The sequence below is a fragment of the Ostrea edulis genome, chromosome 7 (genome assembly GCF_947568905.1).
Source record: "Ostrea edulis chromosome 7, xbOstEdul1.1, whole genome shotgun sequence".
NCBI classification, from domain to species: domain Eukaryota; kingdom Metazoa; phylum Mollusca; class Bivalvia; order Ostreida; family Ostreidae; genus Ostrea; species Ostrea edulis.
Window position 1 is genome coordinate 13,278,177 of NC_079170.1, and position 129,751 is coordinate 13,407,927.

General features: G+C 35.5%; 7 protein-coding genes across 18 annotated transcripts in view; 2 read left to right on the plus strand and 5 right to left on the minus strand.

Moving 5' to 3' along the window:
- Window positions 1-349: 349 nt before the first annotated feature.
- LOC125653773 (glutathione S-transferase Mu 1-like) lies at window positions 350-8,837 on the minus strand. The gene is made up of 7 exons (XM_048883381.2): window positions 8,688-8,837; window positions 7,304-7,379; window positions 6,901-6,965; window positions 5,942-6,023; window positions 5,300-5,400; window positions 2,237-2,332; window positions 350-720 (listed from the first exon to the last, which is right to left on the minus strand). The coding sequence occupies exons 1-7, from the start codon at window positions 8,718-8,720 to the stop codon at window positions 526-528; spliced, it is 648 nt and encodes a 215-aa protein (XP_048739338.2). The 5' UTR covers window positions 8,721-8,837; the 3' UTR covers window positions 350-525.
- Window positions 8,838-15,932: 7,095 nt separating this feature from the next.
- Window positions 15,933-34,093, plus strand: LOC125654071 (proton myo-inositol cotransporter-like). 2 transcript variants are annotated; one of them, XM_048883820.2, is made up of 9 exons: window positions 15,933-16,442; window positions 21,028-21,187; window positions 21,994-22,202; window positions 22,400-22,511; window positions 22,728-22,888; window positions 27,172-27,283; window positions 27,583-27,851; window positions 29,310-29,462; window positions 32,640-34,093. In XM_048883820.2, exons 1-9 carry the CDS (start codon window positions 16,070-16,072, stop codon window positions 32,849-32,851), a joined length of 1,761 nt encoding a protein of 586 aa, XP_048739777.1. In that variant the 5' UTR covers window positions 15,933-16,069; the 3' UTR covers window positions 32,852-34,093. The 2 variants fall into 2 exon arrangements, with proteins under 2 accessions (XP_048739777.1, XP_048739778.1); XM_048883821.2 differs by lacking the exons at window positions 22,400-22,511; window positions 22,728-22,888 and having other exon boundaries at window positions 15,934-16,442.
- Window positions 34,094-34,173: 80 nt separating this feature from the next.
- On the minus strand, window positions 34,174-68,737 carry LOC125654070 (striatin-interacting protein 1 homolog). 5 transcript variants are annotated; one of them, XM_056143368.1, is made up of 21 exons: window positions 68,634-68,737; window positions 62,214-62,283; window positions 61,026-61,103; window positions 60,599-60,730; window positions 58,836-58,956; window positions 55,834-55,902; window positions 51,582-51,688; window positions 48,882-49,009; window positions 48,185-48,373; window positions 46,673-46,702; window positions 45,519-45,691; window positions 45,189-45,318; window positions 44,106-44,177; window positions 43,510-43,682; window positions 43,054-43,180; window positions 42,765-42,865; window positions 41,507-41,573; window positions 40,221-40,325; window positions 38,630-38,834; window positions 36,963-36,992; window positions 34,174-34,518 (listed from the first exon to the last, which is right to left on the minus strand). In XM_056143368.1, exons 1-21 carry the CDS (start codon window positions 68,712-68,714, stop codon window positions 34,268-34,270), a joined length of 2,439 nt encoding a protein of 812 aa, XP_055999343.1. In that variant the 5' UTR covers window positions 68,715-68,737; the 3' UTR covers window positions 34,174-34,267. The 5 variants fall into 5 exon arrangements, with proteins under 5 accessions (XP_055999343.1, XP_055999344.1, XP_048739776.1 ...); XM_056143371.1 differs by lacking the exon at window positions 34,174-34,518 and adding an exon at window positions 34,525-36,049; XM_056143369.1 differs by lacking the exon at window positions 46,673-46,702.
- A 3,870-nt stretch (window positions 68,738-72,607) lies between these two features.
- LOC125654026 (BTB/POZ domain-containing protein 6-like) lies at window positions 72,608-93,220 on the minus strand. 3 transcript variants are annotated; one of them, XM_048883772.2, is made up of 3 exons: window positions 93,125-93,220; window positions 75,399-75,674; window positions 72,608-74,716 (listed from the first exon to the last, which is right to left on the minus strand). In XM_048883772.2, the coding sequence occupies exons 2-3, from the start codon at window positions 75,653-75,655 to the stop codon at window positions 73,585-73,587; spliced, it is 1,389 nt and encodes a 462-aa protein (XP_048739729.1). In that variant the 5' UTR covers window positions 75,656-75,674; window positions 93,125-93,220; the 3' UTR covers window positions 72,608-73,584. The 3 variants fall into 3 exon arrangements, with proteins under 3 accessions (XP_048739729.1, XP_048739728.1, XP_048739727.2); XM_048883771.2 differs by lacking the exon at window positions 93,125-93,220 and adding an exon at window positions 78,097-78,288; XM_048883770.2 differs by lacking the exon at window positions 93,125-93,220 and adding an exon at window positions 77,601-77,748.
- Window positions 78,426-84,246, plus strand: LOC125654027 (alanine aminotransferase 2-like). Its single transcript, XM_048883773.2, has 3 exons — window positions 78,426-78,583; window positions 78,669-80,220; window positions 82,717-84,246. The coding sequence occupies exon 2, from the start codon at window positions 78,770-78,772 to the stop codon at window positions 80,213-80,215; it is 1,446 nt and encodes a 481-aa protein (XP_048739730.2). The 5' UTR covers window positions 78,426-78,583; window positions 78,669-78,769; the 3' UTR covers window positions 80,216-80,220; window positions 82,717-84,246.
- Window positions 90,844-110,582, minus strand: LOC125654025 (putative ankyrin repeat protein RF_0381). 4 transcript variants are annotated; one of them, XM_048883767.2, is made up of 7 exons: window positions 110,302-110,582; window positions 96,706-96,758; window positions 96,373-96,559; window positions 94,235-94,342; window positions 93,726-93,795; window positions 93,387-93,556; window positions 90,844-93,280 (listed from the first exon to the last, which is right to left on the minus strand). In XM_048883767.2, exons 2-7 carry the CDS (start codon window positions 96,736-96,738, stop codon window positions 92,007-92,009), a joined length of 1,842 nt encoding a protein of 613 aa, XP_048739724.1. In that variant the 5' UTR covers window positions 96,739-96,758; window positions 110,302-110,582; the 3' UTR covers window positions 90,844-92,006. The 4 variants fall into 4 exon arrangements, with proteins under 4 accessions (XP_048739724.1, XP_048739726.1, XP_048739725.1 ...); XM_048883769.2 differs by lacking the exon at window positions 110,302-110,582 and adding an exon at window positions 109,977-110,025; XM_048883768.2 differs by lacking the exon at window positions 110,302-110,582 and adding an exon at window positions 109,463-110,008.
- Window positions 110,583-115,268: 4,686 nt separating this feature from the next.
- The window catches only part of LOC125655991 (putative ankyrin repeat protein RF_0381), a 15,319-nt gene continuing 836 nt past the window's right edge, over window positions 115,269-129,751 (minus strand). Inside the window, exons 2-8 of one of the 2 annotated variants that reach the window (XM_048886543.2) lie at window positions 127,204-127,249; window positions 120,848-120,900; window positions 120,492-120,699; window positions 119,394-119,501; window positions 117,830-117,899; window positions 117,402-117,574; window positions 115,269-117,294 (exon numbers count right to left, since the gene is read on the minus strand). In XM_048886543.2, coding sequence (XP_048742500.2) covers window positions 116,021-117,294; window positions 117,402-117,574; window positions 117,830-117,899; window positions 119,394-119,501; window positions 120,492-120,699; window positions 120,848-120,880 — 1,866 coding nt within the window. In that variant the 5' untranslated portion in view covers window positions 120,881-120,900; window positions 127,204-127,249 and the 3' untranslated portion in view covers window positions 115,269-116,020. The remainder of the gene's footprint in view (window positions 117,295-117,401; window positions 117,575-117,829; window positions 117,900-119,393; window positions 119,502-120,491; window positions 120,700-120,847; window positions 120,901-127,203; window positions 127,250-129,751) is intronic. The other variant, XM_048886542.2, reaches the window with a different exon arrangement.

Sequence of the window (129,751 nt, forward strand, 5' to 3'; positions counted from 1 at the left end):
GCGAGTAGAATATTGTTCTTTAAGGGTGATATTGTATCGTAAATGTCAATATATTTATAATTGTTTTATCATATGACTGAATAATTCAAACCACCGAAAATGGCTTCTAGAACCTACGAAACAATATGCGAGTGGCCATCCCTTTCGCCCTCGTTGTCACTGAGCAAAAAAAGTGGACGAAACTGTTTTCTCTCATATCTCTCTTTTAACAGAACTCAGTTTGCACGAATCTAAAAACAGGGCAAAACTGTCTGCAAGTGTAGAGAGGCGAAAATAACATGGGGCGAAAACAATCCTGTACACAGTATGTTTACAGCTACAGTGCAAGACCTAGAAGAAAATGATCAGAGACGCAGGATTCTGTTTATTATACGACACTATATTGGAAATAATGATCATGGTCGTATGGTATTTTGATAATTAGGAAAAGAAACTGTTTTGATTTCAAAGAACATATATATGCATTTGTCTATACAATCAGTAACTACACAGAATTTTGCGTTGTACATGAAAACAGAAAACAAGTCATTTGAATGCTGCGTTTTTACTGTTCACCGGTCTCATCATGAATTTATCTGAGGCCATGTAGGCCTTGATTTTAGGAAGACTCTCAAATCTCTCCGTAAACTTCACGAGGTTTGGGTAGTCATCTAGGATTCCACGCTTCATCAGTTTGTGTTGGTCTAACATCTCGTACATGGGAAAGTCACAGACGGTGATCTGAAACGACAGACATATATTCACATTTCCAATGTTTCTGCCTTTAATATCATTACAAATTATAATGATAGCCATTTTCTTGGAATTTCCACAAAAATGAAAGTAGAATGTAAATTTAAGAAACAAAATTATTTTTGAAAATACACGAGAGTATGTCTGTAACACTTCACAATGGTATACCTTTCATGAAGCGCGTGAACTATACGCAGGTGTGAAGCGTCGCCATTCATACCCTAATGTATAAAACAAAATAGATTGTGTGTTTTCTGCATTACTTCGTACATGTTCATCGACAAACCAGCCCATGTACATGTAGAAACGACATCAACAAATAGATAACATAAAAAAAAGAAGATTTACAGTAATAAGAATGTTTCACCAACGCGTTCTCAATGGGCATTATAATAGATTTGATATCGATGCGCACATCAATTAAACTATTGCGCTTCAAATTAAATATTGCTCTCATCAACTGAATCAATGGGTGCAATTATTGCTATCATCAATTAAATTAATGCGCGCATCAATGTGGTGAAATAATTTTTCACAAAATTTAATTTGGAACACAGTATAAATAATTTAATTATGTCTTTAATTCAATTGAAGGTATCATTCATCATGTACAACGATAATGCATAAGGAATTAATGCGTGCATCAATTCTTTAAAAGTCCAACAATTCAATTAAAGACATACTTAATTCATTGGTGGATAAGCTGAATTGAAGATATCCCTTATAAAATAATAGCTCTCCCCCTCCCCCCCCCCCTCTCTCTCTAAAAGAATCATTGCTCGCATCATTTGAATTAATGATATTATCATCACGATGCGACGCAAAAGTTGAGTGATATACATGCGGGGTTACATTGTTTATCTTTCCTAAAAGACATGATTATCAGCTGTGACTGCGGAAAAACACAACTTCAGCAGGATGAAAGTTATTTGAAATAAAATAGCTCAAACTAAAATCAGCATTCAATTCATTGGCCAAATTCAAATAATTTCATCTTGATACGGTCAGTTTAATGTATATCACCAGTGATAAAAAAACCAAAACACGCTCTCGTGAGCTACATCATCATCTATGCAACCAGTCTTGGATATCGCATACACAGTGTACCCATCCAAGCGTTTGACAGAATAAAGAACGCACCTCCATCACAGAAGAGCTGATATATATCTCTCAGAAATTAAGGACGCATACTATATCGTCAAAATAGCTGACTTTCTTTTCAAACATAATATAAAAATATAAATATCAGCAATATTTATTCCGTTTAGTTTTATTTGTCTCGTTGAGTTGCTCAGTAGCCTAGCGTGTCGGTCGACTGCTGAACTGCAGGTCACGGGTTCAAGTCCAGAAGAGGTTTTTAACCCCACCCCCTCCCTGATTACGTTTTACTGAAACTGCATATTTTTTCATTCATGCTTGTGGTTTTGTATTCCTCCTTATGCACCGATTTTAGCTTCAGTATAAAGAAAGGTACCTCTGTGAATAGCTATTTCCAAATACTCACATTTTCTCCGGCAAACCAAGGTTTACTTCCTAGGAATGTGTCAAACTGCCTTAATTTGTCCTTGACATTGTTGAAGTAATCACCTTTGAGTTTTTCCTGTTTCAAAGAGATTCATGAATTGTATCACAAAGTGTCAACTCAGTATTAGGAGCGGCGGTGGTCTAAGGATATATGATGTAAAAAAAGCAATAATGTGATTATTCACACAACAAAATTAGATTCATTCCAGGCCTAAAACTCTCATTGCCAGTTTTTCCGATATGTAATATTTCATTTTCTAGAAGATAATTGATCTGTTCAAGGTCAGTATCAAACTATACGGAAATGTGCTCCTGCTGAATTTTATAATGAGAGTGCTGATGAAAAATATTACCCAGAGTTATCATAAGAGTACTTCTATGTGATTTTAAAAAGAAAATGAAATGCAGGCCACGTAGTATCGGGAGTAGCGGGGGTGGGGTGGTGGGGGTGGTGGTGCTTTTTCTGACCGAAAAGACCTCACTATTTGCTAGATAGGAATATATATCTATCAGCCCAGCGTCTGTTACTGCAAGTTGAAATTGCCACCACGGTCCTACCCTCACACATAAAAAAAATATAGTATTTTGAAAGAGAGATAACAAAATTTCCATTTCGGTGATTCAAGTAATATTCTTCTAAAAATTGGTTCTAAGGGTTCATTTCTTATGTACATTAACATCCCCATGATATTGTCAGTTCTCACCAAACTTTAGAAAAGGAATCGCTGTCTGTAGTTGTAGGGGATGTCAGGTGATTAACTACGATGGAAAACTCGATGAAAATTATCACGTATCTTTCTGTCAAATTTAACGTCGATACGTGTGAAATGTCGTGCATTTAATCAGAAATTGATGTGTATTTTGGAAAAACTATTCTCGTTATTAAGAGAAATAACATAAGTTTGCTCAGTGGCGCCCCCCCCCCCCCCCCTAAAATTTTCAAATTTAAGGTAAATCGTGGTATCTTGTTTAGAAAAATGTACTAATCGACAGAAGAAGCAATAATTTCATCCACTCCCGGAGAAATAAATGACAAAATCTTTTGTTTTCTTGAAATACTTTATTGTTAGAATTTAATTTTTTCCAAAACCCCTTAAAATTTGCGTCATTTTTATTAATTTCACCTTATAAAAAATGATAGAAAATAGTACAAATGACTAAAAAGGAGATATATTTCAAGCTCTATAAAACCTGTAAAATCCAGGAGCCTCAAGGCGGCCCCCAGACCCCCTGCCTCATAAAGTGGCGCCCCCCGTAACCATAATTCCTGGATCCGCCCTTGTTACTATCATACCATTTCTCCTTTCATACTTCCACCTGTTCGCTCATGCGTAAATACACATTACAAGTATAAGAGGTCGATGGTACCTTCGTGTCATTGCCATCGTGTCGTCGCACTAGTCATCGTGGCGATGGTACGATGGGGCACATGGCAACAATATGGGCTGCATTTATTTTGGTATGAAATTTATAGTAAAAACGATAGTTTGTGTCATACCGTGCATTACATGAATGTCGTTACATCGTGGAGGGGTCTCTATACTATTACAACTAAGCACTAAAATGACCAACGACACGAACAACCAGATTGTCAAATTTTCGGGACGACCCGTTCCTTCTTCAGGACAAACGAAAAGAATTACATAATGTGGCCAATATCAACAGAGAATATTAACAAAAGCTACATATAAATACATCTGGCACTACAACTACACTAATCTACAAACGTATTTACAACGCAGAATACATGTTTTTTGGTCTTTAGGCTTACCAATCAATGTTAAAAGTGGAGCGAATTAGGACATGCCTTATTCGTCCAAAGAGCTGATCCAAAATGTACGAAGTCATAAAAATAGACTTAATTAATCTCAAGTGGAACGAGTTAACCATATTACGTAGTAAAGCTAACTCGTACCCAGAGAGATTCTATTTTAACTATGCATTAAGAATAAATAATTCATAAAAGATGATAATAAGAAAAAAATATCAACACACACATACACACACACACAAAAAAAAAACAAAAAAAAAAAAACCCAACCCTAAAAGTAAACTATGTAAATGAATGACCACTATAAAATGAAATAAGAAATGAACAAAATTTGAGAGAAAGATAATGTAAATAACAAGTTTGAATAAGTAAACAAAGTGGACTAACTCCAAACAAAAACAAAGAATAAGCAGCCTAGGAAATTGAATCAACATCAGACATTCCTGTACTGATCATGTCTAGGGTAGACGTGCAAAAAACATAGAATCACGGAACCTGATAAATGGGGTTTTACATGTAAGCAATCGGTTAAGAAGGTCAAAGTAATTAAAAGGGGTGGGTTGATTGTAAACAGAATTGAAAGGAAAAAAAATGTGTTAAAAAATGGTCATAGTACCACTGTTAGGGACATGATCAGACGAGTAGGTCTAGATGAAATTTAAAATCTAGTAAGGGTTTAGTCCGTATTCATCCTGGTGAAGTCAGTAGGTTTGTTAATACCATGCGGTTCGAATGACTTCAACCTGTGCATCCAGAATTTTTCCTTCTGCTTTCTTTCGGTATATCTGACCAACTAGGGTCATGATCAATAACCACTACTGTCATGTCCTCCCATCGGTGGTTATTGCCATTGAAATGTGTTGCTACTGGCAAATCTTTTTTGGATCTGATGGAGGACCGGTGGTTGTTGACCCGTCTGTGAAAGTCTGTTGTTTCTCCTATGTACTGCTTCCGGCAGACATCGAATCTGATGAGATAGATGCAGTTATTTATTGGTTTTGCAGGAAAATTTTCCCAATCCATCAGAACCAAAAAAGATTTGCCAGTAGCAACACATTTCGATGGGAGGACATGACAATCTGGTTGTTCGTGTCGTTGGCCATTTAAATAGTGCTTTGTATAATTTTTTGTATTTGACCTTTTATCCATGTTGTGGATCCGACACTTTGAGGTTTCGGGTGTTGTTGGAACTTTAGTGCTTCTATCTATCTATCTATCTATCTCTCTATCTATCTATCTATCTATATATATTATATATGAGACAGAACTTACGTAGTCCTTGTTATAACACAATGTAACCACCCCATTCCGGAAGTCCATGGCGTTCTCTATCATCATGTCGCAGTCCACTTTCTCCTGGGCAGTTTTACCCACTGTCAACAACAGAGTATAACAAAGTCAAATCTACATTTCATATAAAGTCATTGAATGTGTATTCAAAAACTGTATTCATTCCTCACTATGTTCTACTGTAACGTACAGTTTGAATTTCTCATTTTCACACTCTTTACACGAATTCTGACTTGTGTTGATTTTACTCTTTCGGCCCACTACAGTTTTATCCACTGTCAACAAGTTCCTGGCATCAGCTCAGTGAAAGGGAAAGACGCGGGTCTGTCAGATACAATGCATGCCATTAGAGCGGAAGGCCTCGTGTCATGGTAAGCAATAGCACGATAAAGACCTCTCACTGCTATGACCTTGAGCACCGGGTACCGTGCGTAGACAGACTTAGTGACACCCCCCATCCCCCCAAAGCTGGTAACGTCTATATACGTGTGAACAATTCTCGATTGGATGCAATATAACAAGCAAACGAAAAGTAAAAACTTCCAAACTGAAATTAATATGTATCAGCTGCCTTCGTATAAGATAACAGATCGAAGCCACTCAAAACTCAATACATGTACTTACAAAGGCCATGTTTATCTCCAATGTACCTAAGGATGGTATTGCTTTGGGTCATTTTGATATCACCATCAATGTAGTAAGGCAGCTGAAATACAGTGAATTTGAAATGTATTGAATGAATATGTACATGTATCATTTAAAGCTTTTAAGACTGCATGAGTATAAAATGATAATCAGACTCGTTACAAAACAGAATATCGCCTTGCAAGGTATCACAGTGTCTGATTGATCGATTGGTTTTGTGATTGATTGGTGACGCGATAGCACATCGCGTTCATTGTGAGTAATCTATGTAATTCTAAAATATTTACATTTCCGATGTATTTGCCTTTGCTATCTCTACAAATTTTATCGATAGCCATTTCCTCATGAATGAGTTACAGTTGTAAACAGTGCGCGTATGAATATAAATAAATATAGTACGTATACTTTAATGGCTAGGAATCCCGACAAAAAGAATGTATATTTTATACAACATATAAACTTCAGTTTTTGAAATGACACGAGGGTATGAAATGCAGCGCGTCATGTCAGTATCTTTTTCCTGAAGCGCTAACACGTGAAGCATGTCGGCGTGAAGCGACGCAGGCCATACCCTCATGTAATCTCGGTTAGTGCTTCATGAAAAGTGTGTCGTTCATACCCTCATGTAATCTCGGTTAGTGCTTCATGAAAAGTGTGTCGTTCATACCCTCATGTAATCTCGGTTAGTGCTTCATGAAAAGTGTGTCGTTGCCGTTCATGCCCTCATGTATTATCAAAAATAAAATTTCTTAATTGTCATAATTGTATGGAATACAGCGTGATCGATTAATGTTTTAATTGCACATGTAATTTGATGTCAAGACAAGTCCTATTATAAATTTTGTATTCGCTGCTACCCCGCAAATTCAAACTTTACAATACAACACTGGGTTTAATATGAAAACATCGTCTTATTATATTATATTATTGTCTCTTACATTTGGGAAAGCCAGCCCCAGTGTGTGTTTCACAGAATACCAAGATTGCCTGCTGAAGTCTGGAGCTGAAACATCAAAATCACTTACATATAAGATGATTTCCATCGTTTGATTCTACATTCTGATCAGACAATGATATACAAACCGTCTCCTTGCTCTACATTCTGATTAGATAATGATATACAAACCGTCTCCTTGCTCTACATTCTGATTAGATAATGATATACAAACCGTCTCCTTGCTCTACATTCTGATCAGACAATGATATACAAACCGTCTCCTTGCTCTACATTCTGATCAGACAATGATATACAAACCGTCTCCTTGCTCTACATTCTGATCAGACAATGATATACAAACCGTCTCCTTGCTCTACATTCTGATCAGACAATAATATACAAACCGTCTCCTTGCTCGTATCGCAAGTCTTCAAATTCTTCCCCTGCATAATTCAGTAACAATCGAATAGGCTGGGCAAGCTGAAAAGTTTGAGACAAAATGCTTTAAACATAATACTGAATTTTAGTAGAATGTGACAACATCCTCGTTTACCTGAGGGCGATCAGTTGATCAAACTTGAGCCCTATAATTTCCCCATTTTCCATTGAAAAATTCGAATAATTACCCCTTCCATTATTGATCCCTATCCTTAACCCTCCCAGGATTCAAAGACCATAATTTGGAGATACTTGCAGTTTGCGAATTGTGAATTCTGAATAGTCACCCCATCGTGTCCCTGTGGACCATAGACACAGTAAATCTCACATCACACGGACATCTGCTTGTTAATTTATATACAGTAAATCTCACATCACACGGACATCTGCTTGTTAATTTATATACAGTAAATCTCACATCACACGGACATCTGCTTGTTAATTTATATACAGTAAATCTCACATCACACGGACATCTGCTTGTTAATTTATATACAGTAAATCTCACATCACACGGACATCTGCTTGTTAATTTATATACAGTAAATCTCACATCACACGGACATCTGCTTGTTAATTTATATACAGTAAATCTCACATCACACGGACATCTGCTTGTTAATTTATATACAGTAAATCTCACATTACACGGACATCTGCTTGTTAATTTATATACAGTAAATCTCACATCACACGGACATCTGCTTGTTAATTTGGCAAATTATATCTAGCTGTTCTTGTGGAATGTGTATTTGAATTTTTGTTCGTTTTATTTTCTTTTAGAACATTACAGATTTTTTCATATCTTGTAGTTATATGATACACAATGTAATCCCGTCCCCCAACATAATATAACGTACCCCAACATGTGACCCGTCCTCAACATAATATACCCCCCCCCCCCCATTGGTTGTTTTACGTCACGTCGAACATTTTAACTCAGTGATGAGACGTCACAATCTGTAAGTGAAGTACCACGAATTTAGACGCGATCTCCCTTTATTATAGAGCATGTGAAAATAAACTGTGTGAGACATCGTTTGTGGTTTGTACAATTGATCCTCAATTATCCTGGGCCAGATACTCAAGGTGGCGATTATACCTAGGTACAACCATCGACATTTTTTGGCTGAAATTGATCTAAGGCGGTACATAACCTGCTGCTTTATGACAAATTCACGACACTATTACACAAAGCCAACAGAGAGTTAATCATCTACTTGCATATGCATTAAAGCATAAATTTAAAGATGTGCAAACAATTTAATGAAAATCCCACCATGACAACATTATCCTTGATTCACTCATGATATACCTAGAATCAAAGTTGTGAACTACGTAATATTTTACCCCTCTGATTTCCCAGTATCCCAGGGTTGGCATGAGGCTGAGTAGACTTCCGTTCTGCTTAGAGAATCAAACTTCCGTCCCCCAGACCACAGTCTGATAGCAAAATACGCCAGGTAAACTGTACTCGTTCAGGTAAAGAGCGAGATAAGATTTGAAACTAAAATCAACTGTTTCATAATTTATGTACTAGAGACGATCAAGTGATTTCTTATTAGAATTAGGTTGGTTGGTTTTATATCGTGCAGTTCGACACTTGTTCACTCACATGGAGACGTCACCATTGCCGGTGAAGGGCGGCAAATTTAGGCCTATGCTCGAGGCTTACGGCCTTTGAGCAGAGAAGGTTCTTTATCGTGTCATACCTGCTGTGATACGGGGTATCGGTTTTTACGGTCTCACCCGAAGGTCCACCCCATTTAGTCATCTCTTACGACAAGCAAGGGGTACTGAGGACCTGTTAGAATTAAACCGGATCCCCAAGGTAGAAATAGTGTTTGGTGATAAGAAAATAATTAAATGAAATAGAAATGACTGTGGGTAAAGCAATCCCAAGATATTTGTTTAATGTCAGAATCTTTACATTTTCAATGTTTTTGCCTTCGTTATTTTCACCAATTGTAATGGCAGCCACTTTCTCAATCAATGTTCGTCTGAATCTTGATAAATATAGTACATCTACTTTAACATTTGGGAATTTCGATAGAAAAGAAAAAGTAAAATATTAAAAAGAAACTAATCAATAAATTTCAGTTTTAAAAATGTATGAGGGCATGGATTACAAGCTTCACGCCAGCAATCTTTCCATAACGGATGCTGGTATGACGCGTCGGAGTTTATGGCGTCATGTATTTTCAAAATTCTTAGATATATCCTACATGTACACGGCTATAGTTTAAATAATCGAACTGAAATGGGCATGACTGCAAAATGATATATCGTAGCAGGGAATAGTTTCGAACTTTGATAAAATTTCTTAAAAATCGAAATAGTCCACATTTGAAGTGTATTATAGACCCTGTGTCACCATGATTCCTAGCATATAGATGGTGCAAATACGAAACTAAGACACGTGGTCAGTTGTTGAAGAAATTCATTTGAAAACCTACACATTTCCAGTAAAAGGTTTGTGGCAGGCTAAGATGGAGGATGGATGACCCCAGATGAAAGGTAGATTTCAATGGCAAACAGATGATCGTGCACAGTATCTAACTCGCCTCGCACGCCACTTTAATGGAGTTTGCGCGGGTGGTGTGGGTTTTGCCCAAATTGAGAGAGAATCAAAGCGAGAAAGGGGCACCTCTCACAGCATGTTTTGTGCACCAGCACCAGTAAGTATGATTTAGGGGAATGATTTATTAACTTTATCTATATGAAACACAAGTATTGACATAAAAGGTAAATATGATTTTTCATCAGTCTGTCATAAGTGACTTTGATATATACCTCCTACCCACATGTTTCAAAACCAAAACACTGCCCCCTGTCACCTATATGATACACAATTCTACGTTTTATTCACATAAACATGGCATCCATCCACTGATACAGGTTTCCTAACGAGTATACTTCACTTCCTGACTCAGCACGACACATGCTTAGATAGGAGACATTTTTAAGTCCATCATTGAGGAAGTTTGTCATGTTCTTGGCACACTGATTTTGACTACAAATAACTCCGTTTACCTGATTAGGGTATAGGGCTCACGACGGGTGTGACCGGTCGACAGGGGATGCTTACTCCATCTAGACACCTGATCCCACCTCTGGTGTGTCCAGGGGTCCGTGTTTGCCCAACTATCTATTTTGTATTGCTTATAGGAGTTATGAGATTGATCACTGTTCGTTATCTTCACCTTCCATATTAGGATACAAATTTACAGTCATAGTAAAACCGCTATCTGAAACAGTTACTATACATTCAAGGTTGGAACATCGAGTCTTATTCGAGTTTTTCCATACCTCCTAATCTAATTCATGAAGCTCATCAAACAACAGGAATTAAGACAAACAGTTACCGTGTTTTGAGCGGATATCGGTGTTACACTGAATGTGGTTTTTAGAGGTAGTTTAATAGGTCAAAATACTTTGCAATATTAGCATGAAAACATACAATCTTTATAGTCTAGTCAACATCCAAAATGGCCTCAAGAAAATGGCTACAAAAGGTTATAATATTGCTTTAAGTTATACTACAATACAGTCTTAACAACATATTAAAAATGTACAAAAATATGATTTGCGGAAGACGTTGAAAAAGGATCTTTATATGACCACGAACCGTATTTGAATTTTCATTTATGCAACGATTCGTCCTCCATACACAGAAAATATGATGTCAGATGACAGGAGTCCATGAGACACGATGTGATAGCATTATTCAAACATTCAGTGAAACCCAACCAATGATGAAAGAGGACGTTTGATAGGAAGGCAAAAACCTTTCAAAATCTTAATTGATTGATCTTCGTCAAAGTGATTTGGGTGTAATATTACCTATATCCTGTATGTCTATTGTTTACATTTAAAACCCCATCAAGGGATGTGAATAGGGATGCTATATATCTACTAGTGTTCTGGAGGGTATCTTTACATAGGAATGTGTCTCTACTAGTACCGTTTTGTACTTTGTATTCAATCTGCCCATCTCTCTGATACTAACACACAGTGATACAATCTACACCCTGCCATTTATATTGACGTCAACTTCACTGAACTATATAACTGTGAAGAAGACATGATGAGAAGGAAGCGATCATTATTTTTGTAAGGAAACACCCTATGAAACATTGTTTAATACATTAGCATCACACAGGGGTCAGAGGTCAACAGAAGCCCAAACAGCCTTAGCGTACTAGTGTACCCACCTACAAAAGCATCAGAGAGACTGTTGGTTTCAAGAAGAAAGAGGAGGAGGAGGAGGAGAAGAAGAAGAAGAAAAAAGACAAAAGACAAAACTTGGGGCACAAACAAATTTATGTCCCTATAATTGAAAGGGACACGTCTCCATTGCCCCTTTTAGCTACGCCATTGGCAAATATCTATAGCGGTGTAGTATGCCTTTTCTTTCTTAAGCTGAGACTGACACCCATAGTCCATTCCTTCTCTTGATATTCATACATAATTGCATGATATACGTTCCTAGAGAAAATAGATTGGAGAATCGAGAAAGTACACATTTTGTATAATAAAATTAAGATTACGTGGCGTTTTGTGATTTATGTTTTAATGCTTTGATAACAACTGTTTAACAGATATATTTAGTATTTGATAAACTGTAGATCAAATAGTGGGACTAATGGCTAATTCTAAATCGTATTGATTGGCCAAAATAAAGACCTGAAGCTGCTTTATCTATAATAAATGCGTCATTGGTTTTTACTGTACATAATTGACACAAATATCTTTTATATCTTGGTTTTTTTTATTATCAATAATTACTTCTCGTTTGTAATCTTTTAAAAATCCAAATGAAAGTTGATATTATTTGCTTCCATTTTCAGTCATTTTGCTTAAATCAAAATGTAGAAAAAAAGATAATTAATTTCATTATGCTCTTCATTGATGTTTTTTAAACATAATTCCATTTATTATATATATAAAATATATTTCCAACGACGACTAAGTACACATGATCCACAATTAATAACAACTAGCGCTTTCGTCGTGTAGTTCGGCTCTTCAGCTCTGAAGCGCCGAACTACACGACGAAAGCGCTAAGTGTTATTAATTAAATGTGGATCATGTGTACTTAGTCACCGTTGGAAATATTTTTTCTACTTATTACCTATACCATGGACATTTTGTGCATTTTTAATATATATATAAAGCACAGAAATAGCAATGAACTCTTAAATGAACATAACTGCCCTAAGTGAAGAAATATTTAGTATAACGCACTGAAAATTTCACTTTATTTGGATACCCACTTCCGCCCCTACCCGGGGTTGAACTCACGACCCGCGAAACCAAATCTCCTAGCAGCATGTAACTAGCGCGCTAGACCTATATATATATATATATATATATATATATATATATATATATATATATATATAGTTGGTTCGGTACAGTTGTAAATAAGTAATGAAAATCAGAATGACACATTCAATAATAAACAATAATTTACTGCTAGCGCTTTCTCCATGTCTACATGGTACATCTACAAATATTGTTATGACGTCATGATAACGTTAACCGGTAGGGTTTGGTAATTGTCTATAGTTCCCACGTATTTTGTAAAAATATTATGCTAAATTGTTACAGTAGTTCATTTGTTCAAATAATTATTTTCTATTAAGGTTTGGATTAAAAAGTTTAATTAAATAGTCCTATTTGGCTTTGCGAGTTATTTCATTTTTAGTCCACATTTTAAAGAACGGGAACACTTTAAATTTACCACCCCCGCATTCCGCAAAATGTTCACTACATGGGGTGTTCCGCACACTAGGATCTTTAATTTGTTGTTTATTGATTGATTGAATATTGTTTAACGTCTCTCTCTCTCTCTCGAGAATATTTCACTCATATGGAGATGTCACCACTGCACCCTCACTCGCGCATTAAGTTTGTTCGTTTGTCCTATGTAGTTTTCTCCACAAGTTGGGCAAGTGGCACAGTAAATAAGATTCTCAGATTTGCAGTTCATGATGGCATTGACTTTTAATATTTTTCCGGATTTTAAAGTTAGGGAATTACTCTCTTCTATGTATTCGCACGTCCCGCAGCGTGGGTCACCACAGTTTTTGACGTATTGGACCTTATTCAGGGAGAAATTGACTCTACTTAGGAGTTTAATAGGCATGGTGCCTGACGTCGGCTGTTAATAATTTGAGATTAATTCACCACATTTTCCATATCGTTGGATTGTTCCAAAATTGGAAAAAATCGTTTAGCTGTATTTAAGATATTGTGATTCCTTGCATTGTGTGTGACGATGAAAGGCACATTGTTGTTCTTTTTGGTGTCCATTTGGCAGGTTCTGAAAAAGCTTTAGGTAATAAGTAAAATCTAGATATTGATGAGTGTGATTTAGCATAATTTTTTTTTTTACAAAATAAACGCTATACTGGTTAACGTTATTATAATATCATAAAGGACTCGTTTAATTGACGTCATAACAAAGACGTTAACAATATTTGTATATTTACACTGCCTGATGAACCATGTAGACATGGAGAAAGCGCTAGCAGTAAATTATTGTTTTTTTATGGAATGTGTCATTCTGATTACTTATAATATACATGTATATATATATATATATATATATATATATCTATATATCTACAGGGGATGCCTACTCCTCCTAGGCACCAGATCCCACCTCTGGTGTTTCCAGGGGTCCGTAATTGCCCAACTAACCGGTCGACAGGGGATGCTTACTCCTCCTAGGCACCTGATTCCACCTCTGGTGTGTCCAGGGGTCCGTGTTTGCCCAACTACCGGTCGACAGATGCTTACTCCTCCTAGGTACCTGATTCCACCTCTGGTGTGTCCAGGGGTCCGTGTTTGCCCAACTATCTATATTGTATTGTAGGAGTTATGAGATTGATCACTGTTCGTTATCTTCACCTTTCATATATATATATATATATATATATATATATATCGTTTTAGATTTCTTTATAAAAAGAGGGGAGGGGGATTGTTTAATTCTAATTTTCATACTGCCATTTTCCAGGGGATTGTAAGCTGGGAAAATCATACTATTAGAAGAAATGAAGTCAGTTGGAGTTAAGCGCGCTCTTTATGGTGCGCCAATCTATACAGAGGGCGCATTTTTTCTCCAATGTAGTCTACTTCAAAAATTCGTCGGAAGGTTAATAGTTGGGCAACAATAGGTAAAAATTATTAAATCACAAGTACTTCTTAGAACCTCTGTGTACCAAATAGACCACACCTCTGATTCACACGAAAACTAACCAAAACATTTCCTTTAAAATGAATTTAAATTTATTTCTGGCTTGTAAAGAATTAACTTTGCACGAAAAATTAAAATACTTAATGACATTCAATATATCCGTTGTGATAGAATGAAGGTTATTCTTGAAATTCTCTTCCTTATAAGTATTTAATTTTGTTATTATTGACAATAAAATTATGTGTAAATTTTCCTTCAAACTTTCTTCCCTGTGATATCGATTAGACTACATACATAACGGTATTTTTAGTCTAATGATTCAACCAATTTATGAATTGCAAAAACACTAGTATTTCATCCATCAGGAAATAAAGTTGAATACAAAATATAAACCTTAGAATCAAATCGACCCTTCTGCATGGATCCAGGGGATTGTAAGCTGAGAAAATCATACTATTAGAAGAAATGAAGTCAGGTGGAGTTATGGGCGCGCTTTATGGTGCGCCAATCTATACAGAGGGCGCATTTTTTCTCCAATGTAGTCTACTTCAAAAATAAAGAACGCGTAGGAATAAATGTAAAATAATCCCATTGTTGTCATAGTAAATTAAACGCATATATATGATTTACAGGGAAACAAACAAGTAGATATACTAGATGTTATACTGTTCGTGTAAATATAATCTATCAGTCAACTATTCTACAATTATCTTGTAAATGTAAAGACAACAGAAGTGAAAGTGAGGCTTACGTAGTAAGGAATGCAATCGTACAAGTATATGCTTCAAATTACAAGATTACAATTAATGGAATAATTCATTTGTCATTTATGTCTTGCATATACATGTACGAAAACAATCTTGTCGTCGAAGAAGTGTAATTTCTTTATGCGCAGTTATACTCCCGTGGATTCAACACCACAGGTGTTCGAATAGAGTTATTTTAAAAAACAAATTAAAAAGAAAAACAAAGTACGAAAGAAGCAATTGCATCGGCTGGTACACAGGGCTAATACTTCAGAATCATAGCGACACACTGAATGCATAAACCACTCATTTGTTCAGTCCAGCAATTAAGGTCCACTTGATGTGTATAAACGATACTCAGGTACAATTAAGGTCCGCTTGATGTGTATAAACGATACTCAGGTACAATTAAGGTCCACTTGATATGTACAAACGACACTCAGGTACACTGTACAATGATGTGTTTATACACTTAAAAAATACACAAATATCTAAGTAGAATGAAGCATATCAATTATGCATCTTGTGACACTGAATGATCGAGCTTGCATGCAATGGTATACCACATGAATGCGCAAGATGTTGATTGTGAAGAAAATCACGTGATATATCTAAAGTTTTTTTTTGTGTCACATGACCATAAATATGTTAATTTTTATCAGCCTATCTGTTTATTAACAATATTGTTGAGTAGCGGGAGAGGACATTGAAATCTTGCTCTTAATAATTACCAAAACAAAATCGTGAAATTTGTTAATGACTGATTTGTCTAAAAGGACATGGATATAGAATCAAGACCGTTATTGGGGAAATCGGATTCCAAATGTTTTGTAATATTTCTGACGTGCATGGCCGCAATGGGTGGACTGCTCTTTGGTTATGATACCGGGATCGTTTCCGGATCCATGTTGCTCATCAAGGATGACTTTAAACTGTCGTCTGTGTGGCAGGAAGCCATAGTTAGCGCCACTATTGGTGCCGCTGCCGTATTTGCTCTGATTTCCGGAACACTCGTGGACGTACTAGGAAGAAAAACCGTCATCATGGCTTCCAGTTTCATCTTCACAGCTGGCGCGGTTGTTATGGCGCTGTCGCCTGTTGATTTGAAGGAGGTATTGCTCGTCGGACGGTTAATAGTTGGGGCAGCAATAGGTAAAGATATTAAATCACAAGTTCTTCTTAGGCCCTCAGTGTACCCACAGATCATGTCTCTGATTCACACGAAAACTAAACAAAATGTGTTCTTTAAAACATTTAAATTTACTAAAGTGATAGAATGAAGACTATTCTCTTCCTTATAAGTATTTAATTTTGTTATTATTGACAATAACATAAAGTGTAAATTTTCCTTCAAACTTTCTTCCCTGTGATATCGATTAAACTACATACGTAAAGGAATTTTTTCTCTTTAATTTTAGTCAAATGATTCAAACAATTTATAAATTGCAATTTTTTTTTGTATTTCATCTATCAAGAAATAATTAAAGTTGAATACAAAATATACATATAAGCCCTAGAAATAAATCGGCCTTTCTTCATGGAAATGCACTTCGTACTTTTTTGAAAGCAATATAATGATTTCAAAGAAACACTGATCTTCATTCATTAAGGTGTATCAACATCATGTGACTTTACCATGTTCGACATTACGTATACGTAACAATATCACGGCGGATTTGATTTTTGGTTATCTTGAATGAATCGCTTGTATAACTTGATGAGTCCGTTTTTGTGTCACTGGTCTACAGATCCCACGGTGGTGAGTTCGAATCTGATAGGAACTGTATGTTCGCTTTTATACAATACCTTACTTTTTTAAATCTGTATATTGTATTGATGAAGTTTGATTTTTTCACCTATATGTTTAGAGGTCATTACTCAGGGTATTCAATTCAAATCTTGCAATCATTTCACTAGCCTTTACCTCTACTATACATGTACTTTGATGAACTTGTAAACTCATTAAACACTGCAACATCTGACCATTTTCATTTTATTGCATATATTATCTTTTGTATTGTATGATGTTGTAAAATGTATTTGTATTCTCTATCTTCCACAATATCACATGATTTGTAATTGCATAAACTTTTCAAATTAATTTTTATTGCATACGCTAAAGATAATTGACACAAACAGAAAATTAAAAAAAACCCACAGAATTACAATTATACAATTTCTATTGTAAATAATTATACACTACAGATGGGAAAAGATTAAATGCTTTACGTTTAAGGATAACAGTACCATATTGATATTCATCCATACGATATCTTGCATCGACAAGAGAGAAACAGCATGCTCAAAATGATGCTGTAGAACAGTTTTGTTTGACTGGTTAATTTCAGTCATTTTGGTTGTCATCCTAGGTGATCTTTGTGTTTTCCTTGGATTTTCACCCACCATGTTTCTAAGCTTTTCTACATTTCTTCTGATGACCTTTTTTTTTAGTCTACCTCTATGTCTCAATCCTTTGAACAATGAGCGTATATTTACACTTGCCCAAGTCAGTGTCCTTTGAATTTATTTTCTCATTGTCATGGTTATATCTGCTCATTGTCATGGTTATATCTGCTCATTGTCATAGTTATATCTGCTCATTGTCATGGTTATATCTGCTCATTGTCATGGTTATATCTGCTCATTGTCATGGTTATACCTGCTCATTGTCGCGGTTATATCTGCACATTGTCGCGGTTATATCTGCTCACTGTCGTAGATATATCATCTCATTATCGTGATTGTATCTGCTCATTGTCCTGCTTATACCTGTGCACTGCTCACATACAGGGAAATTTAAGTGATTTTTCGTTCATACATAAAGGATCAAAGAGTTGTGCTGTTGCTAATTCTGTAAATAGAAATTCAAATGTTGCTGGTTTTTTCCACATTTGATGCAGACATAAATAATTAAATGAATGTTAATTTAATTTTATGAATTAAAAACATTATCTAAATTGATATAAAATATGCCCATTTTATTTAGGCTTTACAAATATTTTTACGGGCAGGAGAATTGAAATGGTTGCATGTTTTCTGAAGTATTGGTGTACACATATAATATCACGCACTGAAGACCAACCATGTAGAGTAGAGAGAGAGAGAGAGAGAGAGAGAGAGAGAGAGAGAGAGAGAGAGAGCACTCTTAGCAGGATATTATGAAAATAAGACCAAGTATGCATGCTATTCATGCAAAGGACACCAGAAAAAGTTCTTTGACTTGTTACGAACAGCTAGCATAATATTCATATAGAAATAGCCGATTTGTAACTTTAAAATAATATTTTCTTAATCACGAATAGTTCTGAAAGTGTGCATGCTAGGCACCTTCATTAATACAAATATAATACACCCTGATCAGTAACTTTCGAACAGACCCATTTCATCATTGACGATTGATTCATAGACATCCATTCATACTTCATTCGCAATATTTTTCTTTCATTTCAGACATGATTTATAGTACAAAGTAGAAATATGCCCCAGTTTGAGTAAATGAAATACGTCAACGGTATTTGGATATAACAGCATCTTACTGATGGAGTTTTACGAAGAGGCTTACTTTTACAATCGACGGCTGACGGATATCGATAGCATAGAATGTCGTTTATCTTAAAAACGTATAAACAAGATAAATTATCATATAGATAATCTTTGACTCTTTAACTTGCATATTCTGTACTGAGTAATCAGGCCACCTTCTTTTTAATAAATAAATAAATCTTTTTACATCTACAGCACATCTCAACCTTGCTACAACAGCATACTTTGTACATGTTTACAAATATGCTAAACATTATATTGCCAAGTAAAAGAGAGGGATATCAATATATAGACCGGTCGACAGGGGATGCTTACTCCTCCTAGGCACCTGATCCCACCTCCGGTGTGTCCAGGGGTCCGTGTTTGCTCAACTCTCTATTTTGTATTCCTTTAGGACTTATAAGATTAATCACCGTTCATTATTTTCACTTTTTCATAGAAATGAAATGCAGGGCGCGTTATTTCTCCCTGAATACAGAGGGCGCTGTCCTTAATCCACAACGTCAATATAAGGAATAGAGAGAAAGTTTACTACATCTGATATTAAATGAAGGATTTCCCCCCTAGGAATTAGATGTAATTAATGACAAACAATGTTACTGCAGAATAATTTGTAATCACGGATTATATTTAAGTGTCCATTGTTTGATTTTTGCGCAGGCAATAAATGATGTGGCACAGTCTGTAACTATTGTTGTTCATCTTATTCAGACCAGGGTCACGAGGTATTTATTATCCATTCTTCGTTATTAATTTTTATCAATAGTGTCGACGACCAAAACAAAAAACACAAGATATTCTGAAATTATTTGTGCAACCAATGCATTAACATTATATTAACATGGCTACTGACAAAGAAGTTGATGGTGCTGGGGTTTCAAAAGTGTCATTTAAAATCAACATTTAACTAATTCTATGGTCGTTATAACGACCTAGTTTGCCAATACAACCTATCAATGGATCAAATCTTGGGTCAAATGTTGTCTGACGTTTTTCATACAGATTGTTAGCCGTTCTTGGTACACTGATTTTGACTACAGATAACTCCGTTTACCTGATCAGGATATATGGCTCACGGTGGGTGTGACCGGTCGACAGGGGATGCTTACTCCTCCTAGGCACCTGATCCCACCTCTGGTGTGTCCAGGGGTCCGTGTTTGCCCATTTCTCTATATTGTATTGTATTGCTTATAGGAGTTATGAAATTGATCTCTGTTCGTTATCTTCACCTTTCATTAACATGGTCTCACTGAGGGCAATGAACGGAACATGTTCATTACATGAATATCGAATGTAATCTTTCTGTTGAAATCTGTTTTTCACGTGTGATTAAAGTTTTTGAAAATAAAATTTTATGTGTATGAACGTCAATACATTGCACAGCTCGACCTACATTGCAGTTATGTAACATTAGGAGTGGAGGTTGGGACTAGCTCCACACTTTTTTAAACATCTTACTTTTCCGGCTATTATTACAGGTAAAGTTAGCTAGCTTAATGTGCAAAGTTGGAACTAAAAATCGGTTCCCTGTCTTTATTCTTTATTAGATAATTGTGAATTGTAGTGGAAATGTAAAATTAACCGACTGATGGAAATGAAGGATCAATGCTTGCCTCCTTACATCAATTGTGACTCCATCACCTCAGGTTACCCCTTTTTGAACTGCTTTTTAAAGAAAAAACCATGCGACATGTACGGTTATATTTATATAATCACATGATTTCAACGTGTCTTTTCTTTCCAGGTGTTTGTTTGTTTCTTTGCCTTTTTAAAAATAATTCTTTTTTACAGATTACTTCTAAAATTCTCGGAATTCATTGTACATTACAACGTGGACAGGAATAACCATCAAATACGCTTGTTAACCCACCCACTCCCTTCCCAATTCTACAATTTGACGAAAAATACATTTAAAAAAAATATCCCAAGATTAAAATAACTAAATCTTGTTTTCATCATAGATATTTTGCAACCTGCTAAACCTTAACATGATAAAGGGTTTGGCAATGTAAGCTTTTCTATAACTTAGGACCGCATCGATAAGCATGCCCCTACTTCCGGTGTAAGGGGAGTAATTGCAAAACAATATTTTTCAAAAAAAAATAAAAATATATATATATAGCCCTTTACACAGTAGTACAACTTGAAAATGTTTTTTTTGTTGTAATTACTTTACATTATTGGCATTATACAGGGTTTGCATCTATGTCCGTACCTGTTTACATCGCTGAAGCCGCTCCTACCAACATTCGGGGGTCTTTGGTTACCATGAATCAACTCTTTATAACCATTGGGATCCTTTTATCCAGCATTGTGGCCGGAGCTTTCAGCACTAACAAAGATAACGGATGGAGGTACTGTAATTGCTACTGTTCATTAATCTGACTCTTAAAAGAGTAATTGTGGTAACCTCTACGTGCGCGCGTGGATTCATGTGTGCGTGCGCGTCCGTAACAATGTTGTGGTTGCCAGACAAAAAGAGTATCATTCGATATTTCATTTTTTAAAAACTTTCTACAGAGATGATGGGTGGTCACCAGGGGAATCATAATTGTACATGTGAATTTTTGGGTCGAGGTCAAAGTCAGCATATAATACACCCCGTGAGGGGATGCTGTGTTTTGTGGTTTTAAGATAACATGGTGATTTTAAAGCACTAGCCCGGATCATGCAAGTTAAAGATAATTCTTAGTTTGTTTGCTTTCCTTTAGAACATATATATCATTAAATAAATTTTATATCCTTCAATCGCCTACGTTGTGTAGTAGAATCAAAATATGAGGAAATGGTTGAATGGACTTCGATTTCACAGCGGAACTGGTCTTTTAGACAGAAGTGAAGGTTGTTCATCTGATATGTCGTTTGTGACACGGTCTAAGCGGGTTTTTTTTAAGTAAACGAAAAACTCCGACTCTACTTAGATCAGAGGCAAAGGTACAAAAGATTGGGATTAAACAATCGGCAGTGCCGCTTCAGCGTACGCGAACAATATTTGAAATTTGTTAATGTTAACATTGAAACAAAGTAAAAACTTTCATATTCTGAGAAAACTACACATTCTAATACTAGTATCTGAAATAAATCAGACACAAGGGGTATATGAAAATTGAACTTGCATATCAAACTTTATATCATTTGAAACCTCTTTGGTAAATTTTAGGTATATGTTGGGGCTTGCTGGAGTTCCCAGTGTAATCCAGTTTTTCGGATTCTTCTTCCTGCCAGAGAGTCCTCGGTGGTTGATTTCCAAAGGACGTCACACACAAGCCAGGTCCGCGCTTGAAAGGATACGGGGAACTCAAGACGTAGCTGATGAATTAAATCTTATTCAGCAATCTGTCAACGAAATGAGCGAGGAGAATAAATATAGTAAGAACGATCGAATAAGATAACTCGTTGACCTTCTATCTGCTGCTTCTTTATCAATGTTCAGCAAACTGAAACTTCATACAGGCACTTTAAAAAGTTTACTTTCATCTTCAAGTGTCACACCAAGTTTCAATTTTGCAAGTCTTCTACTTCTCTGGAACCGAAATGCATGGTTTCTTTTCTTTCTGCTTCTTCAGACGCCTTCCAAGCCTTTGTACTGATGATGAAGACACAGCCAGTGAGACGCGCTCTTGTACTGGGCTGTCTCCTGCAACTGTTTGGGCAGTTCAGTGGAATCAACACTGTCATGTATTAATCTTATTTCCTCTCTTTCCTGGAGTGATTCATAGTCATATATACGTTATCTGGTACTTGTTTGCAAGTGTAATGATTGCTCCCTTATAAAGTAGCTTAGTATTCCACTGTTTTCCCGCGTACGTTGAAGAATTTTTAAGAATACATGTATAATGACACCATTTCTCATACTCTATTTACTGTACACTGCTTGCTCTCTTTGACTTCCAGTTACTATAGTGGTACCATTTTGCGCATGTCCGGATTTCCCTCAGACCTCGCCATTTGGTTAGTTTGTATTCCTTTTGCTGTTAATTTTCTATTCACCTTTATCGGGGTCTACGCTGTTGAGAGAGCAGGTCGCAGGATCCTCACCCTAAGTAGTTTTATCGGTAAGTATCGTCATTACATTTAGTTATAGGATCTAATTCTGGTCCTGCATTGTAAGATCTAATCCTGGTCCTGCATTGTGGGATCATCCTAGTCCGGTATTGTAAGATATCATCTTGATCCTGCGTTGTTGGATCTCATCGCATTACACCATTAAGATCCGACAATAGTCATCCACTGTAAGATCTCAATGAAAGGCGAAGATAACGAACAGTGATAAATCTCATAATTCCTAAAAGCAATACAAAATAGAGAGATGAGCAAACACGGACCCCTGAATATACCAGAGGGGGGTCACGTGCCTAGGAGTAAGCATCCCCTGTCAACTGGTCACACCCGCCGTGAGCCCCAATGTAATACTCCAATATAAGATCTCATCCTAGTACCCCACTACAGGATTTCACCTACTGCATTGTAAGGTCTAATTATGGTACTCCACTGTAAGACCCCGCCCCAGTACTCCATTGTAAGACCCCGCCCTAGTACTCGATTGTAAGACCCCGACCGAGTACTCCATTGTAGGACCCTGCCCTAGTAACCCTTGTTGGACCCTTAGTACTCCATTCTAGGTCCTCGACCTAGTATACCATTGTTGGACCTCGCCCTAGTAATCCATTGTAAGACCCCGCCCTAGTAATCCATTGTATGACCCCGTCCTAGTAATCCATTGTAAGACCCCATCCGAGTACTCCATTGTATGACCCCGTCCTAGTAATCCATTGTAAGACCCCATCCTAGTACTCCATTGTATGACCCCATCCTAGTAATCCATTGTATGACCCCGTCCTAGTAATCCATTGTAAGATCCCGCCCTAGTAATCCATTGTAAGATCCCGCCCTAGTAATCCATTGTATGACCCCGCCCTAGTACTCCATTGTAAGATCCCGCCCTAGTAATCCATTGTAAGACCCCATCCGAGTACTCCATTGTATGACCCCGTCCTAGTACTCCAATGTAAGACCCCCGACCTAGTAATCCATTGTAAGACCCCGATCTAGTACTCCATTGTAAGACCCCATCCTAGTACTCCATTGTATGACCCCATCCTAGTACTCCATTGTAAGACCCCGACCTAGTACTCCATTGTAAGACCCCGACCTAGTAATCCATTGTAAGACCCCGACCTAGTGCTCCATTGTAAGACCCCATCCTAGTACTCCATTGTAAGACCCCGACCTAGTAATCCATTGTAAGACCCCGACCTAGTACTCCATTACATGACCCCGACCTAGTACTCCATTACATGACCCCGACCTAGTACTTCATTGAAAGACCCCGACCTAGTACTTCATTGTATGACCCCATCCTAGTACTCCATTGTATGACCCCGCCCTAGTACTCCATTGAAAGACCCCGGACCTAGTACTCCATTGTATGACCCCGTCCTAGTACTCCATTGTATGACCCCGACCTAGTAATCCATGGTAAGACCCCGACCTAGTACTCCATTGTAAGACCCCATCCTAGTACTCCATTGTATGACCCCGCCCTAGTACTCCATTGAAAGACCCCGACCTAGTACTCCATTGTATGACCCCGTCCTAGTACTCCAATGTATGACCCCGACCTAGTACTCCATTGTATGACCCCATCCTAGTACTCCATTGTAAGACCCCATCCTAGTAATCCATTGAAAGACCCCGACCTAGTACTCCATTGTAAGAACCCAAACTAGTACTCCATTGTATGACCCCGACCTAGTACTCCATTGAAGGACCCCGACCTAGTACTCCATTGTATGACCCCAACCTAGAACTCCATTGTATGACCCCATCCTAGTAATCCATTGAAAGACCCCGACCTAGTACTCCATTGTATGACCCCGACCTAGTACTCCATTGTATGACCCCATCCTAGTAATCCATTGAAAGACCCCGACCTAGTACTCCTTTGTATGACCCCGACCTAGTACTCCATTGTATGACCCCATCCTAATACTCCATTGTAAGACCCCGACCTAGTACTCCATTGTATGACCCGACCTAGTACTCCATTGTATGACCCCATCCTAGTAATCCATTGAAAGACCCCGACCTAGTACTCCATTGTATGACCCCGACCTAGTACTCCATTGTATGACCCCATCCTAGTAATCCATTGAAAGAACCCGACCTAGTACTCCATTGTATGACCCCGACCTAGTACTCCATTGTATGACCCCATCCTAATACTCCATTGTAAGACCCCGACCTAGTACTCCATTGTATGACCCCGACCTAGTACTCCATTGTATGACCCCATCCTAGTAATCCATTGAAAGACCCCGACCTAGTACTCCATTGTATGACCCCGACCTAGTACTCCATTGTATGACCCCATCCTAGTAATCCATTGAAAGAACCCGACCTAGTACTCCATTGTATGACCCCGACCTAGTACTCCATTGTATGACCCCATCCTAGTAATCCATTGAAAGACCCCGACCTAGTACTCCATTGTATGACCCCATCCTAGTAATCCATTGAAAGACCCCGACCTAGTACTCCATTGTAAGAACCCAAACTAGTACTCCATTGTATGACCCCGACCTAGTACTCCATTGTATGACCCCATCCTAATACTCCATTGTAAGACCCCGACCTAGTACTCCATTGTATGACCCCGTCCTAATACTCCATTGTATGACCCCGACCTAGTAATCCATTGTAAGACCCCGACCTAGTACTCCATTGTAAGACCCCATCCTAGTACTCCATTGTATGACCCCGCCCTAGTACTCCATTGAAAGACCCCGACCTAGTACTCCATTGTATGACCCCGTCCTAGTACTCCAATGTATGACCCCGACCTAGTACTCCATTGTATGACCCCATCCTAGTACTCCATTGTAAGACCCCATCCTAGTAATCCATTGAAAGACCCCGACCTAGTACTCCATTGTAAGAACCCAAACTAGTACTCCATTGTATGACCCCGACCTAGTACTCCATTGAAGGACCCCGACCTAGTACTCCATTGTATGACCCCAACCTAGAACTCCATTGTATGACCCCATCCTAGTAATCCATTGAAAGACCCCGACCTAGTACTCCATTGTATGACCCCGACCTAGTACTCCATTGTATGACCCCATCCTAGTAATCCATTGAAAGACCCCGACCTAGTACTCCATTGTATGACCCCGACCTAGTACTCCATTGTATGACCCCATCCTAATACTCCATTGTAAGACCCCGACCTAGTACTCCATTGTTGGACCCTACCCTAGTGCTCCGTTGTAGGACCTCGCCCTATTGTCCCATTGCAAAATCTCATTATACTTGTATACTTCATGGTATGACGTCAGTATGATACTAGTGCTTCACTGAAAAATCTATTGTCCAATCGTACTTCAAAACACTGGTGTAAAAACATACGTGTACAAAATTTTAGTAATAGGTAGCGGAAAGGTGAAAATAACGAACATTACTGTAAATGTATTACATTTGGCTGTGTATTCTATTTAGCGCCTTTGGCGGAACGCAGCTTCCGCTAAATCAAGTACATCGCTAAATGCCATCCGTAAATCTAGATGTTTAAAGGATTCAGGAATGCGCTAAATGAAATCTACGTTAACTTGTTGAAAAAACGATTTCCGCCAAATATCGTACACGCCAAATATAATACGTTTACAGTATTCCATCTCATAACTCCTTTAAGGAATACAAAATAGAGAGTTGGATAAACACGGACTTCTGGATATACCAGAAGTGGGATCAGGCGCCTAGGAGGAGTAATCATCCCTTGTCGACCACTTACCCGCTGTGAGCCCTATATCTTGATCAGGTAAACGGAGTTATCCGTAGTCAAAATCAGTGTATAAAGAACACTAACAATTTGTATGAAACACGTCAGACAGTATTTGACCTAACGATAAGTTGTACTGGCAAACTAGATCATTATAGCGACCATAGAATTTGCGAAATGCTGGGGTACCTCTTAATTTTTTATTCTTTGTGGGAATTATGAGAATGATCACTGTTCGTAAACTTCACCTTTTCATGTTAAAGAATAACTTGCCTTATTCCTTTTCAAAATCGCTAATCCAAATTGAATTATATTCTACATGTACCTGTAAAATGTTCAACTATTAACAATGCATTTTAAAGGAAAGAGTGACATTTCCTTATCACAAACTTCGAAATCTAAACCGTCACTGTCTACAGTAATCATGATGAATAACAACATTGATGTAAATCTAAATCATCACAGTCAATAATCATGATACATATATGTAAATAACCACAATGATGGGGATCTAAATTGTCACTGTCCATGACTATTATCTTTCGTTTTATTTCCTAGGAATCATCATCGCTTTGGTTGTTCTGGGACTCGGATTTTGGCTTTCTGATGAACATTCACCATCCATACACCATCATCTGGATAATTCCTCTATCTGCCACACAAAATATCAGTAAATAGCTATTATACAATCACAGTCAGAAAGAATTTCTATGCAGAACTACACATCGAGTAAAGTAATGGCTGCTCACATTCTACCTTAAGTTCAACACGACGTTTGTAACATTGAATGAGAAATTGATCATGTATCTGTTGCTCTTTAAACAATCCAACGAAAGACACAGCGACCTCTAAGCAATGTTTGGATTCTTACCAAGTTTATGTCTTCCTTATTTCATCATCTCTAGTTTTTCTTATGCTTTAATCTGCAATAATAAGACTTTGTTCTAAGATGCACATGTTGTGTTCTAGAACATGTGGTACGTGCATCAAGGATGACAACTGTGGATTCTGTTGGGAGAAGAAAGACCCGGACACCTCCGGTTATTGTCTCCACGTGTATAAGACCCATCCAGAGCGATATGCCGAGCCCGAGGTCAATACCACCAGCTACAACGAATCCCTGTGTAACAAAACCTACGACACAAAGAACTATGGCTGGGCCAACGACTTCTGTCCTACAGACTACTCGTGGATGGCGGTTCTGGGACTTGCACTTTTCGTCATGTCATTTGCACCAGGTAAAATCAGTCAACTCGATGTGTAAAATATTCCCTCTGAAAAAAAAACCCAACAACATAATGCCATAAACGTTGTGGATACATTGTCGATGTCAGTAAGTATTGCAAGTTGTGTTTAACGAATACATAGCTTACCTCGAAAAATAAAAATCAGCTACTGCCATGGACGTCATTCGTCACCAAAACACCTTGAATATGTCAATCTTCTGGGATGCGTATTACCTGGAAAATCTGTTAAACGTCATACTTACTCATCGACAAAATATGATCTAAACCGTTGATTGTACATCAAACTTGACTTCGTTTCCGCGGGGATCCGAGTTAGAATAGGTCCTTAGTACCACTTGCTTGTCGTAAGAGGAGACTAAATGGGGGCGGTGCTTTGGGTGAGATCGCAAAACCTGAGGTCCCGTGTCACAGCAGGTGTGGCACGATAAAGATCCCTCCCTGTTCAAATGCTGTAAGCACCGCTCATAGGCCTAAATTATGCAGCCCTTCACCGGCAATGGTGACGTCTCCATATGAGTGAAAAATTCTCGAGAGGGACGTTAAATAACATACAATCAATCAATCAAACTAGACTTCTTTTATTACAACATTCAGAAAGTTTGTAGATAATTGCTGGTGGACTAACTCTGACGAACCTCATGCAATGAGCCGGTGCTTACCGTAGGACTATCATTGACGCCTTACTGTGTCCCAGAGGACTATCATTGACGCCGTACTGTCCCACAGAGGACTATCATTGACGCCGTACTGTCCCACAGAGGACTATCATTGACGCCGTATTGTCCCACAGAAGACTATCATTGACGCCTTACTGTGTCCCATAGAAGACTATCATTGACGCCTTACTGTGTCCCAGAAGACTATCATTGACGCCTTACTGTCCCACAGAGGACTATCATTGACGCCGTACTGTCCCACAGAGGACTATCATTGACGCCGTACTGTCCCACAGAGGACTATCATTGACGCCGTACTGTCCCACAGAGGACTATCATTGACGCCGTATTGTCCCACAGAAGACTATCATTGACGCCTTACTGTCCCACAGAAGACTATCATTGACGCCTTACTGTGTCACAGAAGACTGTCATACGTCCATCATTTCTCTACGTGTATGAACACTGGAGTACCTTTTCAGTACAAAAAGGGGGATTTGAAGATAAAAGTGACGAAAAAGACCTTTTCTGTTAAAATTGTTCAACGACAGGGGAGGGGGTTGTTTTGTAATTCTAATAATCTCCTCGAGAACGCATATGAAATTCTATCCCAATGTTAACCAGAGTCACTCGCAAGTTGCAGCTATTTATCCAAGGTAAGAAAGTCAATATCAATATATTCAGAAAAACATTTTATTAATTATTTTCATCAAACAGCAAGAGATGTGACGAAAGTCTGCAGTATATATGATACAAGTTGTTATTAGTGACAAGTACTGCTTTCTCATTCCAGGACTTGGTCCGAACCCCTGGACAATCAATTCAGAGATTTACCCGCTATGGGCCCGAGGGACAGGGATCTCTATAGCTACCGCTGTTAACTGGGCAGCTAATCTTGGAGTCTCGTTTTCATTTCTAACTCTCTTGGAAACCATCACTACATACGGTAACCAAATATACAAGCTTAACAACACCAACTGAATTACATAAATATATGGCAATGTGTTTTACTATTTATTCGGAAAATAAGTACTAGTATACCCCTGATTTAAAGATATATATCTTCTTTTAAAGATATCCCTTTAAGTTAAGTGATATATCCCAACTTAGATATATCTTTTTCTAAGAAAGAGAGAATTGAATCTTTCACTTAAAGAGATATTTTCAACTTAGGAAGAAATCTTTATTACATTGAGATATATCTCTTCATTCAACTTAAAGAGATATCTTTATGAGAATTTGTAGGAGAGATAACTTTAAAACCTAAAGATATATCTCCTTAAGCATTCATAGGAGATATCTCTCAAAGAAAGAGATATCTCTGTCGATTATTTTAATTCTGGTCGTATGCACACAGAATGTTCCCAAAAGCGAAAGCCCACCACAGTCATCCAAAAGAAAATAATACAAATGTCATACGAACCCATATTAAACTAGCCCTTATACTACTGGTCAGTAAGAGCATTACTTGAAATTCCAGATATGTTTATTCAAAATTGATAATGCTTAGGTACAAATTGATGTGGTAATGCTAGTACATCTACAAGCACATTTTAAGCCCTTGCAATATTAACATATTCAAGTACACTCCCTCTTTCCCGCTTGGGGCGACTGCAAGGGACGCCATCTGGCTCTGTCAGCAGCTACTCGAGGTACCTTGGTCAGATCTACAGGTCTCTTTTGGCTGGTTTCCCTAAGGGGGTCAGTGAGTAGAGCCATCGTCAGCGTCTTGTTTGGATGATCTGCGATATTGTTGACATCCTGGTTCTTCATTTGAGATGGTATTAGACAAAAGATCTTAAGAAACATGCCTATGGGATTTGGTTTGGAAGACAGATATTTCTTTCAATGGCCAAAACGATCTTCTAGCACTCTGATCTATACAGGATGACATTGCTGTTGAAGATTCTGATCTTAGTATATATGTTAAATCCTGTGAAAGATTGGTTTGCCGTGCTGATCGTGGTGTTGATTACCTTGTCGGAGTCACCCATTATGGTGATTTTGCTTCCCAAACATCCTTTAGTGGCTTGTTGAACAATATTGGGTTGCAGGTGTTCGTGGTGTTCACTCATAAGACCTGTGTATTTTTAATATTGATCTTCAATCAGATTTCGCTAGCTGTAGCACTGAGATATTCTGTCTTCTGCTGGATATCGTGGTGTCTGATAGATAGAAGCCAAGGTCATCAGCATAATCCAGGTCTTCTGTCATGTGCGACGTTTCTCATGACCCAGTCGATTGCCAGGGAGAATAGAACGAGATGGAATACATACTTGCTTCTCCTGTGTTCATTGCAAAAGGCTCTGTGAGCTGGTTGTTATGTATCACTCGGCAATCAAAGTTGTCATAGAGGGACTGGATGATACGAACCAATTTCGGTGGGATGACATACTCACGCAGGATCTTCCAGTGAGACTTGCGGCGTAAGCTTTCAAAAGACTTCTCTCAACGAATAAAGCATAGAGTGTGCTGTTCCACTCGCATATCTGCTCCAAGATATGTTCAAGTGCAATACAGGATTTCCCCTTTCTGAATCCGGCTTGCTCCTGGCGTAGTATATATTCTAAGGTAGCTGTAATGCGCTGTGATTTGATGTGGCAGAAGACCTTGCTGGTGAGAGAGAAATGTAACCTTACACCAGTTGTTGACGTTTCCAAGGTCACCTTCTTTGAGCAGCTTGATAACTCCTTTCCAGTCGTCTGGAATATCCTCTTTATCCCATATATCTTGGGAGGATAAGCTGAAGTATGTAGGATGCTTCTTTTCTTTCTGCTTTCAGCATCTCAGGACATACACTTTCCTCTCCTGTAGCTTTGGCCGCTTTACCATTCTTCTCTTTCCACCTCTCCAGCTTTGCCATTTCCTCTGTAATTGCTGAAGCGTCCCCTCCTTTCAGAGGGAGCTCTTTATGTTTCCTCATGATCTGGTACACAATGTCCATGTCTTTCCATTCAGCAGCTGCCTGTGCTTCTTCAGCAAGTTGTTCATTGTAGCGGCGCTCGTCTATCCTCGCAAATTTCTTCACTTCCTTATATTTTTCTTTGTATAAAGTGGTTACCTTCTCTTTCAGTCGTGGTAACTTGGCATCTAAGTGGCCTTTTTTTCCGTTGTTTCATCTCTTCTATGACGGACCATATCATGTGTCTTTGGATAACCATTCTGTTTTGGTACATCTATGGTAGCCTATGACGTCTGCAGTAGCATAATTCATGGTGTGGTTGAATTGATAAATAGTCACAGCTGTCTTGTCTTGATGTGTGCCGCATCAGTTCCTAACATGATGTTGGATTCTTTTCCGTCAGTTGGGAACTTGAACTTGGTAATATTGAAATGCTTACTCTTACTTAGACCTTTCTCAGACTAATCTTTGCTAGTAGAGGGTTGTGGTGACTACTGATATCAGCGTGGTGCTTTGCTCGGTAGAGGGTGCCTCCACAAACTGTTGATCCTAATGTGATCTATCTGACTTTTACTGTTTCCATCTGATTAAAGATATCCCTTTCTGAAACTCAGATATCTTTTTAACTTGAAAGATATCCCCTTCACATTGACTTCTAATTATGGTAAAAGCTATACCTCTAAAGATCAAGATTCCGTGGGGATTCGGGTTAGAATATGTCCTCAGTACCTCTTATTGTCGTAAAGGGCAACTAAATGGGGGTGATCCTTCGGATTGGACAATAAAAAACCAACAACGAAAAACCGAGTCCTCGTGTTACAGAAGGTGTGGCTCGATAAAGACCCCTCCCTGCTCAAAGGTTGTAAGAGCAGAGCAACCAACCAACTAAAGATCAAGATATCTATTTAAGTTTGAGATATTTCTCTAGGTTAGACATATACCTTAAGTTAGATATTTTAAACTTTCAATAAACCTTACAATGATAAAGAGACATATCTAGTATGTTAAAGAGAAATCTCTCCAAGTTAAAATGGTTATCTCTATTGAATAAATAGTAAACAGTTTGCCATGTAGATGACTTGATGTACATCATGTACATGTACTTAACAAAATACTTTCAAAATGTCTCTTGAAGATGAAATAATTTCTATTGTTAATCAAAACATTATATGCACTAGACATTGTTCCACCATTCTCAGCATCTCGAACTCATTTATACAGGAACGTTCTTCCTATACGCGGGAACATCATTCGTGGGCTTTGTCACACTTTATTTCCTCCTACCTGAAACCAAGAACAGGTCTCTGGAAGAAATAGAGCAGCTTTTTATGACTGAGGCATACAGAGCCCGGAGGGAGTCGCAGAGGCAATACAATGTCCAGAGTGCTGCTTACAGGAGCGATATACATGATGACTCGCCACCAATTATGTAACCTTAACAACCTGTGCGCATGCCGACAGCCTTCTAGCAGTGACTAAGCTGACGGAAATATATCATCGACTACCTCATCGTGATTTGACATTAGTCATCTCCCATATTTACAGGCATTGAAATGATCTTGTGTGAATATACTATCAGCTAAATTAATAATGTACACACATATATATACATGTATAATGACTTTGTATGTTCCTGTGGTTTGTGAAAACAAATTGCACAGGTCCGATAAATTTTGATGTGTGAATAAGTATTTTGACTTTATATATATGAACTCTGTACTCCTTCATGCATCATGATCGCAGATCAAATCAAACTTTTAATTTATTGCACTACACACACTATTTGCAAGGGTCTGTCTCTTGAGGTGAATTCCCTCTTTTTATGAATGAAATTCTACATGTACAACCAATGTAGTTTTCATACTGGCTTCTAAAAAGTTTTTTTTCTGCTTGCGATTTCCTTTTCATCACAAACTAAGTATAAATATGTAAGACTGACACCAGGAATTCCATGGATGAAGCATCAGTTGATGAGTAAAGTTTCATGTTTTAATGTGGGGTTTCATATTACAACAGTAGATAAATGTTTAAAGTCTATTCAAGCTTCTCGTAAATTGCATATGTAGCTCTCTATCTCATTAATTTCTTACTCCGTTTCAAATTTTAAGATCCATATTTAGTTGACTTGAGTTTCAGAAAAAGTTGTAAAGATTTTGGAAAGATATGTTGAAAATCTATAGACATTCAAAAGCTAAAAACTTCACAAATACCGGGAAAAATTCGACAAGACTTATTTTATTTCTTTTTTATGGTTTTTAAATCATAAATTTTACTTTATATTATATTTATGTTTATTTAACAAAAGCATATGATAATCACCTAAATGTTGAGCCTTACATGATTCAATGCCAATAAGCACGTAGAAATACGGTAGACCCCCATTTTTGAAATTTATCTTTGGTATATATACATGAACAAAAACACACATATATAATTTAAATAAAGAGATTACACTGTATAATGAAATATATTTTGAAAACTTTTCTTACGAGTTTCATGCTCAAGAGCTAACATCCTTAATTAAAGGAGTTTCAGTTGTAAATTTCCATGGAAAAATAAAAATTCATTCTGTATTTCTAATCTTGTTTATCTTGACGTGTGAACAAATCACCAGAAACTGGATTGAAGCAGATTCTGTTTGTAAAAATATTAAAATTCCATGATGTCAAACCAGATTTCATTTGTCATTTGTTTATTTTTTCAATGAAAAATACCTAGATAATCATTTTGAACATATCTGACACAAACACATGTATCAAATATTAAATAATTTATTCCTCACAATAAAGATTCAATAAATACATGTTAAGTCCAATGCTGAGTATGAAATATTCAGTTCATGATTGTAATCAACAATTAATGACTTGATCCCAGTCTATATAATTAGAATACACTTCCATTTCCAGCCAGCGCTCATAATTCTGTTTGAATTCTTCTGTAAGGTCTATGTCCTCCCCGAGGACGCTGAGCGTACAATTGTCCACCGGTTTGAAGTCGGGGTCTGCGCTGTGTGGGTTGTAGCGTCTCTGATTAAATCGGTCGACACACGCTCGCAGTGCGCACTCCTCTGCCTGGAAATCCCACGGCCGGGCATCCATGTCTACAAGACAATTCATTATGTTATCACCATTTCACTTTTAAGAATATAATGAAGCAATATGTACATGATTTATAACAGCCCTTGTAAAACTCAAAATTCAAAGCTTCAGAGACTAAATATTATAATTTCTTCAGCATCATTGGTTGAATACTTTATTTTCCACTGTTGGTGGGATTCAGTATCAAATTCAGCAAATTAAACAAAAATTATATGGATAGAAAGTTGAAATAAAATTTGAAGATGTATACCATCATTCCCGGCGTAAATTAGATCTGACTTGGTATAAGATTTTTTGATAAAACAAATGAGATGATTGACTTGAATTAGAATAAAGCACTTCATAAAATGAATAAATTTTGAGGTGGAAATCGAGAAAACTTGCCCCTCCGAATTTCTGTAATAATAACAGTTATCATTCCCATAACAAATCATTCAATTTTTAATTATAATTACCAACTCTACAATGAAATACACACACCTGTTTGATTTCATTTGTATGGGATAACAATTAAAGTAATGAAATATTAAAGAAAACTATTATCATTATAATCCAATTTTAAACATTTGTATAATCGATGAAATCACTCTGAAGTGCTTTACACTATTAATAAACAAATTTAAATATAGAACAAAAAAATAAGACATTATATGAACTTGAATAACATAAATGTGTCATAGTGGTAAAACTATGTGAAACAGTTAAATCCATAGAGAACAATGCAGACAAGTTAAAAACAATTAAATGGTGAAACATAGTGTGTATAGTAAAGGTCCTGATAAAGAAAGTTAATGATTATCCAACCCCACAAATAAAGTGGACTGAAAATGATCAATCATGGATATCTTACAACAGCTCTAAAGTCAGGCTGGAAGACCACCTTCAGGTAGTTCACACCTTCAGGTAGTTCACACCTTCAGGTAGTTTGCACCTTCAGGTAGTTCACACCTTCAGGTAGTTCGCACCTTCAGGAAGTTTGCACCTTCAGGTAGTTCACACCTTCAGGTAGTTTGCACCTTCAGGAAGTTTGCACCTTCAGGTAGTTCACACCTTCAGGAAGTTTGCACCTTCAGGTAGTTCACACCTTCAGGAAGTTTGCACCCTAAGGTGGATACACTTTCAGGTAGTTCAACATGGGAAATTCTGATTGAGAACCAAACTGTTTACACAATGAAAAACTTTAATATTTTGGGATAGATAATATTGATAATTTATGGGGGAAATGCTTTCTTGGTATGATACTTTGCAAACTTGAGTCACAGTACACTATTCATCTCAGACATACCCTATGAACACTTGTAATACAACCCCAGATATTCTCATCGAGAATAAAGCCATGTTTTCGATAAAGGTAGTCTAGGGTACATTATACTCCCTTCTGGAACTACATGTTCATGATGCCTATCTAAGTATGCATACTCAAAGTCACTGGCTGTAACACTGTCATTTGCAATGACAGTGGAATAATATTACTGCTATATACCTAAAATTCTCTGTCAGCAGAGCAGGTTTGATGGAGCCAATTCAGCGTTACTGAGAGCAAGATATGATCCAAACATGATTTTTAGTATAACATTTTAAATATATCACAAAGAAATTAGATATCAAATTTTATTTTCCTCCTCAGTACTAAGGTCTTATATACTAGGCTATCCATAGTTAATTAAACTTTAATCAGTGGCAAATCGCAAAAATCTATAATGTAGAATATCCAAACACTATTAGATATTTTGTGGTTTGAAAAAAAGATGTCAAGATATGTACATCTATAATTACTTTTTGAAAAAAATAATCCTATAATAGAAGAATCATTACTAGACATACATGTACATTGTATATATAATCTACCTTTTAGATGCACAAAAGAATAAAACTACACTAACAGGAATTCCAAATTTTGTATAGTCGTACTAACAAGTTACTACCTTTACAAAACAGTGATAATTCACTAGATTTTACTGTTGGCAGGAACCAGAAAAATTGAATCATTCAATTGCAGATTGCTTTGTAGTGAAAGAAATATGAATTGGAATAGAAAACTAAATGCAAAGCACCTTTAAAGTACATGTAAATGCCTTGAGAAGAAGTCAATTTTAAACACAAAACAGTCCATTCCTAATAGAAAATTTCAACCATATAGACTTTATTTAGAGACTCTTAAACAAATATATCTATAGGATGCATACTGGAATAAATATACTGTATAAAAACTGAAAGTATAAGAGTCAATTCCATTCAAAAAGTTCAGAAATTGCCAAATGTATTGGTAATCTTATCAACGAAACAGTACATTCCTGGTAGAAAATTTCAACCAAATATTTATATATGGCATACTGGAAACAGTTTACTGTTTAAAGCTGTAAATATAAATAACATGATGATCATTGGAGAAGGACATGCATGATAGTTATATAAATACAAAATAAAACACATTCCTTGCACTCACTTTTAATGAACTTCTGACTATCTTCCTCCTCTTTTTTATCATAAAAATCATTTTAACTTTTACATAAGTAATATGTATGTACATGTACTAATATTAATATGTAAAATGTCAAAATAAAACGAATATGCTGATTCAGTGGCAGATCCAGAACCCCCCAAACCCAACCCCTCCCCCCTTCATCTGAAAATGTTGCTAAAAAGAGATAAAAACAATGCATTTTGAGGGTGGTGACCCCCCTTTTGAAAACAAAAATTAATGGTAGAACCCCCCCCCCCCCCCTTAAAAGATTCCTGGATCTGCCCCTGTGATTATTGAAATTTCCACATGCTACTATAGATAGTTTAAAACTAAATATCAAACACATATTCCTCACACTCACTTAACCTCCAAATCTCTTCCTCATATTATTGATTATAAAATCATTTAACTTTCAGATATGTAATTAATAATATGCATATCTAAATGTTGAATACACATCGTGTGTTACAGGTGGCTTACAGGTAGAGATATTGTTTCTCGGTTTGTATATCTATAGCAACTACACAGTTAAGAAATGTTTATATGTCTATATTCTTGTTCATCCTGAAAATACTATCGTTCCAATAACAGCATTTCACTTCTATTGATCGAGCTCACTGATTGGCCGTGTGGTTTCAATAAAAGTGAGTTTGAATAACCATACTATGCCATTCTTTCAACATGAGAACAAAAGTAAAACCTGTTTTGTTGAAATCTACGAGAAGCCTGGCTTAAAAATTTGCATGCTCGATCAAGCAAAGCAATACGTTGTTATTGGAAGTATAATAGTATATTGACATGTATGTAAATTAAAAATGTGAAAGCTAACAAAAAATCATCAGTATTTTGAAAAATGTCGGAACGGATCAAATCCGATACAATTTTACACAACTTGTCTGGAACATTAAAGTCATTTATAGTGTTTTTAAAATAAATGATACCAAAAGTGATGTAATTTCTGCTTTTACTGAAATATTATAGTTAAAATGCTTATTTTTGTGAACAGTTACCTTTCAAAAAATATTGAGCAAATAGAATATTTTGATCAGAAAAGTAAATTGAAAAGATCAATCATTGGCATAGATATTATGTTAGTCCAAGTTTGGGAGCTATGGTTTTTTTTTTTTCCAAGAAGAAAAACAGCATGAAAAATATGTAGTGTAAATCAAAAACCAAAAATGAACAGAAAATGTTGTAATTGTGAAGATGAAGATAACAAACAGCGACCAATCTCATAAAACTCACAAAGAATACAAATGGACCGCTGGACACACCAGAGTACCTGTCCAGGGGTCCACTTTGTTCACCCTGAGGTGGAATTTCCCTATCCAAAACAAGTAAATAATGAAGAATTATTTCTCTCACATTTTATCCACAGTTTAGAGCTTTTAAAAAAATTCAAAAGCTTTAAGAAGATTTAAAATCAGTGAAATCCTCATTTATTGAGCTTAAATGCAAAAACTAACTCAGTCGGAAAGAGCATACCTGAAAATGGTTTAATTTTTTTTATGTAAACTAAAAAAACCCAAGACTGCCTCTAAGAAAGATATAACAAAGCAAACAATACAAAATACGTCACTATGTAACACGGGTATGGTCGGTTTCACACCGGTGATAATGTGAGAAAAAGCAAGACAAAGTCCACCTACCATTGCCATACGCCCAGTCATCATTGAGCCTGTGTCGGACTTTCTGATAAATGGCAGACATTGTTTTCATGTTGCTCTTCCTCCACTGACGGCCCAGGTACTTGGTCTGCATCTTCAGCAACTTGAGGACGTATAACTGCATCATGGCCTGCTTTACCTTCAAGGCTCTCTTTAGAATTGGGGCTGACTTAAACACCACTAACATCTGAAACAGTGGACAGGATTAAATATCAACATTGGAAACAGTGACCAAAATTAAATATTTGTTTATTTGCATTGTGACAAACTGATGCTTTAGGCAATTAAGTGAGCATTAATGAGAAGGAAAGCTTTCCAGAGTAACATTAGAAAAGAATGATGCAAAAACAAAACGTCACACGAAAATGTCTTATGTCGTATTTCATATAAGGGCTATTCCAGAAATAAATACATGGGGGGGTCGGGAGGCACCTTTTGTATATACCAAGCACCCATAAAAAAAAATAAAAAATTACCCCATGACCCATCAAATTAATAAACTCATTTTACAATGACCCATTTAAAAAAAAAAAAAAACTAACCAGACCCACCACAAAAATATTTTTTAAAATGAAAACGGTACAAATCTCGCGAGGTTTTTGGGACAAACATTCTAGTCAATGACGCGGTAACGCCTGTGCGACATTGTATCACAGTAGTTCTGAAGAAACGATGTCACATAAACAATCAAAGGCATCTATGGCGGGAATGTTGGAAAGATTGTGAGTCCAAACGATGCTATTATCATGAAATCGGTATGGATATGTTTTTCCACGAATCGTTCGTCTTCTAATGGAGCCTGCGCCCGGAGGCCTCTATATCACCATCACACCGACTGATAAATATAACGCATCGGTACCCTCGTATAAATTAACTAAGGTTTGCCTATTTTTATTAGAAAACGGAATACCTATTGGTTTCAAAATATTCCCAAAATCGATGCACTGTAAACTGTAATAATCTACAGAACAGAGTTCGCCGCCATCACGTCCAAAGGGACCCTATTAAACGCGCCTCTAATTTGAAGAGTGCCGTAATGGAAAGTTATGCGCTGCAAAGAGTGACAACTCGAATAGTTCTATGTTACTTTCGATTTCGAAAGCAGCATTTCGAAAGCACGTTTTCAATTTTCCCTCCGACGTTTTATAACCAACACGACAAGAGCGAAAATAAAAATATTCTGAAAACTCAACACCCACGTAGCACAAAATAAAACAATAGAAACTACTCACTACCCATAATAAATATTTTATTAACAATCCCACCACGGACCAATTAAAATATGAAAAAATACGACCACCCACACAAAAAAATATCATTTGCCGCCCGACCCCCCCATTTGATCATTTCTGGAACAGCCCTAACAAAATTTAAAGCAGAACTCAATAAAATAAGACATTAATATTAAGCAAAATAGAATGGGAATAAATATCTTAAGTTTTCATTTGCTATTTGCAACCATTAATGCTGCTTTTAACGTCGCAAACTGAGTTTACTGATAACGTTAATTTAACCACAAGTGATCATTAGTGGATCTAACAAGGCCCGAGTCTTAAGTAAAGTTATGATTTACCATAGTCCTAGAGTGCTTCCATTTGGTGAGCTTGTTGAGTATCCTTAGGAGGTTTATACAGGAGAAGAGATTCCTCCAACAGAATGGCTGGTCGTCACCACTCTCCTGAAAATGTAAACGCTTTCAGTGATAGTGAAAATGTAAATGCTTTCAGTGATGGTGAAAATGTAAATGCTTTCAGTGATGGTGAAAATGTAAATGCTTTCAGTGATGGTGAAAATGTAAATGCTTTCAGTGATGGTGAAAATGTAAATGCTTTCAGTGATAGTGAAAATGTAAATGCTTCCAGTGAAAATGTAAACGCTTTCAGTGATAGTGAAAATGTAAATGCTTTCAGTGATGGTGAAAATGTAAATGCTTTCAGTGATGGTGAAAATGTAAACGCTTTCAGTGAAAATGTAAATGCTTTCAGTGATAGTGAAAATGTAAATGCTTTCAGTGATAATGAAAATGTAAATGCTTCCAGTGAAAATGTAAACGCTTTCAGTGATAGTGAAAATGTAAATGCTTTCAGTGATAATGAAAATGTAAATGCTTCCAGTGAAAATGTAAACGCTTTCAGTGATAGTGAAAATGTAAATGCTTTCAGTGATAATGAAAATGTAAATGCTTCCAGTGAAAATGTAAACGCTTTCAGTGATAGTGAAAATGTAAATGCTTTCAGTGATAATGAAAATGTAAATGCTTTCAATGATGGTGAAAATGTAAACGCTTCCAGTGATAGTGAATCCCTAGCAATGTTCTAAATACAGAACTAGAGTGATGAACACGAGTGCGTTCGAGACCGCCATTCCCGTTGTTCTTGTGCTCCGTTCTTAGAGTTGTAAATGACGAGATCATGTGAACATTAATGTGTTCTTATTCTGGAACCACACTAGTACAGAGGTGGTGCGAGTTCTTGCACCTCGAACCTGTTTTCATGATGTGTACTTGTCGTTCGGAATCACCAGGAGTTTGTAATCGTGTGAGGAATGGTGGTCTTGAATGCACTCTATGTGTCACTGTTGATGACATCATCAATCATGGCACATTATATTGACCTCACACACTGGATATAAGTAAACATAATCAGAGCCATTCATTGATTAACAATAAAAAGTGCCGCAATGTCATAAAAACGGGATTTTTAAAAAATTTGAATAAGTAAATTTCTCATAAGGATAAACTACATCTGTTATTTGCCTAATTACATACATAGAAAAAAGGGAACACAAACATTACAACTACTGGATAGTAAAAAAGATGAGCCGTCATAGATCACACATTGTGTAGAATTCTAAACCTACCAGTGCCTCAGCAGTAAGCTCAGGCTGTTCTCCAACCACACAGCCGGGGTAGTCTAGGCAGGGGATACTGCAATACAAAACACAGCAATGAAATTCACACTGACCACAGACACCCGGAATAGTCTCTACAGGGGATAGCAATGAAATTCACACCCACCACACAGCTGGGATAGTCTAGACAGGGGATAGCAATGAAATTCACACCCACCATACAGCCGGTAGAGTCTAGACAGGGGATAACAATGAAATTCACACCCACCACACAGCTGGGATAGTTTAGACAGGAGATAGCAATGGAATTCACACCCAACACACAGCCAGGATAGTCTAGACAGGGGATAGCAATGAAATTCACACCCAACACACAGCTGGGATAGTCTAAACAGGGGATAGCAATGAAATTCACACCCACCACACAGCTGGGATAGTCTAGACAGGGAATAGCAATGAAATTCACACCCACCACACAGCCGGGATAGTCTAGACAGGGGATAGCAATGAAATTCACACCCACCACACAGCTGGGATAGTCTAGACAGGGGATAGCAATGAAATTCACACCCACCACACAGCCCGGATAGTCTAGACAGGGAATAGCAATGAAATTCACACCCAACACACAGCTGGGATAGTCTAGACAGGGGATAGCAATGAAATTCACACCCACCACACAGCCGGGATAGTCTAGACAGGGAATAGCAATGAAATTCACACCCACCACACAGCCGGAATAGTCTAGACAGGGAATAGCAATGAAATTCACACCCACCACACAGCCGGGATAGTCTAGACAGGGAATAGCAATGAAATTCACACCCACCACACAGCCTGGATAGTCTAGACAGGGGATAGCAATGAAATTCACAGGTACCTGTGTATATCACAGTGAAACAAACATCCAGGTAAACTCAGAATACTGTGCTCTCATTAATTTTAATAAACTTTTGCCAAGGCTAAGTTTTACTGATACATATACTTTAACTTGCACTTGTATATCGCAATTTTCTCTCAAATAAACACTGTACTTCAATAACTGTTTGATTTTGCTATCTAGTTCAAACATGAAGTCATCTGAATGAAACCCAGCCGGCCCATTCCAAAAATTTTGTATTCAAAGAGATTTTCATTTGTTTTATGCAGTTTTATAAAGAAGAGCTGATTGTGACTGAGAGAGAGAGTATATTGTATTTACAATATACATTGTGGAATACCTCAGTTTACAATGGTAAGTGCATACCTATTTTTGGCAGTGACATACCTATTTTTGGCAGTAACATAAGACAAGATGTTTTGATTGAAGAATTTCAGCACCAGAGGTATGCAGTTGGCAAACACAAGATGTTGGCTCATAAATTCAAACTGAAAGTAAAAATAGAAGTCAGCAGAAATTTCTTATAGTGCATGCTTGGAAATCTCAAACTTCAATTTTTCAAATTTCAATATTTCACGGTAATAAATTATTCCTTTAACTAATGCAAAGTTGACTGCATTGTTCGCACACTGAATACAAATATATACACATTTCCAACTTTTCTTGTAAATCTAACCTGATACACATGGTTGAGTTTGAAGTGTTTCAATAGTAACAACAGAAGCCCTGAGATGGCCTTCACAATGATTTCTTTGTGTCGATTCACATCAATACCAAGTTTCATCGACTGCAGCACCGTTAACCTGTTGTAGAAAATGCCAGAATATCTCTATTAATTCTTGAAGGACACCCTCTTTCACTATGATCTCTAATCATGGCACAGTAACAAATTTTTATCAAATGAATTCTGTATGCAGTAATCTATGACTTTAGACCTTATTTCGTGCGGACACAATGACGTATTTATTCACAAGACAAAATATTTGCAAAACATCATCTGTTGCCAAATTCTTCTACATGTAAGAGTTTATTCATGAGAACAAGATTTTAGCAAATGCTCAATTTTGCCAAATTACGCGTAAATAATGTTCTCGCGAATAAAATGTGATTTACAAAACACGTAGATACTCACGGCATGACTTCTGGGAGCACGTCAGACAGGATGTTGATGGAGTCCGTCTTGGTTTTGGAGGTGGGGGCCGCGGCCAGGAGAATCTTCAGCAGGGCTATCATGTACTGGGGAAGATTGGGGAGGATGGCCTGGAAGAGGATCTCCACAGGGGTGTTAGCGATATCTGTCTCTGGCTGTCAACAACAACAATCATATTAACTACATACAATAAAAGACAAGAGTGTTCGCGATATCTGTCCCTGGCTATCAACAACAAGCTTAACCCAGGAGTGTTCGCGATATCTGTCTCTGGCTATCAACAACAAGCTTAACCCAGGAGTGTTCGCGATATCTGTCCCTGGCTGTCAACAACAAGCACAACTGTATAGTACAATAAAACACAGGGGTAGCTAATTCGCAACTAGAAGAGCTAATTTAGTATTTAACTATACAGCATAATTATTGTGAATTACATTTCTTTAAATACTTTCTAACCAGAGGAATAAAATCACTTCCAATATATGCAAAATTTCATTACACGTACAAGTGTGGCTGCTGTTACAAGTATCATTTCTACTTAACTCGTTTTGTTCACAATTCAATTCTTCCTAATTTACCTTTGAAAAAGGATTCTTGGCGATTTCTTCCTCCCTTTTAATTTGGATTTCTGTAAGTGATATGTAGAGATGCTGAAAGAAAAAAAACAACAGTGATCTGTAAATCATACAGTACACTACAGAAAGTCTTAACATTCTCAGGACAGAAATTGCTTTTCCTTCGAGATATCAGTTAATATGTAATCAAAGATCACAAAGAGCAACCCAACATGACAAGCCATACAAAAAGACAGTTCCTAACTTTGAGTTCCGAAAAGAAATCTTTTTTTTAGTATATGTTAGATATGATTAATGGTTTAATGACTACTCTTTAATCTATGCTATTTCTAAAAATTTGAGTTCCCAAAAGAAAGAGGTTTTTTGTATGTCTTTAATATTCAATGGTTTGAAGACTACTCTTTGATTTAGTTTCTAAGCTCGACTTCTGACAGTTAATTTACCTCCTTTAGAATCTTCACCCCTTCGTGTATAGGCTGTGGTACTTACTCTCTAATCTATTTTATTTCTGAGGTTGACTTCTGACAGTTAATTTACCTCCTTTAGAACCTTCACCCCTCTGTGTATAGGCTGTAGTAATTACTCTTTAATCTATTTTCTAAGGTTGACTTCTGACAGTTAATTTACCTCTTTTAGAACCTTCACCCTTCGTGTATAGGCTGTAGTAATTACTCTTTAATCTATTTTCTAAGGTTGACTTCTGACAGTTAATTTACCTCTTTTAGAACATTCACCCCTCTGTGTATAGGCTGTAGTAATTACTCTCTAATCTATGCTATTTCTGAGGTTGACTTCTGACAGTTAATTTACCTCCTTTAGAACCTTCACCCTTCGTGTATAGGCTGTAGTAATTACTCTTTAATCTATTTTCTAAGGTTGACTTCTGACAGTTAATTTACCTCTTTTAGAACATTCACCCCTCTGTGTATAGGCTGTAGTAATTACTCTCTAATCTATGCTATTTCTGAGGTTGACTTCTGACAGTTAATTTACCTCCTTTAGAACCTTCACCCCATCATGTATAGGCTGTAGTAATTACTCTTTAATCTATTTCCTAAGGTCAACAGAAGTCGACAGTTAATTTACCTCCTTTAGAACCTTCACCCCTTCATGTATAGGCTGTGGTAATCCTGCTAATGATGTCAGATCGTTCTTCACTTGGAATCCGACAAACTTTGTTCTTGTGGAATCCAGAAATTGTTCCAAATCTTTCTGCCTGTTTTGATATGCATAAATATTACCATAATTATACATGAAATGTGATTAATTTCTTGGCAATTTGCATATGGCTCCATATAAAGCCACAAATGTACACATACTAGTAAAGCACTCAAAAAAATTTCTATATTCATCTCCCATAACTGCATCCCCATTTTAGTCTTGTAATATCTCCTTGGCAACAAACTGCTTTTTTACCTGACTTTTGGTTTCCATGGTAATGTTCTCTGTTGTGTTATGGTGGGCGTGGCCGGTCGGGGTGGAGTAGGGGGCATGTCGTCGTCACTGCTTTGTCGCGCATTTCCATCCACGTCATTAAATATGTTATCCTCGCCATTCGTGTTTTCAAACGGATCGTTGTCCAGACTACTCTGTTTAACCAAAGTCTTTTGTAAGGCAGCGCGGAGGCCAAGAGAGAGATAAGTAGATAGGCAGGCACAAAGAAAGTTAGAAAGCAAGCATACGTTAGCTAGGATGCATATATTAGTGTACGTTTCACGCGTATGAATACAAACAGTCCCATAACCCAAAAGCAATGTGTATACAATTTCAGATAGTGCATGGATTGATAAACCACAAAAAGGCCCTTCATTTTTGTTCATTAAACAATAAACACTTGTTCCCATTGGTTGTCATAACTTTTGATGATATTTTTTATATGTCATGATTAAAATCTAATAAATAAATCATGTTGTGATTGTTTACCTGACGTCTACACAGTCGTATATCATCGACAACTTAATGCCACATATTTTTGTGGATTTTCCGACTGGGAAAAAAAACACCCCGAAACGGACGTTGATAAAAAATCCATGCACCATCCCAAATTAATCTAATTCTGCTAGATTGCTGAACATTCAATTTCTACTTTACATTATGTAAATAATCATGTTATCTGAGCAAGCATTATCAAATTAAAATTGGAAGCAGACATTTAAATTATCATAATTCTATAAATTATATCTTTAACAAAATTATATTTCTAATCATGTGTCAAATTCAATTATTCATAAATCTTTTTTTTTGTAATTGGAGCAATATACTTCATGTGTACATTAAAATATTCTAAACATGCATCAAAATACCATCAAAATAACACAAACTGCAAATATTTCATTCATGCTGTTGGGTGGGACCATCTCAAAGGAGAAAAAAATATCAGTTTCAATCAGCCCAATATCTTGAAGAGAAATCAAACGCTTAAACCATCCCCTTAGAAGCAAAGGATGTCTGGGTGTGCACTATGCGGTACAGCTAAAATGCTGACAATTTGAACAGAACAGGGAGCTGGCCCAATCGCTGAGATAATTTCTAGGTTTCTCTGATTATCATGCAATCTTGTCATATTTTACCTTCATGTTGAAAAAACTGAAGGAGTCCATCTTGAAATAAGAGAACTTGATTTGCAGATTTTTTAAAATCTACTTACGATATCTTTTTTTCTTCAAAATTTAAAACTAATATCAGCGGTCCGACATTACTATTTCAACTTATTGTACCATACTGTACAAGCACTGCAAGAACATATTTTAAACTGTATACAAAGACTTGTATATTTCAGCAGTGTCAGGTACATATGTACAATATGTAGTAATGTTGTCTGAAAATTACAAAATAAAAATGGCTTTACTCAATGATTTTCACAGATTTACTTCCTCCTGAAAAAGTTGTCAGTACATGTATCTTTACATGAATCTAGTTAAGCATTTGCATGATCATGATTAGTATGCTAATGAACATTTTGATTATAAACTACATGTACGATGTGATACATCGGCAATGTTGAGTTCACTGGGTTTTGAGATCCCCCTTTATGCATGTAATTTGCAAAAAGACATTTGCATATTAAAACTTGTATGTAAAGACATCCTTTATCTATCCATGGCTTAAAGAATAGTTTGGCATTCACAAAATAATTCTGTTTAAAAAGATCTTTTACAAACAACATAAAACAAACATGCTTTGTGAAGATACTACTGATGTTGTTTTTTCTCTCACATTGATTACAACATTTTTCAGGCATGTCACATTTCCATGCATATATAATACACAGATGTCAAAACAGATTTACATGTACTTATCAATAGTTATTGAGTTGCAAATTAACCCTTCTTTCAAGAAAAACAGAATTGAAAAATGAAGCAGATAGATTCAATCAAAAATCACATAATATCATTTGAACAGCTAGCAGACTTTTATAGAAGATGTTAGATGTCATTTACTATTAGAACTTTGAGCAGATGCATCACTGTGGGATTAGTACATGACGTCTACAAACTAGTGCAGAAGAAGTTTGAAAAACAGAAAGAGATATATCTACACCCCTATACCATGAACACATGGGCAGATTTTCATATTTACAATGTCAGTATCTGAAAGTTTTCAATTTATAAACTGCTGTGGAAATCATACATTTCATGTGGGCTCAATGTTCATGGATTCCTCATGGGTACGCCTTTCCCAAACACAAATTCAAAACCACAGTGAAATACACAATTTATATGATGTTTCATAGCACAGAAACCACATCCCAACAAAAATGTGAAATTTCGACAATCCATGAAAATTGCTCCTTTGCCCTCTCCCCTCCAGATTTATATATGATTCCACTGCATAAATGACTTAATTTACACAATTCGACCGAAAGCTCTGGTACATGTACTTACAATGTATTTCAATATATACAATTCAAACCGAAGCTCAGGTGTAGACATATCATGTAAATAGTACTCATACAGAAAAATTGAAATTTTTCATCTACTTGTGTAATACAAACTGCTCTAATATAAAATTAATTCAAGAAAAAAAGATGACTTTCATGATGTTGCTAAAATAAAAAGAAAAGCCAAGGTATGATGTCTTACTCGTTTGCCTCCCCTAAATGCCCGGCGGGGCATCTGTTGGTCTATGAGGTCAGCTGCTGATGTGGGTGGGGACGACGCCCTCATGCTTTTGCAGACTTCATACGTGTCCTCTGGGAGTGGGGGAAGACCAAACTTTTCCCGAACTTCATTCTTTTTGCTTTGCAAGTCCCGAAGTCCCCCCAAGGAAACCTACAGAATTACAGTGAGATAATATTACTCAATAAAGAGAAACCTACAGAATTACAGCGGGATAATATTACTCAATACAGAGACACCTACAGAATTACAGTGAGATAATTACTCAATACAGAGAAACCTACAGAATTACAGTGAGATAATTACTCAATACAGAGAAACCTACAGAATTACAGTGAGATAATATTAATACAGAAATCTACAGAATTACAGTGAGATAATTACTTAATACAGAGAAACCTACATATTTAGTTATTCAATACAACTGCAATGAAGTAGATGTAGAATTGCTTCAACCAATCATATACCATGCACTTTGAAATCTTTTAGCATAGAAGTAAATTTGTTTCAACAAATTAGAGGCCAAGTTTGATTCACCATGGAATTTTGGTCACTCTCAAAGCAACAAAGTCTTTCTTAAGGATCCCTTACAGAAAGATTTGTACCAAATCTAGGTGACCATGAGAAGATCTCAAAGAATTTTACGATATAGGAAACTCACCAGAAGAACCTTCCACAGCAGGAGTAGGACTTTCTTCATTGGGAAGTGTGGTGCACTGCCACTGCAGAACTTCGTGATCATGCTGAATAACATTACAGGGAGAATATCCTCACCAACCAGTGGTGTTACTGAAACATCAAATTAAACATAAACACACGTTATGTCAAAACCTCTACAGGGAGAATATCCTCATCAACCAGTGGTGTTACTGAAACATCAAATTAAGCATAAACACACGTAATGTCGAAACCTCTACCGGAAATTTACACGCAAATGAAAAGAATTGTGGTTCATGTTCCTGACATATTTTTATGTTGCGGGCACCAGGCCCCAGGATTGTGAAACATATTACGCTTAAAACAAAATCTGAATATTGCGATGAAATGATTGAGATGTCAATCATTCCAAACTACAGCTGTTATTTGATATTGTGTTTTATTATATACCCATCAATGTATCGTTCTTTGATACTGTGGATTTCACAGCGTGTGATCTGGTTTTCACAAACGAAACTGCGTACACAAAACATAATTTCAAGGTATGTCTTGTGGTTTTGATAATTTGGATTACATTTATTATCTTATAAATGTGGATTTAAAAGGCAGAAGGGGGTATATAATAAATTTATCATTACTACAGTCACTTGATCCGAAGAGTTGGATCATGTCTCGTTGACAGGCGCGGGTCATCAGATCAAACTCGACGCTTCGCGTCTCGTGTGATCTGATGATCCGCGCCTGTCAACTCGATGTGATCTGACTCTTCGGATCAAGTTACTGTAGTAATAATATATATTTGTCAATATTCTAGTGTCTGCAAAGGATCTTCCTTCTTTAACTGTAGCCTGTGGTTCCTTTTTACCATCCCTCTTTCCAAAGAAAAATTGATTTATCATACTTCTTGGTAAATATTAAACACTGATGTATCTCTACTAAGTGTACAGTCCCTTTTCCTTGAGATATTGGAAGATAAGTTTTAAATGGTTACCCTCAGCCTGAAGACTATAGAATTAATACCTGAATTGATACAGACGGCTTTCCTTTATTCATGATATTTATATCCCACAACAATGTGCTATCTATACAACTTAAACTTGTTGAAGTTCTATGGTATGAATTTCTACAATTCTATTTTCCACTTTTAATTATAAAAACACTCTTAAATCACCGCATGTACATATTTATGAGACACTTCATGTACTATTTTACCTGTTTTAACCAGAATTATTTTATTTTCAAACGTTGTTTACAAATATAATCCAACATCACTCGGTCATGCATGAATAACGTGAGTCACATGTCCAGTTCAGACTTTCCGAGGTACATTTGTGTAAAGCAGTGTGTTTTGTTATGTACAACAGCACTATGCCATAAGGTTAAGACTAAGAGAAATAAAATGACAAAATACCTCTTTGTAATGTTGCATCTGAGTTACATCATGTCTGGTTTTCCCCAGACATGCAAGGGGCTTTATGTAGACACCTACCATAGGCATATGAGAGAGAGAGAGAGAGAGAGAGAGAGAGAGAGTGTGTTGAAATGCTATTCTATGTTGATTAAAATCCAAATAACACAGCCAGGGATGTAACAACAGGAAGATAGAGGGACTGCCCCTCCCTCATTTGGTATGTATACATGTAGTCGACAACAACGTTTGGTCTGATGAGTATTTTGAGCATTAGCGTGACACAGATTATCACATGGCTGATTTAATATTCAGCAGGTCAAGATGAGGTCAATACAGGTAAATTAGGTAGAAAGAAAATGTGTAGTTTTTGAAGATTTTTCTGAATTTCATCACCAACTCAAGGATGTCCTTTCTTGCTTTTTGGATATAATTTTCTTTATTACAAAAAAGAATTATAATAGAAAGGAGAAATCTGGACAACCTTGTGCTCGATATAACGAACTTTCAAGGCTTTAAAAACCACTCATTTGATGGATATCAATAGAGATTTAACAAAATCAGACAACCCAGACTTTGATGTTTTACTAAATCACCGAGGGCCATATGTCACAGGTAAAGTGGGGAGGTCCTTAAGAGTTTCAGTTCATCAGTAATGAACATCTCATAAGTGATTGAAATTTTTATTTAAGTCTGAGTTTGTTACATGATCCCAGGGCCATCACTGTAGTACTGTCTGAAAGGTGAAATCACTATTCTGTCTTTACATGAGAACATAAACTGAATATACCAATAAATAGTTATCGACAACAGTAATTATGTTTCTATACTTATTATCATTGATTAAGAATGTGTGTCTTGTATGCCCTTACAGAAGTGGAAATAAATTCTAATCTATTCTAAAATTGTGAGTGCTATTTTCTGAAGTTCATAAAATGTTTGTTTGTTTTGCTGTTTTCCGCCACACTCAACAATTTTTCAATTATCTAGTGGCGCCCAATTTTTTATTGGTGGAAGAGAGAACCCAAATGCAATGTACCTGGGAAGAGACCACCAACCTTTCAAAAGTAAACTGGGAAACTTTCTCACTTACCGGCACGAGCAGGATTCAAACCTGCGCCGAGCAGAGGTGAGAGGCCGTGTGATTTTGAGCGCGATGCTCTCACCACTCGGCCACGGAGGCCCAGTTCATAAAATCAATATCAATTAGTGATAAATAAAAACAACAACATCTTGTTTATAACAGATTATAGTTTCATTTCGCTATATTTTCCTCTAACAATACATGTTGGTTACCTAGATCCTCTGTGAATATGGTTCTGTTGTGTCTCTGTTCATCAGATTCTGTCTCCAATGGACTCCTCATCACCTCCACCACAATATACAACACACTCAGAATTAACCTGTCAATATACAACACACTCAGAATTAACCTGTCAATATACAACACACTCAGGATTAACCTGTCAATATACAACACACTCAGAATTAACCTGTCAATATACAACACACTCAGAATTAACCTGTCAATATACAACACACTCAGGATTAACCTGTCAATATACAACACACTCAGAATTAACCTGTCAATATACAACACACTCAGAATTAACCTGTCAATATACAACACACTCAGAATTAACCTGTCAATATACAACACACTCAGAATTAACCTGTCAATATACAACACACTCAGAATTAACCTGTCAATATACAACACACTCAGAATTAACCTGTCAATATACAACACACTCAGAATTAACCTGTCAATATACAACACACTCATAATTAACCTGTCAATATACAACACACTCAGAATTAACCTGTCAATATACAACACACTCAGTATTAACCTGTCAATATACAACACAGAATTAACCTGTCAATATACAACACACTCAGAATTAACCTGTCAATATACAACACACTCAGTATTAACCTGTCAATATACAACACACTCAGGATTAACCTGTCAATATACAACACACTCAGTATTAACCTGTCAATATACAACACACTCAGGATTAACATGTCAATATACAACACACTCAGGATTAACCTGTCAATATACAACACAGAATTAACCTGTCAATATACAACACACTCAGAATTAACCTGTCAATATACAACACACTCAGAATTAACCTGTCAATATACAACACACTCAGGATTAACCTGTCAATATACAACACACTCAGGATTAACCTGTCAATATACAACACACTCAGGATTAACATGTCAATATACAACACACTCAGGATTAACATGTCAATATACAACACAGAATTAACCTGTCAATATACAACACACTCAGAATTAACCTGTCAATATACAACACACTCAGTATTAACCTGTCAATATACAACACACTCAGAATTAACCTGTCAATATACAACACACTCAGGATTAACCTGTCAATATACAACACACTTAGAATTAACCTGTCAATATACAACACACTCAGAATTAACCTGTCAATATACAACACACTCAGAATTAACCTGTCAATATACAACACACTCAGAATTAACCTGTCAATATACAACACACTCAGTATTAACCTGTCAATATACAACACACTCAGGATTAACCTGTCAATATACAACACACTCAGGATTAACCTGTCAATATACAACACACTCAGGATTAACCTGTCAATATACAACACACTCAGAATTAACCTGTCAATATACAACACATTCGGGATTAACCTGTCAATATACAACACATTCAGGATTAACCTGTCAATATACAACACACTCAGTATTATCCAGTCAATATACAACACCCTCAGGTTTAACCTGTCAATATACAACACACTCAGAATTAACCTGTCAATATACAACACACTCAGAATTAACCTGTCAATATACAACACACTCAGTATCAACCTGTCAATATACAACACACTCAGAATTAACCTGTCAATATACAACACACTTGGAATTAACCTGTACATGTAGAATACAGTTTAGAAATGAATTTCATTTTTAGAAATACTCGAGGGCATAAACTGCAATGCTTAACCCCAGCATACACCATGAAGAATGTTAAGGTATTCAATGTATAATGAAAGGAGATGGAGGAATGCTTAACTCCAGCATACTCCATGAAGAGTGTTAAGGTATTCAATGTATAATGAAAGGAGATGGAGCAATGCTTAACCCCAGCATACTCCATGAAGAGTGTTAAGGTATTCAATATATAATGAAAGGAGATGGAGCAATGCTTAACCCCAGCATACTCCATGAAGAGTGTTAAGGTATTCAATGTATAATGAAAGGAGATGGAGCAATGCTTAACCCCAGCATACTCCATGAAGAGTGTTAAAGGGACTGATTCACGATTTTACCCCAAATTTTGTTTTTCACTTTTAATGATCAAAATTTACTGTCTAATGTGTTTTAACGATTTCACATGAAAATCAAGGTTATACATTGTCACAGAAGCTCATTTTAGAGAGTTTATTCTTTGTTTTGTAAACAAAGATTGCGATATGTTATTGCATACGAAATTTTCAAACAAAAATGGATATCGATCTAAGTTTATTATATCTCTAACATTTCAAGCATTTTTGGGGTAAAATGTGTCATCTAAAAGTTAAAATTTGAGACTATGCAAAATTGAGATGCATTATATTATGAAATCAATATTTCACTTGTTTGTTTGTTTACATAAAAAGACTCGAGTCAATTATTTCATTGAGTGTTTGTTTGTAGTTGTTGTTTATTTTTTTTTTAATTTTTTTAAATAAATTTCAATATATATGTACCTTTTTAAAATATATTAAATAATGACTGAATTCATCTCTCTCTCTTTCTCTCTCTCAGAAAATAATATATACATATACCTTTGATAGTTTCTTATAAACATTTTGTACAAGTTTCTTTGCAGAATGTATGTATATATATATACTGTATGTATGTTTAAAAAAAAAATAAAAATAAAAAGATTCGAGTCTTTGTTTACATAACACATATTTAAGGCTAAAATATTGCTTTCACTCTTGCATTCAGAAGGTTAAAATTTTGGCTGTCAACATTAAATGAGTTATGTTTATAATGTGTAGCATCAAAATGAAAAAATATTTTCATCAAAAATCGTGAACCAGTCCCTTTAAGGTATTCAATGTATAATGAAAGGAGATGGAGCAATGCTTAACCCCAGCATACTCCATGAAGAGTATAAGGTATTCAATGTATAATGAAAGGAGATGGAGCAATGCTTAACCCCAGCATACTCCATGAAGAGTATAAGGTATTCAATGTATAATGAAAGGAGATGGAGCAATGCTTAACTCCAGCATACTCCATGAAGAGTGTTAAGGTATTCAATGTATAATGAAAGGAGATGGAGCAATGCTTAACCCCAGCATACTCCATGAAAGGAGATGGAGCAATGCTTAACCCCAGCATACTCCATGAAGAGTGTTAAGGTATTCAGTGTATAATGAAAGGAGATGGAGCAATGCTTAACCCCAGCATACTCCATGAAGAGTGTTAAAGTATTCAATGTATAATGAAAGGAGATGGAACAATGCTTAACCCCAGCATACTCCATGAAGAGTATTAAGGTATTCAGTGTATAATGAAAGGAGATGGAGAAATGCTTAACCCCAGCATACTCCATGAAGAGTTTTATTAAAGGTATTCAATGTATATTAATGAAAGGAGATGGAGCAATGCTTAACCCCAGCATACTCCATGAAGAGTGTTAAGGTATTCAATGTATAATGAAAGGAGATTGAGCAATTTCAAAATATATGTTTATTGTTAAATGAGGATGGAAGTGAAGTACATCAAATTCACATGACTGGTATATGATTATAAGCCAATCTTTTTGCACTTGAGACTTTTTGGAAGAGCTATCCACCCTTAATAAACATTAGAAAAATTATCTAAAAAATAAGTGTGGTAAATCATAAGAAAGCTTATGTAACTTTTTACTATGAGATTTGTATGAAACTTCAATTTCTTTTTTTTCCAAACATTTTGATAAAACATGCTCTTCCCATGGACTTCAATGTAAAATTCTAAGGGAAATGAAGCAGTATTAAAGCAAAATTTTGTAAATCCCTATGGTGGAATATTTTTGTTCAATTAACTCTTCAAAATGATACCATGATTATGAAAACCATCCATTCATTAGATATGAAATATGATTGTTATGTATTGAATACCTTAAAATAAACGCTCAAAAACAACCACATCAATACTTAGCAATGCAGATTTCATTGTGTATGTTAGATTGTCATAAGACGAACAAGACGTGCTTGTGAGACACTGATGCCCTAATAATCCAAGGTGACGGTCACCAGGTCAAAAACTATGATACTCAAATAAAAGTCTTGTCACAAAGAATATACATGGGAAACATGAAAGCTATGACCCCAACCACTCAAAAGTTATGGCGGAAATTAAAGCATTTTTGCGGACAAACAAATAGACTGAAAAGTTTGTACCCGAATCTCTGATTACGGAGGAATGAAAATTCAAAATTGCTTGTGTACTTTTCTAACAAAGTACATTTTATTGTGTTGTTTATATACCTTAAATCACTGCTGTCTGCCACCGATACAGCCAGTTTTCTCATTGCTATTGAGGCAGCAGTAGTATTTCTGAAAGAAAATAAAGAATTGTACTTCATCTGATGGAAACTATATTTCTATTGAAAAGTAAGATACACAATCATGCATAGTACGTAGCAGTGAAAATTGTGGAAACATTATCACTAAAGAAAATTTAACAAGAGTACTGCAAACGGTACAACATACGCCCATTAGACCTTCAGTGCAATATCTGTATCCATGATGAGAAAAAGTAGAAAAAACTATTTGACCTACTTTTAGCCCTAATGTAGGTCATGATGCACCAATCAAGTTGAAATGTGAACTGATTATGTATTTCTGTGAGAAGGAGGTTGTGACTGACAAAATTTCAGGGTAATACCTGTATTTTTAACAAAACAAAAAATCTGGAAAACTGTTTGACCTACTTTTACCCCTAAAGTAGGTCATGGTGCACCAATCAAGCTGAATGCAAATAAAACTTATATTACTTCGAGAGGAAGATTGTGACAGAATTTCATGGCAATATCTGTATCTGTAATGAAAACAAATTTTCCCTACAACCTTGCTCTTTGACCTTGAGAAACAATACGCATCCTCTGCTTGGCATAAGATGTATGTGTACCAAGTTTGACGGTCCTAATCACAATGGTCCTACCTACACAGTTTTGCTACTAACTGATACTATGATTTTGACCTTTGACCTTAAAAAACAAAAGACATCCCCCACTTGGCATGAGGTATATGAGAACCAATAGTTTGGTCTGTATTCTGCTTACAAAGTCTTTCTATTAACTGATACGACCTTGACCTTGAAAAACAATAGGCATCTTCCTCTCATCAGGATGATCAAATGTACCAAGTTAAAAGATCCTGGAGCTTATGGTTTAGTATATATCCTGCCTACAAGGTTTTCCTAATAAGTGATACTAAGACAGACCTGTTTACCCCTTATGAAAGCTGTCAGTAAGATTGTCAGTATTTTTGGTAGTCTGTCAGTACAAAGTCACCGGTGAGTTGCCCCCCCCAGAAAATTTTGAAAAATTAGATGCTATTTCCTGCTATCTGAGAGCTCCTGAAATCAGATTCAGAGGTTTATAAAGATGAAAATATACTAAGTATTTTAGTTTAATTTTTTAAAAGTATGCTGAAAACCTTGTTGAGACCCCTCGACTTGTAAATTTCCCTAATATTTTTCATGCATATGTAGTACGGTCTCTCTGACACTTACCTCATATCTTTTGATTTTTAAACATCAGATCAATTAGCAATAGTCTACTTTTCTTGACTCATCACATTACCCCTTTTTGAATTACTTTGCTTTCCTTGAATACTCCATTTTGACATGGTTTGTCACCATGCTGTATTAATCTTGATCTTTTACATGCTTTAATATGTTTCTATTTCATAAAGCGCTTAGATGACTTTGATCTTTAAAAGTTAATAATTTTCTAGATCGAATTTTGACGAAACGATTTTTTTTACCGATTTTTGTTTTTGACCGTATTTTCGCGACCAATCACCGTAAAACGTATTTTCTTTTAACTTTTACCGTAAAAAATACGGCGAAAACGTACAAGTAAACAGGTCTGCTAAGACCTTGGCCTTTGACCTTGGGAAATGATAGACATCTTCCTCTTATGATGGTGATCAAATGTACCAAGTTGTAAGATCCTGGAGTTTACAGTTCATTTTGTATTTTGCCTACAAGGTCCGGGCAGATAGACGGACAATGTCAAAACATAATACGTTTCGTCTTTGACAGGCTTATAAAAATACAAATAAAAATACACATCACAGAATGCAAGTGCATGTACATATTTGATATCAGATAGTGTGATTGACATATGTGATACTGAGATTAGCATAGCTGATGTTGAGAATTGAGATATCAGATAGTGTGATTGACGACATATGTGATATTGAGATTAGCATAGCTGAGATGTTGAGAATTGAGATATCAGATAGTGTGATTGACTTAATATGTGATATTGAGATTAGCATAGCTGAGATGTTAAGAATTGAGATATCAGATAGTGTGATTGACTTAATATGTGATATTGAGATTAGCATAGCTGAGATGTTGAGAATTGAGATATCAGATAGTGTGATTGACATATGTGATATTGAGATCAGTCTAGCTGAGATGTTGAGAATTGAGATATCAGATAGTGTGATTGACATATGTAATATTGAGATTAGCATAGCTGAGATGTTGAGAATTGAGATATCAGATAGTGTGATTGACTTAATATGTGATATTGAGATTAGCATAGCTGAGATGTTGAGAATTGAGATATCAGATAGTGTGATTGACTTAATATGTGATATTGAGATTAGCATAGCTGAGATGTTGAGAATTGAGATATCAGATAGTGTGATTGACTTAATATGTGATATTGAGATTAGCATAGCTGAGATGTTGAGAATTGAGATATCAGATAGTGTGATTGACATATGTGATATTGAGATTAGCATAGCTGATGTTGAGAATTGAGATATCAGATAGTGTGATTGACTTAATATGTGATATTGAGATTAGCATAGCTGAGATGTTGAGAATTGAGATATCAGATAGTGTGATTGACATATGTGATATTGAGATTAGCATAGCTGAGATGTTGAGAATTGAGATATCAGATAGTGTGATTGACATATGTGATATTGAGATTAGCATAGCTATTGTTGAGAATTGAGATATCAGATAGTGTGATTGACTTAATATGTGATATTGAGATTAGCATAGCTGAGATGTTGAGAATTGAGATATCAGATAGTGTGATTGACTTAATATGTGATATTGAGATTAGCATAGCTGAGATGTTGAGAATTGAGATATCAGATAGTGTGATTGATTGAGATTAGCATAGCTGAGATGTTGAGAATTGAGATATCAGATAGTGTGATTGACTTAATATGTGATATTGAGATTAGCATAGCTGAGATGTTGAGAATTGAGATATCAGATACTGAGATTGACATACTCTATTTCCATGGAGAGTAGCTCCACGAACGAGGTAAACAGGCCCTGCTCATACAGCAGGTGAACATTCCTGTGTGTCCAGTCTCGATGTTCTTCCTCCGCGATACACTCACCATAAACACCTACAATACATAACCATGGTAACTATATCATACATTCACTGTCAATAATGCAAGTTACCATCACCATTCTATTGATTTTATGATATACAGAAATTTAAAATCTTTCTTCATTATATCTGTTGATTTGATTACATTTCAATGTTCAAGTTAAAACAATACAGAATTTGGTTCACACTTTGTACGAGATATATAATAGTGACAACATGACAATTATCCTGAATAATAGACACACAGTGAAGCATAAACTCAAGGTTGTAACAAAACCTGTATGAGATAGTAAACAAGAGGCCCATGGGCCACATCGCTCACCTGAGTCACCTTGGCCCATATCTGAAGACTTTCCATGAATATTTGCATGTAAAACCTTAGTCCCTATTATGACCAAAACTACCCTTTGCATACTTGAATCTACACTATGTCAGAAAGCTTTCATGTAAATGTCAACTTCTTTGGCCCAATGGTTCTTGAGAAGAAGATTTTTAAAGCTTTTTCCTATATTTATATGTAAAACTTTGACCCCCCCCCACTTGTGGCCCCATCCTACCCCCGGGGGCCATGATTTGAACAAACTTGAATCTGCACTATGTCAGAAAGTTTTCTTGTAAATATCAGCTTTTCTGACTCAGTGGTTATTGAGAAAAAGATTTTAACTACATATTTGTATGTAAAACTTTGATCCCCCCTTGTGGCCCCATCCTACCCCCGGGGGCCATGATTTGAACAAACTTGAATCTGCACTATGTCAGAAAATTTCATGTAAAAATCAGCTTTTATGGCTCAGTGGTTCTTGAGAAGAAGATTTTTAAAGATTTTTCCTATATATTTGTATGTAAAACTTTGATACCCTATTGTGGCCCCATCCAACCCCCGGGGCCCATGATTTGAACAAACTTGAATCTGTATTATGTCAGGAAGCTTTCATGTAAATCTAAGCTTTTCTGGCTTAGTGGTTCTTGAGAAGAAGATTTTTAAAGTTTTCCCAAATTTATTTTTATGTAAAACTTTGATCCCCCCTTGTGGCCCCATCCTACCACCGGGGGCCATGATTTGAACAAACTTGAATCTGCAATATGTCAGGAAGCTTTCAGGTAAATTTCAGCTCTTCTGGCCCAGTGGTTCTTGAGAAGAAGATTTTTAAATGACCCCACCCTATTTTTGCATTTTTGTGATTATCTCCCCTTTGAAAGGGACATGGCCCTTCACTTGAACAAACTTGAAAGCCCTTCACCCAAGGATGCTTTTGGCCATGTTTGGTTGAAATTGGCCCAGTGGTTCTGGAGAAGAAGTCGAAAATGTGAAAAGTTTAACAGACAGACGGACAGACAGACAGACGACGGACAAAAAGCGATCAGAAAAGCTCACTTGAACCTTCAGTTCAGGTGAGCTAAAAACATTAATATTGACCTTGTACGAGACAGTAACAAACATCAGCATTGATCCTGTACAAGATATAACAAAACATTAATACTAACCCTGTACAAGATAAAACATTTTACTGACCCTGTACAAGATAAAACACTTTACTGACCCTGTACGAGATCAAACACTTTACTGACCCTGTACGAGATAAAACGTTAATACTGACCCTGTACGAGATAAAACATTAATACTGACCCTGTCCGAGATAAAACATTTTACTGACCCTGTACGAGATACAGCAGCGACCACATGGCGTTTATCCTGCGCTCCTTGTCTGCCACCTCCAGTTCATTCTGCAGGAACACAATGTGTTTCCTCTGTACAACTTCAGATGACTTCGTCCATTTGTTGTCACCTAACACATGTAACAAAGTCATACCACCTTAGCATGAGGTTTTATAAGACATACCACCTTATCACGAGGTTTTAAAAGTCATACCACCTTAACACAAGGTTTTAAAAGACATTATCTCTTTTGGGTTCCATAATTAAATGTTTTACAGACATGCACCATTCTCATAAATAAAACAAACATTTCAGTAATTATTATGGTTACTCACAGTTTTTGTTAATGATTATTAATTAATTGACTATTATGGTTACTCACAGTCTTTGTTAATGATAATTAATTAACTATTATGGTTACTCACAGTCTTTGTTAATGAACCCATCTTCAAACTTCTTCCTTGATGATTCAAATTCCGAGTCCTCTGTGTAGCTGAAGAGTTCTATCAAAAGCAACAATAATCATTATGTGTAAATCACTATTCACCTATGTGCAACAGTTGCTACCTATTCAACATCACACAGTGCATCACACATGTACATCATCATCATGACGTTGTGATATATGGTTGAAGGTTCAATTATTGATAAGCTTATGAAATAGAAAAAAGTTTCAGAGAACAAGTTCTAAGAATTCTTGGCTGATTTAAGACTCAGTCTGAAAGTCACATATTCAGTGTTCAACTGAACTCTCTGAGATAATCTCACCAAGATTTACTGAACTCAGAGATAATATCACCAAGATTAACTGAACTCACATAGATAATCTCACAAGATTAACTGAACTCACTGAGATAATCTCACCAAGATTTACTGAACTCACTGAAACAATCTCACCAAACTTTACTAAACTCACTGAAATAATCTCCCCAAGATTAACTCTTAGACGGTGATTTCTTACCAAAATCAATAGCATTCAGATAGTGTACACCTGAAAATAAAATAAACTCCTCTCTGTAGAATTTCTACATTGAATAAACTTTTACCAAGACAAATCCCCCCACCAGACGCAAAGCACGATTGGAGTGTGGAGTGGGGGGATCAAGATAGTAAACAGAGGAAGATATGTCATGCTTAGCGTGAATCAAGAGAACACCACTTGTGACCCCGAGATAATTTTCCTTCCTCAAAGTTTTTTTTCCATCTTTGACCTTTTGACCCCAAAGTTGATAGAAGTCTTCCCCATGCCATGGAAAGTCTCTGTGTGAACTTCAGTTTCCTGATTCAAGTGTAAAGCGAAATCTCTTAATTAAAGCCCTGAAACTGTTTTTTAATTTCATTATCCAGTTTGGTGAAACTTTTACCTTTTGACCCCAAAACAGGTACAATTCATCCTCATCCCACAACACTGTGTGTGAATTTGGTGATTCCAGTTAAACAGGGGAATTACTTGAAGCCCAGAAACTAATCTGTTTATGGACAGATCGATGGACAGACAACCCTTTTCTAGTATCCCCTGGACTTAGCTGCGAGGGACATAAAAACAGGATGTGTATTTAATACATGTAAATTTGTTACAGTATAATAATATGTGAAAGCTACAGTAACTGTACCTGCTAATTCTGCATTGTAAGAATCGGCATCATCATACAGGAACTCGATATCTGGGCATTCCGTCATACTCTGTCAAAAAATATAATAAAACTTTTAAAAAAGATATTAAACAGAACCTTGATATGTCAACAGAACACTGTTAAAACAGAGACAATATAAATATATACACTATACAAAATATTGATTAGAAATATGTCCATAGGACATGAATGCCCCGCCCAATGTACCTTCTCATGGCCCGATATTCTGCTCCATTCAATGGAAAACAGGTTGAATTTTTCCATTTTGTGGGGAAAAATTAGAATGAACCTTTTTTTATAAAAAGAAAATTACACAGATTAAGGTTGACCATAAGGGGGATTATCTCTTTCACGTAAAAAAATTTCTAGCTTTTCAATGGAGAGAGAAAGTTCTGTGCACACACTTTTTATTCACCTTATCAATGAATTAGAAGAGAAATGCAGACGAGTGCTTTCTCAATAGGAAATTGACTTTGCTGTGTTAATACCAGGGATCCAACCTTTATTGAACTTATGGCACATTGCGTATCTTGGATTTAAACCTTGGATCATTAATCCGAGGTTTAAATCCACGTTCACTTGTTGCACATGTAAGACTCAAACGAGTCCGGCTCATATTTACTGTAAATTCATGTAAGACTCAAACGAGTCCGGCTCATATTTACTGTAAATTCATGTAAGACTCAAACGAGTCCGGCTCATATTTACTGTAAATTCTGAACCTAGGGTAGAGGTGGTTTAAATCCAACTTCACATTGTTCACCTTGAATAACGCCGGAATATTTGGATATTTTGGATTGTTTTGATGAAGATACACTGATATGAAATGAGCAAACTGTGAAAAAGTGATTAAGTCTACCATCATCAATATTCGAAGAATACATATTGTGGCTTACCAAAGAACTAGTTTTAACTATCTTTCAATTAATTGTGAGATTGGTGATGGCCGATATTTTGCACAACTTTTCAGCGTCTCCTTTGAATCAACTTCTAATACCACTGAGTAATTGCTAATTAGCTACCAGAATTTTGTTGACTGTAAACGGTGGTTTGATTGGGGTACACAAATGTGCAGCTAGAATTGATCAAAAGTATCTCGTGCAAGATTGTTATTACAGTTGGACAGATCTTTCTGTAGGTCTGTGGGTCTCAGATTCATTAATGGACCCCGTGGTTTAAATTTAATTTTGTTTTCTCATTTTTGCACTTTTTAAAATTGCCATTTAGCCATCATTCTGCTTGTTTTGAATAATATCCTTTTGAGATTAAGAAGTTTAAATATAAAACTTGACTTTTTGAGTGCTGTGGAATTTGGTGACTTACTAGCTCTCGACTCCTTACTTTGAGCAAGTCCAGCTTAGGTAAGCCTTATATAGTCCGTTCTATAATGTACAACAGAATTACTTTTCGGGTAAACCTGACTCAGTTGGCAATTAACCCTTTCCTTCATAGAAAATAAATATTATACAACCAGCTGATTTGCATGGAAATTTGTACACAATTACGTCCAAAGGCGTCATTATGAAGGAAAGGGTTAAACCTGGTTTATGAGATTCGCGGATCAGCCGCTGGGCCATTCTTACCTGATCTAGAGATACACAACTGGCCATTATATGTCTGGTGTGTTGCTAGCTTTTTAATATTAGATACAGGTAAATCTGAGTTGTGTTCAAGTCATGTCACAGATGTATGCAAAACAAAGAGAACCACTGAAACACTCCTCTCTATTGTTGTTTACTCTATTATGGCTGTATTCACACCTATGTTTAAACCTGGGTTACCTGTAGGAAGGGTTCACATTGTATAAACCTGTTTCACACCTGTTTCTCATGAGTGAGCTCATCTCAGAAATTAGGGTAAACTTAAACCTGGTCTAGGGTAGGTTTAAATGTTAAGGATGTATGCTACACCAGAGAAATTTGATGTAGATGAAAAGTGGAGGATATGTACAACAATATTTTGAAGTTGAAAATTTTCAAATTTACTTTATTTTGTCAGAAAATACAGTTTTAGTAGACGGTAATCTGAAAAAAATTTAAAACCCCTGCCGGACTTGAACCTGCGACCTACAGTTCAGCAGTCGGTATTCAAACCCACTGAGCTACTCGGCTAGGTATTTAAATGGAAAAGGAAAAGACAAATACTGCTGATATCGATTTTTTCATCCATGTTTTTAAAGGAAGTCAGCCATTATGACGATGTAGAGTACTACCTTAAAGGTATAGTGTTATTCTAACTATGGAACACCACATTGATGGAGTAGAAAGTATATCTTATTGACCAACTGTTTTTTAAACGATCTAGATCTATCCGTGATAGATTAGATTCATTTTTTTTTTATAATAGGAGGATTTTTGTGCAAGATTCCGTTTTTGTAAACGTACGTGATACTCTCCGTATAACGGACATGCTTGAAAATCATCTACAACCAAATCAGAGAAAACCTTTTTTGACCCGACTGAATCAATAAGAATACACTTTTCTAGTTCTGTAAATTTGGACCTTTCTTCCCAGCCATTGTAATATCAAATGAAAAGAAAAGCAAACAGAACAGGGGTTCAGGTAAAACCAGTTTTATTTTAAGTGTGAAACGGAGGTGATGTTTAAATGTGAAATCAGCTCAAATAGGATTTAAACCCAGTTTACCTGAACTAGGCTTACTCTATAAACCTAGCTTACCTAAGACACATGCAGGTGTGAGTAACAGTGAATATGGGCATAAAAGCTTTCATACAGTTAAATCTCAGTTGTTTACAAGAAAACCTTTTAAACATTCTCCCTTGTCAATCTAATGCATTATTTCTATGGCAAAATGAAGTGTTCTAATTAAAAAAATGTCAACTTTTTTCAAAATATTTTTTCTTTATCTTTAAACTTTTTGACTCAAGTATCACCCATTCATTTCACTCTGAATATTATTCAAATTTACAAAAATTCTAAGAAAATTGCTATAAAGATAAATAGCACTTTTGTATTTGTTAAATGTTGCCTAGCTATCAATAGAAAGGTTACTACCATTATTCAAAATTACTTTAAACAAAATACACAATTTAAACTCACATGAAATGCAGATTCTCAGACACTTATATACATGTACATAGATATCACAAATGGACATGACAAATACTATATGCCCCGGCCATATTCAGAAAGGGGCAAAAACATAATTTTTCATTAATTGCTTGGAAACTATGCTAACCATCAAATAGGGAACAAAGAGGTCAAGGTCACAGGAAAGGTGAAGGTAAAAAACATGCCACAGTTGAATAGATACCACTAATATGTATCAGTGTAAACGTTTTCATAAAAATATTGCTTTGAAACTGAGCTCAACACCAAATAAGGTGAAGTGAGGTCCAGGTCAACCTACCTAATGTCACAAGATGTCAGAGGCACATACAATAAAGAGGAAAAAACCAATTCAGTACTGTAAATTACACTTGGAAAAATAGTTAAAAAAACGTGTGATAAATATTTTTTTTCTGTACCCTAGTTCACGTCGTTCTGAGATGTTACATAAAATTCGTAAAAGAATGTAAATCTTATTTTCTTAATCATATATAAACACTCCACGATTAACGTCATGTTTGTTGTTGTGGTTCAAACGCTATGTTTGTAAATTTGCTAAATAATGACGCTGAATATGACGTCACAATGTACTGTTTACATCAATTGCGTTATATTTCCCGCGTTCAATATATAAGCGGATCAAATATCCAAAATTAGGATGCTTTGATACAGCTCCGACCTCGTGCTAACTTCGGGTTGTTTTTGTTCTGTTTTGGATATAGATACTAATGCCAAAATTTGTTTGCTTAGCCCTCAAACACTGTCACGCCGTAAAACATATTCTTGATAGTTTAAGGTAAGGTTTGCAACATTTTGACATGTAGCGAACAAAGACATGTTGCATATCAGTATGTTCAGTAGGAATTTATCTTTTAAAAATTGACTTTTTAAAAAAAAATTGCCTGTGTCGTTTTTTGACCAGATGGGCTTATTTTTGTGATGTTTTACATTTTCGGGATCCTTGTACAAAAGGGAATACCAGTGGTATAAAAACTACACGAGGCAAACTAATATGGGGTAAAAAGCTGGTATAATTTTTAAAAGAGTATTATCTATAAGATTATACTATTTGGTAGAAAAATGTTATTTTAAAACACCAGAAAATAGCACTTTTTATATCTTGAATAAAATTTAAATTGGTTGCCATGGAAAAAAAAAATGTATATTGAACAGCTTTATAAGATCTACATCAGAAAAAATTTACTTTAAAAATAATATTTGGACCATAAATATTTAAGAGAGCATATATTACTACCCACCGGGCTTTGTTTCCATGATAACAGATTAAAAAGAATTATTTCATTTATGCGATTTGTCACTTTGTTTTATAATTGTACAACTTTTGAAGAGTGCATTGAGTATTTTCCTGAATAAGATGCAATTCCAGCCCAAAAATGATATTTATATTTATTTGTCAAGTATTGTAGTATCACATTTATTAGAAATTAAGATGTTGAGTTTTTTTTTCTAAATTCAATACAATACAATATTTTCAATATCCCGGGTTTTTTTCCACGGTCCTGCTTCGTCATAAATTCCATGTTACATTAGCCCAAACCTGTCTTATATACTACATCTTTGAAATAATTTCCCTCTCCTTGTTCCATTGCTTGATGTTTGTTTACAACTGTAACCTTCGGGACAATATAAAGTATAAAGCCCGGTCAGTGGTGGATCTAGAGGAGGAGGGGTAATGTAAAGTTAGTAAAAATTACACTAATAAATCTGTTTTATGTCGACGTTATGCAAAATTAAGACTATTTTAAGATGTACTAGCTAGAGAAGACCCCTTTTTTATTCTTCCATGATCAGATCAGTCGCGTTTTCTATATTTCAAAGTTTATGCGATAAATCGCTCTATCAGTGCATGTAGATGTCATAGCATTGAAATATGAAGTGCATGTAATTAGAGAGCATTGTCGGGTTTATTTTTAAAAATGCTTGTGAATGTCATAAAAATTCCTAGCTTCGTTAATTTCGAACCTTGACTTTGTGGATACTATTCACAAACAATGATCGATTATAACAGCATCAAAATAAATCCTACTTTCCCTACCGAGCAAGATTCACAGATATTACATGGCCACAACATAATTTGAATGGAAATTAACCGTAGCGCATACTACATATGTATATATATAAAATTGTAGACTTTCATAATATCAAAGAAAATAATTTATAAATGATTATTTGAGAAACATTATTATTATTTTGTCATAGAGGGTTACACATACGCTGCTTGACACTTGACAGCGGTAGTAGATAACAAGTAAATATTATGTCATTTTCCCTCGATTCAACTATGACGTGACACACTTTTTCATTATGACGTCATAAAGCGCGAATTGCACTGAGGTATATCCAGAGTTATTTCCCTGTTGTTGCAAACCTTACCTTAAAGGCTAAGTTCTAGCCTTTAGGAGTGTTTATTTGTCACATTCATACTGGTAATAAATTCGTAAAGTGTTATTTATCTTATTTTCATTTCTATTGAATTTATTTTCAATTTTCTAATCATAGTGTAGTCGAGTCGTTTCGAAGTCGCCACTATCATATCAAATAAAACAAACACAACGCGAAGTACAGACCTGCTACAAACTAATGCCAGTGGTAATCCGAGATTCCTCTGACTCTTACCCCCGCTTTTATATTTGACATGTGCGGGGGAGAGTCAGAGCGGACTCCATATTGAAAAGTGGGAATTCAGCGACACCAGCTGGTGTCGCTGCTTTACCTACCTCTTACAACTTTATTTCGCGGACCCATCTTCTAAGACGCGAGGATTCAGTTATCGGAATGTTATTCTACAAATACATCATGATTAATACGATGCTATCGCCGTTTAAACGATGGAATTTTGTGTTTACATGTGCTGACGTCATGCGCAAAGAAATCAAATGGCGAGGCGGCGACCTAATTCAAGTGATGCTCCATTTGTCGGTGTTAGGGCCGTTTAAACGGCGATAGCATCGTATTAATCATGATCTATTTATCGATTTATCTTCCGTTAACTGATTTCTCACGTCTTGGAAGATAGATCCGCGAAATAAAGTTGTAAGAGGTAGGTAAAGCAGCGACACCAGCTGGTGTCGCTGAATTCCCACTTTTCAATATGGAGTCCGCTCTGACTCTCCTCCGCAGAAGTCACAAAATAAAAGTGGGGTTAAGAGTCAGAGGAATCTCGGATTATGCCAGTGGATGATAAGTTTGACAGTAGCAGGAGAAACAGCGAACTGGGAGGACCGACACAATCAGATTGGCCTCATTCTAACTATGTGGCGGTGTGCATCAAACTGTTCATTGTTATCAAATGCATTAAACAATTACTACCTCTGAAAGTGAATCATCCCGCTGTCTCCTCAAAATATCGCGTAATTTTGGCAGGCCTTCTTTCTTACTTCCAACCTCCATCTTGAATTTGTTTACTAAAGAGTTCTGACCAAGGGGCATAACTTCGTTATCACTAAAATCGAAGTACTGAAAGTACTAAAATTATTTTACTAAGTCATTTCATTGGTGGCTTTTTGCAATCTGTTCTCATCTGCTTTTCATTTTCATGCATCGTTCGTAAACCTCTTCCTTTGGGAGAATTGTGGAACAAAAATTGCCAGTGAATTCTCAGACCGCATAATAATGATGATGAACAGAAATGTCTGTACCAAAATTGTAAAATTTGTCTTTGGGCCAAGCAATCGGGCCCCAAGGGAGGATCATATTAAAAAAACAACTAATTATATTTCATCTAGTATAGAACATATAGATACAGCCCTGTAAACAGTTGGATGGTACATGTATAAGGGTTCACATCGTCGGAAACCCACGGTGCTGCTTACTCTTTGCAGTTCCGGGAATACTTATGACGATTCCTATTGGTCCTCGATAGGTCATGCATTTTAATGAGTTATGCGAAAATATCGGCGTTGTGTCCCACGGGAGGTAAACGGGGTGCGACCAATTGTGGGTTTCCGACGATCAAGGGATAATTAAGTCTGGCCGTCCATTCATCTGTCTATCGTCTATCATTCTGGACATCAAATTTGTTTCTGGGCCAAAACTTTGTTATAGAGACAAAAAGTCCACGTTCATCATCTTCACAAGTCAAAGATTATTGACTCATAGTGCGTTGTGACAAATTAATAACCCATGACTTGTGAAGTTCATTTTTCATTGTAAACTAAAGAACAGGCAATGGGTCATGACGTCACATGCAGTCATTTGGTCAAGAGCAGAGAAAGTTTTCTGAATCGCGGTTCTAATATGTATACGGTGTGACCGTTGGGCCGAGCGAAGCATGTACGTAACTCCGTGTCCCGAGTGGTAATCATAATTCCGTTAAGTACGGTAGATTATGATTCTTTTATAAATATATATTTTGAATGAAATTTCCTTGCGCTAAACACCCAGTAACATCTCAATATTAAAGGAGTTTATATGGGGAGAACAGTTTTACATGATCCGCAAGGCGACGTAAACTGTGCATTGTGACGTCACATTTAACCTCGACTTTTTTCTCTTTTTCAAAGCAAACAATTATAAACAACAATAATACATTCCGTATGCAACGAAAAAGACAGTTAAAACCAAACAAAATTAACCAATAAATTCAAAATGGTTAAAAAGTAACCGTAATTTTATCGTATCTTCTTATTTAAAGAAACTCATGAACTCGTTCATCTATTTAGTCGTATTACGGTTTTATATCTATTTATTTGCTAAAACCTCTTACAATGATAATTATACTATTCACTTTGAACAAACTGAGTGTTTAAATTACGAATTGCACGTTAGAGTCTTCTATTATTGGCATTCAAAATAAAACACGAATAACTGTTGAAACAGGTAATGAAAAAATAAATGGCGGCGCCCATATGGATCACGAAAATTTCAGTGAACGTATATAGAGATGATCTCTTTTTCTTTTGCTGATTTTGACTTTTTTCTTTTATATACGTGTTACCTTTAGAGCCTTGCTTCGCGGACGGGCCTTCGGCCCGTCCGAGCTTCGCTCGGTATAATGGACAGATCAAGTGACTATTGAAGATCAAGGGTGTCTTGTACTTTTTGGATTTTTGTTGTAGAAATATAAACACAATCATGTAAGGGCGAACTGAGGTAAAAACATAATTACATGTAATGATATAAACATTTTGAGAACAAATGCTTTTCATTTCTCTATAACTATAACCGTTACGCATGGTGTTGTGTCACGGTGAAGTTTTGCGTTATATCAATATTTCAAGCCGTATTTCCGAGTTTCGACTGAACATATAAAATCTAGTATCAGCTGATAAAGATTTTGTGTATATTTGAAATATGGTTGGTATGATTTGATTTATAATTTTGTGTCAAAGAAACAGTACAACAAACAAAATGACATTGTGCGTTCAACAAAAAGTGAAAATAAAAAACTCATCGAAAAGAATATTACTATGAATTATAATATCATATTACTATAAAATATGTTAGCACATACTTTTCGCAAGCCAAGGGTTTTCGGTCCACTCCGCGCCCCTGGTGTTGGCAAATAAATATACATGTACCAATTGCAAAAGCCGCCAAGTGAATTGCAGCAGATTGGGAAGTCACAGAAATAGTGGAAAGGTAGTAAGTATAGTCAATACACCAAAATGTACTATCAAAATTAAACAAGCATCAGTTATCAAACTTTTGAATTTTAAAATAGATAATTCTAATGGCCTTGTAATATAAAGGTTCTATATATATCTCACTGATAATGAAAAGTGTCGGGCAAGTCTATTTTCTGGATTTTCATTTATCTGTTGTTCAACTGTTTTCTTTATTTATGGGGGAGGGGCGGATAGATTTATTTTAAAATTACACGACTAACATCTCATGTACATTACATACCCCCCCCCCCCCCTTAAAAAAACCCCCATCAAACACTCAAATTAAAGCTATCATGTATGGTTAGAAACTCTTTCTTTCGAATGTTGGAGAAATCAAATATTACATTGACAACAAAAGTGCGTCAAATTCAACATAAACCATATGATTAATCATAAAGTCCAGGGGCAACACAAAATAGACCGTTATGGAGAGAGCTTATGTAGGTGTGGTGCATGCTGCCTAATCCTACTTATGGATGTATTTTCTATATATATACATGAGTAAAATACTGTTCAAATCGAAACAAAAGGTATGTGCAAGAGAACGTGTTCTATTTTCATTAAGTTGTTGGATCTCAGCCAATCTGAAATTATTGAATTAATCATTTATATAATACATTTTAATTTTTCCAACATCAGACAAAAATAATTTGAGGATTTTCAAACTGATATCATAGACTGTTTTTTGGTCATTTAATGAAAACTCGCATCTCTACTGACTTTGAACTAGGTCTTGTAATGGAATTGTAAAGAATTTAGAAATGGTGACTTTCATCATATACTGGAGTAACAATTGTTGAATTATATACATGTAGCAACATCGAAACCTAGCCTAAATATGGCAGATCAGGTATTATTTGGCAAGTTCTAGTCACCAGTTTTAAATTGTTTAGTCATATAATAAACAAATATCACGTCTCTGATCACTTTCCGCGTGGTCTTCCATTGTATGAGCATCAAAGAGGTATACTTTGTAGCCATCAGACGGGTTCGATCACCAGTGGCCAAATACATGTAGCAGTCAATACAATACCCGACTAGAAATTTGGAGCCTGGGTTCAAATTCCGGTCTGGTTCATTGCATTCCTCCCCCTTCAGTTACATTTAGTGCCATTGACCACCTCGGGGCTTGCAGGTGAAAGTCCTGCCAGGGGCAGAAAAAAATCTGGGTTGTGGGTCTTCGACAATATAATAAGGAGGGATAAAAGTAGGGTTAAACAGTTTTGATCACCAGTGGCCAGTTAATTCAGTTGGTAGAGCACCTGACTAGAGTTTCAGGGAGTCATGGTTCGAATCCCGGTCTGGTGTGTTGCATTTTCCCTCCTCCAGTTACAGTTTCATAGGATCTAAAAGCCAGTTTAGATGTTTAAATTATTCAATCATATAACAAAACAATTACTGACATTTTCTCAGCCAATACACAATACAGTGTTGTGTTTCTCAGGTCGACACAGAGTAGTATTGACCTCAAAAAACATCAATAATGGTATATAATTGGTGGAAAAACATCATCAGATGTCTTTCCCGGCTTGTGTTTTTAACATCACAGAACCAACTGCCTGGGACATTCCCCTGCGATTAAATGATGTGTCATTGTGATGTGAAATTCACCTCCTGTACACAAACAAGGTCTGCTTATCATCATTGTGACTACACTGTGTTTATGAAACAAATGAAGTGTGTATTGTTACATTTATTTGCTATATATAATGAAATGTACATAAACATTATTATTCATTCACAACCAACATAAAAATCTACTTGCATATGATTCAATTTTGTTTGTAATATGCAGTTTGATTGGTTGAGCAACTTGTGTTATTTTTCATTGATAATCAACATCCTACATATATGGCATTGTGACATTTTCATCTTAAAAACAATACATGTACCATACTTTTCTATTAATTCCACTCCTTAATAAAAACTGAAACACATCCATGACTAGAACATAGAGAACTGTGAAAGATGGAAGACATTATATATTTCCCCTGTGATTAGGTATTTATTTTTTTATTTCTTGAACAAAAATGTTTCTGCCTTGTAGTTTGAAGCCATACCAAAGCTTTAAATAGCTTTAAGTAGCAAAAACATGAATGGTACACCGTACATGTATATCCAGCTACTGGCCCACTTTTCATCAAGTTTTGCAATACATGTACATGCATATTGAGCTGACACACAAAGCATATATCCCAACCTGGGATTTTTGGAACACTGCATACCTGAATGTGAAATATCTATGATATTCTGCACTACAGGTACCTACAAATTACTTAGATTGATAGCCACGACACATTAAAATCATGAGCAACCTTTAGTTGTAGTATTTATGTGTCAGATGCCTCCCTGCTCCACAGAGAAGTGTGTATACATGTGTGTATATACATGTGTATGTATGCTTTTGGTTCAGAATCATGACCCATCATTTGGTTAAATAAACGTCTGAGCAGACTAAAAAAAAAAAAAATTTGTTTTCACCCATATAAATGCACGAATTCAAAGCATAAATCATTATATGCATCATAATTACATATTTTCATCTGCATATATATATACACTACATGTGTATAGGGAAATATTACGGCTACACAAGAATATGATGCAGTATTTACGCACTGTTTACGCAGAATACCGTTCGGTACACAAAGTGATTACGTTGAATCATATTCATCTGAAATGTCGACCTGACTTGTAAACAGAATGCCTGGAATTTGACCAATCTTCACATCAGTTCCATTTCGACTGAACTTGGACTTACTGAAACTAAAGCGCACACCTGAGCAGGTAACCGTGCTGAGGCCGTTCTTCCCTTGGTAAGTGTCTAGGCCGTCAGAGCTGATTAGCTTCACCACTAAAGAATGCTTCTTCCCTGATCTAATTTCAATCGGAGTTTCCAGGAGAACCGGGTATGTGTGCTGGCTCTCGCTGGTCCGCAGTCGGGTTTTCCTGGAAACCTTTTCAATCTCCATAGTGTCATAAATAGAGCACGTCACATCATACACTCCTTCACCAATGTACGATCCATATACGAGAATTCCGTGAAGCATTATCTTCTCACTGCAGGTGAAGGAAATAGCATCCGGTTCTCCACCGCAGTACCAGGACCCGTCCTCGTACACAGTCTGGTACCGGATACAGGTTTGAATTGGACGACTGTCGTTTACATCGGAGTGGAAAGATGCAGTCATGGAGGTGGGAGAGTCTAATCCCGAGTACCTGTTTATTGAACTAAACTTGCATTTCTTGTTTCTTTCTTTCTTGAAGAAGAATTTGAAAAGTTCCACTTTTTCAGCATCATTCAGGATGTCCATATCAGCAACAACTTCTGTGAAATATTGATCTCCAAGTAAAGGAAACCTAACCTGATAGATAATATTCCCCAGTACCTTTCTCTGGTTCTCTGCATTGACATCCAAACCTGTCTCCTTACACCTAAAGTTGGCCCATTTTAATGCGGCATCTAGAACCGATTTCTCATCAACCTGCAGCTCATCACTGGATAAAATCACTTCCAAACATGTGGGAGACAGATGAAGAAAGTCTTCCGATTCTAGGACATCTTTTGTGTGTCGACAGATATAGATCATACACTTCCGCTGGAGTTCGTGTTCGTCGTACAGATGGGACTGTTCCAGAATGGCGCAGATGTTTTCTGTTGTCTGATCGAGCTCTAAGAACTGAATACACTGCTTCACCAGAGCCTGGACTGAGTACTTTTTGGCTGCGTATAACAATGGGAGCACAATGTCTGGTTGTAAGTCAACACTGTCTGTGTACAGAAATCTGAAATAAAGAGCATGTAACAAAAGCATGAATTAATACAGTTACACATTCTAAAACTGCTTTTACATTAACTGATTGAGTACATGTTTACATCCTTTCCACGGTTGCAAAAATATTGGGTTCATATAGCCAGGGGTGATTTCCTGATGGATCCCCACAGCGTAAATAAAAAAAAAAAAAAAAAAAAAAAAAAAAACCAATAAAAAGAAAATATGAAAACGGTTTCATACAGCCAAGGCTTTTTTTTCCTGCCAGGCAATTTGACTAAAATCCCTGTTTTAACTTGATTTATTGAATAATATTATTAAGATAAGAATATAGAAACTTGGTTAATTTAGTTATTCTTGAAACATGTCTCATTATGTGTATGTCGTTAACTAAAATAATTACATTTAACAATTTTTAACAATCGCTTGCCAAGTGTCTCATTCATTTACTCTCATCTCCCCTGTAAGGAGATGAGAGTATTAAAGCGAACTGGACACTTGGTTATTGAAGATGATATGAACCCGGTTTTTGATATCCCCTTTTTTTCGATACGGCCAAGCAAGTTCAAAAGTACTCAGATGTCAAAAGGATATAATAGAAAATAATGAAAGCGTACAATTACAACAGTGCTTATTTTGTAAATTTGGCAATATCAATATCACATTCAATGCTATTTTCAATCTGCAACACTCACTCGACCAATGCTTTAAATACGGGTGGTTCAATATCTGGTAGAGTTATTTCCCTTTGTGTCTCAGCCAGGGGTCCACAGAACATAGAAAAGAAGACACAACTTCGACTAACTAGAACATATTTGTGTGCTGATAACCTCTCCTTGTTCTCCCCAACCAAAAAGTCTATGTCACAAGCAATCTGACTGGTCCACATGTGTTTATTGCAATACTGTATGTTCCGACAGGACTGCCAGTCATCGATGATGGAAGCCGCCATTTTCAGTTCCAGGATACACCTTCAAGACAGAAAAAAAAAGATCACTAAGGCAACTATGCTATCCTTGTCAATGTCTTTGTTAATCATGGGGATCTAGTAAAATCACTATATTTTAATATTTTTAAATACATCAATAACTGAACTGTAAAATCATAATTAAATTTTGCAACATATTGTATCTGCAGGAAAAATAAATTAGCAATTCATTGTGAAAAGTTTTAGTGGAGTTGGTGATACAATGTATCCTATATTCAAATTTGTCCCAAGATTAAAATGATGGTTTGTCCCTTGATATTTTTTCCATTTTTGTCATTCAAATTAAAAAAAAAACAAAAAAAAAAACAAGCTTCACAAAGATGGAGACTAAAGTGAGGACAAAATAAAGGTCACAGTGGTTCTCAGATTAGACATTAACAAACAGAACTAAGTATCCATGTGTGCCAGACCCCCTGAATCTCTAGACAGGTGCTCTACCAACTGAGCTAACAGATGCCACCAGTGATGGAACCCATCTGACTGCCACATTTTCACCTGTTAGTTCTAAGGGCAGCAGAAAATGTAACAGGAAAGGAGAAAATTTATGGCTGGACAAGGAATTAGATCCAGAAGCCCTGTATTGCTAGTCAGGTGCTCTATACCTCTGATCTATTCAGGTCCATATAGTCCAAACCACTACACATGGTCACGGGAGCTCGATCTATTTTAAAATATTTTAACTGCAAATGGTATTTCTTTCATATATATATATATATATATATATCTATATATCTATATATATACACAGTGTTACTTCTTTACATCGCCAGCTTTTGTCCCAACCTATTTTGGCATTATATCGAGGGGGGCATTAAAAAAAATTTGGTCATTTTAGTTCATTGATTTGAAAAAATGGGGTTGATCAATTAAAAAGTTATAGTCCTTTTATTGTCGTCCACATATGACACAATATGTAAATGTATGCAGTTGTTTTCCTTTACTTCTTAAAACTTTGCTAAAAAATTTATATTCGGCGTTTGTGCATTTGAAAAACACGCATTAAGTATATCTAAATAGTTTCATTTGTGGCATGGTAGGTTCTACGATGACTGAATAGGTTGAACGGTTGACAAACACACATGTAATGGCTGCAACTTTTTTCTGGAACACAGGAATATGACGTCACACACATAAATATACACAAAAGTCACATGGTACACGAAATTTACAGCAGTTGATACTAGCAAGTCTCATCAAACTGAGATTTTGGTTGGTGTGCAAACGAACATTGGTGGAAGTTTGCAGCTGATGGTAGTTTCGTTTCTCGGTTGTTCGTGCGTAGGCAATACTACTGGACAATTTCAGACAATTCTTAATTGAGTATGTTCAAGTTATTTTCGCAATTACCTATGCTTACCTGTTTTCCTGACACATACTAAATTTAGTTTTGCTCTGATTCACCGGAGCAGACCAATTATGTATAATAAGGGCTTCTGATCTCTGGTCATTGGTATTGTTATCTGGGGATTTAGAAAGGCAATTTGACCTTTAGTACCTGAAAACGGGTGGCAGATGGCAATAGGCGAGGTTGGCGTTATATCGTTTTTTTATAGCATGTATTGAAATCCGTTCTATGCATTTCGATGGCGGTATGCAGGGGTGGCCATATAACAAGTGGTGATATGCCGAGGCAACACTGTATATTATATTCTTTCACACACACACATATATATATGGTAAAGTTTGACAGTCTGTAGACTACATTGTACAGGTATTCAAAAGGCTAATCAGGATTTTAGGTGAAGTTTAAAACATGTGTACCTGGAAGGAGAAAATGCAATGGAACAGACCGGGATTCAAACCCAGGCCCTCTGAATCCCTAACTGATAGCTACATTCCTCCCTCCTTAAATGTCTTCACACTTGAAGACATCAACCCAGATTACTTATCCCCTGGCCAGAAGTTTTACCTGTCAGTTCCAGGGAGAAAATCCAACGGGCTAGACCGTGATTTGAATCCGGGCCCCTTGAATCCCTCATCAGGTGCTCTACCAACAGAGATGGCTGGCCACCAGCGATCGAACCCAACTGACCGCTACATTCCTCTCTTCTTAAATGTTTTCACACTTTGAAGACATCAATCCAGAATCTTTAACCCCTGCCATTGGCTACAACTGACCAGTGAAATTCAATTGCTTGCAAGAAGATAAAGATTCTGGGTAGATGCCTTCAAATGTGAAGACATTTAATGTGGGGGTGGGGGGGGGGGGGTAATGTAACGATCAGACGGGTTCGATCGCTGGTGGCCAGATAGCTCAGTTGGTAGAGCACCTGACAAGAGATTCAGGAGGCTCGGATTCGAATCCCAGTCTGGTTCGTTGCATTTTCTCCATTCCTGTTACAAAGACCGTTACACATGACATGGCAATGTAAACGATCCCGATCTAAGTTCTAACAGCATCTAACCTTTTCTCTAAAATGTTAATTTCTCCTTTATGACTACATCACAATCACTGCAACATGAAACAGTAGAAATACTGTCCACTGTCGACTAAGTATAATATCGAAAGTAAAAGATCTGTCACCGGCCAATTCTTGTATGAGTAGATCGTACTATAATTAGTCGACTCTCACAAATCATACTGTATGTTTTCATAATTTGAATGTCTTTTTTTATTTACAAAATGAATTACTTTTTCCCCATCATTAAGAATAGATAACAGAAGATTAGAATATATCTATACCCTCCTAAAACCATTCCAAAGAATAAAATACGTACTCACTATCAAATCAGCATACGTCCATATCCTTAACACGCTTCAACACTGTCTTAATTTTCCCGTTTTACAAAAAGTTCATCTGAACCAACTAATCACTTGCCAAACAATATTTCCCGAACTTCCTCCCGTGACAGGGGCTCTCCAACTTTTGGGTTCAGTTGTTTCGCTTTATAGTAAGTCCGTGGCTGATAATTTTTGTTATGAAGGTGCATTTACACAGGTAGATATTGTTTATTGTTTTGTTGTTGTTTCTTTTAGATTGATGAGAACACCTGTTTGACCCTGACACGTGATATAATCCAAACACTGAAGGTTATCCTCGCTCACAAAGTGTGTCGGCATCACTACAACCACTAAAAATGGCAGATAAGGTTCTAACCATGGATTCGGTGAATCCCCATATAAGGGAAATGGAATACGCTGTTAGGGGCCCTATAGTTGCTAGAGCCACAGAATTGGAGAAGGAGCTAACTAAAGGAGCCAACAAGCCGTTCACATCTGTGATGAAAGCCAATATCGGCGACTGTCATGCAACTGGCCAAACACCAATCACCTTCATCCGCCAGGTAGTGTCACTGTGTGCCTATCCAGAAATGATGGACACCTGCGGATTTCCAGACGATGTCAAGCAAAGAGCGCAGAGGTTGCTGGGCGGCTGTAAGGGGGGCAGTATCGGATCATACTCTGCCAGTCCAGGAATAGATGTTATAAGAGAAGACATTGCTAAGTATATATCTGATAGAGATGGAATTCTGAGCAATTCAGAGGACATCATGTTGTGCACAGGTGCTAGTGATGGGATTAAGACAATCCTGGCCATGTTGATGACGGGGAAGTTGGGGAAGGATCGGGCCGGTATTTTGATTCCCGTACCCCAGTACCCACTGTACTCTGCCACGCTTACTGAATTTAATGCCTATCCAATCCCATATTATATGGACGAGGAAAATCACTGGGGACTGGATGTGAAGGAGTTAAAACGTGCTATAAATGAAGCTAAGCCAAACTGTGTTCCTCGAGCCATCTGTGTAATTAATCCAGGAAATCCCACAGGACAAGTTCTGACCAGACAGAACATTGAGGATGTTATCAAGTTTGCTAAGGCGGAGAAGTTGATGATACTCGCTGATGAAGTCTACCAACACAACATATGGGGAGAGGGTTGTAAGTTCTTTTCGTTCAAAAAGGTGCTGTCAGAAATGGGCTCGGACTACAAGACATTGGAGCTTGCTTCTTTCATGTCTGCATCTAAAGGGTTCATGGGAGAATGTGGTTCTCGTGGAGGGTATGCAGAGGTGGTTAATCTCCTCCCTGACGTCAAAGCTTGCCTCATGAAGTCCATCTCGGCGAAACTCTGTCCACCAATTGTAGGACAAATTGTGATAGATTGCATTGTAAATCCTCCTAAACCAGGAGATACGTCGTATGAAAAATTCAAGCAAGAGAAAGACAATGTTTTAGCCCTCCTAAAGAAAAAAGCAAATATGGTCACCAGCCTGTTTAACTCTATTGAAGGCATTAAATGTAATGAGGTCCAGGGTGCAATGTATGCATTCCCCAGAATCTTTCTACCTCCAGCGGCAATAGAAGAGGCCAAGAAAAGAAAGCAGACCCCAGATGCCTTCTACTGCTTCCAGTTGCTGGAGACGACGGGGATATGTGTTGTACCAGGGAGTGGATTCGGAGAGAAGGAAGGGACTTTCCACTTCAGGATAACGATACTTCCACGAATAGAGGAAATGACAGCGGCTCTGGAGCAGTTTAAAGAATTTCACCTGGCTTTCCTAGCACGCTACAAGAACTAACAGAGGTAAACTGCAACAATTTCTCTCTTTAGAAAATATCTGCACAAAGTGTTTCTAATATTAAGATTGGTCAGTTTTCTCAATTTACAGAAAAAACGTCTCAAAATTCAAGCCACAAACTCACAATTTGATATATATCACACTTAAAGTTTAAAGGGTGGCGGAGAAATTTTGCAGAAATTATTTAGAGTCTTGAATTTTTATAATATAGGATTACACATTCTTTTTGAAGAATTTATCGATGTGTAAACTCTGGACAATTTACTCACAAACTGAATACTTTTAAGTCAAGTTTGTGAGTAAAATGTCCGGAGTTTACATATTGATAAATTCTTAAAAAAGAATGTTCGATTCTTATAATTCCAATTCATTCACTGTAGTAACAATTTTAAAAAATTGAATTGTTTCCCAGCGCTACATTATTTGTTTTCAGGCGCGTATGAATCCATCATGTGTTCGGATTTATTGATGTGTAAACTCTTGTTCAGCTTTATTTTTGTCCAATCAAAACAATTGTAATACAATACATACCATTGTAATTATAGGAAGATACACATGTAGGACAGTTGGGGGTGACCATGGTGAACTTGCATGGATTATCCAATTATTCATGTTTTTATCCAAATTTGCATATTTTCAGTGTTCGAAATTAACCATAGACCGCTAGACAGAATCTATGTCAAATGAGACCAGTCTATGCCAGAGATGGGGCGATTACATTGTAAATGTAATTGATTACGATTATGATTACTTTGAAAATCTATGATTACGATTACGATTACACATATTTTGAAAGTAATTGATTACAATTACGATTACTGTGAAAAGTAATCATGATTACATGCTTTTGAACAAGAAAAACAACAAATATTTACTGGTTTTATTAATAAGATACATTGTATAATACACTTTATATATTTATGTACAGTCTTTCATAAGTATTGGTAACATGATAACTGGTAAACCATTCAGTGACACTTAAAATGTTTATAAGAAATGTTTGTTGCACTTTATGAACATAAGTCTCTCAAACTGTGCATCCGTTAATCTACATCTATCAGAGCTCGACATACTCATTAAGTAACAATAGATCAATTAGATCAATGAGATGTACAGTAAATGATACAGGGTATACTAGTTCAGATTATTAAGTTTAATTTAAACAGATTTAGACCTTAGTTGCTATTGAATACATGCAAATACTGTAAGTATAATATCATATAGATATGGATAAATCTTATGATGGCACACATAACATACATAAGCTCTAACTGTTATCTATTAAATAATTATTTTAATATAAATATAAAGTAATCATTGTAATCATTATTGTAATCATAAATTACGATTACTTTGCCAAAGTAATTGATTACGATTACTTTGCTTTAAAAACAAATGTAATCGATTACGATTACTTAAAAAAATGTAATCGATTGTAATCAATTACGATTACTGATTACGATTACCCCATCTCTGGTCTATGCCAATTGTAATTGGGACAGACCAAATTGTCCATGCCGATTTTCTAGGTTTACAGCAATAGAGTTATATGATAACAGTCAATGATCATAGGCGCCTGGGTCAAGGATATTGCAATATAAACTATATATGTAAACAAGGGAGGAAATTTGAACCACGAATAAATATTTCTCTCTGATCTATGGTGTCTCTTTATACATTTTTTCATGTTCCAGGAAGCTTAACTACACGTGTCATTATCACAGAACACTAATTTATCCACGTTTTAAAAAATGTCTTATCCCACTGATTCAGACTGTTAATTTTATGCCTTTTTGGCATAATTATATACTTATTATATATCATCATATTTTTTATGATTAAATCAATTCATACTGATTTGAGAAACTATTCCAGGGTGGATGTAGTGAGCCACCTTAAAGAATAACATATTTCTCATATATTTATTGATAAGTTCTGCAGATTGTATGACTGTATCTTTTAAACTTTCATAAATCACCAATAAATGTAGATGGTGGCAGTAGTTTGATTCCCTGGTCATATTTAAATGTAGAGTGCAATACATTTGATAACTGAGTATATCAATCAATTTTAATCTGAAAATGATTTAGAAGTAACTTGAATCAGTCATTTCACAATTCAGAGCATGATGAAAGGTGAAGATAACGAACAGTGATCAATCTCATAACTCCCTCAGAGAATACAAATTAAAGAGTTGGGCAAACACAGACCCCTGGACACACCAGAGGTGGGATCAGGTACAGTACTTAGGAGGAGTAAGCATCCCATGTTGACCAGTCACACCCTCCATGAACCCTATGTCTTGATCTGATCTGAATATGACAATATTTAGTAATAACACCAGCACATAGTATCTAGAGTAAGATATGGAACATGTATTTTGGGTCTCTGGATATTATTTGAGATGAGAGGCTTTCTTTCATAGTACAAATATGTACCCCATCCCTGAGAAAAGATTCTATTGATCAATATCAATATAAGTTATTTTTTGTATTTTTCAGCTTTTACTTGGAATGTTAACCTCCACATGGTTGATAGAATGTGATTGTTCTGGCAGTTCAAGGAGTATTGATTAAATTATCATATTACCATGCATGAAAATTATTTAATTACTGTTGTTCCAAATGTTGTGCCTACATTTCTATTGAAGTTGTGTCCTTTCAAATGGCGTTTTTAAAAAGTACAGTGAAATGAAATTGTTGTGTTTTATAAAACACTGTGTTTTCACATCATCATTTTTCATGTTTCGTCTTGACTATAGTTTGTTGAATTTTCATATAAAAAGTTTATGAATAGGATAGCAAATATAAATGTAGAGAGCCTGAAACTGAGTTTTCTCTTTGATTTTCCAAAAGTGTTATTATATAATGTTAGTCCATTTCACAATCAAAATTGAAAAAGTCAAGATAATCTTGAATTTCATATTATTCCCTTTGTATATAGTAATATCTTATTTGTATTTATTCTGTTAATATTATCCTCAGTTATATATTTGTATATAACTTGACAATAATTAGTCTTTATTGTCAGTCCTGTGAATATTACACTTTTCATTTTGCTCCACAATTTTGATAGTCGTTACTCCATGAGTGACACACAGTATGTCAAACCGAGTGAAATGAAAGGTCCAATTTCCTGTTTTATTTTTCTTTCCTACATGTAATTGTGTGTGTGTGTGTGTGTATAATATGTAAACCAACAACACCCTACTTTCTCTTATGATCTAAAAAGATAAATATATAAAAGCACTGGAAAGGGCATGACACAGTCTCTTGATGAAGATGTGATGCAGCTTTCGTAAAAAAAATTGTCATGAGGGTTAAATAACCAACAGTGTCTTGGTCTTTCCAGTGTTTACAGGGATTTGAGGTACTGTAGTTGGTGTGTAACCTATTTATGATATCAAAGGAATGATATATTCACCCGTCTGTACACTGTTAGTTATAATAATATGTGTGTCACTTCCTTTGAATGTTTTAAGTATGAATTTTGATTTATAAACAGTTCCACATAAACTGGCATTATTCTCAATCTAATTGAGTTTTCAGTACAATATTTAAAAAAAAAAAAATGGTACATGTAGAATGTTAGTCTGTGGTCAGAGTTTGTTGTACAGTCACACTGCCCCGTGTTATTGCAAAGGACTTGGACTTTATACATACAAAACAGACTATTATAAATTGTTAGTATAGTTAGAGACTATTTCCAGGAACATGGAACACCTTGCCTTATCTGACGCTTTTTATATAGTGAAAAGGTTTAGATTAATAATGTAACATAAACTGAAAGTTCATGTAACTAAATTTTATTTTGGTGAAATATTATTCCATGGTTTGTATTATTATGGAAATGAGTTGGACAATGTTTATTGTGCTTAGACTTGAGAAAATCAGTGCCATATTGTTTCACATATTTTTTATTGTTATGGTCTAAGTCTAGAGAAGCTTATTGGATGCTATAATTAATGTTTGTGCTGCTAGTTTTTGATTAATTTCAAAGAGACTGTACATATAAAGACTAAGAAACATTTATTACTTTTATTGCTTTTTTTTCTTATTTTTATGAAGAATATGGTGTTACATGTACTAAATGACGGATTATCATTAATGAGTGATATTGGCCAAGTCATAGAAATACATAATTCTGTTTATTAGGTCACCTGAGTAAACTCGATGGGCCTGTGTCCAGCGTCGTCGAACGTGCTTAACAATTGAACATTTCTAACTTCTTCTTGATAACTGCCTCTCCAGTTCTTTTCATATTTGGAAGGATCTTTGGGACAAGGCTGACATAAAATGTAAATTTCAGGACTCCTGCACCTGTCGGGCCTAAGGGGTGATGCAGAAAGTGACAAATTTTCAAAAATCTTAATCTCTACAACCGCACATGTATAAGAAAAATTAAATGCATAATATGTAGAGCAGGAAGGCCTCCACCAAAACTTAATTTTATGATCCCCAGGGTAGAGTTTCTGACCCCAGGGAGGGGCCAAACTTGGTATATATATAATGTATGTGTCTGAAACATTTGAATAATATCTTGTTTGATGCTATTGATGGATTGTTGTTCAACGTCCCTCTCGAAAATATTGCACTCAAATGGAGATGTCATCATTGCTGGTGAAGGGCTGCAAACCCTATTTAATTGCCTCTTGTGACAAGCAAGGGGTACCGAGGACCTATTTTAACCCAAATCCAAGGGATCTAATGCTATTAATATACTAAATTGAAACTGAATAGATATTTAGAATGAGTTACATAGTCCTTTACAAAAATTGTAAATTTCATGATTCTAGGTGTTAAGGATATGGATCCAAGGTGGAGCCAAAATTATTATATATAGTGATTATTGTCTTCATCATTTGAAAGACTTTTTGAAGTTTGCTGATATGGTATAAAAACTAAATGCATATTTAGGAAAAGCAGAAAAGGAAGCAACAAAATTGTGAAATTTGCAACACTAGGGTTTTGACCCTCGGACAGGTCAAAATTGGTCATTTCAGGTTAATGTTACATATATAATGTAAAGCCTTCCATCAGTATAGGCTGTTTTGAGGACATTTAAGTTTTAATAACCTGTCTTGTTTTATATGAGTACTTTTGCTGAATATTCAGAGAAGGATCTATTTTTAAAGATTGTATAGACCTTGGAACTAGTGATACATGTACTTTTAACTAATACTCGGGTGACTGATAAGGCCTGTGGGCCTCTTGTTACATCTGAAGACTATTTATCAATATTTTATTAAAACCAGTAAAGCTACTGTCCTAACATGCAGATACCTGTGTTGTTTGTAATGTAGAGTTGTAGTTACTGATATGAATTGTATTAAAGATACTATAACAGCAAGGTTATTCTGTCTACCTCCCCCCCCCCTCCCCCCTTAAAGTTGAAACCTTTTTTCCACATTTATTTTGCTATCATGAATAAGGATTGTTACATTTAACATATATTATGTTACTTTTTTCTGTAGTTCTTCAGTATTATTAATTTGTAATGGACACATTTAGCTTGGTTTGTGATTTGTTGTTAATTTTTCTACTAATCACAAATACATCTTTACAAGAGTACAAAGCTGATGTTTTCTTTGATGTTTGCTGGAATGGATGCAAAAGTGAATCTTTCAGGTTTCAGTCTTTCTATTTTCTCTGTTTTTGTCAGTGAACAGAACCACAGTTTCAATTATGTAACGTAACAAGAGGCCCATGGGCCTTATTGCTCAACTAAGTCACCTTGGCCCTGCCATTGTTCAGCTGTTGTGATTTTTAAAAGATTTTTTTATCAATCTTTATTCTCATGAAAAAATTGACCCCTTATTGTGGCCCCAACTTAGCTCCAAAGGATCACAACATAACTGAAAATGAATTCACATAACACAGAAATGCCTCAACACCAATATGACTAACATGATCTTACTGTTCTGGATAAGAGCAAGGTCATAGATCATGATATGATACGAAATTAGGAAGTTTGCATGTATTTCCACTTTTCTGCCCCAGTGGTTCTTGAGAAGATTTTTCAAGGTTTTCCCCAGAGGCCATGATTTTAACATGCGTGAAGCTGTACTTATGTCAGGATTGATTGATTGATTGTATCTTGCTTAACGTCTCGCTGGAGAATTTTTCACTCATATGGAGACGTCACCAAGTCCGGTGAAGGGCTTCAAATTTAGGCCTATGCTCTGCGCTTACGGCCATTGAACAGTGAGGGTTCTTTAGCGTGCCACACCTACTGTGACACGGGTCATCCGTTGTTAAGGTCATCTCCGAGGACCCGTGGCATTCACACCTGATGCCGAGTGTTTAGCAATGGAACTATCACTACCCGTTTAAACGACTTGGGTCTATCGTGGCCGGGATTCGAACCCCGGCCTACCGCATGCGGGGCGAACGCTCTAACCTCTCGGCCACCGCGGCGGTTGCTTATGTCAGGAAGTTTTCATGTAAATTTCAACTTTTTTGACCTAGTGATTCTCGAGAAGATTTGATCTGGCTTAAAATGGGTCCTCTACCTCTTGTTCGGCGTAAGAGGCGACGAAATGGGATCGTCCTTCGGATGAGAGAAATTCTAAAGAAGGACGTTAAACAATATAAAACCAATTAACCATATTCTAGAAATTAAGATTTGAAGTTCATGCTGTATATACCTTCCCTTGTTGGAAATCGTTGACAAGTCGACTCTGAGGCCTTTGATTAAATTACCCCACCCTATTTCTACATTTTCGTGATTATCTCCTCTTTAGAGGGGGAGTGGCCCTTCACCCAAGGATGCTTTTTACCATGTATTGTAGTAATAGGACCAGTGGTTCTTGTGAAGAAGACGAAAATGTGAAAAGTTTACATACAAACGAACAACAGGTGATCAGAAAAGCCCACTTTTAGCTTTCAGCTCAGGTGAGCTAAAATGAAAGCCCCGCTTAAAATACATGTAGCACCGGATATATTAAACAGGTTATTTTTGTTTTAAAGTAGATTAAACTCCGAGTTCAAGGTCACAAGCTTAAGGTCAAAGGTCATGAAATGAACTGTCTTGCCATAAGAAATATACATACAATATATGAAAGATCTATCTATCGGGACACATTGAATAGGTAAGATTTTCATAAAAAGTAGGTCAAACTTTCAGGTCAAGATCACACACCATTGCATCACATAAAAGGTCTTTCCGTAAAAAATGTGTACAAAATGTTAAAACCCTAGCTTAAAAGTTCAAGATATGGTTTCAAAGAGTTTTTTCCACATGGGTATATCAGCATAAAACACTTTGATCCCCTATTGTGGGCCCAACCTACCCCCAGAGACTATGAATAGCACAAACGTGGATCTACTCTATATCGGGAAGCTTTCATGTAAATTTCCACTTTTCTGGCCCTATTGTTTTTGAAAAGGAATTTTCCTTCATACTTGCATATAAAACTTTGATCCCCTATTGTGGTGCCACCCTACCCTTGGGGCCATGTTTTTTACCAACTTGAATTTGCATTATATCGGGAAGCTTTCATGTAAATTTCAGTTTTTCTGGCTCGGTGGTTCTTGAGAAGACTTTTAAAGATTTTTCTTATTCATTCTCATGTAGAACTTTGATCCCCTAGTGTGGCCCCATCCAGTGGTTCTTGAGAAGATTTTTAAAGATTTTCTCTAGTTATCCGCATGTAAAACTTTTATTCCCTAAAGTGTCCCTAATATACCCCGGAGGTAATGATTTTAAGAAAATTAAAAATCTGCACTATGTCAGAAAGCATTCATGTAAATTTCAGCTTTTTTGGCCCAGTACTAGAGAAGATTTTTGAGTTTAACTGGCAGTGTACATGTTAATTGATTTGTTAAATGAAATCATTGCCGAGCACATACAATTATTAATAATGTCAATATCCGACGCACACATTGTGTGTGAAAGAATTTGAAATTATTTTAATCGGGCATCGACAGCAGGTCTGCAGCTGAATGCCGTTGGGAGAAATGGATATAGAAAGTAGACACTGCATGTCTTTTACTGAGTTTAAGATTTGTTAATAACGTTATGTATGATGTAGAAAGCAGACACTGCATGTCTTTCACTGAGCTTAATATTTGTCAACATGGTTACATGTGATAAAGTTACGTATGTTATATTCAAATTTTAGTCAAACGTACATTAATAGCTGAAGACTTGCGAAGTCTCCCGAAATAATTATTTTTCATCATGTATGAGTATACAAAGGAGGGTTAGGGTTAGATGAATAAGCACTTATTACTTGATATATTGCATTTAACTTTCCGTGACAATAAATGATATGGTGATACTTGAACTAATAATCTAACAGAATTCTTACGAAAATGAATTAACGAATCCCATCTTTGCTTTGTGTAAATAAACAACGAACAGGTTAACATCATTTACATACTCACGTGGTGCTTTTTTACGGGAATACTTCTTGTAAACAAGATGAAGGAATAGGCGATCAAGATATTTGAAGACTTCAAGAGAATAATTTGTATCGAGACTCCTACAGACTGTGTCCGGGTTGTTACTTTTTTGTCTTTTGCGGTAGGCTTTTGATATTTGACATGCAAGTACCGATAAGTGATCATCGCATGTAGATGTGCCGGGAACCATGGATATAGTTACCTTTGACTTTGAACTTTATGTTCACATAACTTTTGAGGCATTTATGGGTAAATTCCTCAAACCAATGCGTCGTGTTCCTAGTTTGTGACCATGAACTTCCACAGATATCTAGTTAGGCATGATACATGTATTTTGTTTTATAATATGAAGAAAAAAATATCGAGAAGGACGTTAAACAATATTTACATCAATGAACTATACTTGAAAAATTTAGAATTAAATCTCATAAAATTGTTCTGTATATATTCATTCAGATGGTAGACCCTTTTCTGCTGATCCTAAATATTCATTTGACTTTTATCTACTGTCAGTAAAAAATAAAAATGCTTATGAAATCTAGTGGGCATTAAAAGTACAGTGTATGTGACCATATTGACACAACCCTCGCCTTGAACCTTTACTCCTGGATTTTCAAAATTCACAATTTTGTTTCATCCCTTTCTGATTTTCTAAATTATCCATCTAGTTTTTAGATAGCATCTGCAAAATTAAAGAAGTCTTTCAATTAAGAAAGGTATTTAATCGCTTTGACCATTTTCGCCACACCCTGGTACCAAAAACCCTACCAATAGTATCATGAAATTTAGAATTTTAGTTAAGGGCTACCTGCTCTTTTATCCATTTAGTCTTAACTTAGTATCAGTAGCATTAAGGAAGACGTTTCAAAATGTTTTACACATACATTCTATATGTCAAATTTGATAAGCCTGGAGTCAGACCCTCTATCCCGGGGATCATCAAATTTTCAACTTTGGTAGAGGCTTACCTGCTCTACATGACTATGAATTTATTTTTAAATAAAGATAGGCGGTTGTAGAAAAGATGTTTGAAAATCCGTCAATTTTGTTATTTTTTGCCTATAGCCCCTAAGGTTACGCATTTACGTTTTCTTATACATGTGTGATTGTAGAAAAGATGACCGATTTTGGAATTTTTGTGCCCCGCTCTGAAAGCCCCGGAGGTGCAGTAGTCCTGAAATTTATGTCCTCTGTCCCTAAGGTGCTTTATACCAAATTTGAAAATAATTAGAAGGGCAGTTAAAACTGTTGAACTGTTAATGCATGATGGACGACGACGAACACAAACCAATAGCAAAAGGTCAGCTTTAGTGACTCAGGTGACCTAGAAAGAGCTGTCTCAGTGACATAAGTGCCCTTAGCTCCTAGTAGTCAATTAAAAAGACAACGGCCAATAAATTACCATGAAGATTCAAGTTTTATCAATCTATATCTCCTCGTATTTAATGTGATTGAAACTTGTTTCATTACACATATTCCTCAATTCAGCACTTCAAACAAAAACTGCCTTTCACTACTACTTTAGAAATTAAAAAAGGGGGCAGAAAATCAATCGAACTTTGCACGTAGAAAATATGGGATTTGTATAATAGAATAACGGGAAAAGTAAATTGTAAAAGGGGGACAGACCAGGCCCCTTGCCCATTCCAACCTCCTGTTTCAACATGCTTGGTATATAACATTTACAAAAAAAATTCTTCAGTAGAATACAAGTATCTGAGAACTATATTATTAACTTAATTTTAGATGTTTCCTTCTGTGTAAATATAATTGATAACTAAGGGCAACAGACAGCAAATTTCATGTTGAATTCCTAGACGATCAGACAGCAAAAATAACGGGGAAACCTGTGGTTTTGCTGTATTTTCGACTTTTTGTTATTTCGAGGCAGAAAGTCGCTAATTATCGTTTTGTCATCTTTTTGTTTTGTCGTCTTTTCGCCTTGACCTCACCTGACCATTGTACTATAGGTAGTAGATTTAACATCAGGTCTACATCCTTGGAAATTGTGGCGCAGGAATCCTAGTAGCTTGTATGATTGGACTAAATGTTGTTGATGTGTTCCGTGCAGCTCAGCTTGTTGTTTAGAGTGATGCCTGGGTACTTTCTACTGTTGACTGACTCTAGAGTGTGTCCGATGAAAGAGGTACTTATTGTTTAATGGTCCTTGTTTGCTGGTGACACGGATGACTGTACATTTCCGTGGGTAAAATGTCATTTGACACCGTCTATCAGTACTTTTATTATGTTAAGCAGCAGATTAAACAGGTTGAAAAGAGAAAGATAACGAAAAGTGATCAATCTTAGAAGTCCTATAAGGAATACAACATTGAGAGTAGCTCAAACACGAACTATTGGAAATACCAGATATGGAATAAAATCCCTAAGAGGAGTAAGCATCCCCTGGCAACTGGCCACATCCACCATGAGCCCTATATCTTGATCAGTCAAACGGAGCAATATATAGTCAAAACCAGTCGCATGCACAAAATGACCTGACATTTAATATGAAACACGTAAGACAGCGTTTGACCCGGTGATAACTTGGTTTTGCAAATAAGATCATTTTAACGATTTTGTCTTCTCATGTAGGAGCTTCTGAATGCATTCTGCCTCTTAATAATATAAAATCTATATCAGAGGCTGGTGATATAATCACCAAGACTAATGCGTAATTCTTCTTATCAACTTCACAGTACTTGTGCATAGAGTGGTATTTAACAAAGTAATTCTTTGGGTGACTTGTCACAAGATGTAATATATGTGTTGAAAAGTCATAAATTTTGATGTCGATTTTAGAAAAGTTTTGTGATTTCAAATTTACAAGAGCTTTTTTTAAATGTTTGAGATTTTACATTTGATTTACTTGCAGCTGATATTTTCTTGAACAAAGATAGAGACATTTACGGAGTACAACAAGGTGCCTATGTCTGGGAGGGTTTTGAGAAGTGTTGGAATCCATTGTAGGTAAAACAACTTTTATTCGTTCCCTTGACAGAGATATCAAGTGTGTTTAAAACGGAAGCGTGATTTTTAAGATTTTTATCTTTTTCAAAAAGCAAACGTGATCAGTTGAATTCCCAAATGATGCATGTAATGCATTTATATTTAGAACGAACTACCATTAAATCTACGTACAGTATATAGGCTTTGCGAGTCTGGTCCATTGAACGAATTCGTAATTCGACAAATTGGCTCTAAATTGGGGAAACAATACAAATGCGAAGAAAATCAATGAAAATCACATCGAGTGTAAAAGCAGTAAAATATGTTACAAATCAATTAGTTCTCACATATGTACCAAAGAAAACACTAAATAATATGTCTTTGTTAACAAGAAACTATGACAACAACGAGCAAAATAAGGCCAAAATTGGGCAATGCAATCAAGATATTACACATGGATAATTTCTAAAGCTGAATCTCCCGTTGCCATTTTGGTATTTTCTGAATAACTTAATGATCCTGCTATCACCGTCCGCGGCCTCGATAGGGTCCATGGCTCTTTCAGTTTCGTTAAATTTTGGATATCGTTTCAGTAAGTGTTCTAACAATGTGAAGGATTTGTTTCTGCAAGCCAGGTAGAGAGCGGTTTTTCCAGAACCCGATACATGATAACATTTGATACCATTATTTTTCAGTAAGTCAAATATTTTGATTCGCTTCTCCTCGTCTCCCTGTCTCTCTACAGTAAACAAAGCTGCGTTCCAAGATCTCTTCGTTTCCACGTTTAGAAGCTGTGGGTATTTCTGTATGATGTGTGTACACAAATCCAGTCGAGCATGTTGACAAGCTATATGTAAAACACTTAAATTTTCTTCATCTGTATCTTCGATGGGTATTCCACTTTTCTCAAGAAATTTCATAATTTTCACGCTTCCACTCATAGCAGCAAAATGTGCAGCATGTTTCCCACTATCATCTTTCAAAGGTAAAATTCCAGTGACCGTTTTTACTAAGTATTCGCAAGTCTCGTAATGACCCTTTTCACAAGCTGTATGCAGACAATTTTTCTTTTTCTCTGATTTATTAATTCCATCAACTTCCATTTCATCTATCAGGTATTTCAGCATATCACAATGGCCCATTTTAGCAGCATAGTGTGCCACATTCCACCCTTCATAATTTGTTGCCTTTAATGCATTTTTAAACAACGGACTGTTACCGATATATTTCAAAACTTCGAGACTTCTTCCAATGCAAGAAAACATGGCTATATTTTCCTGAGATTTACCTACTTTCTCTAAAATATTACACCCTGAATCCTCCATTAATTTAAGAATATCTAGATGACCGTATCGAGCCGCGACATGGAAAGGATTCATCTGATTACAGTCCTTTTGATCAATGAGATTTTTGTAGGCTTTGTTCCGTTTGAGTAGCTTACATATTTCTGTATTACCATACTTCGCAGCCACATGCAAAACTGATTCCTTGTTTAAGGTTATTTTGGAGACATCCATGTTTTCTTGTTTAAGAAGATATTCAAAGATCTTCTCATTACCCCCATATGCTGCATGATGTAGAATAGACCAACCATCTTTGTCCACCTCTGTATTGACTGAAATACAGGTGATGACCCCACTCAAGTCGAAGTACAACTCAGCGTTTCCGTCCCTGCATGCTTGTTTTATTTTTTGTGAAACAGTCATCTCAGGTTCTGTAAAAAGAAATTTGACTGGCATTTGTCCGAAGCGTGTATTGAAGAAGTTAGAGTAAAACTTGGACGCGTTATCATGTTGCGTAAATGTAAATGATGTTTTTACCAGACTTAAAATACCGCTTTACTTTGTGAAAGCAAGCTATACAACTTATTATTGTCGCTATTGTGGTCCACACTGCCAGAAGTCTCATGTCCCTGCATGCATTCTTGTTGTTGGTATTGTTGTAATCGGATGGTAAATCTGACTTCCACAGAATTGATGCATTACCTAGTCTTAAAATATATTACAATGCATCAGTAAATATGAAAGGGAATGATTAATAATGCACATATATAAATTGGATGCTTTTTTACTAACGCGTAAGTTTGGACACAGAGAAAAGGGAAGACATCCAGGTTATTTGACCACCAATCAGATTATTTCATAACCATAGTTTCATACCTTTCTTTCACACATTGGACATCTGCTGTGAAACACTGTAAACTGGTGTATATATCCAGGCACATGGGGTCTGAAAAAATAAAACTATGATTGATTGTTTCTTTCTCGTCCCATTGAGATCTTTCTTCTCATACTGAAACATCATCAGCTGTAGGTGAAGTACTACAAATTTAGACCCATGTTTAGCGCTTAGGGCCGTAGCAGTCAGGGTTCTATATCTTGCCAACTTGACACGGGACCTCTGATTTCAAGGTCTTATACGAAAGACCCGTGATTCTCACTTCTTAATGCCGAGCGTTTGGCGAAGGAGCCATCACTACCTATGTTAACGTCTAACCCACGACCTGTCGGTTACGAAGCAAACACTGTACCACTGAGGTAACGCGACCGGTAAAGTCTTGAAGCAGAATTTGAGGTTAGATATAGGATAATGACTTCCTCTGTTCGACGAATCTGCATTCACATGGATATACGAATTTGAAATTTTACCTTTAAATAAGTTTTCTTACACTGATAAAGTTGAGTTCCATAATAAGGCCTATCAGGACATCCCGACAGAAAGTGATCACATTTCACACTGTCCATGTATCCGTCGATGGAAAGTTTCAAACAGTGACCTACAAAAATTTTCAAAAAAAGAAACACATCACACCTATCAACAAAGAATAAACTTACGGTTGTGTCATGTTCATTGATTTGTATTTTAGTAACAACTAATGTACACTAAGAAAACGCTGATGATGTGAATACTTTTTCTGCTGATGTCCTACCCCATTATAATTTTGAATGGGTACACTACAGGTTTTGGATGTTTTGAACATAGGTATTAGTAATTTAAAAAATTGAAATACCAGTATGTGATCGAGAAGACATGCACATATACAATTGTATGATTAAGTGATTCATTGAAAATGAATGATGACAGATTTCAAACCAGTGTAAAGTAATGCGATATCTCGGTTCTCCTATTAGTTTGTGGTTATGTATTTCCGGTATATTCAAACTACATTGTAATAGTAATTACTATATTTAGGAATTGAATGATTATGTTTAGACATTTATTGTGATATTAACACGGAACTGTATACGAATAAGATAGAGCGTGTTAGCACGTTATGTTTTTATCTACACGACGTTTCAGGTATTTGTACAGTAGATGTCAAAAAATATTATTCATGTAGCATTCCCAAATTCTATGGTCGTTAAAAACGATCTAATTTACCAATACATCTTGTCCTTGAGTCAATATCCATAAGCTGTCCAATATGTCCAATATGTTTCATACCAATTGTTAGACCGTTCTTTACTCATTCATTTTGACCCCGTTTTCTGTTCAAGATGTAGGGCTTCTGTGTTGTTTTTTTTTTTTTAATTTCGTATGCCTTATAGGAGGTACAAGAATAATCACTGTATGTTACCTTCATCTTTTCATTCAGTGCTTATATTTTCATTTTGTCAATTGAATGCTTAAATATTCTTAAATCTACCTCCTATTCTCCGTACACGTGTGTAGAATTGACAGAACAGCAACAACTGTTTCACCGACTCTCCACCTGTACAATGTTACATGTACATGTATGTCTCCGCTTTATTTTGAGGGTGGCAGAATTAAAGATGTCCTTGGTTTTATTGACTAATACACACACCTCTAAATGTAGCATCAAGGGTGAGCGGATTGTAAAAAAAGGTATGATAAACTAGAGTGCATATTTTTTTTTTTTTTTTTTAAAAATGGTGTAATATTTTCAAAGTTATTAATGTAAAACTTATACGGTACCAATTTTGATGCATCAGATGCGCATTTCGACAAATAATGTCCCTTCAGTGATGCTCAACCAAAATGTTTGAAATCCGAAATAACTATGAAGTTTTAGAGCTAAATATAGCCAAAAACAGCATGTCAAAAAAGTGGAACCAAATTCGTCCAAGGATAAGAGCTATGCATGAGGGAGATAATCCTTAATTTTGAAATGAATTTCTAAATTTTATACCAGCAATCAAATATACATCCGTATTTTCAAGCTAGTAACGAAGTACTTAGCTACTGGGCTGTAGGGATTCTCGGGGACGAACAGTCCACCAGCAGAGGCCTCGACCCAGGGGTCATAATGTAAAACTTATACGGTACCAATTTTGATGCACCAGATGCTCATTTCGACAAATAATGTCTCTTCAGTGATGCTCAACCGAAATCTTTGAAATCCGAAATAACTATGAAGTTTTAGAGCTAAATATAGCCAAAAACAGCGTGCCAAAAAAGTGGAGCCAAATTTGTCCAAGGATAAGAGCTATGCATGAGGGAGATAATCCTTAATTTTGAAAAGAATTTCTAAATTTTATAACAGCAATTAAATATACCTCCCTATTTTCAAGCTAGTAACGAAGTACTTAGTAATATGGTGGTGTAAATATGATATTGTCATATTAATACATAATCTTTGACGTAATATAATTATATTCTTTGATCCGATCGCATACTTTACTACACAAAACACTAACAACATTTTGTCAGCCAACGAAATTCGTAAATTTGAAGCCTTTACTTTATCGTGGATAGTACCCAGATGTATTGCGAAAGACTGAAAAAATGATAGTCTGAATCAATTCACGGGAGCGTATTTGTGTATTGAAAGCTGTAAAATGCTACCTTTTTGACCCGTTCCATTAACATAACAGAGTTCCACCAGGGACGATAGGTCTGTATTAGGCACACACATATATATGTAGGTGTCATTACAGCCAAGCCGGTCTGAGGACAGCCTTACGTCGGATTCGTTCGTAGGACATGTCTGGACTGGATGGGTCATATCCCTTAATAGACCACGTGGATTTACCTGGAAATACAATTTTCGAATTAGTATGTATTCTATTATTACAAAACGTTTCAATTGAAAACAAATGTGCGTTGCACTTTATTGATACGTTTGAAATATTTCCTTGATTATTCTGCAACTATAAGTCAGAAAAGAATAAAACTTACAAAGTCAAAAAGAAGAAATGTAAACCAGTGCATTGTTCAATCATTTATTTTTCCTGAAAAGAAAAGAAAAATAATTGTTACGAAGTAATATTGAAACCTACAAAGACTGTTCACAGAGTGGGATATACAGCTGACAGTGGAAGATGTATGCTGTCTGAGGTGTTTCATTCCGATTGATAAGCTGTTCTTGGGAAACAGATTTTGGCTACGGATTACTCCGTTTACTTGATCAAGACAGGGCTCACGGCGGGTGTGACCGGTCGACATGGCATGCTTATTCCTCCTATGCGCCTGGTCCCATCTCTGGTATGTCCAGGGGTCTGTGTTCGCTCAACTCTATTTTGTGTTCCTTATAGGAGTTATGAGATTGATCACTGTTCGTTATCTTCACCTTCCATATGCCACATTTATTTAAATTTTACTCTTATGTTTTACATGTCACTATTTCACCCATAGAGACTGGAAATTTCTTATTGAACACCAAACCTTTCTTTCAATGTCACAATTCTTGTTTTTTTTAAATATATTTCCAATTTTATTTTGTGTTGCAGCTTTAAACAACACAAGATACAGGTTATTGCTAAAATCCTACACATGCTGATAACAGGCCCGTGCCCATACCTGTCATGAATCTGTGTTTTTGGTTTGAAATGAAAACTCATGATGTTTAGTTCTACTGGGACGTGTTTCACGAAGAGACAATTCCCTTATACCGCTAGTATTAGGAATGCAAATACGGCTTCAGGAATATGTCATAATCTCCCAGACACCACTACAAGTCTTATGAGGCTTGCTAAAATATCAGTGTAAAAATGTATTATATGATCAGTTTGTACGTACTCATCTTTGAATATTACCGATTTCCTAACACTTAAGTTAGATCACAATGTCTGTTTATCCATATATATCTACCATAAACATGGCATCATCCCTGAAATGCATCCTAGATGTTGACTCAGAGTTTTGTATCTGGATCATCAATATCCAATGGGATTAGGCATCGCATGTCAAGTGATCCTCACTTTGTTCGTGACCAGATGCATTGAAATAGTCTTACTTCTCTAAGCTGCATCATTTAACCTCCAACACCCCATACATTCCTCCTTTTTGCAGATAGTTTGGGCTTGCGGCTACAATTGTGGATCCCGCGTTAATTTTTATTTGAATTTTTTTTAAAATACCTGTTTGTATGCATTTGTTATGTAACGATGTGTAACCACGGTGTCATATTCATTTTCGTGTCTTTTAAATTCTAAAGAAACGTGTTTTTTTTTTTTTTTTTTTTACTTTAAGTTGTATACTTTTTAGTCATTAATGCCAGACATTTGCAACTAACACCAGTTGTTTTTCATGAAAATACACTGTTGAAAAAATAAATGAACTGCGGAACTCAATTTAAACTGACTTCTTTGGTCAAAGCAAATTGTTTTCAAAAATGGAAAACGCAAAATATGATTCTTACAAACAATAACTAATAAAAATTTTGATATGATGTAAAACTTATACGGTACCAATTTTGATGCACCAGATGCGCATTTCGACAAATAATGTCTCTTCAGTGATGCTCAACCGAAATCTTTAAAATCCGAAATAACTATGAAGTTTTAGAGCTAAATATAGCCAAAAACAGCGTGCCAAAAAAGTGGAGCCAAATTCCTCCAAGGATAAGAGCTATGCATGAGGGAGATAATCCTTAATTTTGAAATGAATTTCTAAATTTTGTAACAGCAATTATTTCCACAGTTAATACTCGGACCTAAAATCTTCACTCCTATATACTACACGTTAACTAAATGTTTTACATAAAACACTATAGATAAAGTTTAACACCGCCCTGGAATTAGAATCGCTATCAATATTAAAGTTTAGTAGACACCTTCCTGCTCTACATGTCTAATCTCTATATCAATATTAAAGTTTAGTAGACACCTTCCTGCTCTACATGTCTTATCTCTATCAATATTAAAGTTTAGTAGACACCTTCATGTTCTACATGTCTAATCTCTATCAATATTAAAGTTTAGTAGACACCTTCCTGTTCTACATGTCTAATCTCTATCAATATTAAAGTTTAGTAGACACCTTCCTGTTCTACATGTCTAATCTCTATCAATATTAAAGTTTAGTAGACACCTTCCTGTTCTACATGTCTTATCTCTATCAATATTAAAGTTTAGTAGACACCTTCCTGTTCTACATGTCTAATCTCTATCAATATTAAAGATTAGTAGACACCTTCCTGTTCTACATGTCTAATCTCTATCAATATTAAAGTTTAGTAGACACCTTCCTGCTCTACATGTCTAATCTCTATATCAATATTAAAGTTTAGTAGACACCTTCCTGCTCTACATGTCTAATCTCTATATCAATATTAAAGTTTAGTAGACACCTTCCTGCTCTACATGTCTTATCTCTATCAATATTAAAGTTTAGTAGACACCTTCCTGTTCTACATGTCTAATCTCTATATCAATATTAAAGTTTAGTAGATTCCTTCCTGCTCTACATGTCTAATCTCTATATCAATATTAAAGTTTAGTAGATTCCTTCCTGTTCTACATGTCTAATCTCTATATCAGTATTAAAGTTTAGTAGACTCCTTCCTGCTCTACATGTCTAATCTCTATCAATATTAAAGTTTAGTAGTCTCCTTCCTGTTCTACATGTCTAATCTCTATATCAATATTAAAGTTTAGTAGACACCTTCCTGTTCTACATGTCTAATCTCTATATCAATATTAAAGTTTAGTAGACACCTTCCTGCTCTACATGTCTAATCTCTATATCAATATTAAAGTTTTGTAGACACCTTCCTGTTCTACATGTCTAATCTCTATATCAGTATTAAAGTTTAGTAGACTCCTTCCTGCTCTACATGTCTAATCTCTATCAATATTAAAGTTTAGTAGTCTCCTTCCTGTTCTACATGTCTAATCTCTATATCAATATTAAAGTTTAGTAGACACCTTCCTGCTCTACATGTCTAATCTCTATATCAATATTAAAGTTTAGTAGACACCTTCCTGCTCTACATGTCTAATCTCTATATCAATATTAAAGTTTAGTAGACACCTTCCTGCTCTACATGTCTAATCTCTATATCAATATTAAAGTTTAGTAGACACCTTCCTGTTCTACATGTCTAATCTCTATATCAATATTAAAGTTTAGTAGATAGCTTCCTGCTCTACATGTCTAATCTCTATATCAATATTAAAGTTTAGTAGACACCTTCCTGCTCTACATGTCTAATCTCTATATCAATATTAAAGTTTAGTAGACACCTTCCTGCTCTACATGTCTAATCTCTATCAATATTAAAGTTTAATAGACACCTTCCTGTTCTACATGTCTAATCTCTATATCAATATTAAAGTTTAGTAGACAGCTTCCTGCTCTACATGTCTAATCTCTATATCAATATCAAAGTTTAGTAGATTCCTTCCTGTTTTATAAGTCTAATCTCTATATCAGTATTAAAGTTTAGTAGACTCCTTCCTGCTCTACATGTCTAATCTCTATCAATATTAAAGTTTAGTAGTCTCCTTCCTGTTCTACATGTCTAATCTCTATATCAATATTAAAGTTTAGTAGACACCTTCCTGCTCTACATGTCTAATCTCTATATCAATATTAAAGTTTAGTAGACAGCTTCCTGCTCTACATGTCTAATCTCTATATCAATATTAAAGTTTAGTAGACACCTTCCTGCTCTACATGTCTAATCTCTATATCAATATTAAAGTTTAGTAGACACCTTCCTGTTCTACATGTCTAATCTCTATATCAATATTAAAGTTTAGTAGACAGCTTCCTGCTCTACATGTCTAATCTCTATATCAGTATTAAAGTTTAGTAGACTCCTTCCTGCTCTACATGTCTAATCTCTATCAATATTAAAGTTTAGTAGTCTCCTTCCTGTTCTACATGTCTAATCTCTATATCAATATTAAAGTTTAGTAGACACCTTCCTGCTCTACATGTCTAATCTCTATATCAATATTAAAGTTTAGTAGACACCTTCCTGCTCTACATGTCTAATCTCTATATCAATATTAAAGTTTAGTAGACACCTTCCTGCTCTACATGTCTAATCTCTATATCAATATTAAAGTTTAGTAGACACCTTCCTGTTCTACATGTCTAATCTCTATATCAATATTAAAGTTTAGTAGATAGCTTCCTGCTCTACATGTCTAATCTCTATATCAATATTAAAGTTTAGTAGATTCCTTCCTGTTTTATATGTCTAATCTCTATATCAGTATTAAAGTTTAGTAGACTCCTTCCTGCTCTACATGTCTAATCTCTATCAATATTAAAGTTTAGTAGACACCTTCCTGCTCTACATGTCTAATCTCTATATCAATATTAAAGTTTAGTAGACACCTTCCTGCTCTACATGTCTAATCTCTATATCAATATTAAAGTTTAGTAGACACCTTCCTGTTCTACATGTCTAATCTCTATATCAATATTAAAGTTTAGTAGATAGCTTCCTGCTCTACATGTCTAATCTCTATATCAATATTAAAGTTTAGTAGATTCCTTCCTGTTTTATATGTCTAATCTCTATATCAGTATTAAAGTTTAGTAGACTCCTTCCTGCTCTACATGTCTAATCTCTATCAATATTAAAGTTTAGTAGTCTCCTTCCTGTTCTACATGTCTAATCTCTATATCAATATTAAAGTTTAGTAGACAGCTTCCTGCTCTACATGTCTAATCTCTATATCAATATTAAAGTTTAGTAGACACCTTCCTGCTCTACATGTCTAATCTCTATATCAATATTAAAGTTTAGTAGACACCTTCCTGCTCTACATGTCTAATCTCTATATCAATATTAAAGTTTAGTAGACACCTTCCTGCTCTACATGTCTAATCTCTATATCAATATTAAAGTTTAGTAGACACCTTCCTGCTCTACATGTCTAATCTCTATATCAATATTAAAGTTTAGTAGACACCTTCCTGCTCTACATGTCTAATCTCTATATCAATATTAAAGTTTAGTAGATAGCTTCCTGCTCTACATGTCTAATCTCTATATCAATATTAAAGTTTAGTAGATAGCTTCCTGCTCTACATGTCTAATCTCTATATCAATATTAAAGTTTAGTAGACACCTTCCTGCTCTACATGTCTAATCTCTATCAATATTAAAGTTTAATAGACACCTTCCTGTTCTACATGTCTAATCTCTATATCAATATTAAAGTTTAGTAGACAGCTTCCTGCTCTACATGTCTAATCTCTATATCAATATTAAAGTTTAGTAGATTCCTTCCTGTTTTATAAGTCTAATCTCTATATCAGTATTAAAGTTTAGTAGACTCCTTCCTGCTCTACATGTCTAATCTCTATCAATATTAAAGTTTAGTAGTCTTCTTCCTGTTCTACATGTCTAATCTCTATATCAATATTAAAGTTTAGTAGACACCTTCCTGCTCTACATGTCTAATCTCTATATCAATATTAAAGTTTAGTAGACAGCTTCCTGCTCTACATGTCTAATCTCTATATCAATATTAAAGTTTAGTAGACACCTTCCTGCTCTACATGTCTAATCTCTATATCAATATTAAAGTTTAGTAGACACTTTCCTGTTCTACATGTCTAATCTCTATATCAATATTAAAGTTTAGTAGACAGCTTCCTGCTCTACATGTCTAATCTCTATATCAGTATTAAAGTTTAGTAGACTCCTTCCTGCTCTACATGTCTAATCTCTATCAATATTAAAGTTTAGTAGTCTCCTTCCTGTTCTACATGTCTAATCTCTATATCAATATTAAAGTTTAGTAGACACCTTCCTGCTCTACATGTCTAATCTCTATATCAATATTAAAGTTTAGTAGACACCTTCCTGCTCTACATGTCTAATCTCTATATCAATATTAAAGTTTAGTAGACACCTTCCTGCTCTACATGTCTAATCTCTATCAATATTAAAGTTTAATAGACACCTTCCTGTTCTACATGTCTAATCTCTATATCAATATTAAAGTTTAGTAGACAGCTTCCTGCTCTACATGTCTAATCTCTATATCAATATTAAAGTTTAGTAGATTCCTTCCTGTTTTATATGTCTAATCTCTATATCAGTATTAAAGTTTAGTAGACTCCTTCCTGCTCTACATGTCTAATCTCTATATCAATATTAAAGTTTAGTAGATTCCTTCCTGTTTTATATGTCTAATCTCTATATCAGTATTAAAGTTTAGTAGACACCTTCCTGCTCTACATGTCTTATCTCTATCAATATTAAAGATTAGTAGACACCTTCCTGTTCTACATGTCTAATCTCTATCAATATTAAAGTTTAGTAGACACCTTCCTGCTCTACATGTCTAATCTCTATATCAATATTAAAGTTTAGTAGACACCTTCCTGCTCTACATGTCTAATCTCTATATCAATATTAAAGTTTAGTAGACACCTTCCTGCTCTACATGTCTTATCTCTATCAATATTAAAGTTTAGTAGACACCTTCCTGTTCTACATGTCTAATCTCTATATCAATATTAAAGTTTAGTAGATTCCTTCCTGCTCTACATGTCTAATCTCTATATCAATATTAAAGTTTAGTAGATTCCTTCCTGTTCTACATGTCTAATCTCTATATCAGTATTAAAGTTTAGTAGACTCCTTCCTGCTCTACATGTCTAATCTCTATCAATATTAAAGTTTAGTAGTCTCCTTCCTGTTCTACATGTCTAATCTCTATATCAATATTAAAGTTTAGTAGACACCTTCCTGCTCTACATGTCTAATCTCTATATCAATATTAAAGTTTAGTAGACACCTTCCTGCTCTACATGTCTAATCTCTATATCAATATTAAAGTTTTGTAGACACCTTCCTGTTCTACATGTCTAATCTCTATATCATTATTAAAGTTTAGTAGACTCCTTCCTGCTCTACATGTCTAATCTCTATCAATATTAAAGTTTAGTAGTCTCCTTCCTGTTCTACATGTCTAATCTCTATATCAATATTAAAGTTTAGTAGACACCTTCCTGCTCTACATGTCTAATCTCTATATCAATATTAAAGTTTAGTAGACACCTTCCTGCTCTACATGTCTAATCTCTATATCAATATTAAAGTTTAGTAGACACCTTCCTGCTCTACATGTCTAATCTCTATATCAATATTAAAGTTTAGTAGACACCTTCCTGTTCTACATGTCTAATCTCTATATCAATATTAAAGTTTAGTAGATAGCTTCCTGCTCTACATGTCTAATCTCTATATCAATATTAAAGTTTAGTAGACACCTTCCTGCTCTACATGTCTAATCTCTATATCAATATTAAAGTTTAGTAGACACCTTCCTGCTCTACATGTCTAATCTCTATCAATATTAAAGTTTAATAGACACCGTCCTGTTCTACATGTCTAATCTCTATATCAATATTAAAGTTTAGTAGACAGCTTCCTGCTCTACATGTCTAATCTCTATATCAATATCAAAGTTTAGTAGATTCCTTCCTGTTTTATAAGTCTAATCTCTATATCAGTATTAAAGTTTAGTAGACTCCTTCCTGCTCTACATGTCTAATCTCTATCAATATTAAAGTTTAGTAGTCTCCTTCCTGTTCTACATGTCTAATCTCTATATCAATATTAAAGTTTAGTAGACACCTTCCTGCTCTACATGTCTAATCTCTATATCAATATTAAAGTTTAGTAGACAGCTTCCTGCTCTACATGTCTAATCTCTATATCAATATTAAAGTTTAGTAGACACCTTCCTGCTCTACATGTCTAATCTCTATATCAATATTAAAGTTTAGTAGACACCTTCCTGTTCTACATGTCTAATCTCTATATCAATATTAAAGTTTAGTAGACAGCTTCCTGCTCTACATGTCTAATCTCTATATCAGTATTAAAGTTTAGTAGACTCCTTCCTGCTCTACATGTCTAATCTCTATCAATATTAAAGTTTAGTAGTCTCCTTCCTGTTCTACATGTCTAATCTCTATATCAATATTAAAGTTTAGTAGACACCTTCCTGCTCTACATGTCTAATCTCTATATCAATATTAAAGTTTAGTAGACACCTTCCTGCTCTACATGTCTAATCTCTATATCAATATTAAAGTTTAGTAGACACCTTCCTGCTCTACATGTCTAATCTCTATATCAATATTAAAGTTTAGTAGACACCTTCCTGTTCTACATGTCTAATCTCTATATCAATATTAAAGTTTAGTAGATAGCTTCCTGCTCTACATGTCTAATCTCTATATCAATATTAAAGTTTAGTAGATTCCTTCCTGTTTTATATGTCTAATCTCTATATCAGTATTAAAGTTTAGTAGACTCCTTCCTGCTCTACATGTCTAATCTCTATCAATATTAAAGTTTAGTAGACACCTTCCTGCTCTACATGTCTAATCTCTATATCAATATTAAAGTTTAGTAGACACCTTCCTGCTCTACATGTCTAATCTCTATATCAATATTAAAGTTTAGTAGACACCTTCCTGTTCTACATGTCTAATCTCTATATCAATATTAAAGTTTAGTAGATAGCTTCCTGCTCTACATGTCTAATCTCTATATCAATATTAAAGTTTAGTAGATTCCTTCCTGTTTTATATGTCTAATCTCTATATCAGTATTAAAGTTTAGTAGACTCCTTCCTGCTCTACATGTCTAATCTCTATCAATATTAAAGTTTAGTAGTCTCCTTCCTGTTCTACATGTCTAATCTCTATATCAATATTAAAGTTTAGTAGACAGCTTCCTGCTCTACATGTCTAATCTCTATATCAATATTAAAGTTTAGTAGACACCTTCCTGCTCTACATGTCTAATCTCTATATCAATATTAAAGTTTAGTAGACACCTTCCTGCTCTACATGTCTAATCTCTATATCAATATTAAAGTTGAGTAGACACCTTCCTGCTCTACATGTCTAATCTCTATATCAATATTAAAGTTTAGTAGACACCTTCCTGCTCTACATGTCTAATCTCTATATCAATATTAAAGTTTAGTAGACACCTTCCTGTTCTACATGTCTAATCTCTATATCAATATTAAAGTTTAGTAGATAGCTTCCTGCTCTACATGTCTAATCTCTATATCAATATTAAAGTTTAGTAGACACCTTCCTGCTCTACATGTCTAATCTCTATATCAATATTAAAGTTTAGTAGACACCTTCCTGCTCTACATGTCTAATCTCTATCAATATTAAAGTTTAATAGACACCTTCCTGTTCTACATGTCTAATCTCTATATCAATATTAAAGTTTAGTAGACAGCTTCCTGCTCTACATGTCTAATCTCTATATCAATATTAAAGTTTAGTAGATTCCTTCCTGTTTTATAAGTCTAATCTCTATATCAGTATTAAAGTTTAGTAGACTCCTTCCTGCTCTACATGTCTAATCTCTATCAATATTAAAGTTTAGTAGTCTCCTTCCTGTTCTACATGTCTAATCTCTATATCAATATTAAAGTTTAGTAGACACCTTCCTGCTCTACATGTCTAATCTCTATATCAATATTAAAGTTTAGTAGACAGCTTCCTGCTCTACATGTCTAATCTCTATATCAATATTAAAGTTTAGTAGACACCTTCCTGCTCTACATGTCTAATCTCTATATCAATATTAAAGTTTAGTAGACACTTTCCTGTTCTACATGTCTAATCTCTATATCAATATTAAAGTTTAGTAGACAGCTTCCTGCTCTACATGTCTAATCTCTATATCAGTATTAAAGTTTAGTAGACTCCTTCCTGCTCTACATGTCTAATCTCTATCAATATTAAAGTTTAGTAGTCTCCTTCCTGTTCTACATGTCTAATCTCTATATCAATATTAAAGTTTAGTAGACACCTTCCTGCTCTACATGTCTAATCTCTATATCAATATTAAAGTTTAGTAGACACCTTCCTGCTCTACATGTCTAATCTCTATATCAATATTAAAGTTTAGTAGACAGCTTCCTGCTCTACATGTCTAATCTCTATATCAATATTAAAGTTTAGTAGACACCTTCCTGTTCTACATGTCTAATCTCTATATCAATATTAAAGTTTAGTAGATAGCTTCCTGCTCTACATGTCTAATCTCTATATCAATATTAAAGTTTAGTAGACACCTTCCTGCTCTACATGTCTAATCTCTATATCAATATTAAAGTTTAGTAGACACCTTCCTGCTCTACATGTCTAATCTCTATCAATATTAAAGTTTAATAGACACCTTCCTGTTCTACATGTCTAATCTCTATATCAATATTAAAGTTTAGTAGACAGCTTCCTGCTCTACATGTCTAATCTCTATATCAATATTAAAGTTTAGTAGATTCCTTCCTGTTTTATATGTCTAATCTCTATATCAGTATTAAAGTTTAGTAGACTCCTTCCTGCTCTACATGTCTAATCTCTATCAATATTAAAGTTTAGTAGTCTCCTTCCTGTTCTACATGTCTAATCTCTATATCAATATTAAAGTTTAGTAGACACCTTCCTGCTCTACATGTCTAATCTCTATATCAATATTAAAGTTTAGTAGACAGCTTCCTGCTCTACATGTCTAATCTCTATATCAATATTAAAGTTTAGTAGACAGCTTCCTGCTCTACATGTCTAATCTCTATATCAATATTAAAGTTTAGTAGACACCTTCCTGCTCTACATGTCTAATCTCTATATCAATATTAAAGTTTAGTAGACACCTTCCTGTTCTACATGTCTAATCTCTATATCAATATTAAAGTTTAGTAGATAGCTTCCTGCTCTACATGTCTAATCTCTATATCAATATTAAAGTTTAGTAGACACCTTCCTGCTCTACATGTCTAATCTCTATATCAATATTAAAGTTTAGTAGACACCTTCCTGCTCTACATGTCTAATCTCTATCAATATTAAAGTTTAGTAGACACCTTCCTGTTCTACATGTCTAATCTCTACATCAATATTAAAGTTTAGTAGATTCCTTCCTGCTCTACATGTCTAATCTCTATATCAATATTAAAGTTTAGTAGATTCCTTCCTGTTTTACATGTCTAATCTCTATATCAGTATTAAAGTTTAGTAGACTCCTTCCTGCTCTACATGTCTAATCTCTATCAATATTAAAGTTTAGTAGACAGCTTCCTGCTCTACATGTCTAATCTCTATATCAATATTAAAGTTTAATAGACACCTTCCTGCTCTACATGTCTAATCTCTATATCAATATTAAAGTTTAGTAGACACCTTCCTGTTCTACATGTCTAATCTCTATATCAATATTAAAGTTTAGTAGACACCTTCCTGCTCTACATGTCTAATCTCTATATCAATATTAAAGTTGAGTAGACACCTTCCTGCTCTACATGTCTAATCTCTATATCAATATTAAAGTTTAGTAGACACCTTCCTGCTCTACATGTCTAATCTCTATATCAATATTAAAGTTGAGTAGACACCTTCCTGCTCTACATGTCTAATCTCTATATCGATATTAAAGTTTAGTAGACACCTTCCTGCTTTACATGTCTAATCTCTATATCAATATTAAAGTTTAGTAGACACCTTCCTGCTCTACATGTCTATGCTTTTAGTTTTTATTATAGATGTTGTAGAGATGATTCTCGAAACTTGGTCAATTTTTGGTAGATTGTGCCCCACCCCCAATCCCGGGGGTGCAGCAGTTTTGCAATTTACAATTTATGTCCAACTGTTCCACAAATATTTCCAACCAAATTTGAAAAGAATTAGAGTGATAGTTATCAGAAGTAACAAAAGTTAACGCACTACGCACAATGACGGATGCTGACCAATTGCAATAAGCCATTCGAGTGACTCAGGTGACCTAAAAATCTACTTTAAATAAGGTTTAAAGGATGTTACATAATTTGTACATCGTAGATCTTCATCTTTTGATAAGAATTTTTTGAAGGATTATTCTTGTAGGATGTCTCTATGTAAAAATTCAAATTGCTATTTTGACCACATTGTGAAAGAAATAGAATCTGCGCTATAACAAAAGATTGATGTTTGCATATTCATTACATGGCTCTTGTCAAGTAGAATTTTGTGGGTATCAGATCGGAAATTGTCCAACCATTAACTGCAGTTGCATTCCAGGTGTACATTTGGGCTTATTATATAGCCATGGACTGCATGCGGATTGGAAACCTTGTTTGCAGGTCCAATTAATGTCCAGGGGTCCGTGTTTGCCCAACTATCTATTTTGTATTGCTTGTAGGAGTTATGAGATTGATCACTGTTCGTTATTTTCGCCTTTCATAGGTATAAGAACGGAATTGTCCAATTAAAACTAGTTACAGTTCCATATATTTAGAATAATTCTGACTACTATCATATGTACACTCGGGCATATTAATACATCCATGGAATGCACGCGAATTTGAAGTATAAGTTTTTTTTTACTGCCGGCAGAGGAGACAAATAGCATCGGATATTTCCGCCAGGTAACAAACTGTTCTTTGTTTTGTTTTATATACATGTAGTAACTCGCTTCCTGAAGTATGCCGCCGTGAAGCGTTGCAATTCAAAACGGAAATTTATTTCACATTCTACGCTAATATTCAATTCTGTCGGAATAATATCCAGCTGTTATAATAGATTTACTATGTTATCAAGATTCACATGCGCATTGCAACGGCCGCGCATCCAAGAGGAAATTATTATATCATTACAATTTATGAAAATATCAAAGGCAAAAACATTGGAAATATAGATATCAATGCATGAATAGTAAAATGATTACCAGTGTGAATAACTTCGCTGTAGAAAGTATTCCCATGTAAAACTTTAAATCCCCACTGGTGCCCCGCCCTGGCTCTTGCTCCCGTTGTAGTGACTATTATATACATGGGATAAGAGCTTCTTTACAATTGACCACAGTGCGTAAAATAACTAACGTTCAGTATTCATCAATCTTTCAGTTCTGTTAGAAGCACATGATTATATTGTAATACATGCAGCCTGCTTTTGATAACCTCGCACTCACATTCTCGTGCCGATTCCCGTCAATGTTTGTTCTATTGATTCTGAGAGAAGATAAGGAACGGCGTGTGCCAAACAAATTCGTCATCGAGGCAGAATCCTAACGGCAAATTCCAAAAATTTGAAATTGCATCACATTCCGAGAAAAATCATTTCTTAACCTTGAGCTCTCGGCCAAACGGTATTATAATGTGTTCAATGAACTGGCAATATAATAGTTAGACAATTTTGATAGCACTATATTTTACGGAACTGCAGATCCAGTCCATACTCACCAACGTAATTAACAAATATCTCACATCGATTCTCCTTATGACATAATGCATAATATATCACCAACAAGCATGTGCGTTTACCACACAGTGCAGTGCGCAAATGTTTAAACGCTCAACTTATTTAATCAATCGTAAGTCATGTCCAAGATATTTTCATATAGTGTATTTTCGTGCAATCCATGGATATTTGAAATCTCTCAGTAGGTATCAGACACATGCTACATAATACATATTGTATACATGCATTACTTATGCAGATTCATTAGATGTTTTACATCGAGCCAGTTATATCATTTAATTTCAAAAAGAAATAGAAAGCACTTACTGTCTGCTCTGACTGCTCTCCGTCCAATATTTCTGATTATATCGATCGGTGTGCAACCCGAGAGACAAACCATCCAGCCTTATTCATAGTTTTCTCATCTATCATCACAACAACATAGGTAGCCAGTACCAGGAATGTTTAGTGTGCCTTACATAAAACGGCACATCCCTCTAGATCACTGCAGGTTTTCGTAATACTCACTACATGTGCAGTGAGTTTTGAAGGGAAAATAACATATCTTTTCGATACTCGAGTGACTGATATCGACTCATTCGTAGTATGCATGACGTTTCATCGATTTTTAATTTTAGTGATCACATACAATTGTATGCACGGTGCAAGACTCGGAACATGCACCTGATTCTTCACTGCGGAAATGGCTGGAACGAGATTTCCACCATGTTATATCAAAGTTGAATGTTTATTTTTGATAAAACTGTTAGCATTCAATATCGCGAGATGATCCAAGATGATCTACTGAACGTATACCCGTCCAATACTGTATGGAATCAAAGAGTAAAACGTTTTCAAAAATTCAAAGACAAAATGATTTAAAATCACTGTACGAGTACATATCTTAAGCATTTCGCTATATTTTTACAAATGCATTTATGCAGTTAATATTGTTTCAAAGAATTAATGCATTCATTTGTTTACTATATGCTGAGATTCTGGTTCAATAAATTTACAGATTCCTGGGCGTGTTATGGAGTATGTTATGTCTTGACCTTCGACCCCTCTATTCAGCAATTAACTCGTCCATGTAGATCCTAGTGTGCGACGCTCGTTTACTTTAAAAGAAAAAATATCTTACGGCGTGATCGTATTTGAGGGCGAAGCAAAAAGTATTGGCATCTATAGAATCTATATCCATGAGAGAGAGAGAGAGAGAGAGAGAGAGAGAGAGAGAGAGAGAGAGGCTTCGCCCTCTATCACATGAATATATCTTTTCCTATCATTTTGTAAAACGTACATATATTTAAGTAATGCTCATACTTGAACGAAGCTCTCTGTTTGATTTTAGATTTGAATTTTGGATTATATTATTTGGAGATCGTTTTCTGGGACGTGCATTATTTCAAGCAAAGCGAGGATGTGAAGAGGCAAACACTAAAATCCTATGCAATATATTTACGTGCACTGTGGGGACAAATGGGATCAAAGTACAGAATCTGCTCCTCGGAGTTCAACTTTTCAAACATTCAAAGAAAAAAGAATTACTGTATTTGTCAATTCATGTAATTCCGATTTTTTAAAAATATTTATTTGCTTCACTAATTCGCGCTGTTAACATTGGGGCAATGAATTTATGTATTCAACATTGTTTTTACTGAAGATACTCTGGTTTATGAATTTACATATTCATTGATTATACGCAGATACTCAGGTGTGGTATAGCGTATATCAACATTCAACTCCTCTAATCAGCAATGAACTCGCCCATATAGTGATTAGCATGCGATGCTCATTTTCCTATCACTTTGTAAAACGAACATATCTGTTGATATAGTGGTGCTCATAATTTGAAATATACTCCCCTTGTTTTAAATTTTAGCTTTTGAATATCGGATTACATTGTTTGGAGAACGTTTTCTAGGACACACAATCTTGGATGTGAAGAGGTCAACACTAAAGTAAACTGATTTAAGTTCAATTCCCAAAAATGGTAAACGAATAAACAAATTCAAGATTGAAAGATATCATGTTATTCCGATTCTTTTTTCAATTACCTGAAGTTACAAGAAAGATACAAACGGAAGGGTTTTGAGAACTTAAAGCTAGAATATCTTTAAATAGTAGCTTCCAAATTTTCTGAAATGTTAAATTGATTTGAGTTAAAAAAATTGATTGCATAGGATGAGGAACAAATTTGAAAACCTTAAGGTTCTTCTCCTTGAGTACTTACATCGTTATCATTGTCGTGATGTGTATATTGTTAGTAAAAAAAAGTTAATGTTCACGTTCTCTAAATAAATATCAATATTTTGAACAAACGCTCGTACAAAAAGTATTAGAAACCTTATTGATATGAAATGAATATTAATATACATGTGTAAATGGGAATTTTTCAAATTCTAATTTCAGTAATTTACACGTTCCCAGAGTATCAGTAAAATAAACAGAGCTAAAGTCCGAACGCTGAACTATAGTGCTATTTTTTGAATACTGCTGATATTTCGTAGATCTATATTTTGTGATAAGGCTATGTATTAGTTAATGCTGATTTGATATTTCTAAATTAATTTCTGGATGTCCATGCCATGACCACGTGTCTGCGTCTCCCAATCTCATACCCACGCACTGTTGTCCACGACGGGCGTCTCTTGATCCTATGTGCATCGTGGAGCAAAGAGGACAATTAACTTTCGGTTGTAATTGTATATGTTTATTTCCTACCTAGTATTCACGAAGATTGTCAAACAATTGTGTTGAAATCATTTGGATATAGATACGAAATGGATATGATCATTTAGTAAAAGATGTTGTGATCTGAAGCGCATTAAGTCAATGCGTTTTAATTTAATACTGAGCTCATTGTTGATTATTGGACTTACAATTCTACACTTGTGGTTTTAAACTATAATGAACACTTTCAATTTTCCCCGATAATTCACACACTTTGCAATGTATAGAAGGAAAAATGGTGTGATATCACTTTATTTCAAGCAAAAATTCAGGAAGATATCAATTACGGTTTTGAAGGTATCTAAAAAAAAAACATGTCAAATTTGTCCAGAGTGTGACACTTTTAGTGTGATAAACTTTTACATGCATCTTTTTAATTTAAAGTAAAAAGATTTGAAAAGTCTAATATAGTAGAGGTATTTGTTGTTTTCTATTTCTGTACTATTTCTCCTACATGATGAATTATGCACATGTTTTAAAACATGGTACCAGCAAAAATAATCAAGCAGCAAAATTACATATATTTTAATGTGATGCTACATATCTGAAATTTGGTGGTTTAAATTGAAAAAAAAAACAAGTTTTTAAATGTTGTACAAATATATTAGTAATACAATTAATGTTTTAGTGAAGTAAAAGAAAATAAGAAATTTAAATACTGCTTACATGTACCTTAGTGAAGGTACTCAAAAAGGTCAGGAGTGTGACAAATGGCTTTAAACATTTAGCATTTATTTTTAATCCTAAATAATCAACTTATTTGTCTATTTCACAACAGTTCCAGACCCAGAGGAAGAAGGACTTGTGAAATAGCTATGATGTATCAAATATTATAGCTACTGAAATCAAAATTATAAATGTCAGGAGTGTAACACTTATAGGGCAATTCCATCATGTTCATTAAAATAATTTGTCAGTCTGTAAAATCAGACAATGTGTTTTATTTGAACACAAATACAATGTTTGTAACTTTTCTTAGAGCAATACAAACTGTATGGAATTTTCCCCACTATTCCATTATGCACCGAATAAGTTGGAGACTATATATCAGTCTCTATCAAGTTAATTCATTATTAAATATATTGTATATAAGTATATAAATGTTTGCTGAGTTTTTATTGTCTGACATTACGATTGTTCATTGTCTTGAAAGTGTCAGGAGTGTGACAGATGGATGTACAAGACATAAGGGAACATACTATAGCATCTTTTACTCAAAAAGGAGCAGTTGTAGCATTGAAAATCTTGAGAGTTCCCTTATTTTATTCTGATTTAAATGCTTTACATAGTTTCATGAGGACGTCCGTGACCGAGTGGTTAGAGCATCGCGCTCAAAATCACTCCACCTCTCACCTCTGGTCGGCGCGGGTTCGAATCCCGCTCATGCCGGTAAGTGAGAAAGTTTCCCAGTTTACTTTCGGAAGGTCGGAAATTTGCCGGAGGCATAACATGCGTTATCATCGCTACGCGAATGACATTCAGGTATACCTGATTATAAATCCGAGCGACAGCTGATTTATAATCAGGTATATCCGAGTGTTGCAGACAGACTTCAACAGTGTCTTTTTGATATTGACAACTGGATGCAAAACAACATACTCAGGCTAAATCAGGGAAAGACAAAACTTATTATCATTACTCCAAAACTTAAAGCTAGTAAATTCTCGGGAGATCAACTGGCCTTCGGTGGATCTGTCATCACTAGTCAGTGCTTCATGTGGCAAATATCTTGGGGGTGTTTTTCGACAGCACACGTAGCATGGGGTGTCAAATAAGTGCATTGACTAAATCATGTTATTTCCAACTTCATAATATTGGTAGAGTTAGATCTCTTATAACGGAGGATATGTACAGGACACTTGTTAGATCACTGATTACATCCCGTCTTGATTATGGAAATGCACTTCTTTATGATGTTACTTCAGCATCCTTGCAGAACTTACAGAACGTTCAAAACACTGCTGCCAGGCTTGTGACACGTCCACGGAAACATGAGCATATTACACCAATTCTCATATCGCTTTACTGGTTACCTGTGACATTTCTAACGAAATATAAAATCATGTTGTATACTTTCAAGGTTCTGCATGGAGTAGCTCCAGCATACATCCAGGAACTAGTTGAAGTCTACCATCCTCAGCGAACACTTCGTTCTGCGGATTCGTTATACTTTCTAAAGCCACGCGCTCGTACTAATATTAACGGTATGGCGAAAGACGGTTTGATTGATTGATTGATGTTTTCCGCCACACTCAACAGTTTTTCAGTTATATGGTGGCGCCCAGTTTTTATCGGTGGAAGAGAGAACCCAGATACACTGTACCTGGGAAGAGACCACCGACCTTCCGAAAGTAAAGTGAGAAACTTTCTCACTTACCGCCGCGAGCGGGATTCGAACCTGCGCCGACAGAGGTGAGAGGGCATGTGATTTTGAGCGCGATGCTCTAACCACTCGACCACAGAGGCTGATGTTTCTTTATCAACTCCGTGGAACTGTTTCCCGTTGGATCTTCGTGTCGAAGGTTCATTAGCTGTTTTTAAAAATAAACTTAAAACATATCTTTTTAAACGTGCATTTAATCAGTAATTCGATATTTATGGACAGTTATTTTTACAAAAAACAAACAACAACAAAAAACCAACCCTTAATGCAGTTTGGCCTTCCCATAGTTACTATGTTAATCTCAGTTTTAGTCTACAGAAGAATATATGTTATGTACTTTTGCTTTGATGTGTCTAATACGAAATTTTCATATTCCTCTTATATTTTTAATTCATTCCGACAAGGTGTCAAGTCCCACGTTTTCATATCTAACCCATCGTTTGGCATAATCTTTGACATAATTCATACCATGTGGTATTTAATAAAGGAATTCTTTGGATGACTTATCACGTGATATGAATGTTTTCGAGTTACTTTTTTAAAATAAAAAAAACCGCTATCTATTATGTCAGAAACCTAGTATTTAATTTATCGCGAAGATTTGTTGTGTAAAGCATTGAAAAATCATACATTTTGATGTTGTTGATTTGTGATTTCAAATTTACCAAAAAGTTCTTTCGAATTTTTGAGAATCTACATTGATCACTGTTCTATCGTCGAAATTTGTAATTTGACAAATTGTGTCTAAATTGGTGAAACAATACAAATGCGAGAAAATTAATGGAAATCACACTAAGTGTAGAAGCAGTAAGATACATTACAAATAAATATACATATGTACCACAGAAAAAAAACTATAACGGATATGCCTTTGTTAACAAGAAACTTTGGCAACATCAAGTAAAATAACGCCAAAATTGGGTACTGCAATCAAGATATTACACATGAATAATTCTTAAAGTTGAATTTGCCGTTGCCATTTTTGTATTTTCCAAATAACGCAATGATCCTGCTATCACCGTCCGCGGCCTCGATAGGGTCCATGGCTCTTTGGGTTGTGTGAAATTTTGGATATCGTTTCAGTAAGTGTTCTAACAATGTGAAGGATTTGTTTCTGCAAGCCAGGTAGAGAGCAGTTTTTCCAGATCCCGTTACATGATAACAATTGATATGATTATATTTCAGTAAGTCAAATATTTTGATTCGATTTTCCTCGTCTCCCTGTCTCTCTGCAGTAAACAAAGCTGCATTCCAAGATCTCTTTGTTTCCACGTTTAGAAGCTGTGGATATTTCTTTATGATGTACCTACACAAATCCAGGCGAGCATGCTGACAAGCTATATGTAAAACAGTCAGGGTTTCTTCATCTTTATTTTGAATGGGTAGTCCACTTTCCTTAAGAAATTCCATAATTTCCACGCTTCCACTCATAGCAGCAAAATGTGCAGCATGTTTCCCATTATCGTCTTTTAAGTGTAAAATTCCAGTAACCTGTTTTACTAAGTATCTGCAAGCCTCGTAATGACCCTTTTCACAAGCTGTATGCAGGCAATTCTTCTTCTTCTCTGATTCATTAATTCCATCAACTTTCATTTCATCTATCAGGTATTCCAGCATATCACAACGGCCTATCTTAGCAGCATAGTGAGCCACATTCCATCCTTCATAATTTGTTTCCTTTAATGCATTTTTTAACGACGGACTGCTACCGATATATTTCAAAACTTCGAGACTTCTTCCGATGCAAGAAAATATAGCTATATTTTCCTGAGCCATACCTACTTTCTCTAAAATATTACACCCTGAATCCTCCATTAATTTAAGAATATCTAGATGGCCGTATCGAGCTGCGACATGGAAAGGATTCATCTGATTACAATCCTTTTGATTGATGAGATTGTTGTAGGCACTGTTCCGTTTGAGTAGCTTACATATATCTGTGTTTCCATGCTTTGCAGCTATATGCAAAACTGTTTCCATGTTGAAAGTTATATGAGAAACATCCATATCACGTTTTTCAAGAAGATCTTGAAAGATGGCCTCATTACCTCCAAGTGCTGCATAGTGTAAAATATTCCAACCATCTTTGTCCACCTCTGAATAGACTAAAATGCTGTTGTGGACACCAATCAAATTGAAGTACAAATCAGCGTTTCCGTCTTTGCATGCTTGTTTCAAGTTTTGTGAGGGAGGCATCTCAGGTTCTGTGAAAAAAAAATTAATTGAGATTTGTCTGAAGCGTATACTGAAAGAAGTTAGAATAAAACTTTAAAGCATTATCATGTTCCTCTAAATGTACATGAATTTTTACCCGACTCCAAATGCCGCTTTACTGTGCGTAGGCAAGGTATACAACTTAGCACTGTAGTTATTGTGGTCCATATTATAAGAAAACTCAGAACTATCACGTTCATGCATACATTCTTGCTGTTAGCGTTGTCTGGTGATACATCTGACTTCCACAGCATTGATGCATTAAGTAGCCTTAGAAATACATTAAAATACATCAGGAATTATCAAAGGAAAGGACAAAGAATGCTCATATATAAATTGAATACTTTTTTTTTTTACTAACAGGTAAGTTTATATATGGATGCAAGGAAAATGGAAGAAATTAACGAAAATCGTACCACGAATCAGATCCATCATTTTATAACCATGGTTTCATACCTCTCTTATCGCCATAAAATGGCTGAAATATTGCCAAAACGCCGTTAAACCCCAATCAATCAATCATACCTCTCTTTCACACATTGCAAATCTGCTGCGAAGCATTGTAAATTGGTGTGTATATCCAGGCACATAGGATCTAGGAAAATAAAAATAATCATAAAATCAAATTAGGCATATTTGATTTTGGTATGTTCCCTTAGATTTATTCAATTAAAGCTTTACATTCCGTATTCATTATTATCGAAGCAATGAAAAGCACGTATTTTCTCAAACTATATAAGTTGTACACTTTATGCAAATCAACTCTATCGGATTAAAAAGTAAGCAATATAATTTCCTTTTTATCTATCTATTCTTCGAGTAGGATGATGAACACCACCTTTCCAAATTCCCGATCTCGTGTCGGAGGAAGATGGACAATTACATGTACATGGTGATGTGAAAGCATGGTCGACATGTAAGTTGTTCACAGGACATATTCAGAGTTAAAAGAAAGTCGAACGGGAAACGGGATAGAGAAATCCACTGTGAGCAATGGATGCGGGGTTAAATTTCATGTTAATGTGGTTCGCGTCCTAGTTTTGTAGTATTATCATTTTTTAGGAAGTGTATTCTTGATTTCTACATTGAGTGAGAACTAGGAAATAAAAAAAAAAAGAAAGAACAATGGGGGTCATAATCATAATGCTTGTTATTGATCTACAGTGTTTTAAACCTGACCCCTTTCTTCTTAAAACCTACTAAAAATTTATTTGTTTAAACTTTATTTGTCTCTTGGTTTCAACATAACCAACACACGTCAATCATTACATAAAATTGATACCGAAATTTAAAAAGTTAAATTCTAGTAGATTAAAAATAAATAATGACCTTATTGCACTTGATATACAAAAATACATGATATAGAATTTGAGGGTTTAAAATAACATATTAGGAGTAAAGTCAATTTCTAAAATTGGACATCAATTACAAAGTCTTGCTTTAATATTCAAAATAGAACTTTTAAAAAAGGGATTTAGAGATCAGATTTTGGAATTATTGACTAAAATACTGAACGTTCGTGCAAAATTTCGGATAAATTGATTTAGACTTTTTAATGAAAGGAATTTTTTCATGGTTTTGGGTGGTGGTGGTTGTGTAGTTTAACCGTATTTACCGTCTCGATCTTGATTAAAAATATTTATATACACATTTTTAGAATCGAATTTCATTTCGGTGTGTGTCCCAATATTTTTGTGTTTCCCTACCACCACTATAAAACGTGTGACTACGCCATTGTTTTGTGTTTCCCTACCACCACTTTAAAATGTGTGACTACGCCAATGACGTTGCCTTATTGCTAATGACAAACTTGTTCAAACAAATAAATGATTTATCTGAAAAAAATTGCATGCTAACTCGTACAAACAGATTAGTAATTTGTCCGAGCAATTTGCTAATTTGTCCGAACAAATTGTTACACTGTAATTCGTCCGAACGAAACGTTTTTTATTTGACCCTTCTACACCGTCGTAGAATTGGAAAGTATTCATGGCTATACTTTTGCAGTTTTATCATCTGTGATGTGCAAGCTACTTGACATGTGGAAACATTATTCATTGTGCAATAAACTTTAAATAAATTTTCTTACACTGATAAAGTTCAGTTCCATAGTAAGGCTTATCAGGACATCCCGACAGAAAGTGATCACATTTCACACCATCCATGTATCCGTCGATGGAAAGTTTCAAACAGTGATCTACAAAAATTTTTAAAGAAGAAACACATCACACCTATCAACCAAGAGCAGACGTACGGTTGTGTGATGTTCATTAATACATGTATAATAATATCAATTAATGTACACTAGGAAAATGCTGGTGAAGTGAATACTTTTTCTGCTGGTGTCCTACCTCATTATAATTTTAAATAGGTACACTAGAGTTTTTCTGGATAGTTTTAAGATAAGTATTTTGTAATTACAAAATAATTGAATTTGAAAGTTTGAAATACCAGTATGAGGTCGACAAGATATGACTGTAACACACACACACACACACACACACACACACACACACACACACACACACACACGTTTATAATCACGGGATTGATTGAAAATGAATAATAACAAAGTGCAATCTAAGAAAATGTGATATATCGGTTCTCCTGTTTGTTTGTGGGTTTATTTTTGCTACATTGTAATAGTAATCATTTGCTATCTAGGAATTAAATGATTGTTGTTTAGACAGCTATTGTGAAAGTAACACGGAACTGTGAATACGTTTCTCAACAGAATGCTCTAATACTATGAAATCTATCGTTCTTGACACACTGATTTTGACTACGGATAAATCCGTTTACCTGATCAAGATATAGGGCTCACAGTGGGTGTGACCGGTCGACAAAGGGTGCTTTACTCCTCCTAGGCACCTGATCACACCTCTGGCATATCTGCCCAACTTTCTATTTTGTATTGCTTATAGGAGTTATGACATGGATCACTGTTCGTTATCTTCGCCTTTCATTCATTTGACCTAATGGATTTTTCGCTCACGTAGTTTACAACACAAGGCACTAACAACAGTTTGTTAGCCAATGAAATCGATCCTGAAGAAATTCTAATTTTGAAGCCTTTCCTTTGTTGTATAAAATACACGGACGCTTTGCGAAAGACTGAAAATTTATGAACTGATTTGATAAACGGGAGCGTATGCTACTGGCGTACTAAAATGCTGTAAAATTTTACCTTTTTGATACAAGGATAGACGCTTAACTTTCATATAACAGAGTTCCACCAGGGACGATAGGTCTGTATTAGGAACACAGAGATATAGGTAGGTGTCATTGCAGCCAAGCCGGTCTGAGGACAGTCTCCGAGCGGATTCATTCATAGGACATGTCTGGACTGGATATATGGGGTAGGTCATATCCCCGAATAGACCACGTGTGTTTAGCTTGAAATAAAATTTTCGAATTAGTATGTATTCTATTAATACGAAACATTTCATTGGAACACATAAGAGGTGCATTGTACTTTAATGATACATCTGAAGTATTTCCTTAATCATTCTGCTACTGAAATTAGAAAAGAATAAAACTTACAAAGTCAAAGAGAAGAAATGCAAACCAGTGCATGACTCAATCAATTAGTTTTCCTGAAAAGAAAAGAAAAAATATTGCTACTGAGTATATATTCAAATATATACCGCGAGCCTACAAAGGTGGATACACAGTGGCAGTGAGAAATAGTGATTGATATTCGATACATTGATGTATCTTAATTTGTCTTTATGGTTAGATGAAAGGCGAAGATAACGAAAAGTGATCAATCTCATAACTCCTATAAGCAATACAAAATAGAGAGTTGGGCAAACACGGACCTTGGATATACTAAAGGTGGGATCAGGTGTCTATGAGGAATAAGCATCCTCAGTCGACTAAATCGTTATAACGACCATAGAATATGCGAAATGCTTATCTTAAACGAAACTGTTGGAACCCCTGCACCATCAACTTGTTTGTCAGTGGCCTGCTTCGATTTAAAAACTGGCCATACGTAGAACAAGCTCTTGCATATCGAATCAGTTGAGAGATGTAAACACCATATGCAGGTGATATGTGGTACTTGTGAAGTACACAATAATAAAAGATTTTCAATGTGTATTGATATATAAAATTGTTAACATATGGAGTGACAACGTGCTGGCCTATGAAAGTTTCAAGCTCCTATTTTGACCACATCATGAAAGAAATAGAATCTACGCTATAACAAAAGATGGATATTTGCATATCAATTACATGGCTCCTGTGAAGTAGAATGTTGTGGGTATCAGATCGGAAATTGTCCAACCAAAATTAACTGCAGTTCGATATATTTAGAATAATAGAGACTACTTTCATGTGTACATTTGGGCTTATTATATAGCCATGGAATGCGATTTAAAGCCTTGTTTGCAGGTCAAATTAATGCGAAAATGCGCGAAGGTGCGTTGCTTGTTGGCTTGACGGCGTGTTGTGACTAAAGCGCAGTCAATTTTGCAATTGGCCCTACCATACACATACTTATATTGTAATACATGAAGCCTCCTTTTGATAACCTCGCTCTCACATCCTCGTGCTGATTCCCGTCAATGTTTGTTCTATTGATTCGGAGAGAAGATAAGGAACGGCGCGTGCCAAACAAATTCAACAACGATGCATAGTAGAAAACCTTGAATCCTTACAGAAAATTTGAAATTGATTGCATCACTTTCCAACAAAAAAAAAAATCATTTCTGAATAGGTCGTATCCAAACTGTAACATGGTGTGTTAAATCAACTGACTGCAAATACAAGATTGTACTATCGGAGGCAATTTTAATATCACCTACATTTGACAAAAATGCAGGTTCAGTCCATATCTATACTTACTAACATATTTAACTAACATCTCGGATAGCTCGTACCATAACATAATGCGTATATCACCAACAAGCATGTTTATGTTAACAGTGCTCGAGCTGGGCTTCACCATTTTCGTCAATGGCGAATTATTTTTCAAAAATGGCGGGGGGAAAATTGAAAGTGGCGAAAATCCTTTTTTTACAATAAATTGTATTTTAAAATCTGTCTTGTGTTGTCTTTTGTCAGTGACACAATATCGCCTGTTTGTTCTGATCTCGCATCGCTCCAGTGAACACAGAGCTGATCACGAAGGCCAGATAATAGCCTCAGGTAATGTATGGCTGCAAAAAAGTCGGTGATTATGTAATAAAGTACTTCGGATGGCTGTTTACCCTGCTGTGGTCAATTGTTTAACATTTAAAGTCTTATTCATTATCGTGTTATCATCTCCACATTAATGTCCATTCTTAACTAGAGAACCGACCGGTAATTAAATTGGCCGTATTATTGTGTATAATGTATATACATCAATTGTTTGTTTTTGCGGCGAAGCTCGTTGATTACAAGATTTTGATTGTGATGTGGTTGATTTTAGTTCGAATATTTCATAAACAATGCGGTCGGTCACCATTGATATGGAAATAGCAATTTTAATAAATAACTTTCTTTGGAGTTCGGTGCGCAACAGTATAAAAATGCTAATCTCATAAAACTATGCACCCCATTCTATCTTGACACTAAACTTGTAGCTTCTGACCCTAGTCAGTCTAAAATTAAAAAAAATATCTCTATGTTTGGCTTTACAGTCAATCCCACTTGCTCAAACATCTGATTCTGTCCAAATTGCAAAATCTTCCATACCAAAACGGAAATTTAAGAGGGAATGGTTGAGATAAGACTCTAAATTGGGCTTAATGTTTTGTGACATCTGCATTTCGGGCAATGTACACAATGTTTTCACTGAGGGGTGTAGCATCATGAAGTTTATATTTACATGCTTTATTATCTGATTTTTGATTTCCATAATAGAATTTATCAAACAAATCAACTTATTATTTCAGAAAGAAGTGTTTAGGTATGGTAGCTGGATATGATAAGTAATGTAACTGATTCAAAATGCTAAAATAAGTGTAATGAATAAAATAATATATAATATAATGGAAATAATTGTAAAGCATGAGATTATTTGCGCCGTGCCGCACCCTGCAAAAGTGGCGAAAGGGAATTTTGGTCCAGTGGGAGCACTGTTTATGTACTATAGTACATAATAAATATACCACTTAATCTACCATAGGTCATGTCCAAGGTATATATACATGTACATTTTAAATCTCCCAGTAGATACCACACACGCGTTACATTATCATAAGGACACACAGTTCTATACACATTGTATAGAAGCATTTCAATTCTACAGATTCACAAGATGTCTGCATCGAGTCAGTTAAAACATTTTCTGTCGAAAATAAAACATTTACTGCCTGCTCTCCGTCCAATAACTGACTATCGACCTGTCTGCAATGTGTGTCACAACAAGTGGACACAAACCTATTCAATGGTATCGTGTATCATCACAGCGGCATAGGTAAATGAATCCTGTCACATACCCCCCTTTCAAAATGCTAATGAGTTTTGTTGAAACTGATGTTTATAAAATTGTTCATTCTCTACAATATTTCAGTAGTTGATATATCTTCCTTGCCTTTTGTTTATGAAAATGGCAAAGAGCTTCGTAAACGATGTAATTCTGATACTAGTATAAATAATTACGGTAGAAAGTTGCTAGATTTGTGCAGATCTTCAGACCTGCGGATTGTTAATGGTAAGCATCCCGGTGATTTGGCTGGTGAGTTTACATTCTATTGTTCTAGAGGATGCAGTGCTATCGATTATTTATTGACAGAAAGTGTATTGTTTGATAGTATCTGTGATTTTTCTACAGGTACATTTAATATTTTGTCTGACCATTTACCCATAACTTTTGCAATTTCTGGTATTAGATGTAATGGTTTTACAATTGTTCAATAAGATATTTCTTCAACTGGTAGAACAAATAGTAAATCGCTCAGGTAGAACCATGACAACGCTCAGCAAATCATGAATGAAATATTTCGTAACGCGGACCTTTTGTGTAGTGAAATAGATGTTGAGTTCATAAGCCCCGCTGTTGTAAATAAGTGTATTAACAGCGTTTGTAATATTATAAACGATTGTGTCCTACCCTTTATACATGTAAAAGAGGCTAAAATAACCCTTAATAACAAATATAACCCACACAGACAATTCAAAGTGGATAAACCTTGGTTCAATGATAAATGTAAAGATCTGTTGAAACAATATAAACGACTTCTTCGTAAATTTAATAGGCCTAAATGTAAATCTAACCTACATAGAGAAGAACTGTTGCGTGTTAAGAAGACATATAAAAAATATGAGAACAAATTAAAATGCAGGTACAAACAACACGAAGGAGATATGCTCGATTACTTGAGAAAATATAACCCAAAATATTTTCACAGTTTATTTGCCGAAGGTAATAGTAAATTTTCAAAATGTAGTTTGACGAATGATGACTTTTTTGTACATTTTAAAGAACTTATTCAGAAGGATAATGGTGCCTCCTCAGACAATACTTATGACATAACGAACACAGATGCAATTTTCGACGAGTTAGACAAGGACATTACGAACGATGAAATTAAGAAAGCTATACATAAATTGAAATATAATAAGAGCTGTAGTGAAGATTGGATTTTGAATGAGTTGTTTATCAAATGTGATGATATACTGATGCCACTATTGCACAAATTATTTAACAAATTTTTCCAAACACAAAAACATGTTGCTGAACAAGGACGTAAAGCCCTTTTTGCAACATCTAATACTTTGAGAAATCATTACTTTAATGTTGATACGCAATGTTCAATTTTTGATACTTATGTACACAGTATTCTTTCATATGCATGTGAAATTTGGGGTTTTCATAAAGCACCGGACATTGAAAAGGTGCATCTTTCTTTTTGTAAAAAAGTGTAAAGGAGTAAACAAAAGAACCAACAATAGTATGGTATATTGTGAACTTGGCAGATTTCCACTTTACATTAGAAGGAAATTGAGAATTATTAAATTGTGGTTAAAAATTAAAACCACGAATAACTGTATTTTGAAAGATTGTTATGAAAATATGATTGCAAACAATGGCAGCTGGATTGTTAATGTGAAACATGATCTGTCAAGCATTGGTTTAGAATATTTGTTTGAAAAGTCGTGTGTGAATCAGCTTAAAGATTATAAAATAATAGAATTCAGAATATTGGATATTTACACAGAACACCTAATGTCGTCTCTTTCAAGCTCACCAAAAAGTGTTCTTTATCAACATTTAATAGATAACTTTTGTTTACAATCATATCTCAAAAGACCAATCAACTTAAAAGGGAAAAAAATTATCATTAAATTCAGAACGTCTTCACATTCTTTGAATATTGAAAAAGGCAGGCACAATAATGTTTTAAGGACTGCGAGGTTTTGTTAATTATGTGATTATAATGATATAGAAGATGAGTTTCATTTTATCCTGAAATGTCCATTTTACAAAGAATTGAGAAAGAGATATATTAAGAGTTTTTATTACACAAAACCAAGCGTCTTTAAATTGATAAAGCTCCTTAGTGTAGACAATACTAAAGAACTCAATAACTTGGGAACATTCTTAGTTCAAGCTGTGAAAATACGAAGTTTAGCATTGTAATCAATAATGTAATTATAGTATTTTTCTAATAACATGTGCATTTCATAATGCGATTACATATATATTATTTTTATTTGTAATTTCTTCTCCTCCTATCCTCTCCTGTCCACTCACCTGTTGTTTATATTATACAATTAGATATATTGTGTATACAAATGTACATGTACTAGATGTATTCCGATGAGTTGTATAACTCAAGGACAATAAAAGAATTGAATTGAATCTTCGTTTTGGCGTTATATCACGTGATTACATACCGCGTGTGCAAGACTCGGAATTTGTCTTTAGCCCCCCCCCCCCCCCTCCCCCACCGCCTTTCCAAAAGGGATGAAACGACACAAAACGATTTAGAGACTCAAATATTAATTTTCATCAATAATAATAATCAATAATAATTCAATACAATACATATATGATGCTACCAACAGGTCTTTATAAAGATACACAAGTCTTGTTATGTCTATTTTTATCCAAACCACATAAATCAAGTAAATTTGGGTACCTGGTAATTACTGGCACGGTCCAAATGGCCCTGTTAAATGAAAATGCTGACGGTTTTATAATTTTCAGGCACATGGAGCTTCAGTTTCAGCTATTACGGAACTCAATTCATGAATTCGGGTAAGAGATTCAATTTAAAATGATATCTAATGTTGCACATTCTATGTAATAGCTTGTTGCAATGCAAGTACATTCTGTTTAGTGGTACAGTGCCGGGGTCCAGCTAAAAAGTAGAAAATAAGCATTTCTTCTGAATAAATTTCTGCATATCTTAGGAAGTATATAATACGGAATTTCGGGATGAAATGTAGTAATGTAGAATCATTATGTGTGAATATATAAGAATACAGAGTAGAATTTTATACCATCTGCTTTATTGGTGTGTTTTTTCTCTCTCGGCGAACTTGGTTACCCTATATTTAGTGTTCTATACCTTTACTCTTTAATAGTAAATTTGAAACTAAGCGATATAATTGTGGGAATACCTTAACTGACTGTATCAAGTTTCTAGTTTCTTTATTCACTAACACCAACAATACGTGGTACATGAGGTCAAGTACATGTGATACATTCTAATGGGGAAAGAGATACAGGGAAGAGAGACACAAACATAATCATGTTCACATAAGGACAGGACAGAAAAGAAAGAAGCAAAAAAAAAAAAAAAAAAAAAAGGAAGACAAAATAGATTATATGTATGAGTTATGGTGTACAGACTAAATCGTATATTTTTGTTATAAACACACATAGGTTTCTCAATTTTTCAACACTTGTAATTGACATTATTTCAGAAAATTTAACCAGATTTGGATTTGTACAATACCTTGAATGTAAAAATTGTTTTCTTATGGCACACATTGATCTGCATACTAAAATAAAATGAAACTCGTTTTCAATTTGACCATTGAATACGCAATACAGGCAGGTTAATATTCTAATATCGGGTCTTTTGGCCAGTGTTTATGAACCCCCTTCATTCAAACAGTCCACACTCGACGGTAGAACTTGACTTGTATCAGATTATGAAAGCGTGTTTTTTTTTTTTAAAACCTTGACTTTTAATATCGCTTTGCTGAAAGAACTTTAAAGGATTCGCAATTCTTTATTAATAGAACCACTTTGAACAGTACACTGTCTTTGTATATACACATCTACATGTACGTAACGTTGCAATGGGCGTTTTTTAAAAATCTTCATGGAAGTTTGAAGTTATCCAGCATGCAAATACATTTTATATGTTTTTTCAAATGAGAGATATGTTCCTAAATATTCTGTATTCATTATGCATTCAAGGTATCTCGATTCATACAAGTTTTCTGATTTCTCACGAACTAAACGTTTACAGAAGTGAAAAGACCGAGTTCAGTAAAACAAATATGAATAAAATAAGCAGATTTCAAAACATTATAAACCAAACGACCCACCAATCTTAAACTACCCATCGTTATCATTGTCACAATATAGTACCTCTGTGTTCCTGTTGTAATTTTCTGATAGTTTGACCCCAGTGGGTGTTCAGGTTATAAAATAGATAGACACATGAACCGAAAATGAAAATATAAATCGATACTTCCACTTTCATTATCGAAGACAAGTGACCCTTACTTGAGATGGCCGTGCGGCAGTTGTTTGTAAACATCGATTTAAAATAAATCAATTCTGGATAAAGCAGGAGAAATAGTGTTTGACATGTCGTACAGCCTTATAAATACGTACGTGCGATGATTTAACAGCGGTTTTAAATTTCACTTGCTCGTTTAGTCTCCGTTTACCAGGGTTTTCAAGTCAGTAATTTTGTTATGCATTAGGCTTTACATGTGTACATTATCACAATGAACAATTGGTGATTTTTGTTTTTATCAATTGGTTACAAAATGTGTCAAATGAACAACGCCACAAACACGTCATTAGAATTTAATTTATGAAAATGTCACTTTACTGTCAACGTGGTTTTTGTATCTTAAATAAAGGCAATATTCTATTAAAATCTCAATGAATAAATGAAGTCAGCACTTTCATTTCTGCATCCAAAGAGAGGTTTAGTAATCAAGGTCTACCTTGCGCTCCCATGCCCTTGGAACCAAATGTAATTCAATTCCCGTCACAACTTACTCAGGAAAACAAAAGCAGTACATGTAATATCAAATTAGTTTTACTTTATATAACACAATATACATATTAGTTCTACATTATCCGACGTTTTAATCCCAGAAAATCAATTCCAAAAGTATTCTTCGCTCTCTAACGAACGCTGTGGCCCGCCAACCACTTGTGTAGTAAATATTGGATTTACAAAATGCCCGTAATGTATGAAAAACTGTGATGTACCTACATATTAATATCATCATTTTTATGCAAAGCCATGCAAATAATGATATTATGTGGGGTACCTTACGACTTTCAATACTGTAAATTATTATCACTATCATTGAGCTCAAAAAGTATGCATACAACAGTGGATTATTTTCGATGTCCAAGAGCAATAACTTGTAGAAATAGTTTGATGAACTTGATTTATAACTTCTTCGCTAGCCACGTGTTCACGATCGGCTCTGCTTCTTTTATAGGATGTCTCTTGTAGAGAAGTGGAGCGGATCAAAAACTCTTGGCTAGCGAAGATGCAATATATAGAGATATAGCAAAAATCAGCTACATGTAATTATCTATGTACACAGCCGCAAAAGTAATTAGAAATTAGACATTTCAGAGTTAAAGGGCAATGACTTTTGTAAAATTAGATTAATCGAAATAAAACGCATATTTGATCTGTAAGTCATCAATGTATAGAGACATACTAAATATCAGCTTATTGTCTACCAGCCAAACAAGTCTGGAAAAGTGGGGAATTAGAAATAATTAGGAACGCACTTCGTACAACGCATGGCAACGGATGCTGACCAATAATAATGGGTCATCCGGGTGACTCAGGCGATATAAAGATCTACTATACATAAGGCTTACCTAAGGTTTGTAGGACGTTTGCATAATAATCTTATAAAGCGTAGGTCTATTTCTCACATTCTACTATCAATTCTGTCGGAATTTCCAACCGTTAAAATAGATTCAGTGGATTATCAAAATCCGAACGCACATTGTTCAGAACTGCGGCGCATTCACAAGGAAATGACCACATCAATACATGTATGTAGGATAAGAGCTTCTTTACAATTGACCACAGTGCGTAAAATAACTAACGTTCAGTATTCATCAATCTTTCAGTTCTATTAGAAGCACATGATTATATTGTAATACATGCAACCTGCTTTTGATAACCTCGCACTCACATCCTCGTGCCGATTCCCGTCAATGTTTATTCTATTGATTCTGAGAGAAGATAAGGAACGACGCGTGCCAAACAAATTCATCATCAA

What these genes read in the sequence shown, in the direction of transcription:
- LOC125653773 (XM_048883381.2), bottom strand. Translation starts at nt 8,720, where the DNA reads ATGCCAACCCTGGGATACTGGGAAATCAGAGGG. An exon ending in GATACTGGGAAATCAGAGGG is followed by an intron (nt 7,380 to 8,687) that starts GTAAAATATTAC and finishes CAAACTTTTCAG; the next exon opens with CTTGCCCAGCCTATTCGATT. An exon ending in CTTGGTTTGCCGGAGAAAAT is followed by an intron (nt 721 to 2,236) that starts GTGAGTATTTGG and finishes CTGTCGTTTCAG; the next exon opens with ATCACCGTCTGTGACTTTCC.
- LOC125654071 (XM_048883820.2), top strand. Translation starts at nt 16,070, where the DNA reads ATGGATATAGAATCAAGACCGTTATTGGGGAAATCGGATTCCAAATGT. An exon ending in GAGCGAGGAGAATAAATATA is followed by an intron (nt 22,203 to 22,399) that starts GTAAGAACGATC and finishes CTGCTTCTTCAG; the next exon opens with ACGCCTTCCAAGCCTTTGTA. An exon ending in AGTGGAATCAACACTGTCAT is followed by an intron (nt 22,512 to 22,727) that starts GTATTAATCTTA and finishes TTTGACTTCCAG; the next exon opens with TTACTATAGTGGTACCATTT.
- LOC125654070 (XM_056143368.1), bottom strand. Translation starts at nt 68,714, where the DNA reads ATGGAGGTTGGAAGTAAGAAAGAAGGCCTGCCAAAATTACGCGATATT. An exon ending in AACTCAACCATGTGTATCAG is followed by an intron (nt 42,866 to 43,053) that starts GTTAGATTTACA and finishes TTTTACTTTCAG; the next exon opens with TTTGAATTTATGAGCCAACA. An exon ending in TAGTCAGAAGTTCATTAAAA is followed by an intron (nt 34,519 to 36,962) that starts GTGAGTGCAAGG and finishes ATTGTCTTGTAG; the next exon opens with ACATGGATGCCCGGCCGTGG.
- LOC125654026 (XM_048883772.2), bottom strand. Translation starts at nt 75,655, where the DNA reads ATGGCGGCTTCCATCATCGATGACTGGCAGTCCTGTCGGAACATACAG. An exon ending in GTATTTAAAGCATTGGTCGA is followed by an intron (nt 74,717 to 75,398) that starts GTGAGTGTTGCA and finishes TCTTTATTTCAG; the next exon opens with ATTTCTGTACACAGACAGTG.
- LOC125654027 (XM_048883773.2), top strand. Translation starts at nt 78,770, where the DNA reads ATGGCAGATAAGGTTCTAACCATGGATTCGGTGAATCCCCATATAAGG.
- LOC125654025 (XM_048883767.2), bottom strand. Translation starts at nt 96,738, where the DNA reads ATGCACTGGTTTACATTTCTTCTTTTTGACTTT. An exon ending in CATTTCTTCTTTTTGACTTT is followed by an intron (nt 96,560 to 96,705) that starts GTAAGTTTTATT and finishes TTGTATTTCCAG; the next exon opens with GTAAATCCACGTGGTCTATT. An exon ending in GTCCAATGTGTGAAAGAAAG is followed by an intron (nt 93,557 to 93,725) that starts GTATGAAACTAT and finishes ATATATTTTAAG; the next exon opens with ACTAGGTAATGCATCAATTC.